The sequence below is a fragment of the Zonotrichia leucophrys genome, chromosome 4, assembly GCF_028769735.1.
Source record: "Zonotrichia leucophrys gambelii isolate GWCS_2022_RI chromosome 4, RI_Zleu_2.0, whole genome shotgun sequence".
Lineage (NCBI taxonomy): Eukaryota > Metazoa > Chordata > Aves > Passeriformes > Passerellidae > Zonotrichia > Zonotrichia leucophrys.
Genome location: NC_088173.1, coordinates 38332073 through 38476251, shown reverse-complemented (window position 1 = coordinate 38476251; position 144179 = coordinate 38332073). Strand labels below are relative to the sequence as shown.

At 38.8% G+C, this 144179-nt stretch overlaps 1 protein-coding gene across 2 annotated transcripts; it reads right to left on the bottom strand.

Annotated features, from left to right (window-relative positions):
• Positions 1 to 31753: 31753 nt before the first annotated feature.
• On the bottom strand, positions 31754 to 107362 carry HHIP (hedgehog interacting protein). 2 transcript variants are annotated; one of them, XR_010439893.1, is made up of 14 exons: positions 106609 to 107362; positions 99460 to 99655; positions 92221 to 92377; positions 91203 to 91404; positions 57601 to 57752; positions 56990 to 57163; positions 56012 to 56155; positions 55010 to 55131; positions 52806 to 52929; positions 52319 to 52449; positions 51652 to 51733; positions 41298 to 41446; positions 34801 to 38916; positions 31754 to 34770 (listed from the first exon to the last, which is right to left on the bottom strand). XR_010439893.1 is itself a non-coding variant. In XM_064711196.1 (13 exons), the coding sequence occupies exons 1-13, from the start codon at positions 106873 to 106875 to the stop codon at positions 38723 to 38725; spliced, it is 2094 nt and encodes a 697-aa protein (XP_064567266.1). In that variant the 5' UTR covers positions 106876 to 107362; the 3' UTR covers positions 31754 to 38722. The 2 variants fall into 2 exon arrangements, 1 of the variants encoding a protein (XP_064567266.1); XM_064711196.1 differs by having other exon boundaries at positions 31754 to 38916.
• Positions 107363 to 144179: the final 36817 nt, after the last annotated feature.

Sequence of the window (144179 nt, the reverse complement as noted above, 5' to 3'; positions counted from 1 at the left end):
TTAGCAGCCCAGAAATCATCATTATTAGTAGAATTTTTTCCCACTTATTCATTCCTTTATCCTGTGTTGGAATATTCTTACTAATGACTAGAGAAAGATGAAGCATATAATGCTACTTATAGTGGTTTTACTGCTAGCAGTTTGGGTTATAGATGCTGTTGGTCTGCACCTTTATATGTGAAAATGTGATTTTTAAGTTAGAAAATAAAAGCTGAAAAGAAACAAGTTAACAAGAAAGTGGATGGAAGTTTTCAGTATTCTAAGATAATATCTGTTCACATAAACCACCAGGCTACAAAGGATTTCAGCATTTTACAAAGCTTCTGCTCAGCTTCCAGCTGGCAAAAAGAATGCTGTTTTCAATAGTAGGAAAGGTGGTGGTTATGCTGTTTTGCATTGCAGAGTGTTCTTATCCCATGTTGTGTCATGTCTCAGAGTAGGTCAGTACAAAATCAAGAATGAAAGAAATGAAACTTTGAAGATATTTGTTTTTTCCAGCTCAGTAACTTAATATTTCATCAAGGGTCTTTGGGGAGCTGATCTGAATATGTTGCAGTGAAGAGAGCAGCCAGGGAGGAACTCTAATGAGAACTCAGTATACATTCCTGACTGCCTTCAAACAATTTGGCGGCCATAATTTTTTAAAACATTCCAAGCACTCATCTCTCATTGTCTTTTGTGGTTTGGATGGAGTATTGTTGATTGTTGGACTGGTTTTGAGGTAGTCCCCTGAGTGAAATTGTGGATCCTACCTCACACATTATCATCTGCATTTGCATATAATTGAGACATAAGCTCTCTGGCAATCTGCAAAAGGAATGCTGTAGAGCTCTTGTTAAATTTTCTAAGAACAAACACAATAGGAATGCCAGCCTAGGAAGTAGGTCAAGAATTTGTCCACGGAATATTCTTTATTAAATCCAGTGAAATCCTCTGGAGGTTGTTAGATATGAGTTAAAGGAATGACCTGTATCCAAGACCTCCTTACTATGGGGATTAAGATGAAATGAGATTTGGATCTCCTTTGCCTCTACACTTGTTTGTTTTAAACTAAAATAATTCCAGATTTTTTCAGTTTTTATTTTCAACTTTTTTTTTTAAATGTAATTATTTTCAAAAACCCAGGGTGTCCTTTTTGTAAATAACATCCATGCAGAAGAATGTTTGAGTGTGTTTTGGGGGTTGGAGAGAGTGAGACAGAGTGAGAAACCACAGAGGTACTTTATACTGAACATTGCTCCTGCAGCAGCTCATAGGGTGAGAGGTGACTTTAGCAATGACTTGCATTACATAATACCTCCCATCTCTCTGCAGATGTGTGAGTTTGTTTAAATGTTTTATGAGGTTTTTATTGCGCTGTAATATAGTCCCAACCCCTCTGCAGTTGCCAGTTTGGTCACAAAATATAATAAATTTTAAAATACCTAATGCTTCAGCTATTCAATAATTTTCTGACAGGCCCCCTGATGCAATTATGGTACCACTGTGTTGCTGAACTACTTTTGTTTGGATGTGTAGAACAGCAGGTTTAGTTCATTAATCCTGTTCTACAAAATCTCGGTGTTTAAGCAGATTTGGAAGTTCTGTACACTTGTTAAGAATTCTCTGTCCCTATCTCCTGTGATACAACAGCAGGCTGTGGAATGATGACCAGGGCTTCCATACTGTCTTGGGGTCACCTCCTTGATTTGTGGTGAAAGTAGCAACTTCTTGAAAATCACTGTGGTGTTTTTCAGGGCTCTGAAGCAAACTGAATTCTTGGGCAGCATCTCTGCTGTGTGCTGACATGCTACTTTTCAACCATACAATAAAGTTTCTATTGAAGACCACTGAATATCAAACACAAACTCATGAGAGACATAAGAACAGGCCAGTGGAGTCTTCCCTGTCCATTAAGGCAGTGCTCAAGTAGCCCATTCCTTCAAAAAAAAAATTCTAGTTCTTTTTAAAATGGGGGAAATTAAATTTGTGAAAGACAAAACCCTCAACCCTATACTTAAAAATAATCTGTGTAAACAGATGGCAATTTTAAGTTAAGTAACTCAAAGAGAACCAAGGGAAGAGATGCACATTTAAAGAAAATTATTCCCTCTTTACAGTTTCCAATTTCCAGTTCAAGCAAGGCAACTTCTTGCCATGCTCTGAACACTGTATGGAGGGTTCAGTCATCAGATCTTGACTGAAAAAAACAATTTTCCATTTTGAAATTCCTCTCAGAAGGAAATGGCTCCTGAGATGCAGAAGCAGATGAGAAAATAGAGCTTGAGTGTTTGAATGGAGTAATGCTCCTGAGGAACTTGTGCTGCTGAGGGGCAGATAAACATGGAGATAGGATCTTAAAAAGAGCAGTCTGAACTTTTGAGTGAAGTTGTTCAATTTAGGAAGATGGAAAGTGGCTGCATTTACAGAAATTGTGGGAATATAAAAATTCTGTACTTTTTTTTATATACATGATTGCTTCTTTAGGGATGACAGTAGGCAAAGGAAGATTAGGTTTCTGGCATTCAGGCCCAAATGGAACCCCAGAATTCTAGAAAAGGAAAGGTGTGGTTTTTCAGAGTTATTCTTCAATGGGCTTTCCAGCAGAAATTACTATCTTCCATACTAAACTAAATTCCTCATGTTTCCCTGTTAAGACAACTTCTACTAAAAGCACACTGACAAGATGCAATTAAAAATTCCATATGGGAGCACATTTAAATTTGAAGTGTCCAAATGTCAAAGACATTGGTCATGTAAAACAAATGGTCTTACTTTGGCCTACAGCTTCCTGAGGGATAATCAGAGAAGGGATTTGGGCCTCAATATATCTCATTTATATCTTCTATATTAATACCTGTCTATAGTTTGGAAATATAAAAGTTGTTTTCCTAACAGAGCCCTGTCAGTTTTAAAACTTACTTTTAAACTCCTCATGTCAGCTAAGCAATGGCAATATCTTACACAAAAGGTAGTTTTTTACCAGCAGGGATTACTACAGGGATTAATAGACTTTGCTGATTTCACACAATTAGCCAATGACTCAGGAGGGCTAAGAACCTAAATCCCTACATCAGGCTGTATCTTTTAGGCTGTAAAATAATGACAAAATAGCCAGCTGTGGCATGTACCTTGTATGTCAGATATCTCAAATTCAACTCAGTAATGTCAGATGGGTAGCAGGATGGAATGTTCCAAAGAACTGCAAGAGTTCACTTGAAACAATGCAGTGCTGCTTTTTCCTCTGGATAACTGCATAATTAGTTGCATGCCTGTGCCCTCCAAATTATCAGTGAGATATGAAAGCGTTGCACACACATTTCAAACATTTAATAAATATTGTGTGTATATATCTGTGCCAACTGAAATTGTAATTTGAATAATTAAATTATTCTTGTGATAACCTAGGTGTAGTATATTTCCATTTTTATTCTGCTCCTCTGTGAGTTGTTTTGAGTGCATGCAAACAGTCCTTTTCCCTTGGTTTGTAGCTAGCTGTGTTGGTTGAATACCTGCATATTTGTACAAAGCTCAACTTCTGGGGTAAAAGATGACACATAATTACTTTTTAATGTTAACCAGTGAAACACAATTATTCTTACATGGATAGGAGTGAATGAGCCGTTCAGTTCAATGGAGAGCGTAACCTAATATGAAACACTTTGGTAATTTGATGGGTTTTTACCCCCTCTGGAGATGAAATACTAGAAATACCAATACATACTGAGAACAAATAATTTTAATTTAATTTTAGCCAGAGGAAAAGAGTTTATAAGCAAGGGTGAGGTGGGAGAGATTTTTCTATGCTTATGGTTTTGTGACTTCATTGAAGTGCAAGTGTCCTACCTACAAGAAAAAGGGCTAAAGCCAACATTTCTCACTTCCAAGGTGCCAGGATTGAAGGTACTGAAAGAAGATTGTGAGGGCACAGTCTGTACCTCAGGGGTTACACTGGCTCGTGGAACAGAGTGAGCTATTCCCCTCCTTAGCTGGAATATAGCTCAGTGGGAGTTAACTCCAGTTGACATCGGGGTTCAGAGAAAGCGAGGGCAGAGATTTTTGGCTGTTGCCTTATTTTCTTCTGTGTAGCTTTGAGGAGAAGGGAGCCTAATTTTGCTAGGAGCTTTCCTCAATTCAGGAGGGGCCAGCCATCTCCTGTGCTGCTTTCCACCATCTGAATAGGAGTGGGCAGAGGGCCCAGGAGCCACATTCTCCACCTTAACCCAGTGACGCCTGAAGAAGCCAGGAGTCCTTCCAAGCAGTTGCAGTGGGAAAGGGCCAACAGCTACTTAAGAGTGCCCCTTACTCACATCACAGATACTTTGGGGGCTAGAAGGGAAGTAGTGGAAGGCAGCTGGGAGAGCTGCCAAGTGTCACACTTTTGGCAGCTTTGTCACACATTCCTTCAATTCTGGACTTGGCTCCGCCGCAGGAAGACCTGCAGGTTCCTGCTTGAAGTTTTCCTTGCTTACCACTTGGGGCCACTGTGGCCCTCTTGAGCAGGAAACATGGGGCATCTCCTCCCTGGTGGATCCCAGGCAGAAGGAGCTCTTGGGAGGTAGAGGTTGCAGGAGCACACAGGGGGGACATTCCCTATTGTCCTCACTGCCTTTGCTTCTCTCCAGGTGCTGAAACAACCTCGAGCATCCCAGGAGCTTCCTATCACTCCTCAAGTGAGCAGGTCCCTGGCAGCCCTGGGCCAGTGCTGACGGATCCCCATCCCAGCTCCCTGTTCATTGGGAGCGCCTGTTCCAGGTGCTGGGGTTTTGTGGTTTTTCACTTTGCCCTTACCCTCTCCAGGGCTGGGTGTGTTGACAACAGGATTAGGCATTTGGTCATCAAAAAGAGGCAAGCAGAAGGTGAGATGATAGAGAACTGTTAAACAGTGAAATCCTGCACAGCAGTGCAAGTGAGAGAAGTCATATCATCGCTGTTGAAGATACACACATATCCTGAGGTAGTTCAGTTCTCTCATGGTGGCAAGAAACACTGGAATTTTTGGTTTAAAATATCATTGGAACGCATGTTAACTCTTTCTTTGCTAGGCAAACACGTTGCTATTGAATCCTACACAGCTAAACTATTGTTTTCTCAACAGCAGTGCCTGACAGAAGACAGCTCTTTATTTCTGCCATGCTACATTACTCTTTCAGTCTGTAGTTAGGACCATAATTTTCTTGTCCGCTTGCATTTGAAATATTGTGGAGTTTGGGCTAAATAACATTCCTTTTTCTACTTGGATGGACTCTGGTTAATATGGTTATTTAATTTTATATATTTTTAGGGTAGCACTAAGTTGGAGTGCTGGGGTGGGTGTTTATACTGTCCCCTATATATTTCCTGCAAGTTATAAAATATTTTGAATAACTTCACACTGACTTTTGTCACAAGCATTAAGTAACTTCTCTCCGAGAGAACAGGCAGTGGAGGTCACTTCTCTGGAGGGGTTGGAGGGAAAGAGAAACTTGCTGTCCTCTCCCATTTCAGTGATATTGAGTGACCTGCTCAGGCTGGAGCAGAGAATCCCTGGGGCCCAGACACCCCCTGGAAGCAGAGCTGACCACAGTGACCCACCACAGCTCGGCTGCAGGGGTGTGGGTTGGTGTTGGTTTTCAATTTAGACAAGATGTTGTGTGAGTCACCCTGCCCCCTGCCCTCCCACCAGTGCTATGAATAATAAACTCAGGCAGAAGCTGGGAGCCAACTGATGTGCTGCCAGGGCACAGCTCCTTCTCCCTGTGCTCCCTTCCCTCTCTGCACTTTGCTGGACCTGCAGGGCCTGCTGTGGGTGGAGGTGAAGCACATCTGGAAGGGACTGGTTCAAATGGCACTCGTAAGTGAAGAAGGAGGTTCTAAATCCGACCCACCCTGGGGAAAAGGGGCTGAGGTCATAGGAGGGCAGAATGCAGAGTATTATTATAGTGAAGAAGTGAAAAAAAATTACATCAAATGTTTGCTTAAGGATCAGGAGTCCTGACCCAGCCCGTTTGGTTTGCCAAATATTACATGAAGCTACATAAAAAACCAACTCTAACCTCTTACAGCTCTCCCATTAGGTCACATTAAGCTTTGGCAGGGAGGATGGTCCTACTTGGTGGTTTTTTTGATTTGTGGTTTGCATTTGGCCAACCTGACTTATTTAAATTTATTTTATTTTGTAAATGCTCAATGATAGAGTAAAACTCTAGAGTAAACTTGTTCTGGCCAACATTTATTGTGGAAAAATTCTGTATTATCAAGAGACCTTTGCAGAACAGCTAGCAAATTAAAGCATTTCAAGCACATATTGAAGTCCTTTTTGCAAATGAAGGAAATGTACTGATGGCTTCAAGCCATTACTTTTGGTTGTTATCCACTTTTAGCCCTCTGGGCTTTTATAAGCCTGGTGTCTTTTGACTCTCCCCATGAGGACAGCAGTGCCTTTGGCTGTGCTGCAGCCAGGGCCATGAATCAGAACATGTTCTCCTCCTCATAACTTTGTTAACCTTTTAACAAGTTTGTCTTTCCTGCCTTTATGAATAACTTGGTGAGCCTGATTGCTCCCATGGAGGCTCAGCTTGACTGTTGCAATTGTACTAGGAAGACCCTTTTCCAAGGAAGGACTTTCTGAATTTAAAAGAATATTAAGTACACTCTATACAAGCTATTTTTCTTGCCCATTAAAAACAGAATTTAAGATAATGAGATACTCTTTATAGCTTGTGAATGAAAAATGTTTTTTCTCTCTATATAATTTTTTTCTTTACAGAAAATACCCTAACAAGAAAGTTTAAAAAAAAATCACTTGCAGTGGGCCATTTTTGATTTGTTCAAAATAACAGAAATACTTTATTTTGCAATCAGATTGGTAGTTGTCTACTTATGGTAGAATAATAGTCCCATTCCTTCTGAGGGCTACAATCTTGTGACATATATTATCTTTATAGTTTTTTCTAGTGCAGTTGCTAGGCTTTATCATTGAAATACAATCTTGTCAGAGATAAAAATTTGTACTGCATGGAATCTAAGTAGCTGGAGCTAGGAAGCACTTGAAGAAGCCTTCAAGTGAACCTACTGCCTTCTAAATTTTGCAATTTTTGTATGTTGAAAATTTCATTTAGATGAAAAACATGCAAGGAAACCATTTGATATGTTTGTAATATCAGAACTTTTCCAGTCTGAAGGGTAAAAATGGCACACTGCTTTTCTCTTTGAAAAGAAATTCTGCAGCTCTTTTAAAAATAAGTGACAATAATGCAAGGAGAGCAGAAATTTAATTATTATTTTAGCTATAAGCTATGTGTCAGAAATATATCTCCTAAATGGTTTAAAAAAGTATGACTACAAGTTTGACTCAGCAATTGAATTATGTCCTTCATTTCATTATTTTGTTCTGTGTACATATCTTGTGTAGACCAGCTTTTCCAGCATTTGGCATTTGATTTTAGGCTCTTGTGGTGGGTTGACCCTGGCTGGATGCCAGATGCCCACCAAAGCCACTCCATCAGCAGGACAGGGGACAGAAAATATAATACAACATTGGTGAGTGGTGATCAGGACAGGGAGAGGTCGCTCACCCAGTGCTGTCACAGACAAAACAGACAAGGCCTGGGTTAATTAATTGCCAAGTTAATTCAATTTATTGCCAAGCAAATCAGAGTAGGATAAATAAAATCTTAGAAACACCTTCAACCCAACCTTCCTTCTGTCTTGGGCTTAACTTTATTCCCGATTCTCAACTTCCCCTCCATCCAGCAGCGTAGAGGGACAGGAAAGGGGCATTGCAGGCTGTTGTCTCTGCCACTGCTTCCTGATCAGGGATGGACTCCTACCAGTCTTCCTCTGCTTCAGTGTGGGGTCCCTCCCACAGAGGATGGTTTTCCAGCTTGAATCCTTCTTACAAGCTGCAGTTGTTCAAGAACTACTCCAGTGTGGGTCCCCCCTGCCTGCAAACCTGCTCCAGGTGGGCTCCTCTGTGCACAGGTCCTGCCAGGAGCCTGCTCCAGGGCAGCCTTGCCCCAGAGTCACATCCTCCTTCAGGCACCTACCTGCTCCAGTTGGGTTTCTCCATGGGCTGCAGGTGCATCTGTCCATGGCTGCAGGGGCACAGCTGCCTCACCAGGGGCTGCAGGGGACCCTCAGCTCTGGCACCTGGAGCACCTCCTGCCCATCCTCTGCCCTGGCCTGGCTGTCTGCAGGGCTGCTCCTCTCACATATTCTCACTCCTCTCTCCTGGCTGCAGTTTGCTTCTGCTCAGTGGCTCCTTCCCCTTCTTAAATACATTCTCCCAGAGGCATTACCACCGTGGCAGCCTTGGCCAGCAGCTGGTTCATCCCAAAGCCAGGCTGGCACTGGCTGCATCACACAGCAGCTCCTCACAGAAGGCACCCCTGTGCCAAAGCCTTGCCACCCAAACCCAGTTCAGCCCGGCAATCTGGTGATTGTACAGCATAGGCTCAGCACACATAGCAGTGTTTGTGCAATGTTCCCTGCATCTGGCACTTAGCTAAGCTAATCACTTGGCTTTTTGGCAGGATAATTAACCAAATACCGTGCTTGCTGATACCTCCACAGAATTGTTTCTCCTCCTGGAGTTAGCTTGTTGCAACAAGTTTAAATGTTCTTATCCTTAAGCTGTAGTGCCGTCAGCAGGGAAGATTTAAAAGAAATTATGAAAGTAATTTGAAAAAAAAATACAATGTCTGGTAGGTTTTTAATGCCCGTGTGGTTTTTGAACTCTCGATTGGCTTCTTCACAGAAGCTGGCAACTATTGCAGTAATTCTATTGGTATGATTGATTATCTGAGAGTTACTGTTAAAACACCAGTCTGTTCTATGGGAGTGACTGTCACACCAGTTAGGGATGGCCTGGCTGGAGGTCACACATGATCTAAAGATGAAAAATTTCTGTATTGTTTGATACTCTTGTACCATTTTTTCCCACTATGCACTTTTGATAGCAAAACCGGGCCAAATGGTTTAAATGCCAAAGCCATATTGTCATAGCAGTCACTGTCTCTATAATACAGAGTTGGGGACACATTTTACAAAGAGGTGTCAGTGACATTTTTATTGTTGGTGGAGAATGATGCTGAATTATTGAAAAATTACAAAGCTGAAGATAGTTGCAGGGAAAGTTTTTCAAATCTGTGTGTATGCTGTACAAATTGGCAGCTATAGGACAACATTATTTCCACTTGCTTTTAAATTACCCAGAGAAAAATTGGCAATGAGAAGACCTGCACAAAATCTTAGTAATATGTTGGATGGAAAGGATCTTTCTTGTTCACTAACAGTGATCTTCTTTTATAGTTTATGACTTTGCATTTATGAGTTTACAGATTTTCAGAAGTGACAGAAGAGGTAAAACACAATGTTTCTTTTTGCAGGGTCAGCCTGTTCCTCAGTTCCTCCAGTCTGTGATTAGCAATGCTTATTAGCTTGCCAGAGGTTTGGATTAAATGCTTAATCACTATTATGCTAAGACTGAGAGGTCATTACTGCCAGTTGTACAAATGAGTAAAACCAAGACATCTAAGGAGAGGTTGTTTGTGTCAGTACTGGTGACTGCTCTCCAAAACTGCTCCCCAAAATAAGCCTCTTGTCAATCTGATCATATTTGATGTGCTTTTGGCATAGAAAGCTGGATACTTAGTTCAAATATTGAAATATAAATCAGCTACACAGTTGCGTAGGTTTTCCTCACAAGCTACACTGTCTGTTTGCGTTATTATGCTGTATTTTGATTTCTCAACAAGCTTCTATGATAATAGCATTTATACACATCTTGGCTATTATTGTGCACTGGCCAGATTTAGGTACTCTATTTACATAGACTAGCTGATGTCACAAACAAGCAGCACAGTTTGAATAATGTCAGTATCCTGAATTTAGATTTACTGTCACTCCTCATCTCTGATACTTCTCAGTTATGAAGAGATGCTGTGTCTGTGCCTGGTCCCCTAAAATTCTCAGCCTCTGTGTTACAGTTGCTTCTGGGTGTATAGGGATATAAGAAATGTTTTGTAGGGGTGAGTTACAATGCCTGGGCTCCCTTTTCTTATTTGTCTCCAGATTGATTAACAATACTCAAGTTATATTGATATAAACATGTAGTGTGTATGTTTAAGTTCATGGTGCTGAACTGAATATAAATAATTCACTGAAGGAAACTAACAGAAGAGGAAGAAAATAAGAAGAGAGCATTTCTGCAGGAAAGGACCTGGGATTTCTGATGGATGACAAGCTGACCAGGGGCTGGCAGTGTGTCCTTGCAGCCAGGAGGGGCAATGCTGTCCTGGGGAGCATCAGGAAGAGCACGGCCAGCAGCTGGGAGAGGGGATCCTGCCCCTCTGCTTGGCCCTGGGGAGGTCACACCTGCAGTGCTCTGTCTGGGCCCCTCAGCACAAGAAAGGCCAGGGGCTCCTGCAGAGGCTCCACTGAAGGGCCACAAAGATGATGGGGGCTGGAGCTTCTCTCTCATGAGGAGAGACCGTGGGAGCTGGGCCTGTTTGGTCTGGAGAAGGCTGAAGGGGAATCTCACCATGTGCATCAATATCTCAAAGGCGGGTGCCAAGAGGATGGTGATTTTCAGTGCTGCCCAGTGACAGGACAAGGAGCAATGACCACAAACCAAAACACAACAAGTTCCACCTAAACCTGAGGAAGAACCTTTTTACATTGAGGGTGGCAGACAGTGTGAACAGCTGCCCAGGGAGGTTGTGGAGTCTCCCTCTCTGGAGCCATTCCAAACCCACCTGGATGTGTTCCTGTGTCACCTCCTCCAGGTGCCTCTGCCTTGGCAGGGGGGTTGGACTGGATGATCTCCAGAGGTCCCTTCCAACCCCCATTAATGTGAAAAATACAGAAGAATGGTGATTGGTAGACAGGTATAATGTTGGATTTGGGAAGAAGGGACTTGAAAAGTTTGCAAAACAAAATTTTAAATGCCACTTATTCATTCCAAATATTGCATTTGCATTAAGATAGGCACAGAAGTATTAAATCCATTGCCTGGATATGTTGCTGTGATGATAGTATTTTTGATTTGAGGATGATCATAATAGGTACTGTTTTGTTTCCCCTGAAACACTTTTCCATGCTTTTAAACCTGAGGTATATGTTTATTACAGATCATGGGTGTGCTTTTGAAACAAACCTCACAGCAGTCTCCACTTGCTGCCTTTTTGGTTTGTGTCACAGTGAAGTCCCTGAGGACAAAACCTGGATTCCTCCCAAGAGAAACTTGTACTTCAGGAGTGCATGCTCCATACTCTACTGCTGTTCTATCCACAGCCCCAAACTAAAGCAATTCTGAAAGAGAAAGTCTCAAGAAGTGGATTTGTACAACGATGTCTCCAGGCTGCCAGTGTAGTAACTGCTCTGTCAGCAGGGCAGTGACCTCAGTAACATTGCTTGCTGATGTACATGCAGTTATTATGTCTCCTACCTTCTCCTCATGGTGTATCCACTTTATTCAGGGTGTGCTCAGTGAGGCAGATAAGGTGGCAAATGCACTTTTCTGGGTTAATAGAATTTATTCTATGTCTGCAGTCATTCTCAAGCAACAATGAGATACCAGCACAATGCTGAGAAACAGCTTGAAATTCTACTGAGAAACATTCTACTCTTACACGAGTTTTGTGTGGTAGTATTTGCTTTTTCTTTGAATGTCAGAGCTACTACTTTTCCCTTTTAAGACTCCCCTGTGGTGACAGTAAGCATTGCCAGTCACATGGCTGAGATTCAGAGCTGGGAGAACTGCCATAGTAAACTGAATTTGAACTCTGGTCTTCCCATGCCTCCACTGGGATCTATAACTGTCTGAAAGGCAGGTCTGGCCAGAAAATTTTTGTGTTGCAAAATTACTTTTGATGTGCAGCTGGCTATGTAAAATGGTTCTTATTTGTTTGTCCAAATTCCATAGCTGATTTAAACCACACAGCCCAATCGATAGTGCAAGTTTGTTTTTAAAAATAAAAATATTTATATTTTTATTAGTTGATTGGATGATAATTGAACCCAAGTGGTTTTGAACCCTGGATGCAGCTGAAGCTCTCTTAATTCATTATAGATTGGCCAGCAGGCTGGTGAATCACTGTAAAGCCATGTTGGGGCACTGACAAACCTCAGATAAGTTTGGCTTGTCAGGGTTTTGTATGTAATCCTAAAAAATGCATGTAATTTCTGTATGATTACAGGTTAATGTAATTGTAACAGGGTTACTTTTAGAGAACATTACTTTGTGCACAAGATCACCAGACCTGCTGCTGGTCTAATGGTGTGGAGCTTCACTGCGTTCAAATATATATCGATTTAAACCTTGACCAAGCTCCTTGTTTTCAGGAACTCTGTATTAGAAACCTGGCAGCACAGCAAGATACAGAAAAATATGTAGGAAAATTTAAATCGGTGACATGTGGACTTCTTTTGATAGTGCATTTGTAGGCCTGATTTAATAATGTATATTCTTGGAGGAAACATGAGCAAAACCTGTTGTTAGATGAAAACAAATAAGATTAACTTATTTTATTTTGCATGAATTTTAGTACTTATCTGTAAATTGGTCAGTATGCTGCCATTCAAAAGTTGCCAATAGAGTCTCACAGCTCAAAGAGCTGTAGGATCTGGAGTAGGTGGCATCATTCTTCTACTAGACATGAAAAGAAAGCTGTTTCTCAACATCTTTACCCTCTAGTGCTCAGTACAGCCAACAGAAATTGAAATGCAGCCACCAAGTATTTGAAATTTATTTTTCTATGCATGAAGACAGGCATTACTTACTACATTTTCCACTCTACTCACAATTTGACATGTGATATTTTTTAAAACACTGACTAATTTAAAATCTGTTTGGCAGGAGGAGAGAGATTTGAGGGATGCCTTGTTCCTCCAATCCTTGGGGAGATTGGTAACTGCGTGGAGACCACCATTAGTGCTCTCCTTGAAGGAACAGCATTTCTTTGAGCTCAATTGTCATTATTTGGTGAGAAGAAAGTGATGAAGGAAAGAGGAAAAAGGGTACAGGAGAGAGCCAGGGTACTACAGAGTGTAGGGAAAGGGCAGCAGGGACAGGGACACAGAGCTGGGAATGAGCAGGGCTTCATTTGCAGCACTGATCACCGAACAGGGGAGGATGCATCACTGCTGGAGCTCAGATATGTCTGATGGAGGCAATTTTGGTTTCCCTGTGTGACTCCAGGTGTGTCTTGGATTTGCAATCAAGATTTTAGACTCTACAGGGGAAGAGGCATTGGAGGTCAGAGTAAATGTGTCTTCTGCAGACAACCTTACTGGTTACAGGTGTTCTGCCACGGTGGCTTTGAGCTTTCTGGTTCAGATATGTCTATAAATCACATATATAGATGGCACTCTTTCATTTTTCAACAGAGCTAGGGGATTTTTTCCCCTGGTTTTAAATGGAAAAGTCTAAATAATATCTGAACTCGAACATGTTTCCCTCTAATTTTCTCTTCCTAGTTACTTTTTCCTTACTGATTTTCTAGTGCATATGCAAAGAAACAATATCTTTTCTTGAATGATTTTTTTTAGTACTCAAAGATATTGCACAGATTCAGGGTTTTATTTTGGCATGCTACAGTGCTGTGGTCTGACTTGTAGGTTTTATTCATATTTTCTTTGAATAATTTCAGGATTTTGTTTTTAATTTATGAGGCCATATTATAAAATGAACTGTTGAAATTAATATTGTAATTTTAAGCTAACCTAAATTATTTTCTAAATAATTATTTTCTAAGCTGTGTGGGTTAAATTGATTCTAAATAAAAATAGAAACTTTCCTTATTAGCAGGGCTAATAAAACTCTTTGCCCATACTCATGCAGCCTCACTTTTTTAACAGGGAACCTCATAACTGACATTTTTTAAGCTCTTTATTCATTAATGTATTTTTGCATTTAGCACATAGGAAAAAATAGATGAGCTACCTAAGATAACATGAAGTATTCAAGTCTGTTCTGCATAATCCAGTTTTCCTCATAAGTTTCTGATGCAACTGTCTCCCATTTGAATACTGAACAAAATAATTATAAACCTGTCCCTGTTAGGACCCCTGAAAGGTACCAGCATGATTATTCAGATGGTGCTGGAACCTGGTGCAATTTGGTTTAGTATAAAATGTGTCCAAAGAAGGTAAAAAAGAACCAGCCCCCAAGCCCTGTTAGTATGTGGTCTTAAGAAATGCACACAGCTGCAGGAAAGGACTGCCAATTAATTTAATTTACAACATGTTTCAAAATCTTGACTTAGATTGTGAGTTGAATAGTGGGGGGAAATACAGATGGGAATGGTGGAGAAGTTCAGGCAAAGGATGCTGTGTGGCAGGGAAAAATTGGGTAAGCAACATCTGGAAACCGAACTTGAAAGAGGAAACAACCAAAATTGCAATGAGTAAGAGAGAATCCAGACTACAATAGATTGGAAAAGAGCAGAAGAAGCCAAGAGGAGACCTTTGTGGTAATATGTCACACAGCAGGAAGCAAACATGGTTGTTCCTTTGACTTAGAAAGTTCTGTCACTTTCTCTAAGTGGGATCCCTGTGTCATTAGTTTGGCACGTTGTGCTGGTTCCAAGGTGTGAGATTATTTAATAGGGATTTCTTTCTAAAAGCAGGAATTGAGTAAAATCCCCTACTTTCTTCACAGCTCTGATACCTGTGATTGCCTTGTGGCTGCAAAAGTTCTTTGCTTCCATGAGTATTGAGGTGATTATAAAATCACCTCACTAAATTGTGTGTGTAACTACTGTGTGATGTGCCTCTAGAGGAGCATCTTTCCTCCTGCACACCTCATATGTTGCAAGATAAATGCTTTTCGTGGCAGGTTGCTCGTAAGTCATGTTATCATCACTTTTGCCAGTCATATGGAGCCAATCACAGCTTTCCCTGTTCATTGCAAAAGAATGCAGAGCAGCCCATTCAAAGCAGCCTGTGAACACTTGCTTTAACTGTTACCAGTTGCTTTTCTCATCCCTCGTTAATTCCTGATGGATGCTCTGGTCCAGGCTCGCTGCTGGAGCTCTGTGTGTCACAGCCCAGGCTGGCTGTGGCCATGGACAGTGTTGGGCAGCACAGGGAATACATCTGTGGGGAAACATTAGAGGTGTGATGACTAATTTGCTTATTCTTTCTTGTTAAAATAGGCTCTTCATTTTAGATTAGATTTTTTTCTTCCCCAGCTGACACAAACTTGAGGAATCTGTCATTTCTCGTGAGAGAAAACTGAGTTGCACAAAAGTGTGAAATACTATGGCTCTGCTTATACTTTGACCAGAACACCAAATATTCTTACAAGAAGAGGAAATCACCATTTGACAATGTGGGAGCAAAGGAAATGAATCTTCACTAGACTAGTTGGGTAATTTGCAGCTGCCACGATATTCTATAATAACTTATGAATCTTTGCACACCTGCCCAAGGTGAAAGCATTTTACCTTTAAAATCTGCAAGCTAGGGTCCTGGCAGCAGAACCATGTAAGCTTTGGGGACAGGGGGGGAGGGGGAAATAACCACCTGAACTTATTTTTTACAAGAAATGACAAATACAGCCTATTTTTGTTCCCAGAACATGCTGTATCTTGGGGCGAGGAGGTGTGTCTTTGTGTCTCACCTAAGAAAACCAACCTTCTTTTCCAGGGTTTTTTTTTCTTATTTCAGAGTGTGAAAGCATTCTGTAGCTTCTTGTCCAATTGAGTCTTTCAGACTGGATACATGGCAGGAATTTACCTTTGGTTGATTTTTTGTTTGCTCAAATAAAGCAGCTGCAACTCAAGTGGAGCATTTGGGCCTTACCATAGTATAGAGGGCAACATGATAAAAATCTAGCTGATGTTCATTTTCCTGAGCAGATGCTTAATATCCATCCCTGTGATCTTAACTCATGGATGTTTTCTGAAATGCCTGCATTCCCCTGTTATCACCAAACCCAGTCTGTTTCCTCTGGACACACTGCTCCTTCTCCAAGCACAAACAGAGTTTAACAGAGCACTGGCTGGATCTGTGTTAGAAACCTGTGCACTGCCATAAATCCCTGACTGCTAAAGCAATGCCTATCCTTACACATTTTTCAGAAATACACAATTGTGCTTGTAGTGTGTTGGACCAGAGGTTCCCTGCAGAGCTCTCTGGGGGCTGGGTTATGTTCCTTTGATTCCTCACTATTTTATTTACCTACAACTAATTTTGAAGAATAGAGGGAAAATGGTCTGTAGGTGATTCTTCTAAGGTCTGTATGGGTCTGGTCTTGTTAGAAATGCACATTGGTGCAGCTGTCAGAGAATCTCAGTATGTAAATGTATTTCATATTTCTCTGGACATTTTTCTATTTCTACTAACATTTCTTATGTTTATTGCCTACTGTACCTTCCACTACATGAAACAAAGATCCTTAAACTCAGAAAATTTCATGCAAAAGACAAATGTACCGTGAAATGACCTCTCACTGTCAGTTATTTGTTATCTTAGTTCCTCATGGTTTCCTGCAATTAGAGAAGAGATAAGGGCACCAAACAACTTTCAGAGTATTTTAGGATCTATGAACATGTCTAATATTATTCTTCCATGAGAAATTCAGCACCGAGAACTTCATACATTTAACTGAATATTGTATACAACCCCTAACTTGCATATTTGTGAAGTAATGTAGTTTTTGTTTCCATGATATCGTAGAATAATTTATTAATCTTTGCACCTGCCTAAGGTGCAAGCATTTTACCTTTCCAATCTACAAGCTAGGGCCCTGGCTAGTGCCTTCTGTCATGGACTATTCCTATAACTAATACAATTATGCTTAATAAAAAAATAATTCCACTCTTTAATTTTAACATAAGATTGAAAGAATCCACATATTTTGGTATTCAAATTCAGGAAAAAAAATCAATCAGCTTTTGGTGAAAGATGGAGGTGATTGAGTTTGTGCTATAAATTTATAGGAGCAATTATAGTATTGCCATCAGAAATGCTTGGGATCTTTGGAAAATAAGGTCATCCTGTGGAATATTGCATATTAGTGTAGAATTTAGACTCAGAAGTTACTCTCTTCTAGGTAGCTGAAGTTGGATGTTATTTGGTCTCATCTGCCTTCTTCAGCCTCCGGGTTAATTTTCCCAGCTGTTTCCCCAGGCATGTGAGTTATGTGTCTGTTTTCCTGTTTAGCAGTGAAAAGCTCTTTCCTCATCATCTCGATCCTTTACTTCTGGTTAGGGGAAAAGAATCAGGAATATCTTATACTGAAAAAAATTTCTTATACTAGAATAATGTCTCATGCAGATTCCACTCTTAGGCAGACAGCAGAGAGAGTGCTGTGTTTGATTTTTCCTGTTTGCAATTTTCTGTGCTCCGCTAATTTTGGTATTGGTTCAGGGTTAATTTAGGTGTTTTTAGTCACAAGTAGTAGATATACTAGAAATCTTCTGGTTAAATTGTAAGCAGAGCAAGTTTTGCAGGGAGGGCAGGGGAGGATGGATGCTTTGCAGTGAGAGGAATGGAAAATACGGAGCAGTTGTCCCAGGCAAGATAGCAGGAGCCCCAGAGCAGATCTGGCTGCTCCTGGGTTGCAGGAGGTGGGCACAGGCTCCACTAGGTGGCACGTTTTCGGGACTTGGTGACATGGTGTTGACAACACATCGATGCAACTGGATGGGCCTTTTTTTCTTTAATCAATATATAGCATGTGTTCTGTGCTTTTACAAGCCATAAATCCTGCTCTTGGAGCAAATGTGATTAATCCCATATTTCCTGCCCTGCAACCGAGCTGCATTTCCAGAGCAGCCATGCATTCAGAATGTGTTCCTATGCTTTGGACTGTAATATGCTCTCCAAATGGAAAAGTCAGCTATTTTAATGTCTGTAATGCAAACCTCCTTTGCTTTACAATATTCTGAGGCTTCATAGAACTTCAGAAATGCTCCATTTTAGCTTTCCTTCATTTAGAATCTGTTCGAAACAAATGGCATATGCAATATAGGATAAAGAGATACAACAATGGTTCTTGGTTTGTTTTCCCCTTAGAGTTTTTAAAAATAGCATCATGGAACCATTTAGATTGGAAAGGACCCTTAGGATCATCAAGCTCAAACATCAACACTACCAAGTCCGCCACAAATAGTCCTCTCATTCTCCTTTAACTTTAGGTCATTCAGTAAATCTTGTATATTGCATAGGAATTATATTTATATCACAAACATCAAGTTTTCAAAATTTAAAGAGAATGATTTTTTTTTTTACTAAGTTCTGAAGGGAAGAAATTTGGGGCTTACTATTTGCAAACTAATCTGAGTAGAACTACTTGGCTTAAGTAAGATTCTTGTCGAATCAAATCTCAGTGCTCAAGTGTCCCACCATCTTAAATATCAACCTATATCCACTACATTGTTTTGAATATTTAGATAAAAAATTAAATTGAATGATCCATGATATAAGAATGTAATTAAATAATTACCTTATGCATCTTTTTAGGGAGTTCTGCCTCACTGCAATTGTTGATCAGATAACTGGGCAGTAAGTTTTGTTAAGCAGGTTAGCTGATGGGTGGTCTCAAGGATATTAATATTAAAAGATAAAATCAAAGAATAGAAGCAGATAGAATGAAATCAGTTAACCTCCCACTCTGTTTAGGGAAGGATTCTGTTTCAGGAGAGGCTGACTTTTTAAAGACCGTGACAGATTTTGGATATCTCATCGGGCAAATAGTTTGTGGGCATGGGTATGACAGACTCCCACAGATGTTTAGAAAAGCCTTCTGCTTCACCTGGGGTTTTGTATTAAACTTACTGAGAAGTGTGGTCAGGTGTGCCAGCACAAATGAAGAAATATCTCAAACTTTTTTCTGTAAGTCATGCATTTGTGCTCTGGGGAATCTGCAGAGTGGAACGGGACAGGCTTCTGCAAAGAGCAGGGTTCGTTTTCAGGTAAAGAGAGGTTGTGCCACAAAGTATGTCTGTGAGTGGTGGATGTTGATACAGAACTGAGGACAGAGTGATGATCGAGACAATGCAGAGAAAGAAGTAGCTGTTGGATAATACCAATCATGTTTTTTCCACGTCTGTTGAGCACTATTTTAGTGTATATTTTTCGAACCTAGTGGGTGTTATTCAGAATCTTTATTCACAGTCCTCCAGTAACAGAAATGGCTTGTTTCCAGACCTTAGGCTAGTCAGCATTCAGATTCAAATCAGATTCAGATTCATTGTGCCAGTTTTATTTTTGCTTCCTTTTCTGTAAAATGTAGCTAATATTCATTATATATTTAGAGAATTATTGGCCCTTTTGAAGTTATGTCAAACTTTGAGTAGAAGGTGACATAAAGGTATAAATTTTGAGTGTCAATATTTAATTATATTTAATTTTAGAACATAAAATTTGGCCCAGAACTTTAAGCCAAGTACCAAGAAGAAAAAGAAGATAGAATAGTTCTGATGTCAATACTCTTAGGGAATATTGTTGATTTCTGGTACTAACAGCAGATTCTATGTGCAGAAGGCAGCGCTGACTTGCTATTAATTTATCTGAATAAAGCATTTGTACAACAGCTCTAGTAGCTATTGAAAGGTAATTAGTTAAAGCTTAATTTTCTTTAGCTGAGATTTAGGTTTGTTGGCCAATGACATTGGAAACACCATAGCATTGGAAGGATTTTGAGAACTCTTGTCACTTGCTCTTGCAAGACACCTGGAATTCACAGAGGTTTTGTCTCTTTGCTTCTAGAATAACAGTTGCATTTTTAAGTGATGAAGGGTATTTCTGACAGTCTCCAAGTGTGAATCTCTTTCCTGACTAGTAGCCCAAATTGTTACAATAATTTGTTGTATTCTGAGTTATTGCCTAATTATTTATTTTAAGATAGTTGATGTTAAATACACAGGTGCCAGAACATTATTTTGCTGCAGGGGAAGCATAAAGACTGTGGAAAGACAGAATTCCAGTTGTAGATATCATTCTCCATGTATCAGTGAACTTTTGAGAGGGAAACCTGGCTCAGAGTAGCTCTTGCATTATTTCTTATGTGAGTAATTTGATAAGTGTCTCATAAAGCATATAAATCTTAATGTTTTTAAAACATTAAAAGGAATCTAAGCCTTCAAAATCCTTCAGTATCATTTGGAATGGAATAGAACACAGAATCAATCATAGAATGGCTTGGATTGGAAGGGACCTTAAAGACCATCCAGTTCCAACCCCCTGCCATGGGCAGGGACATCTTCCACTGGACCAGGTTGTTCAAAGCCCCATCCAAGGTGGCTTTGAGCACTTCCAGGGATGGAGCAGCCACAGCTTCTCTGGCAATCTGATCCAGTGCCTCACCACCCTCACAGTCAAGAACGTTTTCCTAATATCTAATCTAAACCTGCTCTCTCTTTCAGCTTGAAACCATCAATGGTTCCTGATTTGCAAGGCTAAGGCTGCAGCCAGTTTCTGTAATTGTCATTCTTGTGGACAAAATTTTCAGTTTAATGTTTTCCTGAAGTGTATGTATTCTTGATTTGTTCTACCAGTTGTTTTCATGATGGATCCAAGTTTTTACAGAGCCTGGGATTAAGTAACTAATTCACTAGTGCGTTTGGGTCCACCTTTAGCTGAAATGATTGACCACAGATGTACCATCATGCTTGGGTCTAAGGAATTTTTCAAAAAATGTAGCTTTAGTACAGAAAGAGGCCTACAGGGTTCAGCAGTTTAGTGAATATTGTTAGCCAGGCATCAAGAGAATCTGAATTGTATTCTTAGACTTGAAATGTGATAAATCTGGATATTGCTAGGGGAAAAAAGCATCCAAGTGTGGTGAGTATTGTGTGAGGTTTGGAGTACTTTTGTTTCACAATTATTGCTTTCTTAAATATTTATCTAACAAGAAACATTTCTTGCTTTGCCAAATGCCTTTCCTGCAATAGAGAACAGTCTGGAAAGGCTGAGACAGATCAGGATAAAGCATTGGTGGCACACCTCTAGCAAAAACAAGAACTCGTGTCAAATTATCTTGCAAGGCAGGAATTGATCCAGAATTGATGTAATGTTAACTCAGGGCAGGAATGCAATCTAAACTGAGGAAGTTGCAACATACCTTGACCGTTGCTAAATTAATTCGTCTTGTGGGTTATTTAATTTGATGTGCATCACCTTTTCTCTCTTTGTGAGCGAGTTCAAAGTAATTGTGAAGATTTAAGATATTCTCAAGTGGTTAGAGTGAGTCATTAAATATTTTTATATGTTTAATTCAATTAATGTAGTTAAATAAGAGATATATAGTTAAATTAATGGTAAGAGCTGGGGCTATTCAGCCTGGAGAAGAGAAGACTCTGGAGGGACCTGAGAGCAGCTTCCAACACCTAAAGGAGGCTGCAAGAGAGCTGGAGAGGGACTTTTCAAAAGGGCATGGAATGACAGAGAGAGCAGGAATGGCTTCAAACTGAAACAGGGCAGGTTTAGATTAGATAATAGGAAGAAATTATTTGCTGTGAGGGTGGTGAGGCGCTGGCACAGGTTATCCAGAGGAGCTGTGGGTGTGTGAACAATCCATCCTTGGAGTGTTCAAGGCCAGGCTGGATGGGGCTCTGAGTACCCTGGTCAATGGAACGTGTCCCTGCCCATGGCATGGGGGCTGGATCTGGATGATCTTTAAGGTCTCTTCCAAAAAAATCTATTCTGGGATTCTGTGATAATCAACCAACTCACCAGCAGTACTTATTTGATGTTGTATTCACACTTAGCTTGATAAATAACATAGCCCAAAGAGAATTTTCCAATCTAATGGATGAATACAATTCTAAAAATCTGGTTTCTTGTTAAATACATGATTCACTTTCTGGAAATGTCCGTCAGTATCTGCCTATTCAGTTCTGAAAGTAAATTGCCAGAATATTTGCCAAAAATAGTTGAATGTCATGAGCATAAATACACAGTAAATCCTTTAGACATTTAGAATTTTAGGTATATTTTTCTGCAGACTAATCCCAGTGTATTCCTATCTATTTACTGATGTAATTTCTCTTCTAAAGACAGTGTTCAGTGACTGGGGCTGTGCATGTAAGGATGGAAATCCTGGTTATCCAGTCTATCTGTTTCCAGTTCCACAATCTTTTTTACTATTCTATCCTGTGTTTTTCACTTTGTCCATGGATGAGGAGGTCAGGAAGAGCTAGGAAGAATCTCTTCTGAAATGGACAAGAGAGAATTTAATACAGTAATAATAACAACAATTACAAAAAAATTGGAAAGACAAGTTGAAAAAAGAGCCTTCTTCTCATAGCTTTTCCATGGTCAGAAGAAAATGCAGGGCTAATCTTGCTCTGCATTCTTTCCTAGAAATTTCAAAAGGTAGTACAAATGTTGCCCAAATTCTTATGCTTCTGAGAAGATCTGTCTTTTGTTTCCTGAGTAGATATAGTAGGAATTATCTTTGTTCTCAAAATTTATATTTGCAGGTGCATAAAATTAATCAAATCAAGTAACCTCTGAAAATCAACCAGATTTGCACTGCTGCAATGACCAACTTGGTTATGATTTGCAAAGAGCAAATCTACTTAGTGGCCTAAGGATGTGCTTTAGGATGTGGATTTCAAAGTTTCATGGATGCAAAATGCTAAATCATGGACTGTATAAAAACTCATTTTCACACTTTCTTTCCATATTTAAAAAACACATCTGTTTCTTTTTCAGTTCAGGAATATGAGTTTCATTCACAGTCTCTTCCATTGCCATGACAGGGATGAGTTTCAAAGTCTTACTTTCACTCAATATATATTCCCCATGTGCTGTTAATGAAGTAAAATTTGATAATAACATTTATCAATTTATTTTGAGATTGGAATTAAGGATCTGGAAATGTTGAGCTTTTCCTTATATTTGCTCTGGTTTGATTTTACCCTTTTTTGTGTTGAAATGATGCAATTATTCATAAAAAAAAGAGTAAATTGTCGTAACCAAATGAAAGCCTTGTTTTGATTAAGATAGAATTTGTGTGTAAATTGTAGCACTTGCTGCTCTGTGTTCTGAGCCTGCTGTTGCTTCCTCCACTAGCTGAGACTCCAGTGTTTAAAATACTCCTTTTTTTTCTTTTTTTTTCATACATAAAAATGTACCTCCAGCCCATCAAACCATTTCCTTGGGAAGTTGTGGTTCATGACAGCATGACCAAGTTAGTGTTCTAACGTGGAAATGAAAGGAAAGCAGAAGCTGAGCTGTTTGAGAAGCACTGGCACGGCAAGAGATTCCCGTCTCGTTTTCCCCAAACCACATTTTTCTGGAGTTACGCTTCCAGGAGAGTCCCCACCCAGGCAGTTCTTCTCCCAGATGAGGTAAAGGAAGGCACCATCAGGCTGAGCTGGGAGCTGTGCTGGGCTTCTCTGAGCTGGAAGCCTCTCCTCATTACATCACACCTGGCTGCATTTCAGAGATTCATGAGCAGCATCTTGTCAGGTTTAATACATCGCAGGGCTCGGGTTCACGTGGGACATGGAATCATAAATTCCCTGAGCTGTGAACTGCACCTTAAGGACTTGCAGGGAGTTCTGAGAAGGCAAGAAAAAGAAATGACTGTAAACTACAGAGTGTGCCAGTTTTGAGAGAAACCTGCAGATTTTCTAGGACATTAGGTTTCAAAAGAAGGATTACACACAGACTAAACAGAGTAGAAGTCATAAAAATTTAAAGACATCACAAAAATAAGATCCTTTTTAGGTATGACAGAATACTAAAGGAAATTTATACTGAATTATACCACCCAAGCAGACCCATTAATTAACGTAATGAGAAAATATGTTCCATTTCCAAGGACCCAAGCATGTCAGGAAGCATTTGACACTTTTAAAAGGGGGAGAGGTGAAAGCCTGCACTTCACTGCTCTTGAAATTCCCAGGTTTTAGCTTATCTATTCACATTCATGTTTGGGCTGCTGAGGCATTAGGATATATACTAATCAAGAGAGAAATAAAAAACTACTGCAAGTGACTGATATGCCTAAAAAATGTAAACACATTTCTGCTGAATAAATCAGGATTCTCTTGTATCCTGAACAAAGAATCTTTTTATTGTCAAGATATGATTCTGAAAATATTATATATGTGAAATTTAAAAATCCATAAGCAGATGCTCTGTGTTCATTCCAATGGCTTATAGTTGTAAAGCTGGCAAGTAGGGCAATTTGCAGGACCAGGAAATGAAAGCCAGACATTCTAGGTTATTCAGGACATCATTTTTCTATGCAAGGATTTAAAAAATCGGGTTCTAATTCCTTTTCTTTGAGTTTTATCCCATTCCTTTTATCCAGGTATTCCCCTGTATATTGCTTGGAAATTCTTACAGTCATTCCTTGACAGAAGCAAACTGAAAAATTAGTTTGACCTAAATCTTTTTTAGGATGTGAAACCCCCTGGCCCATGTTCTTTCGTTTCTCATCTGTGATGTAATGGCTGGTTGATGTTGAGGATGGGACACTGCAGGTAGCATCTTCTGCAATGTGTCTTGTTATTTTTCAGTTGGAATAGCAACTCCCAGATGTTTTCACAGATATTTAATTTTGGATAGATGGAACTACCCCCTCCAGATGTATTCTTAGACTTAATGTGTCAAAACATCTACTTTTCTGAGGCATCACTTTAATGTATTTTAATAAATGTGTATTTTGTACTTATATTGCTGATGATGAAGGATTCTCTAGCTTACAAATGAGTATCATTTTTGTGCATGCAAAATTTTAAGAGTTAAATACACTGGTGTGCATGAGTGTACACATCCGATACAGCACATGGTTGATTTTTGGTATTAAACTTCATTTCTTTTCACTTGGTGGCAGGATTTGGGCCTGCAGATCCCTTTTCTTTTTAGTGCTAAGCAGCTTACATGCTGTGTGTGCAAAAGTGTGCTGTAGCCAAAATAATACTTGAAATATTTGGTCACCAAGAAGCAACAGAAAGAAGGCCAAACCTTATGTTTCATGACCACATAAAAAGCAGGAGGTAAGTAGTAATAGCTAACCTATCTGTGTGGTTGAAATGCAATGTAGCAGTTATTTTATAATAGTCGGGAACAGAGGCAGAAAATGCAGGAGAATTTTACATTTAATTGAAATCAGTGAAAATATTTTACATGGGAAAAATCCAGTTTATTTACTTCAAATATTATCCTATAGTGCACTGTCATTTTATAGGAGTGCTGATCACTACCCTGATTATGTTAATCTAAATATTTGCAATGCAGAGAATATTCGTTTTTTTAAAATTGCTTGTCTCTTACAGCTGCTGTGGAAAGTTTATCAGTATTATCTATTTCTGGTAATATATTTATTACTGAGGAAAAAGTGCTAATAATCCCATTACAGATAATTGAAAGAAAGCTCTTTCCTGAGCAGGCAGCTTTCAAAACAGTCAGAGGACAGAATCTCATTTGCTTCTCTTTACTCTTTATAAAAAGGTTAATATGAATTATTAATTCATCCCTATTAATTTGAGTGATCATTTTCTGATCTCTGGAAGGTTCTGCTTAACTGAGTGAAGATGAGCCCTGTGCTGTGCCTGTGCTGCAGCTGGCAGGGATTGCAGCAGGCAGAGCACGTTTCTGAGTGAGGTGTCTGTAAGCACTTGAGGATACAGGTGCAGTTCAAACAGTCCTGTAGAGCTTCACAGCCCCACCTGGGATGTCACTTTGCTGCCCCAGACTTCCTGTGCCACCACTGGGCTCCTGCTCACACTCCAGTGGCTCAAAGCTGTGTCCCAGACCTCTGTGACTGCTGAGCGACTCAGTAGTCACTCAAAGCTTCAGCAAACACTTGTCTTCACTTTCATTTCCTTTTATAATATAGAAAACAATTCAGTGCTTTCTGTTACTTGTTCAGAAGATGCATGAAAGGAGTCATATAATCCTGTGGGGTTTTAATGTCTTATTGCCATAATCTGGCAAATCTTTTGTTTTGAGATTTTCCTTGGAGTATTTATTTGTCAGGGGACTGAAGCTCAAAACTCCCAGAGATAGTCATGTGCTCCACTGAAGCTCATTGCTGTTTGAACTTGTCCTCCTGAAGTCTCTGTTCAGCTTCATCAGATTTTAATCTCTTGGGTTGGTGTGATGGCACCTCTGAAAGGACAGGCAGAGCTCCTGTGGACATCCACAGATCTGGATCTATTCTGTGATTTCCTCTGGCAGGTGGATTTTGAAAACCAAACATTTGTAGCTCTCAGGTGGTAATTTTTATGTTGTACATTTTCTTAGTGTTTTGTGTGACAGTTTTGTGCTTTTTCTGTTTAGTCTTCTCCACTCTGTAAATCACAGTCACAGAATAGTCTGGGTTAGGAGAGCCCTTTAAAGGCCATGCAGTCCAACCACTCTGCAATGAGCAGGGATGTTTCAGCTGCATCAGGCTGCTCAGAGCCCTGCCCAGCCTTGAATATTTCCAGGGATAGGGCATTCACAACTTCTCCAGGGAACCTCTGCCAGTGTTTTTACCACCCTCTTTGTAAAAAAAACTTCCTCATATCTCATCTAAATCCTCCTTCAGTTTGAAACCAGTGCCCCTTATCCTGTCACACAAGAGTTTGTTCCCATCTTTCTTACAAGTCCCCTTCTCGAACTCAAAGACTCCAGCAGGGTCTTCCCAGAGTGTTTCCTTTTCCAGTCTGAGCAACCCCAGCTCTCTCATGCTTTCCTCATAGGAAAATCATCCCTCCAATGATGTTTGTGTCCCTCCTCTGGACCTGATCTGTGTCATTCCTGTGCTGGGGTCCCCAGAGCTGGATGGATGCAGCACTGCAGGTGGGCTCTTACTAGGGTTGGAGGAGATGCTCTGCCTGTGCTAAGAAATGAGGCTTTGATAATTTGTGAAATAATAATAATTTTAAAAATCCCTGATTATTCCATATAAGCAAACACTTTGGCTTTTGTCCCTTAATTCGTTCACAAAACTTCTTGCAGATTTCAGAGATGCTCTGCCCCAGTGAGGGCTAAGTGAAGAAGTGTGGCAGAGGCAGCATTGTCAGTGCTGCCTCCTGCAAACAGACCGCTTAGAGAGGCAGAGCACAGAGGCAGAAAAGGGAATTTGACTCACCTGGAAGGAGGCACTGGGGCACTCAGTCCTTCTTCCTAGAGCGTGAATATCTAAATTGCTTAGCAGGACTCATTTAGTGGGCTAATTCACACTTTCAAATAAGCTTTCTAGGCCAGAAGATTCTGACTCTGCTGTTCCCTCTCTTCTTTTGATCCACTGCTTTTTATCACTTCTGGCTTCACTCTACCTTGGATTCAACCAGAAAGACTACAGTCAAAACAATTTCTTGGGAAGGAACCAGCAGTTAGATACACCTCTTTGTGAATCTTAGTGTGTTCTTATCATTCAACTGGCACCACCACCCATGAAGTTAATTGAGGTGCTGGCTATGACTAACTTTTCAGGATTCTCCAAGGTCTCAAGCAAGCTTTGGCACTTGTATGTCTTATCCTGCAGTGCTTTTAGAAGGAGATAATTATCTATCTCCATTTTGTTCGGGTACTTCTGAGCATATATGCCAGCCAGAAAAAAAAATGTAGCTGTATTAAAAGAAACATAGTGCGTTCAGGTGCCAGGATATTTGAAATGGTGCTGGAAATTGGGTAGGTGAAGATCTTTGGGACCCAGAAGGGCACAGCCCTGGGCCACACTTTGGGTAGACATTAATAGCATGTAGCTTGAAAACTGCTATCTTTTGGGGAAAAAAGTGGTCCCAAACACAACTAAACAACCAAACCAATCTAGTCTAATCAGTGTTTGGGAGACATCAACACCAAGGCTGTAGGTTCAATCCCATATGAGCCTTTTCCTAAAGAGTTAGACTTGATGATCCTTGTGGCTCCAAGTCAGAATACTCTGTGCATATTCAGAATGTTCCATCTGGGGTAATTTGGGGTGAATCTGCAGTTTCAGCAACCACTGCTGCCTCAGTATTATGTGAGGGATTTCTTTCCAGGCTAATAGAAGACATGAAGAATTTGCAAAACAATAAGCTTAAAAAAATATTAAAATGCAGTTTATCTGTATACTGAAAATCTGATAATTCCCTAGAAGTTCCATCAGAAACAAAAAGCTGTAATTACAAATGCAAAGTAAAAACTATTCTAGTAATTTACAGGGGCCTCCTAGACATGAATTCATCTTACTACTAAGGTATTTAAATAAGAAACCTGAGAAAATGCCAGACAGCTGTATTTTTTGGAATAATTTTAATAAGCTGACATGGTAATGAGTTTACTGGTTGCATCCTGTTGCCCATACTGAAGTCTGTGCAATTCAGTCACTTCGCTGCAATTTTTTTTTTGCAGAACCATCTAAAAAGCTGCCTGTTGTTTTACCTTTTCACTGCTTGTTTGCATCTATCTAGAACCAAATAGCTCTAAGTGCAGAAATGATGCATGAGGTATTAACATGTGTGTGTGGCTGCAGGTTTGTGTTACAGATATAATAAGCAAGAGGTGTATGTGTGTGTGTGTGTGTAGGCTGCACATACATCTTGGAAACCTCAGGGTCAGGCTGACATAAGTGCCTTCTGATGGCTTGCTAGCTAAGATCCAGCACGAGGCTCTCTGGGGATGAATTTCTTAAAAAAATAAAAGTGGGTTCGGCCACATTTATTTGATATTACATTCATAGGTGTAAAATAGCAGTTTATAGTTTCACTTGTCCATTTCCCTTGCTCTGGACCTGCTTCCCTGATCAAGAAATTCAATAGCTATTAAAAGCTGCAGCTGTACTAACAGTGCTATGCTTTATAGGAGGCATTTTGCAGCTATTACTGCAGAACAGGCGTTCTGTGCCAGTACAGATGTTATGTCCACCTTTTTCATAAGCACTTTATCTGCACCATGGGCATTGCATTTCTGATGTTTGCCTGAAATTGCTAAACATGCTCTGTGGCTGTAATTTATTTGGGCTGGTGTAGTTTAAAGGCCTGAAAGCTGTGTCTGCACCTGTTCTATTCATCCCACCAGGAAAGCACGAATTCCACTGCAGGAGGGTTGGTGCAGTTTGGATTTCTTCTGTATAAATCTCCTGAACCGAAGGCAGCCATTTGCTTCATGTATGCTCCCCTTCCCTGAAGTGGAAAGAGCTTGCATATGTATCACAGAATCCCAATATTCTTATACTGAAAGGAGAACACACCTCTTGTTCTAATGAAGGACAGGTATACAGCTCCCACATTGCCTCCCTCAGCCTATCTCTGAGCAATCAAATGTGCGCAGTGAAAGGTGAAACACGTGACTCCAGTGTGTGCAACTGGAGCAAACTGTGCCAGGATAACGACACCAGTTTCATTGTGGGACAGTGTGACAGATACTTCTGGGTGAAATGTATTTAAAGTGATATAAAATGGGTGAAAAGGGAAAGCCACTGCTGAGCCCGATTCGCCTCCTGACAATGCTGATATCAGTGAATTTGTGCTAATGGAAGGTAAGCAAGAGTTGAAGATGACTGAAACATTGTCAATATCTGAATTTTGAATATTGAATGCTGAACCAGTGTAAGAGCCATTCATTCAACTGTTTTAGCCCAAAGTTTTGGAATTCATGCAAAATCCAGGAGTAGTCCTAGCTCTGAAGGACAAAAAAATAAACAAAAAAAGAACTTAAAAAAACCCCAGAAACCACCCCAAAACAAGCAAACAAGGAAGCCACTGTTGAGTGAGGTTTCCTAAACCAAAGCTGTGTCCCACTTTGCCCAGTTCTGCCAGAGACATATGTCATCTGTAGACATGTCATCAAACATGACTCAAACCAACCCGTCCCCCAAAATAAATAAATCCAACCACAGAGACCGAAATGATTCTTTGGCATCCTAAAGATTCTACCCTACTTACTTGTGGTGCATTTTTAATTTACAGTTAAACCAGGGGCTGATCCATTACTTAGTGTTTTCATTAAAGTAAAACAGAAAAAAAAGCACTTGTGCCATGATCAGTCCCTTGAAACACTTGTAAATATGTACTGAATTTAGTGCAATAGAAGGGAGAAGCAACATATCTATAAGAAAACAAATAAAGAACCAAGGACGTAAGGAACAGAGCTGTATGTGGAAATAAAAAGATTGTTCAAAGTACATGCTTTGGGAATAGTGATTAAATACTTACTGAAATATATTAGTAGTAACTGTATTATTAACATAAAATGCTCCTGAATTGTGCATTTAGGCTTTGAATTCCTTTTGAAATTTCTGATGGCTTTTGGCAAACCACACAAGCCTTGTTCAAGAGGCCAAGGATACCCCCTTTGGTAAATCCAAAAGCAGATTCAGAATTTGGCCCTTCAGGTGTAGGATAGCATCAGAAGCTTCAGCTAGAATTACAGTCCTGCTGTACAGAGCTGAGTGTATATAATTCTCTAAGTAAAATTCATGTCTTATGTGTTGTAAAAGGAATGAAAGGTAGCTGTTAATTCCAAGGCTTATAAATATGTCAGTGGGTTTTCATAGCGTCTTAATAAATTACAAGAATAAACTCAGTGACTTATGATGTCACCAGAACTACATGCTGCACTGTATTTATTGTAATTATGTACAAAACTCACAGAATTTTTTTTTACTATCTACATGAATATATACGTCCCACTAAAAAAATCTAACCAATCCTCAGGGATTTCTTCATTATTTATTTGCCATCTTTTAGCTGTTTTCTTGTTCTGAGCACTTCTTCAAATGAAGAAAATTTTCAAGAAAATATGTTTAAAAGAACATTGCTGCAACTGCTGTATTTATTCATAGAAAAGCTGAAATAAAATACAGTTTCCAAATATCCTCAAATTTGGGTGAAGTTCAAATTTTCCTTGGATCCTAGTTCTCTGGCTGGCCACCAGCCCATATCACTAATGGTATAGCTAGCTGAAAAATGGAAAAACAATTTCATGAAAATTTCAAGGTTATTTTGGCTTCAATCTGACACGTAGAGATAGCATCAATATCATAGAGTTGGTAATGCTTCATTCTTCAGTTTAAGAAACAAACACAGGACAGGCTAAAGGCTTTAGTTAAATGTGCAAGACTAATTCAACAGCATTTCACATTACCAAAGCAAACTTAGTGTGTGTGAAGAAGCCCTTGGCTCTTTAGAGCCCTGTCCGAAGTGGTTTTTGCTGTCTCAGATGCAAGTGTAGTTTGCACTGAAGTGTTGTGGTGATTAACTGTTCTCCAGTATCATAAACCACAGGGCTGATCTGTGGAGCTGGCCCTGCTCCCATGTGTGTGCTCAGGTGTTGAGTTCAGTGCAACAGAACCTGCTCCTTAGGATGGGGAGAAAAGGAAAGAATTCCAAATTGCATCCATTTTTTATGGCACTCATTTAAACCACTGGAAATGGTACCTCTGAATTTAACATATGTTGATTTGATGTGCTCCTCTGAAGATACAAAATAAACAACAAAAAAATGACCCCAATGTTTCTCCCTCTGTTGCTGAACTAATTCTCCAAGGTATCTGTGCTTCCAAAGCCTGTCCCCTTGTTCCAGCTGCATGTCCACTCACATACTGCTTGCCATGCAACAGGTATCTTTTCAACATGGATGTCTTCATTTTCTGTCCAGGAAACGCCATTCCAAACTTCCCATTCCAAAAATAATAGCAGTGTTCAGTCACATTTTATGAAAGCATCTTAGAATTTATATAAATAAAACTAGTGTACATTTCAAAAAATATATAAAAGGCTGGCATTTTTCTTTTACTGCAAAGATCAAAGAGCTGATTAGAATTAAAATTTCATGAACTTTAAATTATGCATTTAGTCATAAAAATATTAAAATAAAAAAAATTAAAGCAGCAGGTGTACCTTATACAGTAAGATAAAGTTTAATATATTTTATTAGCTTAAGGGACACAGAATAACTATCTAATCAGAACTTCAGGCATGCATTTACATAAATATATTAAATTAAGAAAAGCAATTATACACTTAAACATCCTTTTGTCTAAAAAAATCATTAAATCCACAGATTAACAATAAATCCAACTCTATGTATTTATCACTTCCAGATACAACTGTTCCATTTCTCAGATATTACACAAATACATTTGTTAGAATTTATATGCATTATACATATATTATATATTACATAATAGTGTGTATACATACATGGTGTTCAATAATATAATAATAATTTGTAGTTTTTATAGCACTTTTCATTTGAAGAGCTCAAAGCGCTTTTACAAGGATTGATTTCACTAATTTTTGGATGGGAAGTGGAGGCACAAAGATGCAATGATTTCAGGTTATACAGAATTTGTGACAGACAGCAACTGAATTCTCTTGTTGGGAACTTCAGTCCTGCTGTCTCCCTAAAAAGAACTGCATATATAGCATAGAGAGTCTGTATAGGTAGACTTGCAAAGACTTGTAAGGTCTCAAACCAAGAAAATATTAATTATATTAATAATGTTAAGCACATGACTTCAGTGAGGTTCATATGCTTACAATTACTTGTGTGCTCCCAGCTAGATCAGTGCCTGTATATGCTTAGTAGTGTAATTCAGTTTACAGAAGATGCTTAAACCTACTTTGAGTGATATTTTCTAAGCTATTTTCCCACATTTCAAATGTACATACAGCACCTGACAGCTACTATGAAATAAAACTAGTTGAACAGGGGAATGCCACTACAGTAATGTTCTCAAGTGACAGAAGTTTGTTATTTCCTTTTCTGCTTGGCTCCCATTACAATCTAATTGTTCTCAAAGGGGAATTGAAGTTTTAATTCTGCAGTATAATTTGTGGGGGACAGCTAATAGCATTTCTGGATAATTCACAGGGTAGGGTTACTGCTCCTGGTACTAATGGAGCCCACTACAAGCTGCATCTGGTGACTCAACACCAGGTGGTTTCTGGTCTCAGTGTGTCTTGATATGAATTAAAGTGACTTTGCACACCAGTTTTGACTGCCTAGAACATTTTCTTTTTAGCAGCTCCTCCTAGGAAAATTCAGAAAATGGGCTTGTTTGTTACTGCCTTGTGATGCAAAACACCCTTTGTCCTACTGTAAAATGTATCCTCCATAAAAAACCTGTCTCCAAAGCAGCCACTCTCTCTGCCTTCTTTCCAAGAATACTGTGAGCACAGCCATTGTGTATATTCACATGCTTTAGCTGATGTTGCCTTTCTGAAATTTCCTGAGAATTTAAGCATTTTTTTCCTTAAAATAGTTTTTACTTCATTGCAAAATGAAAATAAATAGGAAAATCTTGTAGACCATAGAAGGACCTTTGCTATATGATACACTGGATCCTCTTGGTAGTAACAGATGGAAAGTTGTTTCTTATCAGTAGAAGTAAATCTCTTCTCCAGTAATGCAGTTTACTGTCTGTGCAAGAATGTCTGACAATTTTGTTTCTGGAAGCCTGGCTGTGTGCAGTACACAATAGGTACAAAGGATACAAACTATTTGCATATAAACCAGAATATTAAATGTTGGTGAATGTCTGTAGCATAGAATGATCACTTTGATGATACTTTCCCAGTTCTGAGAGCTCAGGGAAGCAGGAGACTCACTCAGCTTTAACGTCAGCTGGACATTTTAAAAGCATCGAGAAGTCAGGCGGTTTTTGTGGAAATGCTGGCAACACCTCTAAGGAAACCCAGGAGGATTGGAAAGCTCAGTGGGGCTGGGGCTGCACTCTTGTTCCACCACACACTGGTGTAGTGCTGCAAATGCAGACATGGAGAGGTCATGTGTGCACTGGTGTCTGAAGTTAAGATCTTCTGCCAGCTAAGTGGATATCTTTTAAGGGCTTAATCCTATAACTAATGAAGTCAATAGGAGATTATCAGTTGACATCAATGGGCTTGGAGTCACGCCCTCAAAGATTAAAGTAATCCTGTACTAAGCTTTCAGGTGGCTTCTGCTGTTTCACACCTACATCCCAAAAAGTACGTGCCTTATTTCACTGAATTACTCTCTTGTTGAAAAAATAAAACTTTTCAGCAAAACAGACTTAATTTTTTCAATGTTTCTGAAACATTTTTTACTGAAACTACTTAGGGGAATATTTATCAGGTTTTTGTAGCCAGAACCCAGATTATTTGGTACAAAATTTCTGTAAATTGGAATTAAATTTGAAGGGTTGGTTGCATTTTTTATGAGTATTTTACTTTTTTTTAATATTGAAAAATTAAAATAATTAGTTTTAATTTACCACTTGGCTTCCTTTTGGTTTTTTCCAAGACAAAGGACACCTTTTAAATTGGACAGAAGATCAAAATGGCAAAATTCCTAATTAAAGTGATACACAGATAATCTAAAGGATAGTAAATTAAAATGCATGAGAATTTACATGATTAAGGAGAAATTAGCAGAACAGACTGTCGTTGGACTTGTTTTTTCCACGTAGAACTAATCTTATAAATGCCTATTTCATGGATGCAATCTAATCTTATAAATGCCTATTTCATGGATGCAATTAGAATTAGATGTATGAAAACTCATTTTCACCGTAGTGCAACTTTACACCTGTGGAATTACTTCTTCATATTTCCAGCATCTCCATTTTGCATAATTTTACAGGAAAAGGTCCTTGTTTCTCAAGCCAAATTAGAGAAAATGTGTACTGAAAAGCTAAATTCCATCATGCCAGGGATATCATTCTGTTTTTCAGTTAAGTAGATTGCAATGGGTAAATTTGTGATAAGCACAGTGACTGAAGTGATTTCTGCCTTCCTCCAGCTCCAGTCTGTTTGTGCCTGAGCTGTGTGAGGCTGGAACTCCTGGACTGTGAGTGCCCAGCTAAGACACAGTGCTGAAAGTCACTATAAAATAACAACATTCTGTGGAATGTCCAAAAGATAAAAGGGAAGATGTTGATGCACACATCTGTCAGGCACTTTCAAAATTAATTAGCACCTGCAGCAACCAGGGATTGCTGATGTTTGCTGTGGGTCTAGAAAGGAAGAAGCTGCAAAACCAAATGTGGACAAGTGAGTGAAAGGAAGAGAGAAGGAGAAGGAGAGGTGTCTTGTCTGTGATACAGAATTTATATTCTTATTTATACCTAACTTACACTTTGTTTGCATGAAATAGAATAATGTGTGAGGATTTAAAGGAAAAAAGGGTTTGGATCTGAGTCCCTGTCTGTTAACAGAATAAATTTATTCCCAGAGGGGAAGGCTTTGAGTTAGTATTTCTTATGGGGCGCAGTAGAAAAATGAGTTTACTGTTTCTCTGAAATGGAGTGAAATGATTTGGAGCTGCTTTTGTATAACATCTTTTTGTCTCCCTACTTATCTATGGAGTAAAGATGTTTCTCCTTATATTCCAGTAATATGCCTTCTTTCTGATCAGCAGCATGTAAAAAGAGAAAGATGAGCTTTCTGTCCCAAAATAATAAAGCAGGGGTTTAACACTAGCAGGCATCAGGGAGAGTCATGTTTCTTGCAGCAGGTAGGTTTGTTCTCCTTGAGCAGCAGAAAGGCTGAAAGAATGCCTGAGATGTACAATGTGTTGGGAACAGAGAGGCAGTAGCTCCGAATAAAGGAAGAAATGAATGGAATAAAAGATTAGGAGAGAGAGACACAGAGACAGAGACAACTTGAACACATACAGAAAATCCCTTCTGGAGGCCCTTATCTAATTGCCTCATTTATCTAGTTTCATTTATAAGCTCAGTTTTATTCTGGGACACTCTCGGAGGCTGTGTGAGAATGGCTGCAGAATGACCTAACTGGCAACAGGCTTTCTACAGACCCTTTTTTTATTTTTGTATGCCAATTCTCAGGGCAATTACTGCAGTTGCCCTTTTTATATCAGCATCTTGGGTGGCTAGGCCTGGGGTTTGCTCACTCTTTTTAATAGTATAATTTCTTTTGATAAATAAGCAGCTAGGATTTTTTTCTTTCTTTTTTTTTTTTTTATGAGAATACTTCTTTTCCACTGGGACTTCCTATGAACATGTGGGCTTAATGCACATGCCTGCTTTCACACAATATAAAAGATGATCAAAAATAAAAATGAATCAAAACAGTTTCACAAACTATCTCCTCTCTCCCTCAGAACTTCACTTAGATTATTCCTTAATTTTGAAGTTTTTATGGAATGATTCAGAGCAGATTTTTTTTTTTAAATAAAACAACCTGAAGAATTTTGCTTAAATTTTGCTTAAATTTGAAAGTGATTTTCTGGGTGCAGCACAGTCGATGTGAGTTTTTGCTGTTGATTTGAATGAAGCCTGGATTTAATTCTTAGCTCTCACTGGATGTTTATTTTCAGATTTCACTAGCAAACTAAATTTTCATTATTATTAAGATCAAAACTCCAAGATCATTGTTTTCTGTTCTCTGCATGACTGTGGCATGTATATATTATTGTGAACTCCAATTTAGGTGCCATCTGGGGTATTTTTTAAGGCACTAAGCAGTGAGAAAAGAGCTATCATGTCTCCCCAGCTGGTTGCTGAAAACAACATGTCACAGTAGAGTTAAAGTTGGGTTTATTTTTAAATATATTTCATTGAAGAAAGTGTTAAAGATGTTATCTCTGTCAGATATTTCAACGTTGCTAAAATACTTCAGCGACTTTCTTGCCTTGCTGACTATGAAGAGTGTAATAAAACCGTGCTATGTGACAGATTTAGACAGCTGGCTCATTCATGAGAAGTTCACATTTTTGTCACCCACGTTGAATAAGGAAAGATTAGATGCTAAGGTCAATTTACAAAAATGGTTGTCAGGACATTTTTTAATTGTAGAACTTTTTGTGATGGAATTCAGGGAAAAGACTAAAGGCAGAAAGCAGCGGAGACAAAGAGCTGCTATTAACCTACAGATGCTACCACAGGGTTCATTTTAAGATTGGTCACACTGCTTAGCCAATGAAGTGTTCATGTGACTATAAGGGACCACCCTTTTCTGGGGTGAGAGGGCAATTTGGTCTTCATGCTCATTTAATCCCAAGATGTCTTTCAATGGACTGTCAGTTGAATCTACATTGTGCAAAATTATGCATGCACTTTTTAATGCAGACCATTGTTCTCTGAGCACTTAACCAAGATTTCTCAACCAATTTCCATTTGGCATGAGGTCACTGAAACCCAGGCAAACATATATGGAAGGCAAATTGTCTGTTCCTCAGAGCTGGAATGTGTGAGACACAGAAATGCAAGTATTGGTTATGCTGTAATTTCAGATTTAATACTCACTAAATGAACACTGACAAATTTCTATAAAGGAAAATTTGTTGCATGCTGCTGCCCTGGAGAGATGATTTTACTGCTGGAGTGTAACATGGGGAAAGTCTTTTAGATCTGTTTGGCTAAAGTGTTGTCAATCTATGATGCATGAGCAGCTGCTTCTAAGGACCACAGGATGTGCACACTGGGGCTGCTCTGCTTTCTTTTCTTAGGCAAGATTCTGTAAAAGCTGCAGTAGGGAGTTTGCAGGTAGTGCAAAGGAAATCTGATAGTTGGTAAGCAGTGAACAAAGAAACTGCCAGTAGAGCTGGAGATAAGGGGGCACCAGTTCTGCAGATATATCTAATTAATTAATACCTTAGAAAACCTGGCTACAGCACGTACACCACATTTATTGATGCATTTACAAACACTTGGTTTTCTTGGCTCTCCAAGGAACACTTAGAACCACAGTTGGCAAGAGCTGCTGTAGGTTTTGTATAAGTGACACTGTGCACAGGCAGCCCCTGCTCATGAGAGCTCTTTCCCTGGGACACCCCGTTCAGTGTGGCATGGGCAGAATCTGCCTCTTGCACTGTCCTGCTACAGTGAAAATCACTTTATGGACACTTGAAACACATGCTGCAATTTTATTAGAGTTGGTGGGCGTTTGCTTTTTTTTCTCATCCACTGTAAATGAACACAAGTTGACACAAGGGTACATTTCTAGATTAGATCCACAACACATTGAAGTGTGTGTTTGCTCTCTCTTTCCCAGTCTTTCCAATTACCTTGGTGAAAAATGTAACTTTAGTATTTTACAGGACATGGTAAAGCTGTCTCATCTAGGTGATGTCTATATTATAAAAATAAAATAAAATAATATAAATATGTAACATGAACCCAGTGCCCATCGTTAAATAAAATATATGATAAAAAGCAGACCTTCTAGGATGACTGGTTTTGAAATATGCGAATATAATTTAATTATTAAACACTTGAAACAATCTTGATATTAAGCTGCGATAACCAGATTTTTGCATCTATGCTAGATAAAGAAATAACATTCTGTAATAGAGTTACATTGATGAAAGTGAAGGTTACAGTCTTACAATGAATTGCCTAGATAGGAATGCATTAAGCAGTTCTGAAATATTGTCTCATGATGGAGTTCAGTTTACCTTAGAAACTGTTACAACTGGATTTTATTAAGTCCAGCAGTTTATACAGCGATGTTTGGAAACTGCTTTCTCACTGCTATAATCAGATAGGTACAGGAACGAGATTTCTGGGATGTCAAAGAATCCATTAAGACATCAGCAAAGTCCTTTGACAAAAATATGTTTTACAGTGGAATTGCTTCGTAAACTATTTCTCATGAAGAAATAAATATTAAAAAAGATTCCACTTTCTGCAAAACCGTATTTGTGATAGCGGCTGCGTGTGTATGTGTGCACATATTGGATATCGGGACGCCTGTGGAGACGTGCAGGAATATTTACACACATACAGGGGATTTTTCTGCACATTGGTGGATATTACACTTAAATTAATAAAGGAAATCAAATCACCGGTGTTTGTTGCAGGATAACAGTCTTTCAAAAATGACAGGATTCAAAACAAATGCCCGCTGAAAGTGGAGTTTCCAAATAGTCCCAGAAACTATACAATGTAGCTGGTTAGATCCAGCAAATAGGATGTCATGTCTAGGATCTGATCCAGAATACCTGCCCTTGTCACTCTTCGGATGTTTCTGTCCACTTGTTCACACTGGGGGCCGAGATAGCCTTTTTTACACAAGCATTTATTGGGCCTTACACAGACACCTCCATGTCGACAGGCTGGGTCACATTTTGCTGTGGGTGAAAAAAACAGCGATTTTCTAATTTGTTTAGATCATCACAAACCAGCAAAAGATACACTACACATTCATTTAGAGCTTTTCTAACCTTGTAGTGATGAAGCATATAAATTACAAACAACGTAGAAAGGATGAAATATTACGAGTGTTGAAAGCATATTTTCTAAAGTTTTAGAATATTAGGAGGAGGAAGTAATTTCGTATATCTGTGAGGATGTTACCTGGGAAAGACTGATAAACTCAAGTAACAGATTTTTTATGAAATGTCCAATTCCCATATTCAGGTTTCATTTAGGAATCTCAGGCACACTCCTTTGTATACTCAGAGTTCTGCACTACACACGTGCCTTAGCAAAGCACACTACACTTGAGCAGTGCACCCAATGCACTCCTTTGGCTCTCTAATCACTCAATGCTGGGAACAAAACTGAATTCCTATTGCAGAAAAAAGAGCCAGTTGGTTGAAAATTTTTTTCAACCATTTTTATCAGTTTTGTAAGTTTCAAAGCTTTCCCCTCTCTTTAGCAGATGCCTGGCGATTTATCTATAGAATTCTAGGTTAATCAGCTTGCTTCAGTCTTTCAAATATAGCTCCTATTTTAAATTGTAGCCAGTGTTAGCAAAATTAATAATACATAACTTTAGTTGTGGAAGTATTTTCTTCTGGGGTAATCACAGGACTGTGATATATATAATGTATATATCTTTCTTCTTCTGCAGGTGTTATGCTGCTTAATATTATTGATTGCAATGAACTTTAATATGGATCTATGGATATTTATACTACACTCTAGAAATGCAGATTTTCTTAATTCTATCCAAGAGTTTCTTAACTACATGAAAAGGAAACTCATACCTTGTAAGGTAAATTTTCTTATTTAAACTATAATAGTAGCTTGAGGTTCAACTTAGACCATCCCTATTAATTTTTGTGTAGGATACAGGAAAGGAAGATCCTTAGTCTAAATATTTTCTGTGACTTTCTTGCTCATCATGTCCATCAAATCATCTATCATAAAGCTGTGATTTTTAAAACAAAACAGGTTATTCAAGACCTATTTATGTTCATGTTGGAGGCATTTTTTACTTTTTAGTTCCCCTTGGACCAAGGGTGTAGAATGGTCCTCATTCTCTAAATGCAGGACAGCTCTGGAAAGTGAGGACAATTGAAGTTGGGATATTTGGCCAGATGAGCTCATCCATTTCTCTAACCTGCCTTCATTGCTGGTTTGGGAATGGTCAGCTCATGAGTCTTTGCCAGTAAGGTATTTTATTAGTGGTTTAATAATTTCATTTCATTCCAAAGTCACTTCTGCTCATCACTAAAAACCTGGAGGTTGCTGAAATTTACACTCCAGCCTATAAGGACTTCATAGCTGACCCTGCTTCCCCAGGGCCCTCCTAAGTGCCCTTCCAACCTGAATTGTCCATGATCCATTGTGGGATCCTTGTTTTCCCTTAGTCCTTGCTATTTCTTTGAGTTCTACTGCCACAATATGGACATCTCAGTGTTAATCTCTCATCTGGTCAAACTTGCTGTCCAAATATGCCCAGTCAGGGGACTCTGCTGATGCTGAGGAATAAAATCTTTGTAATAACATCTCCTGTTACCCAGGCTGGCTCTGGGACAGCTGCACTGGCCAAAATGGCACAGCTCAGACAGAGCCACAGCCTCTGAGACAGCGATGGCACAGCTGGGACACTCTAGGCTCATTCCCGTGGCTGGCACACCCCTCACCCTAGTTCAGTCACAGTCACTTTTCCAAGTAACTTTTAAAAGCTAAAGCAACAAGATAGGACCTGATGAAATCACTGTAATAATGGATCACAATAGCATTGATTATTTGCTGTTTCGTGATACATTGTACAGAGAATTCTCCTTGACAAACTGCAGCCATTTCATTTGGCCGGATCAAAAGCATGAATGCGCCAAAACTAAAAAATATGCATTAAATTAGTGAAGTGCAAAATGCAATGGAGAGCTGCAGTTCTTCTTTAGCATCTTTCCTGACAAGTCACCTCTCTTTGACACTGACACTGATAATACTGCAAGTGGAAGGTGAATGTCCAGACACAGGACATGTAGTGACCTGCACCTCAAAATCTTGGTGGAAAAAACAAGAATACTGTTGTCATGTTTATGCTATCAATTGCATTCTGCACTGGCTCACAATGCATTGATGTTTTAGCAGTTGCATTCATCTAAAGACTTATTGTTCTCCTGCAGCTCATGAAATCAGTATTTTCTAATATCTTACAACTGAAGGCCAATATATTGGTCAACATATACTGACAATTTCTCTGAGCAAATAATTAAAAGGCAATTATGACATGTCACTACTTTTTCCACTTGTTGCTGTGGATCTGTATACAAACCAGTTCTGCAGAACTCTCCTTCCCAGCCTTGATTACAGCAGCATTTTCCTGTGGGAGTGCAGTGCCCGTTCCGACAGTGCCTTGAGCATTCAGATGTCAGTATCTGTGCAGGCTGAGCTGTTCTTTTGCATTCTTCAGGGACTAAAGGCCTGGAAAAAAATCCAACCAAACAGAGTTAAAAGTCGGGATCAAGAAGAAAAATTTTGATTTTTAAAATAAAGGATTGATTCTCTGCTGTAGTATTATCAGTGGGAAAAATAATGAGATTTCTTTTCCTCAGAAAAAGAAGTAAGCCTAGAGGTGATATGTTACAGGGAAATACAGTACAATTTGCTAGTATTTTATGTAACTGCCTTCAGAGATCTTCCACAAGATTAAGCAATATTCCTTGAGAATTCTTGAAGCATGAACCTGCCAAAAGCAGCTTGCTGAAGGTTTATCTTCATAAAGCTGCCAGCTTATTGCAGGCAGTGATGGTGGGTTTTTTTCATTTCTAGCTGATCTAGATTTCCCCTAAGAAAGGGGGAAGAGTAACCTGAACAAGTTTCATGGCATTGTGATGTGTAATAATTTTGCAGAAGTATTTCCTCTGTCTACGAATTCAGCTTTAAACTGCTGGCTTTTTATTTCCACATTTCCATAGAATGACATTTGGATTGTGCATTCTGGATGCTTATTTAAGCATCTGAACATCAGGAAAGACTTTTTCACTCTGAGAGTGACCAAGCACTAGCAGGGGTTGCCCAGAGAGTTGTGGAGTCTGCATCACTGGAGATACTCAGAAATTGTGTGGGAAATTGGCTGTGGGAGGCCCTGTTTGAGCAGGGGGGTTGGACCAGCTGCCCTCCAGAGGTGCCTTCCAAACTCAGCCATTCACCATCAGGTCATTCTGTGGAATGTGTGCACAAAGGAAATTCTAGTTGAGATGGCTTAAATTATTTCTGACACTGGATGTTTTGGTTAGGATGATAGGACCATCCAAAGGCTACAGGTTCCTAGTAGAGGCACCATGTTTTATCTCTGCTGTAGGTTTGGTTGCACAGGTACAAGTTTGGAAAATAATGTCAGGATCTCCCAAGTGATCTAATCAAGTAATTGAAATAGGAGCATCATGGAAAATTAAGTTAATGAGTGACAAATACAAAATTACTCATTCCCTAGGAAATCATCTTAACTACTGCCATACATACTAAGCCTGAAATGAGCAGGAAAAATATTCTAATAGTTCAGTGGAGAGCTTAGAGAAACCTTGGCTAAGTGTCCAGCTAGAATCCAAACAAACCAAAATAAATTCTGAGAGAATAGAATAGAATAGAATAGAATAGAATAGAATAGAATAGAATAGAATAGAATAGAATAAGACATTGTTCCTTATACTGGCATCAGTATTAACACCCCAATTATGTGCAAATAGCTGGAATAGCCGCTTGTGCACTGATTACTCTGTCACATATTAAATTCTTAGACTGATACTCCTGTGCAGAGGAAAGGATATCTTTTGGGGTCTGAGAAAGAATGGGTATGATGGAGATGTAGAAAACGGTGACTAAAGAAAAATAGGGAAAAAAATTGGCATTCTTGTTTATCTCCCATTTCAACATCAGAAGAAACATCAAGGGAAAAAAATTAAGCTAAAGAAAATAAAATTAACTAGCTGAACTTGTGACTACTAAGATATCAAAAGATATCTGAAGGCCATGTTCCACTAGGATTTTAAATAGATATTTTCATGTGCAATGGTGCTATTCAGAGTAATAGTAGATAGGATAAAAATAATTTTTTAAAAAATAAAATCTCACACCTAAGTCCCTCACCAGCTGACTGGGCTTACATTTCCCCCTCCCATTTTGACATGCATCTTGTAAATGGTTCACTACAGGGTTTCTTGCATTTTTCCTTGAAACAGGGCAATAGAGTACAGGCCTACTGGTTTGTTTCAGCATAGCACTTTCTCTGCTCAGTCTTAATTACCACCATGATTATTTAAACATCCACACACAAGAACTGGTTCCCCAAAGAGGTTAAGGACAGAAAGAATGTGTAGGTGCTTCTTTAGCACAGCACCAAGTCCTGATTTCCAAAGCATTTCTGAGAATCAGACTGAAGGTCCTGTATTAAGGGCTTTGAAACATGTTTTGACACCTTTGGTGCAGCATATTTGAAACCCTTTCAGTTTTACTGTTTACATATTTCCACAGCTGTCTTTTAAATAGAATGCATTATTTTTTTGACCTGTAAGGAATTCCAGTTCTGTAATGAGCAATGATTGTATTACATATGTTCTGGTTAAGAAAGTTCCTACGCTTAAAAAATTATAAGCAGTATTCACATGCAATGATATTTTGGAAATGGTTCTAGAAAATAATATGATTTTCAGTGGAGATTTTTTCAGATTTAAGGTAAAAAGATCGGTCTTCTAATTCCTACACCTGGAAGAAAAATCTACATTTGAAGTTATTTCTGTATGGCCAACTGCACAGGATGCAACATTCTTTACCTGTCACTACTTAAAGCTCATTTATTTCAAGTTACTTTAAATGGGAGGCTTCTCTTTCTCTTGCTCAAGCACAATTTCAGTACAGAGTTTAGCAGGAAACATAACCTCAGGCTCCTGGAATATCTCTTGGGAAAGAGCTCCCAAGAGTGGCATATCTTTAGCAAAGAATGACCTCTTAAGTCACAAAGGTATTTTATTTGGGAAGATAATGATTTATTTTATTAATAGATATGAAATATTTGTCTGTGATAGCGCTGTAATACATGGCTCTTTTTGAATGCAATTAGGAAGGCAGAAGTCACACTTCTTTGTATCCAGCTGAGCATGGCTGGTCACTTTTATGATTTAAAGTTTTCTACCGCTCTCGGTACTTGTGAATATAACCTTGCCTTTTATTCTACCATCAATCAAGAACTTGCACTCATCAGCCTTGGATAATATTTATTAATGGTGGGGTGGAGTAGAAACAAAGATGGAAAAAATTCTGGTTGGCAAGGTGCCTTAGGAGAAGAGGAATACAAATGCAGCTGCAGCGGAATCCTCGCGTGTGAGAATGGCTGGTTTCCCTGAGCTGTGCTCTGGGAAAAGCCACACTTCTTTCTCAGGATTCAAGCGCTGCTCTGGGACCAATACGTGTCGAGAGAAAGCCTCTGCCCCACACACTCACACTTTGCATTCTTAGGGCTTGGAAGAGGTGGAAATGTTCAGGCTGAGCTGAATAGAGTCTCACAAAGATAATGCAAGTCCTGAAACCGACTCTTGGGACTTGATCTCTCCTGCACTGAGACAGGACCATGATTTTGTTTATATAACCAGTGCTTCACTGTGTCTCCTGATGTGGAAAATGGAGAGGAATAGATGGAGCCACACTCCGGGCTAGAGAGAATTTTTGTCCTTGTATCCCTCAATCTATAAAACTCTAAAGGGTACAGCTTGATTACTCTTACAGTAAGCACTATTTGGTCCGCAGAAAGTCAGCCAAAAATGTAGCTGATAATGACTATTTATATGGTCTGTACAATTCTAGTTATCTTAAAGAGCTGTTCATATATACAGTACAGTACAGTATATCTTGCTTGTTAAAACAGGCTTTCATGAAACTGTATAACAACTCTAAATGTATGGAACACGAAGGAAAAGTTGTACTGGGGGCTGGGGCCTCGCTGCATCCCTTCGCTGACGTGTGCAGTGAGCCGGGAATTCTTGACTCTGCAATGTGTAAAATAATTTTTGCTGCCTTACCATAGCTAGTAGAAGAAAGCTGCCTCTACTGTTTAGAGGCATTTAAAAGTCCAACATGCTTTAATAATTAAAACTCATTCTGGCATAGCTCAGGACTTCATGCTTTCTTCAGCACATCTCTGTTCGCAGCTCCACTGAACACACAGAGCGAGTTAGTTGCTGTATGTGCTGTCTGTAACTCAGATGTGCATAAATCAATGCAAATGGAGGGCCAAACTCTGCAGTAAAATAATGGTACTGAACAGAAAACAATTCCTCCACCAGGCTTTTGACACATTATCAAAAATCCCTACTTCCCTACTAAAGCGAAGGAAAAAAAAAGGCAGACAAAATTCCTAGATGTTCAGATTTCAAACAGGAGAAATCTTGATACAAAATATATGGAATGTTATGCTTCAATTACCTGCACATAAGATTTAGGTATTAGAATGAGACTTAAGTATATCACCAACATTTGTGCATCAGTTGTTGAGGTTTTTTCCTTTATAAGGGAAAATGTCAAGAAAAAATAATTTTGTTTCACTCCTTGTCATAACCCAAATTTACTGCTTGTCATAGAATAAATATAGCATCTCTTCAGGTACAGCTTCTAAAATTAAAAAGTATACCTTTAGTCCTGGGAGAGATGCCAAAAGCTCGTTACTTGTCTCCAGATTTACTACATGGGAATAATGTGGAAAAAACTCACAGCTTTTAAGATTTAAACTCAGCAGCATATCAAATTTATTCTTATATGGTATACTTGTTCATGACCTCTAGTCTTAAGAAATTCTGTCATGTTTGAAAACTAGTCCCCAGCGAAGCCTGTATCAATGTTAATAGCTAAGAGGTCAATGCAACTGCTAAACAGTTTGTATTACTGTCAGGGTGGTCATGAAAACAACACCTGCTGCATGAGCACTTGGCAGCTGGGTCAACAGGCACTGTGGGAATTTATCAATTTAGGGGGCCACTTGCATAACACTTTGACTGATGAATTGGGAACGACTGGCTTACTGGGCTAAAGCTGCTCTATTATGTGTGACTTTCTTTAGGATGGCAGAGGCTTCCTGCAGGCTCCAGAAAATAAGCAAAAGATAAACTGAGCTGTTTTATTCCTTATAAAGCGATAAAAAGTGAGAACTCCTTAACAGCCAATGCTAGAAAGACTTTAAGAAAAGGGGAAAAAATATAAAATCAAAACAAAAACTTTTACAGTCAGTGAGCTGTGATGTGATTGAAAAAAATCCTTAGGTTTTTCCACCGTGGTTACAAAGGAGTTTTTGTGAAGTACTTCTGTAAAGTGAAACTCTCTGGACTGGTATTCGCAAAAGCTCTAATTTCTCTTTAGTGTCTCTTGTGGGAACAGTAACTGCATGTGGGTAGGTAAATGAGATAAGAATTTTGCATGCTCTGGCTAAACTAAACATAATTAGACATTAATTCTGGCTTTCCATTCCCTCAAATGACTTAAGGGATAGTAACTTTCTGAACAGAAAGAAATCATATGGCCCACCTGGGTTGGTGAGGGCATTCACCAACAAAATTGGCTCCTTCTACAGAGAGTTTCCAGTAGGAGCTTTGGAGTTTATCTATAACCATCAGAACTGTGTATCTTGATGCAGATTACTCTAAAACCGTGTGTTTCCATTTCCACAGGAACTGAAGGCTCAAACAGAGCTTCACTTTCATAAATGCTTTTCTTCTGTCATACCACCAAACACTCCTGACTCACGTTAAAAAATCAAATCACTAATGGTTTTCTAAAGAGCCTGAACAGTGTCAAAATGAGGCATGGCCTAGATATTGTCCCTTGGTGTCTGAAATCAGCCTGTTTGGAAATGCTCTCCGACAGCGGAAACCCCGGAAGGTGATGATGGAAAGGATGATAAGTGGAATGATGTACTCTGGAGGGGCATGAAAGAGGAGTGAGATGGTTTGAATCAAGTTCAAGTTTCAATCCAACGGGAAGCAGCAATTCCGGCTGCTGATATGAAACACATTGAAATCCAGATCTATAAGGTGTTAGGAGGAGAGGAAGAGGAAATCTTCTTCTGTGTGCAGGAACACTTGCTCAGGCTCTGCCCTCCTTCATAAAAATCACCTGCTGGTTTCAGTGAGCCACCCTGGTGAAAACAGTCACTATCCCCTTTGGAACCACTGTATGGATGGTGGCAAACTCTTAAAGCTTCACGCTTAAAACTTCACAGCACATCTTTTAAAAGGAAAACTTTTGCATTGTCTGTCACTTCTAGACTCTTCTCTGTATATCTCTCCTTTTATCTGTAATTTCCTTAGAAATTAAAGTGATCAAATTATAAATATTCTGAAAGAAAACTTACAAAGCCTCTTTATGGCTGTTCTTCCACCGTACAAAGTTTATTTTCTTACTTCTTGGTCTAGTGATAATGTTTAAATTACAGAGTGTATGGACCTATCAACAAATCTTACTTATTTAAATATTCATTTTCACAGTTAATTTTCTCCTCTCATCATGCTAGGAAAATGATTGCTTTTTCTTTTCTAATGGGTTTGTCTCCTATTTTCTCTGTTATTGACTAACTGGAATCTTTTGACCTCTATACATTTTCTACATCACTATTTACTTAGTTGATTTTTCTTTCCAGTTCATCAACACTTTTGTGATTGATATTAGTATGTATTTTTAGAAACAGAAAACATGATAGAAAAGTTATAAACAGAAAGTAGAAAACTAGAAAATAAAGGGATTTTGGTATTTAGTCACTAAAGCAATTTATAAAATGCTAGTATTTGCATTGACCTTCAGGATATCTGACTAACCCTACCTTTTAGTTGAGAAGAACATAAGTCTTTCTCCCTGTATTTCCTCACTAGTTCCAATCCCTGGAAAGTAGTAGTAATGGGTTTTTTGATAATCCTCAAACAATGGAAATATTTTTCAGAGACAGTTTTAACTTAAAAATGTCTTTCAACTGCCAGTTTAACTACTGTGCCCAATGCTGGTTTTATGTGCCTGTAATTTTTTGTTTCCCGCATCTCTTCCATCCTCAGAGCTAAATATGCTATCGGCTATACTCATTTCTCTATGGGATTTTTTGTAATATGTAGTATACCTATATTTTGCAGCACTTCACATGCTTAGGGCTTTTTTTTAATCACTTCATTGTCTGTGAGCTCTCAGGCACCAATGTATCATTATAACAATCTTTTTACAAAGAGAAGGATTATTTCACTCGGTGCTTTCAGTGGGGGTCTATTTAGTTATTGATATGAAGTATTTGGAAGAACTGAACAGAACTTTTACTGTGGTACCTGGAATTCTGTATTTCAAACTGCTTTGGTAATTGTGGGATTCAGAACCTCTCTGTTGATCATGTTCATCAATTTGTCATATATCACCTCAGTTAAACACCTCATTTCTGTTACACTTGAAGGATTGTTGTAGGATGGGACTTTCCCATTGCTGAGTGTTGAAGACTAATGCAAAGAGTTCTCTGGATTACCCTCATCTTCTGATCTCCTAATGTTTAACCTGCCCACCTTATTTGATTTTTTTCTACGTCCAAGTAATAGGTTTCTGTCTTAAGCTACATTTGAGACAAGAAAAATAGGAGTCATGGTTTTGTTTGATTATGCAGTAGTTTTCCACAAGACAAAAGGACATGGCCTCAAGCTGTGCCAGGGGAAGTTCAGGTTGGACATCAGGAAGTATTTTTTCACTGAAAGGGTTTTTAAGCATTGGAATGGACTGCCCAGGGAAGTGGTGGAATCACCATCCCTGGAGGTGTCCAAGAAACACCTGGACATGGCACTCAGTGCTCTGCTTTAGTTAACAAGGTGGTGATCTGTCAAAGGTTGGACTTGCTGATCTTGGAGGTCTTTTCCAACCTTAATGTTTCTATGATTCTAAAAAGATCAAAAGAAATAAAGCCCTGCACCTTCATGTAATGTTTATTTTTTAAAATAAAATAATAATTTTGTAAGCTTGCAGCAGCTTACAAATGACCACAAGGAGAAAAAGGTTGGGTTTGCTGGAACTGTTAATTTCCAGCAAGGGGCTACTCCAGGGCATGATAATTTTGTTCTTCTACACTGTACCAGGCATGGAAGATTATCTTTGCAAATTAACAGGTCTGCCAGGGATCCCCTCTCACAGGGGTTTTTTAGTAAGTAATGAATTTCTAAGACATGACAAATCAATAGGTTCATTATTTTATTATTACCACCTACTCATAGTCCACCTGTAGCATACTTACTTTGTGTTTTACAAAGCTTATTGTGGTAGGGTTTATGTGATTATTTGTTGCATTGGTGTGGTGCACACCACGAGGAGAAGCAACAAAATATTAACATGGAAAAGAATATTATCTTGTAAATAACATTATTTTGTTACTAAAACTTTACATGAACATTTGCCAAAGCCATGGAATTTACATGGGTGGTATGAACTCAGCATGGAATGGTAAATATATCTCCAATGCTCCATTGTGGAAGTCACTCATTATCCTTCCCTTAAAAGCTGCAGTGGTGTGAGATTGAAAGACAGCAAAACTCAAAACTTTGCCTGAATGGAAATTATCCCGTGCTTCTGAGAAGTGTTACCAAAAACTATATCCCTGTGCCACAGTCTGTTTAATTTCAACTGTGTGCCAATTTACAAAAGTATTTTATAGTTTTCTGGTTACTTTCACCAGTAACCAAACACAGTCTTGACCCTTTTCCACGCATGAAAACAGCCAACCATGAGTGCAGCAATGGGAGGTCTGGCCTTTCAGGTATGTCAGCTGAAGACCACCCTACTGGAAGAGGTAACAAGAACAAAAAGCTGAGGTCAAAAAAGGCAGCCCCATGTAATTAGATACTAATAGTGGATTTAGGGTGTAAAATTCACTTAAAACCATACACCAACAGACTAAACAATCCTAGGAAGAATGGCAAGTTTTGTTCTAAAAAAATGTTTTCAATACCAGAAAGCATAAATAAAACATACATAATAACCTTGACTGACAGACTGCACCAACCTGCAGTAACATCTGCTTCCAAATTATTTGTTGTAGTTTTGGGGTAGTACAATTATAAAACACTGAAAGTCCACTACCCCTGAAATTCTAACTTACAGTACAGGGTGCAACCAGTGTCATGATTTTCTTGTTGTATTCCCTTGTTATCCCACTAACAATATTTAGAATTTAAGTCTCACAAGAAAATAAATTCCTCCCTTAATAGGAAAGCCAAAAATGGAAGTCTGACTGTATCTGATACCCATGGAAGAACATGCTGAAGTAGATGCTGAACAAATAGGCAGCTGCTTTTGTAGGGTGTGATGGGGTCAAAGTATTATACAACAAACTTCACTTCTGATAGCTGTCTCCTTTTGTGTTGATTTCTGATACTTTTGCAGGATGGATGTGCAACTTTTACACGTCAGAACTTGGTCTGATTGAGCAGCAAGATCCATCATGAAGAACATGGTATTCCTCCAGCTAAAGTGAGTATCTATCTGCTAGTCATCAGCTCTTATTGCTGCTGGGGCCCCTGGGTCATGTTGGGAACTGGCTTTTTGCAGTCCTTCCAGATTCCTTAATCTTTTCATACATCCAGCTGCTCTGCAAAGATCATGCCTTGAGGAGCTTTGGCTTGATAATTTTCATTTATCCTCATTTTACAACTGGTAAATTAGTCTCAATAATTAGAACAATCCTATTAATTCCATGTCTTATAAATCACTTGAGTGGGATTTATAAGCCCTTTGGAAGCAGTTCTTTAAGATTGGTTAGAGAATTCCCTGTATTTCTGGCACAGAGTCCAAGGACAGAGGATTTCCCTCCTTGGTGCTCCAAGCCTGCCAAGGGAGAGATATGTAATAGAAGGGGTATGGAAGGGATATGTTCAATATTAGTGAGCAGTGACAACTCACACCTACTGAGAAATTAGTCCTCTCTATTATTGTCCATTGGTGGTATCTCCTGTACAACTGGAGAAGAGATATTTGGGAAAGACTGAAGAGATATTTGGGAAAGACTGAGCGAGTCCCTTAGAGCTGACTTACAGCCAAACTGACCCTGGCTAGGACTCACAGGTTATTTTCTGTACTTGCTGTTTAGTACACAGAACAGGTTTTGTCTCACAGTGCTGATCTTTGGAGGCAGCTCCTGTTGTGCCCTGTCCCATCACAGTGGCAGGTGAGGAAGCAGCAGTGTTGGAGAGAATTCCAGCATCTGCCTTCCACTGGTGCTGCATAACTTTCTGTGGTACTTAAAAATCACTTGGCTTCAGAACTACCAGGAGCATCTTCTTCCAGTCCATATGGTTCCAAATTAAGTAGGTCAACTTCTCTATGAAAACATGCTAAGAATATACATCTAGGTGGGAAAGTGGGCAGCTTTCAGCACAATGTCAAAGTGTAAAAATTCCCAGAAGTTAGTGCTGGTTACCCCTCTGCTGTTCTTACATTCACTTCCTATGAGACAGTGAATCGATTCTGCTTGCTGCTGCTGGAGCGTTTGCTTTTAGGGAGCCCCCTGCATCAGGAATTTTCCTTTTTATTGAACAACAGTACTGCATAACTCAGTCACATGAACAGAACTGCAGTTACCTTCTGGCTTTTGACCTATTGAGGGAAAGGCTGATCCCAAAAAGAAGTGCAATACTCACCTTTTTGGGTCAACGATCTTGTAGAGTTTTCCACTGTGAGGCTGTGTCATACTTTTACTGCTTGATAATATGTAAATCTCACCTGTTAGGAAAAACAGTGCAATAAATTACTTCTCCTTTCCTAAGATGTTAAATACATGACTTTTGTGATCTGGTTGTATTTGCCAAATAAAATTTAAAAAACTTCAGAAGAAATACTGAAATATACAAAGGAATCATTTGCTATTTGAAAATTTATATAAGCACTTTCCCCAAATGGATGCTAAAATGTGAAGAACATTCTATCATGAGTTTTTTTTTTCATATAGTATAGAATTGATTAAAAAAATTAAATAGGTGAGGAAGGGAGAAGAGGGGTCAGTCTGCTCAATGCAATATCTTTGTCCTTTAATTCTGTAATGCTGGAAATAAAAGTATTTTATACATTGTGTCATAGTGAGTGCCAGGTTCACAGCATGTGAGACACAATAAGGATTTTTGCCCTTCCAGCAACACATTCTCTTCTCAGTTCTTCCAACAAGGCTGCTGAGGTGTAGCTGAGAGCAGTCAGAGCAGCTTTGGTGAAGGACGGATAGCCTTCTTTTTAAACATTTACTATAACTATGAATACTGCTGCAGAAATTACTGATAAGCCTTATAATTTAAGAAAAACTCTTTTAGTATTTACCTAATTCATCTTCTCCAAATCCCAAGACAGGGCCTGAAAAGAAACCTCTACATGAGCCAGTGTTGCCAAGACAGAGGGGTTTCTCTTGCCACTGTTTGGTTGCAGGACTCTGTTGCAGTGTTAAAAAATTTCTACATTCACAAACACATAAAAAAAAGAGTTATATTACATTTTGAACAGAGGGTTTTAATTGTCCAGATAAATAAGTAAACACTTGCTGCAAGTAGCTTCATAGATACATCTGTGCATTTCTTTGTCTTACAACTTCTGTACCTTTTCCCAAGGATTAGGTACATTCTGTATGTCACCATTCATTAGAATGCTGTGCTATTTTATTCCCAAATCTAGAATCTAATCTGCATTACCCCACTGCTAAACTGGCCAAGGGACACAATATACAAGACTGTTGGTGTGGCTTTACACAGGCAGCTGAGCGACTGAATCCCCTGCCATGTATTGCTGTTTAGAGCGAGCTGTACACACGTACCCATTGCGGTCTCCAAACACGTAACTTCCATAGAGCCGCTCCGACTGGCAGCCCCGGTACACAAATCCACCAACCAGGGAGCCACTGCTGAACGGTTTGAATTCTAGAAGGGAGGGCTCACTCTCTGAAAAGGAACTACCGTAGCATTAGATCATATGCATTTTCATATTGAGGCACATCTAGGAAAATGTTACTGCTTTAGTTAAAAAGATTAATTCCATTTAAAGAGTCGTCAGAATTCAGGATGCATTGACATTGCAACGTTAACATCTCAGAAATGAGATATTAAAAAAAATAAGAAAATTACAACAAAGTCTGTTTGTGAAACAATACATTAAAGATTTCAAAAGGCGAGGCTATAATTGCTTTCTTCCATGTGCCCAAGCTGGGTGAATAAAACTACATAAAGATTAGGCTGAACTTCCATTGAAACCAGAGTGATTACTGCTGTTAATTTCTACATGTCAATCTGTCTGCAGACGGGATCTCCTGAACTTCAGGAACAAAATAACCCCCATTCACTGTAGAGTCTAGTGCAGAAATTCCAGTGATTTTCTGTAGAATTAGTTTTGAAATCCTTTCAATGGTTTGAGAAACTTCCCAATTCACAGTTTTAAAGATGGTATGTGTGTTATATCCCGTAAAACACTACTATTACTGGCTGTATCTTCTCGTGGTAATTTATTTTATGCTGCTGTATTAGTTGCAATTCCTGTACTTCTTTTCTGCTTTTTTATTTCACAAAACCACAGATTTTAGTCCTATCAAACAATTCTTCAAGGAAGTTCCAGTGTACATGTTCCTATTCATGCAACCAAATACCACTTAGGGTACAAGTAGGCTCCATTTGACATGCTAGCTGCATAATTTTAAAAAAAGCCACAGCCAGTTGACCATTTTTTAATAGGAATTTTTTTTTTTAGTCAGCAGGCTATCTGCAAGCCTTTGAAAAATGCATTTCCCAGAGTGTTCTACATGAGTTAGAGCTGAAATTTTATGGGGGAGAAAACAGTGATGAACTCTTTTTATTGAAGCCATTGACCCACAGCCTAGTATTAATATTGGCAGGCTGCTCGGGACAGACACAATATTGCTTAGTTTACTCTGCAATAAGGATGCAGTCAAAATTCCATTGGAGCAGTGGTTAACCAAATATTATTCTTTGGTTTGGCTTTTATAAACTGGACACAGAAAATCCATGCAATAACTGAAGTAGTACAATTGCATTATGCTATTGTGTCCTGTTGTGCCAGCCAGCACAGCTGCTTTGCTTTTAAGAGGAGTACAGGTGGGAGAACCCAGGGATGTGATTAGAAAGGGAAATGCTATGTTCCAGGAGACAGGCCAGTTCTCAATGCCTTTAGACACCGTTGGCATTTATCACATGTTACCATCAGGAATTTACAAGCTGCTAAATGGGCAGTCAAGGCAGCTGATAGCTCAGAGGAATTGTCACCTGGCTTGCCTGAATTTGCAAGGGACCTTGGTGAGCACCAGAGTTAAACATCAAACTGAAATTGTGACTGGCAATCATACTGATTCAGAGAGAGCATGAAGCACTTTAATATTTTAAAGTCCCTAATTGAGTGTATTTATCTTTTTGTAATCTAATCTAAACTAGTAATTTATTATGAAGTAGCAGCATAGTGCCTTTTTCTAAGTTTTTTATTTTTAGTAACATTTAAACAGAGCTCAGTCATTTCCCTGTTTGGTTGTGGTCTGCTGTTGTCTATCTCACTTTTTCCATTATAAGAGGCACATTACATGAGGTTTCCATTCTCTGTCTCAAAAGGTTATTTGTGAAAGACTAAGAATACTAAGAAAACTAAGAATGCGTTTTCATCATTTCCTGATATTCCAAAATATTCTCTTTATGAGCCAAAATATGCAGCAACAGTGAGATCTTTGACAGACTAGCAACTGTCAAATTTGTTAAATCTTATTTACATGATATTCTACACCAACAAGAACAAAGTTGAGTCATTTCCATTTGGTTTTGGCCTGCATCTTTTATCCGCTTCTACATCGAAGATTTCTTTTGAAAAGATAGAAATTTCACTTCTATCTCAGATAAGTTGTCTCTATGCTGTAAATTTCCTATCATGGCTATACAGGCCTTTACATATTCTCTTCTCTTTCTGTTTATTATTCCATGGAAACAGAACCTGACTATTGCCAGAAGCTTTACCCTGGATAGAACTTACCATAGTCTTTGCCCTTAATTATTTGTAAGATCCTTGCTGAAGATCTGTTCTTTCCATTTGAATCTGAACAAAGTATAGTTAAATTGACGTTTACATCGGTTGGGTGCCGGTCCACAGCACACCTTTAAAACAACAAAAAAAGAGAAAATCCATGAGAAAGGTGAGTTCATAACATGTAACTATCAATATGAAGCATTACATTTTAAAGCATTATTGTTTCTTTGTGGTGCCTATTGTTTCATTTGAGGGACCTTTTACATGCTGAGCCAAAATACCCGAGAAATGCATTGGATTTATGCACAGGAGATAATACAATTTCCCATTCCTCACATTTCTATGTAATGTGAAATAAAACGATTTTCCCTGGTGATATAATGTAGTCTGCAATATAGCACCTGAAAAGAATAGTACCTTAAGCTAAATGAACTTATATGGTGTACGAATTTTGGACTGTTAAAAAGTCCAAGAATCAAGTCCTTATCTGAACAACTTGACTTTCTGATTTTTTTTCAAACCAAGACTTTAAATGTCACTTCAGTACTACCACCCACCTAATTTGCTGAATTATGTGTTGTTTAGTTAAAGCATTGTTCTCCTCCTTGCTATTGTTTAGATATCACCAGATGTTCTCATTTGTTTTCCACGTGCCTTTTTTTCCCAGTCAAGATTTCCATTTCAGCTGTACTTTACCAGCTTTCTGCTTTAAGCTCTTTTCTTTCACTAAGGTAGTAATTTTATTACTAATTAAAGCTAAAAATTCTGTACTTTGTTTCTGTCATTTTGGTCTTGACTTGCAGTAGTTGTGCATGCTCTTCTCTTTCCCCTTTGCCAATGTACATTTGTTTCTAACTGTGACATATGTGTGGAGGTGGAGGAGTGGAAGATTCAAAAAGTTCACGAGTGCTTTTATTACTGAAATATTGCTGCCTGTCTGTATAAAAGCAAGCTGGGTTGAAAACTGTCTGCTCCAGAGCAATGTCAGTTTAGTGGAAACTCACTTACCGGCCTGGATTGTGGAGTCCATGTGCAAAAATCTCAGGAGGTTGGTTGGTGCTGTTGAAGTGTGGGTTGCTCCGTGGGATGGAGTAAGGGACATTGCACAGGTCAGTATTGACATCGAGGCGCAATACAGAACCTGTAAAATCACTGAGAGAGTTGGAGGGTAAAATAATTGGGTTTTTAAAGGTGTTTCACTGGCAAATGTAATCTATATAATACTAGAGTGAGCCAGCAAAATAAATAAGCCACTTTACTGATTAATCACGTAGTGATGGATGCAAGTCCATCATGGCGGATGCAAGTCCAAAGAAGTGTAGCAGAGCCTTTCAGAGATTCACTTTGGCAAATATCTTGCCTTGTTATGTGCAGACTAAAATGTCTCTGATCATGTTGTTGGGAAGCAACTTGATCATAAGAATAACTTTCTAAACATCAAAATTGTTTAGGGCCTCAAATATAAGGCTGCTAAGTCTTTTATACTGTGTGCCATCTAGAGTAATTTTGGATATAAACTCTTTGTAATTACAAAGTGCTTTTTGCTCACACTTTGGATCCTACTCTTGAATTCAACGATTTCTAGTCACAATACAATCCAAAGACTAATTATATAGAAAGCAAGTGAGAAAAATTTGTATTGTTTCAATGCAGGTGCTGATACTTTTTTATAAGGATTCAGAACTTTCTTGTTACAAGAAACAGGAGAAACCAAAATGTGTTTTAACTTATATTTGTGATTGGGATAGAGGAAAGGAGAAGCAGAGGAGCACACTCTTACCATAAACATGAAACGATGTAATGTTTAAATTAATTCCATTCCATTAATTTAAAACCAGGTACTACAATTGCCCTCTGGTCTGCGTTTTGAGTATACCCTTGTACTTAAGAAATATTTTAAAAACCACAGAAGCACCTGCAATTCTCCTGAGCCAAAGAGGTCTTTGAGCACAATAATAGAACTCTATCCACTGGTAGTTTTTGTACCTTAAACCATCCATCTCCTCCATGTCATCTAGAGTGATCATGCCATCTCCAAGAAAAATGTATAGGAAGCCATCTGGGCCAAACAGCAGCTGTCCTCCTAGATGTTTTCGATGGAGTTCTGCTACTTCTAAAAACACTCTTGCTGTCCTCATGTCAACTTGGTGTGGATTTTTCCTGCAAGTTAAAGATATGAACACAGTTTTCACAGTTCACTATCTTTGTTCTTCTTTCTGAAAACACACTTGACTCATTCAAACTATACTTCGAGATGTGAATGTTGTAACTTGGTGGAAAAATGCCTAACAGTTATTTCTGAGAAATTTCCATTTTCCAGCATTCACAAACAATTACTTTGCTGCCTATACACAATAAGTAGGAAGTAATCATAATTGAAAAAATGACAGAATAACTGAAAAAAAGTCTTAAAAAGCAAAAAAACTATGCTCTGTCATTCCAAAATTACTATTTGAAATAAAATCCACAATAGTTTTTTCTGCAGGTGCCCAAGTTTATACATTGTAAACTCATATTCATTTTAGAAATCAGAAATACTAAAGTGCAGAGGTTGCTGAGAAATACAGAGTTTGTTAATTTTAGACTTCTACTGATACCTGGATACTGTGTACTCTACGACCCTAAGGATGTGGTCATGAGGTCCAATAGCCCACCGTTCTTGGTTGGTGGTATAAGACACATACAGCTTTCCATTTTTCTTGTAATTGGGGTGGAATGCAAGGCTTAACAGTCCTCTTTCATCTCCTCCCTGCAGTCAAATGAAAAACACAAAGAATTGTGAAGTTAATTATGTTCTTTATTGTGTTTCAGCTGGAACCCAAAAAAAAAAAGTTTCTTTCTTGTGGATAATCTTTGCCCAAACTCTTTTATTTCTTTCCTGACTACTGCACAAAAAGGATTATAAAACATTTCACTTTGGGGAAGTCTTTAAGAGTTAGAACAAGACAATTGCCTTATGTAGTTATCTATGCACAAGTCTGTTATGCCACTTTTGTGGAGTGATTTGTGTATGTAATCTTTGGGAAGCCATGAAGACAAGTTTAACTGCTGTGAAGGATTCTTTGCTGGGTTACTAGGTTGCTTGTAATTCGTAGAAGACGAATAAAAAGGTCTATAATCAGCAGTCACTTCTAATCCAAGTATCCAAAACCTAAAACACAGTGCTGGCTGCCAACTCCCACTGTCTTGGCAATATGTTTAGAAAACAGTTAAATTGCTTGTGTAATATGTAAACCTTTGTTTTACCCTGGAGGCAGCAACATCAGTTGTCACAACTATGGTGGTCTGTTCATCATAGCTGGTACACTGTAGGTAATAAGCAGCCTTGCTCTGTGTGCAGAGAAACCATAGTTTTACATGTGGTCCTTCACTGGAAAGGGGTTTTGGTTTTTTTTTTTTTTTTTTTTTTTTTTTTTTTTTTTTTAATAGAAATAGAAAAATCTCAGAACAACTTGCTTTTGTTATTATGTTTGCCATGAAGATCAGTACAGTTATATGTTAAGCGTCCAATCCATGTAATGTACTGTGACAATGCAAATACCTTGTCAACTTAAATAGAAGGCTTTTTGGTTTCTAAAAAGCTTCTAAAAATGTATGTACTATTACTATGCCTAAAACTGTATTTGTATAAATGAAGAATAAAACTCAGATTCATTTGTTGCTCTTGAGGCAATACAGGGAGCCAAGCTGAGGCACCGAAATAAACACAGCACATAGTTAACAATTCAAATTCAATTAATATATGTGATTATTCACAAAGTGATAGAAGTTTTGGGGTTTGACTCAGGACTTGCCAGCCCTTCAAAACTAGAACCAGTGACTCTGTTGCAGATTCAAGTGCTCTAGCTCTGCACCCATAAGGAGACAACATTTTGCAACTCTAACCACACCCAAGATAAGTAATTATGAAATTTGAAATTATAACAGAGGATGAAGCTTTAAAATGTATTTGCACTTCAGAGTGATGGATGAGCCTGTCTTCCTGTTGAAAGTCATCCCACAAAGTGCCTAATTGGGAAAGTGCACAGCTTTAATTTATTTTAATTCAACATGATTGCCGTACTTCCTTTTTAATCACAACCACCAAAGAGAAACCTGAGTCAGAAATGGAGATGTAAATAGGTCAAGAGATTTCCATACAAACAGATTTATACAATGAGATCTGGATCCTGCTAATTTAGAGGTAGACAAAATTTGCTAGTTTGTTTGCTAGAAAAATTTAGTTTCAGGGGGTTATCAGAGAGGTTAGTTTTGAAAGTCTAGTTAGAGCTGCCAAATCAGTTGCAGTCATCATGGATGAAGGGACTGCCAATCCAACTCTTTCTCCTTTATGAGCCAAAAATAATTCTGCAGCTGAGTCTGAACTGATTGTAGATATTATTGTTTGAGTTTCTAAGAGCTTTGACCAAGTTGCTCTGATAAAGTCTGAAGCAAAGGGAGGCAAATCAGTTGCTTTGGGAACAGGAAGGCATATTTCAAAGATTCCTGAGGAATGATTCTATCTGTTGTGCCCAGACAAAGACAGTCCTATTTCTTCTCCTGAGAGATGAGTTCAACTCATTTAAGGGCCCAGGAACGTCAGTGAGTCATACTAGGTCTCCCATGCAAGGTGAGTTATTGAAAGTATTAGTAAGAAAAGATCTTTTTGTTACTGAGCTGAAGATTTTATTTAGTGCTTGATGCCATGGCAGCCGTCTCAGTGTGAAAGCGAAGTTGTTGAAAGCGTAAACAGGTGAAAATTAAATTAAGAGCTTTTAATGAAGTACACATGAAGCAAGAATTTGAAAAATGAATGAAACACTGGACCTGCAAGGTAGTAACTATGGCAAGTTTCATTTGTAGGATCAGGCCTTGACTTTTATGTATTGCTGCCTTGCATGATTGTTAGAGAGCACTTTACAGATTGTTTCTATGGCTTCTTGAAAAGTCACACTGCTGTTTTTCACAGTCAGACCCATTTTGTTCTAAAAAGTCTATTTACTCACGCAGTTACTAAAAACTTTGTGAATATCCCTCCAAGATACTGAAATCAGTGCAGCATCAAGACATTAGTTAGCTCACATTCAACTAGAAATCCAGATGAGTTTTTCCATATTTAGTTTTCCTGCTTTTGGAAACTGATTCTTCATGTGCATTCTGAACTTTATCACTAACTGGCAAACCTGTTCTTTCCAACCAAATCCCTGCCACACTTCCATAGTTTTAAAATACTCTCTATGTGCCAGAAAATATATAGTTTTCTGTAGTGTTGTCTCATATGCTGCGTGGTAAATGGAGAGATACCCAGCAAAATCCCTTTGGAGTAGTAATTTTAGTACTACCAAACCAAATAATTCTGTACAAAATCTCAGACTTTCTCTACATAACATTCCTCTATTTTATTTTTTATCAATGGCTTTTGATGTGAAACCAGCACCCAGGCTTTACAGTCTTTCCTGTGTCTACCATGTCAAATAGTTATATCTTTTTCTTGGCAGCTTAAAACGTTATTGACGTCCTTTTCTTTGAAAGTTTCCCTTTAGATGGAACCAGCACCAACAAACTGTAGATGACAAATCAGCTTGTATGAGATTCTGCACTGCACTATTTGATGGAATAACCATTAATGTTTGTCAGTTGTATAAGGAAGGGCAAGAAGAATGAGACAAATCTTTGTATTCCATTGGGATGTCTGTTGAAGACAAAGAATGATGGTTGGCTGAAATGAGTATTAATTACTTAAACATACTGTGGACTGGGGCCAATGTGAAATTTGTGTTGTAACTAAATCTGGCAGCTCCCACTTTCGATGTCTGCCTGTGCTGCTCTGTAGCTTGAAGGCTCCCCTCTCCTGTTGGCGGCTGTGACACCTTCTGCACCAATACTACACTTTTTTCCAAAACTGATTTCCTTAGGCCAGGGACCTCGGACCTTTAAACCCCAGCTTGGTCTAGTTTAAGACCAGAGCCATGAAAATAATTTAATCAGCATTCCATAAAGTCAGTACAAAGCCAAGTAAACATTAAAACAAAGTGTTTCTATATTTTTCATTTTTAAAGGGCTGTTTAGCTAGGTTATGTCAGTTCTGAAAGTATATTGCAGCAGTATGTGTTCCCAGCTGAAGGATATTTTTGAGACTTCTTTTTGCATTGTTATTTCTGCTATAATATATTTACACTTGTAAAAATGTTAAACAAGTGGACAAAATTATCCACTTTGTATTCTGACCTAACACAAAGAGAAGTAACTTGCCTGTGAATACTGGATGTGAGACATGTGAATGCTGGATTTTTATAGAATGGAGCTATTTTCATGTAACCACTCCTTAGCTGGGCTCTGCTTCCAATTTGCATGCTTTCAAATTTACTCTGGTATACCTCTGGTATTATAGACAGAAGTTTTATTATATTATTAAGATATTTTACTTTTTCTGTAATTCAGAAACATATGCTGCACTTATTTTTAAGACATGCTGCCATTTAATTATGTCAATATATGTGTTATTACATACAGTAAATACAGAGAAATACACAGGAATGCTTTAACTGGTATTTTAAATTATTTAATTTAAAATAGATCATATTGTAAGTATAACCCTTAATTACCTATCCTTAGTAGTAATTAATGCTAGTAAGCAAAACCAGACGTGACCATTTATTTCCATTACTCTGTGTGGCTTAATAGTAAACAACATAGGTAGCATATTCCAAGTTTTCCTTTAAAACTGATTTTGAAATGCACTCTTTATATGATACTTACAAAATAATGGTATTTATACTTAACAGTACTAATGTGATGGGTATATATAAATATACGGTTTATAATGGTATTTATACTTGACTTTTTTGTCTGGACAAACTGACTCTCATGTTGGAATGGACTAACAACCTTTTTAAAAAGGGGTTGTGCTTAAAATATGCAAATTCAACACCCAATATTTTAACTCTAATATCGTTATCTCTTTTTTTTCATCTATTCTTATAGCACAAGTGCTGGGTAAGTTGCTGAAGTAATATAATCACCTTTAATTTAGTTTATTTCCTACGTAATAAATAGCATAACCAATATGCCTTACCAAGTGTTTGATCTTAAGGAGTTTTATTTGTAAAAAAACAAGGGTGAAGGGTAAAATCTCTTATCAGGCAGCACCATCTGAACTCTTCAGAAGAGATGCAGGAGGGCTGAAGATCAGTGTCAGGTATTCTTCTCAGTGGGAAGTGTTTGCTCAATTGCCATGTTTTGGAAATGTGGCCCCAGCGCAGGACAGAAACGTGACTCCAGCAGGAGCAGAAGCTGCCAAGGTCTGCTGCAGGGGTGCACCCTGCCCTTCAAGCTGCACCACCTACTCTGGGCTCCAAGAGGGAATTGCCCCTGCCTGGTGGAAAGGCAGCAAACAGGGAATGGAAGGAGCAGAAGTTGTCTGGGCTGCAGGAGCAGAGCTCTGTGAGACCGCTTGGGTGTTGAGGACTCCAGTGCTTTGCTATCTGTGGGGCCTGAGGCCTCTGGCAAGGGAAGGATTGTAACATTAGACATTTACCTTAGGGGAAAATAATTACACTGATGTCATGGCTCGGTATGGGCTACACACTAGACCCTATCTCCAAAGCATTTCCTTTTTCCTCTTGTGTTGCAGAGCTTTGCTTTTCCCCTTGTTTATAAAGGGCTTTGCAGTTATCTAAGGATTTTTTAAAAAATATTTTCATTATTTTTTACTGATTTCAACAAATGCACTATTTTAATACTTGACTTTAAAATAACTTTAGGTACAGGAATGTATTACAATTAAATTTATACATAAGAAATACTTAAAGGACTGTACTCTGGCTTGGAATTTAAGCACAAAACCTACTGAAGTTAGAGATGCTTTTTATTCAGTTAGGTGCAGGGAAGGATTTAGCTGAAAATGGCCAAAGTGCATCCATCACAAAGTTTTCTGTTCTGATGTTTGGCAGCACAAGAACTTAAAGCCTAATTCTTTTTTTCTTCTTACTTCTGTTGCGGCAAAGACAAAATTTTGACATGGGGGGATAATTTTTTTCTTTTCCTTACCTTCACAGTCCTTTGAAGATACCAGTCACTAAATGCAGGACCTTTCACTTCTAGTCCTAGTCCTCTGTACTTATTTTTTTAATTCCTCAACTCCAGATTTTGCTGTTCTGCTGGGCAAGTCTTTAGTTTAATCCAAATGACAATCCTCGTCCCCTGATAATACAATTCTTTCTTCCCGTCCTCCTAAAGAAAGTACACGAAACTTATAAATGCAGATGCCAACCCAACACAAACCCACAGCTTTCCTCCTTCACACTCTTCTGGTACAACAGGAATCCTGCTTTCCCAGCTCTCCCAGTTATTGGTTGGGAGCAGCCGAAAGCTTTGAGACTGCCCAGAGCCAGCCAATAATTGAGAGGTTTTGGGCAGAGCGACACAGGGCTGCGAGTGTGCTTGCAAGGAGGTGGCCATGAGCCCATGTGAGGTCTGCATCTGGACTGAGAAACTTTATGTACTGCACTGCTTTAGGAGAATTGGAATAACAGAAGACAGTGGAAATCAGTCCCGGAAGAGGGAGATTCAAATAAAGACCAGATGATTATTGCATTCAGTAAAGCTGGCTCAGGAAGGTGTGAATTACACACTTTCCTGCACCACAGAGGCCTCTGGAGCTGTAAGCAGCATTTATCCTCTGGGAACACAGGTGGTGATTCCACCTCTGTCCCCAGCTGGATTTATTTTCAAGGAAGCTTTACATTCCACCAGCAACTCAGTGAGTGGTTCACCAGTGGAGGCCACTATGGGAAGGTAAAAAATAAGTATGCTCCTTCTCAGTTCCCTGGCATGCCTCCACTTTCTGCTCTTTTATTTATTTATTTGGCATATCTGCTCTCCTACACTTTTCGTCTTCAGCATTCTTCCACAGCAGACTGTCTTTCCCTGACAGGTTTTCTGCTGCATTGGTTTGAGGTCTATTGTGCTGCAGAATTGGCCTTCCAGGATAGCAGAGAAAGCTTTCTTCCAGTGAATGGGAATGCAGTAAGCGTTCAGAAATTTACTGACCATGAAAATCCGTCATTAATAGGGGAGAATAGACCTGATGACCTTTGTATTTTTTCCTCCTCCTTTCTGTTGCTCTGAAGCTTTACCCACCTTTCCACACCACTTCTGTGATAAAGGCAAATTTTACAACTCTCTTTCAGTGGGCAGTCCAATAAAATTGGCTCAGATGATGATGCCCCACAGAGAACAGACTATGTTCCATTAACATTCACAAATACATGACATGATGACAAGACACCAATAATTCTTTTTCCCAATCACCAAAACTGGGGCTTTTCCCTTTCCAATCAAGAATGACTTTTTAAAACTTACACTCTATTTTGATGCTACCTGACTTTATTTTTCTGTGAATACACAAACAATACAAATAAATCTTCTTAGTGACTTGCTCTTCTACCAATGCTCTGATTTGACTATGATCCTTTCAGCCATCTGTTCTGGTTTTCTCATGCTCTCCTTCCCTTCCTATGTATATAAAACTTATCTTTATTTTTCAGTAGCATGTTCAATACAATTTTTCATTTTGTTTAAAATGCAGATTAATGGCAGAGAGTTGTCAAAATACTTTAAGAATTACAATTCAATACATAAGTTGCTTTTTCTATGGCATGGCATTTCAGCCAGTTACTGCTGTCATTTTTGTCCTTCCTATGGATAAAAATATGCTATGGAAAAATAAAAATCCTACTACCATGCAAAGATCTTCTTCGGCTGCTAATTTTAATAAATGTCTACAAAAACGTCTATAACACTTTAAACGAGCTATAAGACTTTTCTGCTGAGAGAGGGGAAAAAAAGGATGTACAGTGACAGAGCAAATTTGACAGTGCTTATGTAAAATGAATGAACCTACATCAAATTCTATACTCTGATAATCAAAAACAAATTCATGCTGTTTTACCGTGACCACTTTATATGGAAATTTAGGGATATAATTCAGAACAGAATAACAGTAATTATCATACTCTCTGCATTAAATTAAAACCAGAAATGTTGATCTGTCTAATTGTAGGCATTAAAAATAACTAGTTTCAAATAAGAGGGATGCAAATGGGAATATGCCATGATGCCATTACTCATACAAACAATTCTGCCTTTCTCCTTTGGCTCCCAGTGCTGAACTGTAACCTGTGAGAGCAGGTATTTGCTTTTTCTGCTTGCAAAAGGAACAGTACATTCACATGAGCTATGTACTTAAATATTGTGGGGCTGGGAAAGAATACAGAAAACCACAGCCAGCTTGAAGGAAAAAAGCTTTAGATTTCCACTTAGATTGGTCTCCATGTCCTTACTCTTGTCTGCATGCTAGTGGATATTAAAACCTGCTCAGCAAGTGCCAGAAGTTGCTAGCAGTCTGTATCTTGCAAAAGAAATGGTTAAAAGAATTCTAAAAACCACCCCTTCAAGAGGATACCTTTTGCCAGAGATTAATAAAGGGCTAGAAGAGCTTCATTCAGTCCACACCTTTTCTATTCCTTTGCCAAGTATTACCATGATAATCAACGTAACCTGGATTAAACTGTGGCCTTTAGGAGCTCTGTCATTGTTTTGAGAGAAGAGTGAGTTCCATGGCTTATCAAAATATTGCTCAATCTTTGCTGTAAATATGAAGGTTATATTCTCCATTGAAGGTTATTTCTTAAGCAAATTTCTGGCTTTAGTCACTAAGCTCTGAAGATATTTAGGAAAGGCTTTAAAGTGATTTTTGCAAGATATTTCAAATCTCCTTTTCTTATTGTAAGAAACTGGAAAATAGCATTATCTGAATGGATTTTAGTAGGGGAAGGGGAGACAATTTGAAGGATAGAAGTTCAAGTAGCATAACGAACACAGTAGAGAGACAGGAAAGATAAAAAAAGGTTTACTGCAATTTGTGCTTATATAGCACCTATGATCTTGTCTGAGGTTCTCTGCTGAGGGCACAGACCCCACATAGAACGTGAGGCTTTGCCTGCAGGCCTGAAAGATGGGAACATGTCACTGTTTCTCAGTTGCCAAAAAATGTGTGTGCAAGTCCTAAAGTGAATGCTATTCTGCTCTCTAATATCCAAAGAACTTTTGGACTCTGAAATCTGGATACACGGCAAGGCATATTTCAGCCTCTATTTGGCATCAGCATTCAGCATAGTTTTGATAATAACGTGTCATATCTTCAAAGCAAGTGCTGGTTGCATGTGTTGCTGGTTCACTCAGTAATTATTGAGCTAAACATAATAGGCAAAGTCAGACTTTGTATTTAGAAGCTCTGTCAATGTTCTTCAAGATTTTACCAGTAGACATGCAGCAGCCCTACTGGATGAAGGCTAGGCCACTCTTCTATGTCTTCTTACTGCAGTATTGAAATTGTTAATGCCTACATTCTTTGGCCATTCAGCTGTTCCAAAAAGTCTTGTCTTACTGGCACAAATGCAAAGAGAAAACCCATTTAGATGTCCAGTATCTGCTACTGAGTTTTAAGCTTCCACATGTGAGTGTGAGCATTGGAACTGTATTTGTTATCTAAAATCAAACTCCTTGAAATATAAGGACTGCACATTTTGGAGTCCTGGTACAAATGCATCCAGAAATAATCCAAAAAAGGCTATGATTGCATTTTTTCAACAAAAATCATGCACATGGATCATGTTTGTACCATCGTCAAAAACACATTTAAGCATTGAACCCTCACATTTCTGAAAAGGTACTGAACGGCAGCTGGGAAGAAAAATGCATTTGCATTCTCTGATACTGCCCAAGGATTTTTCTTCCCAGTTTTTTGCCAATCCCTTCAACCTCCCAGTGCCCCAGGATCTGAGCAGCCCAAGGGCAGAAAGACCAGTGAGCAACATCCTCACACTGCTGCAGTTAAGCTTGGCTTTAAATACTGCCTTAACCAATCAAATTATTTTAGTTCTTTCAGTAAAATATATGTATTTTGCCAGCTACCTGAAAATCATGAGTAAATAAATCCAGAGATATCCAGATTTTTTCCACAGATGTTTTGCGGACACCAGAAGCTAAAATCATCAAAATAACCAATTTTTTTTGTGGATCCCTCATACAGGTCTTGTCTTTACCTCTCAACTAAAATAGTGAGAAAAAATATTAATATTTTGAAGAGAGACGTGAATATTTTCATGAAATGTGCCAAGTGGAAAAAGCAGGGCGGTGGAGGATATACGGTTTGCTCTCCATGACTAGGATCTGTATATAAGAGGAGAATGATGGCAATCCACAGCCGTGTTGACAATTCAGACATACAGGAAATACCCTTGTAGGAAACTAATACCATCTGGGTTTGGCCCAAGATGTGTGAATGAGAAATATGTTTCTTGTTGAGAATGCAAAGATAGTTTTGGACATTGCAAAGAAGGAATGTGTTAAGCATGCTCAGTTATAAAAATGAAATAAGGTGAGGCTCTGCATGCATATGGAATAATTGGAGGAATATGTTTGTGTGTGTCAATAGCTGATGCAGACATACAACTTCAGAACTCATTTGCTCTAAGACAACCAGTAAATTACTATGAAAAATGTCTTCAGTACAAAAGGCTGGAAGCTCTCTCAGTAAAGACAGTGTTGGAAAATGCTGGTTTGTCCAAGCCCCCGCTTTCCCTCATGGAAAGGGAGGTTTGCTTGTCACACATGTTGTGTTTGGGGGGCAAAAACTGAAATAGTTCTGAAGTTCTCGGAACATCCAGTTCTAATACATGTAAAAGTGGGAATTTTGATTATTTCAGTGAGTTGTTTTCAGTTTAGAAATTAGTTTTAGTTAAAAGAATGTCAACACTGAAATGAAATATTTCATTTGGCCCTTTCTGAGAACTTTTCAGTCCACACTTGGTGAGAGTATGTTTTCAAAATCTCAGAATATTCTCACTCCTCTCTATCCTGTTCTGGCATTAACTGTCTGAGATTTTAGTGTCTGTTCTTGGCATAGGAAGGCTCTCTGGTTTCTGACGAAGCCATTGCCAGCATTCTGAGGTTCCTAAGACTCGCTGCCTGCGGGATGGATTTTTGCCTCTCCCTTGACACCCTCATCTACTTGTGAAAGCCCCAGCAGTGCTGATTTTTCTGTTATTTGTGAGGATAATGAATGCCTTGCCTTGGATAGGAAAAAGTTCCAGACTCTCTTTTTGGTGTACATTTGCCTTCTGCTCCAGACTAGCCTTGAGTACTATCATCCTTCCTCTGAGTTCAGGCTCTAAATGCTCTTTTTGAAGAAAATGATTGAGAAATTAAAAGGTTTGCTAAGCTTTCATGCCTGTCAAGATTCTGGATTAACCCTGTTCCAGGCTCAAAGACATTAATTTTACAAATTACCTGATCGTTAACTGAGCAATGCTCATACGATGGCAGTAAAATGGCTCTTGTTGTGTCTTGGTCCTAATTTGGTTTTCAGCAGATTTTTAGTGAATCAGATTTCTCACTGTTTAACACTCCTGGAGATATTTATTTAACATGTATTAATTGTTTTAGTGCTTATCCAGAAGTATGAATGCAAAAAAGGGAAAAAGGAATTTTCATTATTTTATTTTCAATTCTTTTTTAGCAGGTATTGAACTTGCATAGCACCTGAGACCTTTAAAGAGGATGACCAAAGTCAATTGAACCAAATATTCCTAAGACACTGAAGGCACACCACAGGATGTCTTTGATTGAGGGGCAACCTGTGCCAGTGTCTCTTCACCCTGACAGTCAAGAATTCCTTCCTCATATCCAATCTAAACCTGCCCTCATCCTTTGCCAGGCTGGACACACAAAGCACTGCTTTCACTTGCATCTCCTGTGGAACATGCACATCTGCCTTGCACATCTGCCTCTCAGGGGAGGATTTATGACTGTGCAGGGCTTGGATTTTCCAAGCTGTTTATGCTGATGTGTTATGCACATATTCATTACATACACTTGCATCCAGCATTTAGACAAATTCAGTTTTCCTTGGCCTTGTAGGTTAAATTCTCATCGAATGTCATTGGTTTATAGCCCCAAAAGAGGAACGTGAGTGGACGTAAACAGTGCACACATGCTTGATTTGCATATCTTAAGGCTTAAATAAATGGTCTTTAAACTATCTAGAAGGATTTATTTTATAGTAAAGAATAAACTAATGTTGTTATGCCTGCAACATTTAATTCCACTGTTGGGGAAAAAGGGTTTTGGAAACTGCACTTCACATATGTGCCCTGTGTATTTTTAAAGAACTCATTAAATTATGGTTGTACTACGTATTTTAAATATTGACATTTCTGAGTGGGGTTTAATTTTTATTCTGCCAAGTGGTGTAAATTCCTGTTTTGGATTCTGAGGATTTCAGTGGAGGTGGAAAACCACTAATAATTTCTTCTTGTTCATGCAACTTATATTCCCTTGCATGTTTTAACTTGAGGCAGACCCTTTCTATTGATGCTGATAACACTGCTTTGAGTGTAAACCAAACTCTTTTGGAGTAGGAAAGAGTAAAATTTCCTCTAAGTAATAGCAATGATCATTACCTTAACATAAAATTTTGTTTCATAAGGCCCTAATTTAGCAAGTATTTAGACACATGCCCAAACTCCACTGATTTTTTTTTTTCTACTGCAAAAAAGGATAACATGAGGCAACCAATTCTCTCCACTTCAGTGTTTACTTGATTTTTGGTGTCAGTAAATGAGATCTGATACAATGTTGATGAGGCAGTTTATCAATCAAAAGTGCTTCTGATTGAGGAGGAAAAAAAAGTACTGGAAGAAAGTGGAGAATTTTCTCTTAATTAATCTTACCCTGAGATTTCATAAAGATTATTTTATGGTCTGTAGCTAACGTGGTGGTTATGCAGCTAAAGGCATTATCTTCACATTGTTATAATGAAACATAACACTGGTATCCTTGACTTTATTAGCCAGGCTTCATTGGTATCTGACATTATATATTTCCTATTATAAATCTAAATAAGAACTTACACTGACCTGCATTAGACCAAACATTAAACAATTTACTAAGATTACAACTTTAGAAAAAAAAAAGAAAGAAAGAAGTCTTTTAGACCACCAAGAAACAACCATAAATTTAAGGAAATATGAGGTTTCCACCATGTGATTTCCCCTGCAGTGTTATGCAACAGACTGCTGTTACTTAAAGGTCATACATAAAAAATTTATGGTACATTTTTTAAGAGATTTATGGTGTTTCTATTTATACAACTTATATGTCAACAATTTAAAGGTATAGTATACTAAAATAACAAATTAAACTCTAATCCCTTTGAATCCTTGATAAAATAGAATGCTTTAATGTTAAGTCTTATATAAAAGAGGTTTAATAAATGTATCTGTATTAACTGATGTGGTATGTGTGATGTAATGATTAGCTGTTTATTATCTATTACAGATCATTTGCTCATTTTTATCTTGAAAATCATTTGCAAATGGGGCTGGTTAGGGGAGCATTCCTTGGAGTATAGGCCCATTACATGGCAGTGTAGCTCTCTTTAGAATTGCTCTGCAAATCACTCTCAGAACTGACTTTCCTTTTGTGCTCAGCTGAATGATGCCATTGATACAACCTACGCCTCTTGTTTTGGGATATCTTTGAACTCTCATACACATCATTTATGGAAGATGTTGCTGGATTCTCTGGAAGTAAAACTCTGTAATGCTGTGTGATGGTACCAATCCTCAGTTATTTCCTGAACTTTCTTTGCTTTGCACTGGAATGAAATAAGAGCAGTTAGACACTCACTCAGCATTGCTAAGGCAAGAGGGTGAAAAAGACTGAGAGGGGGCAATTTCTCAAAGGCTTTACCAGTGGGACTTCAACTCAGCCATGGGAGTCACATTGTGAAGCTTGCCTTTGCACACCTATTGTAAATGTATCCATGTGGGAGCTGCGACTGACAATGTATCGCTTTATGCCAGAAGTCAGAGCCAAATATGCAGATCTGGCAGGGATTATTGATGCTAAATTCATCCTTGAATTTTGCATATTAAATTAATTCATGAATATGATGCCTCCATTGGGGCACAGCATTTAAAGTACCCTGGAGTGTGTAAGCACTGTGATACCATAAATATTAATTTCTCATGAAAACAAGTCTTCACAGATAAACAAAGGTCCTAATATGTATAACATCTATGAACATGCTGAACCATAAACACATTTGTATGACCATTGCCTTTGAGGTCAACCATAAACACAGTGCTGAATGGGGCAAGAGCATTTGGAGAAAGATACTAATATGGTCATGGAGATTTGTGGTGTTGTGGCCTAATCTTGTCCTCAGGAAAGAGCCCAGAAATGCAGTCTGGTGGTACTAAGTTCCTAAAAATAGGGAGGGGAATTCTCCACAATTCTCCTGTGCCACCCACCAGGTTTTAGTTGTGGAGTCCCTGCTGACTTGAATCATCGTATCTCATCCCTTGATGATTCTCCCAGTATTCCTGTAGGGATGTCCTTTGTCTGGGCTCAAAGAATGTTCCTTGCCTTGCCGTGGGAGACGCTGTTTTATTGGTGTCCTTGGCTGCTGCTGTCTCTGGCTCTGAAGATAACGGAGTGCCTGAGCAGCCCTGCAGAGCTGGAGCTGATCCTGTAACAGGTCCTCAGCAAAATGGCCCAGCAGACCTTTGCAAAAAGTGCTTATTCAACGCTGCATCACCGGGGTTCTTGCTGTAAAACACAGCTCTACGGGTTCTGTGGATTTTGGAGGTTTCCAGAGTTGTGGCACCCTGTGATTTCTCTTTGCTGACTGCAGGAACATATTGCTATTCCTAAGCTGGTCATCACCCCTTCATCAGCATAATTCATTCCCAGAGTAAGGAACTGTTGTAAAGAAATTAGCTACAAGTCTTCCAGCAGAGTTTATAGGTTCGTAGGCCAATCCAAGCGGCAATAAATTTAAAAGAAGATGTGATCACTTCCTATCTTTTATGAGCATTAAATAATTTTTTTTTTCTTTTTGACAAAAAATATTTGACATGTCAAAGGAGTAGAATAAGAACTGATAGTATCTATGGTATTTTAAAATATTAATATCTTTTATAAAGAAGAAAATCACAAAGTGTTAGAAAAGAATAACAGATATGGCATTTTAAAAGCTGTTTTTCTTTATAACTCCAAGTGTAGAGTTTCAGAGAGAAAACACTAATAAAAATTAGTCAGTCATCATTATGATGTCATTCTCATAATTTCCCTTGAAGTAAACTAGCAAGTACAAATAATATTTGTAATGCCTGACATCATCTATGTAGCTTTCCATATGCTCAGACTTTAGGTTAAATTTAGTGATGTTTCCCATTTGTTAGAGAGAACACCTTCTGGGTGGAATGGATTTCATTAAGAAAATCTCTCTGAAGTTAAGCCATCTTTGTAACTTGTTTGAAACAAAACAAAACCAAACCCCAAACAGTCCAGGAATGATAGGAGTACAGCAGTAGCAATTTGTCAAAAATGTGATTGTCTGTAAGAACCAAAGTTTCAGTCCCAAGTCTTAGGGCTCACATGAAGAAAGGAACCATGCTCTTTGGTGTGGCTCTCTCCTAAAAGAAATAACCATCATCATAATTGTTTTATGTAGGAAACAATTTCCCCTTCCATGTGACAAATGCACATTTATCACAGTTGGTCTGCAAAGGCTTCTTGGAATCAAACATAAAAAAAGTTTTAGAGGAGTCATGGACTCATTTTTTGTTGCTTCAGCATGACTGGCTCATCAGCATCCTTATCCTTAGACAAATATCTGCCAGTTGAGTTAATTTGTAATGGAATTATCAACTGGGATTATATCTTTCAAGTCATCTTTCAAAGATATGCAGTACACAAATGATGTGGACCCATTTAATCCAAAGACCCCTGACAGCTTTTTCAAATAGCCCATTGCATTACTTAATATAAACTTAGAATTTAAGTAAATATTATTTATTATTCCTGATTTTGTTGTTGTTGTTGGAAGACTTGGGCATCTGTTTTAGATGATGTCATTATTTGCACTTTTGCATTTGAATGGACATTAGCTAAATGTGACAGTTATTCAAATTCAAAGTAGAAAAAAATTACTAGAGTTGTCAGAATATTGTAATACACTGATATATTATTCCTTCATTAATGCCAACATTTTCTATTACTCTCCCTTCCCCCTCAAAAAGAAGTAGGAAATTCACACATTTGCAATCTATACTTAAGTACTGAATGGAATGATTCCTGAAAGAAAAATAGCTAACATAAACATAAATTCTTCTTTAGAAATATGAGGTATGTAATAATTAGTAGAGCCTCACTAAAGCTATAGAAACCATATTCCCTCAGGAGAAAAAGAACAGTAACTTCTGAAAAAATGGCAGGCTATACAGAGTTTGCTATATCTGAGGAATAAAAATCTAACTGCTTAAACGTATTTAAAAGTGGTAAATTCACTTCCTCTACAAAGTCATAAACTCAGAAATATTTCCTTGCAATTGTTCTTGGAACTGATAGAGGAAAATCTCCCAGGGACACACCAAATGTACTAAGTGTAATATGAAAATTGCCCTTTCTGCTCTGAAGATTGAAAGAGAGCAGATATTCTCCAGAACACCAGCAGGTTCCCCTGCTCCCTGCCCATATGGGCTCTTCCCACAGCCTCCCTGCATGAGGGACTTATGAGCCTCGTCAGAGCTGACTCTACGGAAGGAATGTGGGCTCAAACATTTGCAGGCATGCCACAGAACCTCAGCAATCCAGTCTCTTGTTAATTACAACTAATATTTCATTATGTTGTGGAATTTTCAGCTACATAGCTGTGTGCACACATCTTAGTATGTCGTGTAGCCAACGCTTGCAATTAAATTAGAAGCTCTGCGAGTATAAGAGGTGTATTGAAAGCTAAAATTAGTAGAATAAAGCACTGCAAGCAGGTTTTCAGCTTTTTAATTTGAAACCTTCAGACTTCTTGATTGCAGGAAGAAGTCTGAGAACACAAATCAAACTAAAAAGTAAGGAGGCAGTGGGTTTCCACTCCCCCTGTTTTCAAATGAACTCTTTAGGCATGTGGCTTTTAAGCCAATTTCATGATTTTGGAGTCTGCCTCGTGTGTGTGAATGGACAGTACTGAAGGTACTTCACATGGCTTATTTAAAAATAACATCCTAACCCAAGCTATAAATCACAATAAGTATTTAATGCCTTACGTATATAATAAATATTCAAGTCTAAGTATCTGGTTACAGCAGTGATTAAGAGTTCTGAAAATCAACCCCTTAAAGGACAGTCTTCAGTGGAAGCAGTGTGAGTGGTGAGGCTTCTTTCACACCCTTCTGTGCACATCTGCAGTTCACAGCCATTAAGTCAGCAACATCACAGCATCTGTTACTTCTGAACTCTGATGCACATCCATGCTTTTGGCAAATTTCATTTGAATACTGCTGTTTGAGGAATTAAAGTAATTCTTAAGACAGAGAGGAGCCAGCCTGATATGAAGTTCTAAACTTTACAGTGTTTAAAGCAGCTTGATGGGTTTTATGGTGGGAAGAGAGAGTGGAGGATAAGAAAGATATCTCAGGGAGGCTATCTCTGGATTCTAGTTTTTAAACAGAAACCTTGGATCTTCGTTGTGCTGGGGAAGAACTACCTCTGACTGGACAGCCCAGCCAGAAGGAATGAATCAGAGCTACAGATAGAGATCCCTGCAGACTTTTTCTTTTCCAAATCCCATTACATTTGCAACAATGCAGGCAGGGAACTGACTGGCTGGGGACAGCTCTGCTGAAAGGGAGTGTGGGGTCTCGGCAGACACAGAACTGAACGTGAGCCAGCAGAGAGCCCTGGCAGCAGAGAAAACCAGCAGCAGGCTGGGCTGCTTAACAAGCACAGACAGCAGAGAAACCTCTCATCCTCCCTTCCCCTGCACTCAGGAGGCTGCAGAGGGGACACTGCACCTGCAGCTCTGAGTTCTGCAGCCCCTCAGCACTAGAGTGGTGTCCCCACACCACAGCGTGAAGGGGGCTGGGGTCTGGAGCATTTGCCCTCTGCAGAGAGGCCACCAGAGTGGCCTCTCCCTCCCCTTTCAGCCCAGGGAACAGAAGGCTTTGGGACCTTGTTCTGCAAGTGGGGCAGTTGGGTGTGACAATGACATTAGAGAATGGCATCCCCAATGTAATTGTCCTCGGCAAGACTCCGGACTCTTATGTTAGTGTGAGGTTTTTGGCAAAACATTTCTGTGGCAGTACTGTTGGAAAACCATAATCAATATAAAAAAACCAAAAAAACAAAAACAGTTCAGGCACCTAAAGATTTAACCTATCAAGCTACTTGTTATGTTGTTACGGATTTCTTCTCCTTCTCCTTTTCTTTTTCTGTTTTTACTAGAATTTCTAGTCTTTACCTAAGAAGGATTCCAAACAACCTCCGTAAAAGAGGAATTCTTTCTGCACTTGATTAATGACAGGGACTACAATCTTCAATTTGGTTATCCTGGATAATGTCCTTCATCTATATAGAGCAATGTGTCCCTTTAACCAAACAATATTTAATTTCATGCAGTAGCACAGCAGGTCTCTGTGAGCAAGGACCATTGACTTTATAGATGCCTTTGAAGATGCCTCTCTGAATTTAATTGCATTATTGTATATTGTGTCCAATATTTTGTAATTTTATAAGCTTCCCCAGAAGCATATCTTGACAATTCCTAGCTTCTGTTGGAAATGTTTTCTATTGCATCCAGCCCTGATACAAACCAGCCTGTACATGTGAGTCTGGCAGCCTAAATGAGTTATCAAGTCACCAAGCTTTGCAGCATACCTCAAGTTTCACATAGAAGCTAATTTTGAGCTGCTTGGTTCTGCCCCACACAGAAGACAAACACTAGCACTATGTTATTTCTGGACAAGGAATCTGAAGCAAAGATGAAAGGTGATTGTTCTACAGGTGGTGTTCTACCACACCATCAGACATAGGACCTACCTGCACCCAGTTTTATTGACAGGAGGCCCAGTTCCCTACCAGGAAAGCTCCATGGCTGCTGCGTTTTTTGTAAGCAATTGGATAATAAATTATAGCAGCAGAAAAGCTACAGGCAAATACTTCATTAATTGGTGCTGGATCAAAACCATCAAAGCAGCAGCATGTAACAGACAAGTGATTATGCTGCTCAAATGTCATTCCTTTCAAGTGTGACAATTCAATTTGTTAAACTTTTTAATCAAAGAAAAAACAGAATAAAAAGGCAATATTGCCTTCTCTGAAATGTATCACTTCACCTATTTCTGGTAGATCTTGTTTTTTCCAAATTAAATATATTTTTAAATGCCGTCAAACCCTTTTCAATATCATTTTGTTCAACTGCTGTACTGCTGAGGATGCTGCTGAGTTAAATAGTGACAGTGTTCATTACCCAAATACCTCTTTTAGGTACTGCTCAATAACTGCTTTTTATAGTTTTTTATAGTTATATAGTTTTATAGTATAGATTTCTGGAGTTGTCACTGACACTTATATTTTTTCCAGGATAGAACAGAATAAGGTCAGAGAGCTCTTTGTGTGTTGAAAGATTCTTTATGTTATATTGAATTACTGTGCCATTTCCTTACTTATATTTCAAAAAATTTCTCTAGACTTCCTTCCAACACACTCAATCTTGTATCACCAGCAAATTCAGACACTTAGTTATGAACTTTTCAAAGTAACAGCTGATTTTCTGGAAGCAATACAAGATTACACATTTGAAAATTATTTTAAAGATATGGATTATTTATTTCTTCTATTTGTTTTTCACTCCTAATTTAGAAGTGTACTGGAGATATGTCCAGAGGCATTGGTATGGTGCAGTTCTTGCCTGAGTGCAGTCAGAACCACAACAGCTCATGTTTTTATTGCTAGAGCAGCAATCCCTTATGCCACTTTCTTCAGAAACACCAAATAAAACCTTCTAGAGATATAAATTACTTTCTCTTCATTATCTTACAGATTCTTTGACAGCATTCTGTTTGTGGCAAGAAATCAACATTTAAACAAGATGCTTTTCTGGGCCTAATTTCACAATTCTCCTAATTTTTCATCTAGGATTTTTTGTTCTCCCTTCTCCGTTATTTGCAGGATGACCTTCAGAGCCCTTTAAAAGCCAGACTCAAAGATGAAATTTTGTAAAAACAAATAGCTCAGCTTCATTGCCTTAACCACGCTAATGTTCAGTTGCTTTCGAGTACTTATTTTCAGGGTAATTTATGCTGGTGCTTTCCATGATTTCTCATCTCTCTTTTTTTTTCCCTTTCTCATCCTACAGGTGGAGAAGCAGCAGATGTTAAACACCAAGTATAAGATGTGATTTTCTCTGTTTCTCTTATGGAAAGAAATCAAATTGTATCTTTTCCTTTTATACTCCATTGGTCCCCCTAACCAGCCTCTGCCAAAGATCATCACTTAGCTTGAGGAAGTTCTTCTATTATGATGTCTTTTAAAATTCTCTGTATTTTTCCCTATTTGTCCTTTAAATTTCCTCTCAAACCTCAGAATGTTGTTCTACCATGAATATTTATGGGAAACTCCTACTTGCTCTGTCAGTGAAACAATGGCAGGATATAACCCTTACTCTGGTGTTCTGAATTTATATTCTGCTCTATTAGTGCCACTTGAGTTGGATTTCCATTTTATTATAGGATTATTATTTTTTGGGGGCCTGAACATTCCCTTGTACCTTGTGATATTTCTCACCTTCTTGATTCCTGATCGTTCCAGTATATACATATTTTCCCTGAATCTAATAAGTTACTTTTAAAGAACCTCCATGCTGCTTCTATGGATTTTAATTTCCTAACTTTCCCCTTCAGGCTATTTCTAACTTCCTCAATATAAAAATCTTCCTTTTTTGAAAAGTACTTTAATATTATTACCTTATGGTAGGTTCCCACGGGAGGATGTTGAGCTTAATTACATTATGGTCGCTTTTATTTAGTGGCTCAACCACGTTAACTTCCTGAATCAACTCATATATTTTGCTCAAGATCTGCATCAAGACTAGATTTGCCCTCTCAGTATTCCATAGAAATTGTGATACCTTACAACTGACAGCCCATGATGATGCCCAGTAATGTATCTCAAGCAATCAGTTGTTGTTGTGCTAAGATTCAGCTGAAAACAATGTTTAGTAGTGAACTATATGGTAGTTCTGAAAAGCAGATCGAAATATGGTTTGTCTTTGAACTAGATCCACTGCTTCTCTGAACTTATAAACATGACTTTGAAAGAATGTACACTGTTTTCCTGATTAGAAGTCCCTTCTCTTTTTTTTTCCATTACTCATTTATTTCAACCCCAGTTTTAAAATCTATCTCATTAGAAAAGCATTCTTAATAACAGAAGTTGAAACAAATATAGACATGTGTATCCTCGTTCAACACAGAGCTGTTACTATTACTTGTTATGAGAACACAATATTTGGTACTAGACACAATTTCTTTATTATTTTAAATCCCAAACTGATTATCTTAAATCGAACTTTTCTTAAATTTTCCAAGAAAGGTTTGCTTCATTAATGTTATAATTTGTGGTTCACATTTTGAAGGAAAGCTAAAAATAATTTCTAAAATAGTGTGTCTTTCTGACATAAACACAGCTAACTTACATTTTTGCAGTTTCCAGGATTGTTTCACTTGTACAAAGCAGTAAAAGTATCCTGCTCTTTCCATTTTTCTCGTACTATAAGAACCAAGAAAGCAGGAATTTGTTTAGCTCATTGGCTCCATTTATCCTGAGCCAAGACCATGATCTTAGAAACCCTGTAACTTGGCTGAATACAGTACAAAGTTCTTTGCAAAAAGCCAGTGCAATTAGAACAACACAGTGTATGTTCAGTCTCAAAATTAAGACGATAAAGTTTCAAACAGTTAGAACTGAAACAAAGTATCATGGACCCAGACCTTTAATCAGTTGAACACAAATCCTAATTCCACTAGTTTTTGATCAAATGAAGAATTGTGTGCTTGAGGACAGCATTAAGAAAACACTATTCTACCTTCTTGTAAATGGGCAGAATTCACACAGAAAACAAGGAAACATAATGGAAGAAGTGCAAGTTTTGTGCAGTCCAGCCCTGGGAGCTCCTCTGAATGCTCCTGACAGAGTGACACTATAGCACAGCAACAGCCTCTGCACTTTCTGCTTTATCACTGCTTACTGCTCAGCGGCCATACACATTTGCTAACCAAGTCAGCACATTGCTGACACTGTTTTAAAACCCAGTGCTTCAGTTCTGAAGCTCCTTTTTTTTTTTTTTCAAAAACCTCCCCTTTGCTGCATATTTAGAATATCTAACACATGCATAAGACATTCTCTTCACTTTTATGAAATCATCTGTAATTTCTATCTTGATGAACTACAACACTTACAGAAATCAAGTAAATAAAATTCAGTACCAAGGATTGTAGCTCATGATGTTTCAATTCACCTAAATTATTCATGGGTTGTTGAAGGTACATTTTTGTTTTATTGAATAAAGGAATTATCAGGCCCCATTAGAAATAATTTTAGTTCTGCTCAGATTGAAAGTAATTTTCTTTCATGCATTTTGTTTGCAATCTTTTTTTGATTTTGATTGATATAAAGTGATTTCAGAAGTTACTAGGTTAGTAAGGAGCAAATTAACTTCACTTCCCTTAGTCATTTGCTACCTTTTTTTCCTTAGGATACTTACTTCTAGAAGTCGAAATATTTATGCAGATGGTAAATTAAAATATATACACATTGATGAAATGCATATGCATTTTATACAAAACAGAGAATTATATGGATTGTATAGAACTATGTTCCTTTTGGTTTTTTATTTGTACCATAAAAGTTTAACAAACTCATTTAAAAGCAAAAATTTTTAATAGACAATATAATTTGTAGGGAGAATGTATCTCTACAAGAAGTGTTAAATGTTGCAAGTTACAAAATGCTGACTCGCTAAACTACAGAAAAACCAGAGTTTTCAATGCTTCTGCTTCAAGGATGACATTACTTTTGAATTAAGTAATCCATTAAACATTTCTTTACCAAACATTTGTAAATAAAGGGTTTGGTCCAATTGTACCTGCAGTCCTCCCAGCCCCATGGGCCTTCGGAGAAACATGGATCCTGTCTGTGAAATAGTTTTGGTTTTTCCCACTCAGAGAGAACTAGGAGAGGGGTAAAACCCCAGAGGGGCTGGTTTCTGTGAGGCAGTTCCCTAATATTCCCTACATTTGGATTTGTCTGCTGCTTCAGACTTTGGACATGATGTTTGGAAGCACCCTGGGTTTGGCAGGGCTGTGATCTGTAAGACACTGTAGGGGCAAACTGGAGTGATCTCCTAGGTGGCTTGTTAAGGTTTATTTGATCTTCTGGTTTATTTACCCAGGCACACACCTGCTTGTTACATGAGAGCACTGTGACTTCTTGCTCCTTCCCTCAAATAGTCACTGGAGCAATCCTGTCCTGATAATATTGTCCTGTCATATCTTGGAAGGCCATTGTGGGGAAGGAAAACAGCAGCAATGGAAGTTCCACATTCCCTCTCTTCTGATCTGAGATCCTTTTGATTTGATGAGATCTTTGAAGTGCTCAGGGTTTTAACAGCCCTAAACATGGTGTGCTTCTTGTTAAAGAGAGTCAGTAGTGCTTGGACACGTCTTCAACCAGGCCTCTGTGAGGTGCACAATACCATTTTACATTCATTACTAACAATTAAGCATCCCGTTTTTTATGGTATGCATTTTCTTTAAGGAAGAACTCAAGCAAGTCTGATATTAAATAAACCTCTTCTCAAACACTACAGCTCACTCAGATCCATGTATCTACTACCACTTGTGTGTTGCCTCTGGGCTATTACAGTGATTGAGAATCCAACTGAGGGAGATTCACCAAACTTTTAAGAATGCCAAAAATATAAAAGTTTTTGGATGATTTACTCCCTCTTTTATTCCTTTTCAAGGCGTTCAGTTAGCATAAAAATAATGATTATTACATAAATTAAAGTTGTTGCAATTCAGCTGTAGGGATTGCAGTCCAAAGCCAGTGAAGATAGATCAAGGTTTTAAAAAGTATCTGCTGTAAATTAAAAACAAATGGTTGAAAGTATTTTGCAGACCTCTCTCCCACAGATTGTATATTCCATTTTCCAAATTAAATCTAAGAGAGAATATTACTTTATTGAGATTTATGGAATAATTTCTTTAAAAATTCCAGCAATATGAGAATGTAGGCAGACACTGACAATGAAGAAAAATAAGTGTCAGCTACTAAGTGGTTTCATCTTTTGGAGGTTTTTATGTTTTTGGTAATGGGAAAAATTAGTTCTGACTGCTTTTTAAAGCTAAGATTATATATAAACCATTAATTAGGGGCAGATCATTTGTCCAACTTTTACTGCAGAGGGGATAAAATGGGTGGAAAACATGATAATATACCAGTGCTCCTTGGAGGAAGTGTTCCTCCCTCAACACAACTTGCTGATCCTGTCTAAGGAATAAGACTTAAGAGCTTGTGAGAAAATGTGTGTAAGAGGATATAAAAGAAAATTGTTCTGTGGCATCTGGGGGAAATATATAGGAATAGCAGTTGGGCTGTATTAACTATGAAAGTAAATGTGTTACTCAATTTTTCACCTCTTTTAAGACAAACACAGGACCCTTTTTCCATGTGGCACAGTACAAGGGATGTAACAAAAGGAAATCCTAGCTCTGATGGACAGGAAAGCACAGAGAAGAAGTCCCAAGGACACAGACTGCTTTCGAGAGCTCCAGTGTGTCATGGATTCCCTGAAGGATTCTTAGGACCTCATTACAGTTTTTGGGGTGTCCAGGAGCTTAAAGGGATGATGAATCCTGGAGCCTAAGTGGACTGTTAAACCTCCTCCCATTAAAGAAAAACATGTGGTTGAAACTGTGTTGGCTAAAAACCATGGAATTTTCTGCGTAACTTTATTCCTTCTTTGCCATTTTGTGTTGGCTATCATGATCTGCCTGTTATATTTCAGCAAAAGCAATAATTTCCTTTTAATTAGATAATTGCCATGTTATTCATTGGTTTTGATCACTTCTAAATTCAGCTTTTGGTTTTAACAAATGTAGTTTCAGAAGATGATGGATTTTTACATTTTTTAAACCGCTAAATGTTCAAAAAGGATTTGTACACATAACAAAATTAGAGTAGGGATTATCTAGCACTGTGTGTGGGATACAGCTATAATCTATACAGAGCATGGAAAAGAAACTGGCATTCTCAATTGCACTGCACACATCTCAGTAATAACAGGGTATGAGGCATACAATTTCATGGAACACCCACAATGAAAATTATTCTTTCCAAACAGAGAATTGTTTTGGAATAAGTTAGGTTAATTGGCACCATGGGATTCCTCTCAAGGAAACACAGAACATTAAAATCTACACATGTGCATGTAAAATGATAAAGTATTATCTTCTTTCCCCTCTCAGCTCCTTAAATCTGAGACATGCTACCCAAAATCAACAGACACGATTATGTTTTGTTGATTCAAATTTCCTCAGAATAAACTGGCAATTCTTCATCTGGTCAGCTTACAACCTGAGAGCCACTGCACTGTTCCACAATTGCTAGCTCCAGTATGGTTATCTAGTGCAGGCTCTCACACAAAAATAGAGGTCTGTAAGAGCTTTTGGCACATGCTTTTTAGATGGTAAAAAACTTCATTTTTAACAAAGCTATATGGTTCTAAGATACAACCTCTTTCAAAGGCCTGTTGTGTCCCTATTAGGATTAGTACCAAAATCTGCAAATGGTTAATAAGAAATCCAGGCATATTTCACTGTCATTATACAGTCTTTGGTTAAAATGCAGTATTTTACAGATTCTGAACACAGTTAAAGTATATTAAGTACTCACAATATCAATGTTGCCCTCTCAAAAATTACAAAGAACTTATCACTGATTAAGGAAAAAAAAATCTTCCTATTCATGAAGAAGGCTGAATTCTCATGCAGAATATTGTGTCTGTTTTGTTACTGTTTAAGGTCACTATAAACAATGATATTCTACGTAGTTTATCTTTAAAATGTCCTGATTTTTTCACATTTGGCCATTTTCACACTTAACCATTATTTCTTTCTGACTTTTCTGCTCCAGTTATGTCAAGACATTTAAAAGCAATTAATTGTGGTGCCTAGTGGGCAGCTCACAGGTGAGGTGTGGCCTCAAAAATTATGTCTGTTGTGCCACAGGTCTGACTGCTGTTCTTCTGACCTCTCAGATGAGTGAGAAACTCCCATGTCCTGGGACTTGACATCACTTCAACTGCAAGTCCTGCTGAAAAATGGTCTACATCACTTCCCTGTCATCACTTCCCTCTGCAGTCTCCAGGAGAAATCCAAGGTCTGTCATTTTTGCAACAACACAGGCAATGTAGTGTTTCAGCTTCTCACCAAAGACATGCTAGAGTCCCCCTTTTTCATACACTGAAAAAGGAGTTCCAGGACACCCCAAAATACCCCAAATTATCACTGTTACATATCAAGGATTTCATTCACCTTGCCCCCCTGCCTGGGCCTATGCACATGCCTTACATGGATTTACCATTTCATTATCCTTAGAAGTACAAGGGCAAGACAACAAATAGAGTTTGCACTCAGCACTGGTGCAATTAATTGTAGAATAGAATAAAAATGAAATCTTGGTTTGTTCATCATAGAATATATGCCGTACTTATGCTCTGTGCCTCAACATTGATATTTTAGAGGACTATCCCCATTCTTCATATAGAGCTGAGAGCTTGGTCTGGTAGGACAATGAGGATTTACTTTCCAGAGTTTTCACAATCTGTTTCTGAATAACTCTGAAGAATTGCAGACTCATGGGGTTGAAGAAGGAAGAAATTCCTATAGGACCTCTCAGTTGTCCTTCCAGTGTCCAGAGAGAAATACAACCTTCCACTGCTCCCCTTTCTCTCCATACATCAAAATAATCCCCTTCAGGACTAACTGGTCATGAATTTAGTAGCCACTGTAAGTTTGGCTTTCAAGGCAGCAGAGAGCAAATAACCTTTGTGGAGAGTACAAGCTAGTGCTTAGTGGAGGAGAGCACAGCTTGTTGTGATGTCAGGGCAAAAAGTTCAAGAAAGGTTCATTGATTTCAGCCTCATCCATGTAAGTGTTCAGAGGGAAATAAATTGAAATTACTGGACTTGGATGGAAGGATTAGTGTGAATTATGTGAATTATTCTGTCAATAACATAAATCCTGTGGATATCAATGGACAGTGCATGTGTTAACTTAGATCTGTCTGTGCATCAGCAAGATGCAAGAACAAATGTACACATCCAGTCAAGAGGAATATGTGAGAAGTTTTATCAGTGACAGAACGGAGCAATTCAGCAAATAACACAAACAATCTGATTCCCACATCAAGTTTTAAACAGATTTTATCCCTGGTTTACTGTAGATTTTGTAGCCACTCCTCACTGCAAAGACAGCACAACCTCTTATAAGCTTCTTGGAGCAGGCTCTTCCAGTGCTGGAGGCAGTGGCAATTTAACGAAAAAATTATTTGATTATATGTTGAATGACCTGAGTAATACATATTCATGTGATTAAATGTCACAGAATCATGGAATCATTAACTTTGCCAAAGACCTCTATGATCATTAAGTGCCATGAACCCAGCACCACCATGTTCACCACTAAACCACGTCCCCAGGTGCCACATCCACCTGCCTTCTGAGCACCTCCAGGGGTGGTGCTTCCACCACTTCCCCGGGCAGTCTGCTCCAGTATCTTGACACAACCATGAAGGCACAGTAGATGTTCCACTACTAATCATGCACTCCAGCAAAAAGATGCCTGTGGTGACCAGATGCTTATTTGATCCTGAGAAACTCTGGAATAATTGGCTCAGAGCAGCACAGTTAACATGTTTAATGCCTGACAGTCTACTCCCATACTCTTATACTGAACATATGAATTGCTGTGTTCCACAGCAGTCTTCATGGCATCACAGAAAATTCCTACCTGAGTCAATGGATCACTCATTAATAAGATTCTGCAGGACTGAAAGCACTTGTGTTCTGATTTTAAAACTATGAAAACACAGCAAGAGATATATCTAACTTGTAACTCATCTAAAAGCTATTACTGGGAAATTTGCTGAGCATACAGTTAAAAAAAATTGTCAAATATTTCTGTGGAGTTTTTTTCCTTGCAAAGAGAACTGACTGTTAAAATATTTGTAATGAATTAAGTAGGAATATAGCATTTAAAAAACTTTGGGAATTAAAAAACCTCACATAAAGTAGTCTTACTGGTATTAGTTTGAAAGCAAGATGAACTAAGAAGGTGACTATGGCTCAAAATTTAGGAGAAGTTTCTGTTTAAGTGTTTCTGACAAGTAATACCATAATCCTAGAGAAGGTGACAGAGGTAGAGTTTAACTCATATGTTCTCAATGGTGATCTCTGATATCACTTAACTGAAATTTTTTGTCCCTTTTCCCTTCCCTCTCCTGCCATGCCCTTTCCTTCCTCAGAGACTTTGCCCTTTTATCATGATATTCCCATGAGATACATGAGAAATATTTTATTACCAGCTAAAAAAATATAAATAACTGAATCTCTACATCAGTGCAAGTGGTAACTGCACAATGGCAAATTTAAGGACACCCATTTTGCAGGGGCTTCTGCTCTCAGCACTGTGTGAGGCAAAGTGCAGCAGAGTGCAGCCGTTCTTGCTGGCTGAGCAATTTATGACCCTGTAGCCAGCAGATACACACCAGAGCTGCACCAGAGCTTAGTCACAATCAAAAGGAAAGGGAAAGGGAAAGGGAAAGGGAAAGGGAAAGGGAAAGGGAAAGGGAAAGGGAAGGGAAGGGAAGGGAAGGGGAGGAAGGGGAAGGGGAAGGGGAAGGGGGAGGGGAGGGGGAGGGGGAGGGGAGGGGAGGGGAGGGGGAGGGGGAGGGGGAGGGGGAGGGGGAGGGAGGGAAGGGGAAGGGGAAGGGAAAGGGGAAGGGGAAGGGAAGGGGAAGGGGAAGGGAAGGGAAGGGAAGGGAAGGGAAGGGAAGGGAAGGAAGGAAGGAAAAGGAAAGGAAAGGAAAGGAAAGGAAAGGAAAGGAAAGGAAAGGAAAGGAAAGGAAAGGAAAGGAAAGGAAAGGAAAGGAAAGGGAAAAGGAAAGAGCAATAAACTGAAAATAACCTAAGGATCAGAGATGACAAGCAACTGAACATGAAGTCCTGCTGCAATTCTGTGCCTAAAGAGCTTGTTCAGTCAGTGGATTTATAAGTAGAAAATGACTTTCTAACTACAAGGACTTGATTTTACTATTGGCAGCAGTAAGATGTAAACTTGGCTACTTTGTACAGTTCTGAGGTCCTTAGTTTTAAAAGGATTTGGGGAAGTTGAATGATTATAGGGAAGGACCACAAAAATGATTTAAGGACCAACAGTTGCAGCCCCAGAGCTACTTAGCTTTTCAGAAAGTATCCTGAAAGGTGATTATAGCATTTAATTCCCAAGAGAAGTGCTAAGTTCCTAATTTTTTTGTAGTTGCCAAACCGTACCTTGATGCCTTCCCTTCTGAACAATATATTTTAGACCAATATAGGTTTTCGGGCTCAGGAGAGAAGAAAGTAAGTGAAAATTGATGTAATAGGTTGTGCTATATTTTATGGTGATTACTGCTAACCTAAGGGTTTCCAAATCTTAGGAAATAATACAGTTAATAAGATAAAATACAGTCACAGGAGTATGAAAATTTGGAGAACTCCTACAGCATTGACCATTTTTCTGTAAGTTAGATACAATCTTGAGTACCAGGTGACTGGACTGATCTTATAATAACAGCATATTCAGCCTTGTTACATCTCAGGAAATCATTAAATCCAAGTGTTTGGAATGTTTTGACACTTTTTTTCCCCCTGCTGAGAGCATTATGAGATAAAATCAGATTTGCATGATACTTCTGGAGCCTTTAATTTTTTTACCTAAATTTTGACAAGAGATTCAGACACATTAGGTCTAAATTCTCTAGATAATTGAATAAGGTCTCCTTAAATGCCACTTAAAGTGTTACCATTATTAGTTCAATAGCTTCTCATTTCAACTTTCTGCCTCTTTTCTACTTGGCAATAGTTTAAAACAGAAAGAAAATAACAGCAGTTGAAAATCAGACAAAGAAAAAATGGGTTCTAATATTTTCATTAAAAATTTGTCTTTGCTACATATCTTTGAAGGAAGAACTGTAAAATGTTGCTCTGCAACTAACAACTCTCTTCACCACAACACAATGGAGCAGTAAATCACCAAAACAGGGAAAGCAGACTTTTAGTTTGGGTGTCTTGTGAGGGTTTTTTTTTGGTAAAGGGTTCATTCTTTTCTTCTGTATACACTCAGGGTAGTTTGCAATATTAATGGGCACGTTAATACATTAGGAGATGGAATCAGTATTTTCTCCACTACACTGGGCTAGATATTCCTAGATAGCTGAGCCAGGTGCATGGTCTAGATTTGGGTTACAGGTCCTTGTCTCACTCATGTCCTCACTCAGCTTTAAGGCAAGACCAAGGTACACAGATTTTTCTTGTCACCACAAGAAAAATCCTCCCCTCCCTTCCTGAGGCAGGGGAGGAGGTGACAGGAGGGGCTTGGCCAAGTGTCCACACTTGCCAATACTTATGTAGCCAGGGTGACATAAAGCACAGTGGAGAGGGCCACAGATGTTGAATTAGCAAATTCTTAATTAATATCCATTCATGGCTTCCAACAACTAAGTTAAAAAATAGGAGATCAAAAAAGCATTCCTGCTAACTGTGCAGAAATTAGGACACGTGCAAAGAAAATTGGTTCGTAAGGTTTTTAAAATTTTTTTTAAACCTTCAGGAATCCTGCATCTAATGTTCTCTTGAGTAGGACCACAAAGAAGCATAAGTCACTATCATCCATTCATGAAATCTATCTCTGTTATGAAATGCTTCTCCACACTTGTGCTAATTCCTTCTGAGATACTGGCAGCAGATAAAATTATCACTGCTCCTTTTTAATTTGAACTCCTTAAAATTCAATCATGTAACTGTCAGTAATTGCACTGCAGCAAGACTTTTCAAGCAGAGAACCTCAGTGACTTCAATGGACCAATAAAACTTGGGCAAAGAGTTGTACCACTCTTCTCACTTATTTTCTATTTATATCCACAGACCATCCCAGGAGTGAGGACAAGAAGCAACCCCAGACAATCCTACTGATGGGCTTAGGGCAGCAGAGCCATGAAGAGGCCCTACAAAGGTGCTCAGAGCAATGCTAGGGGCTTCAAGTGAATTTCACCAATACAGGGATCAGTAGATCCATTAGAGAAACAAAAAGGCATCTTTTTAGGAGGGAAACATGACTTTTTGTTGTACAATGCAATCACTTCCTCTGTTTTTGTATATTGTCTTTCTCCTTATCTGACTGCCAGTGCTGTAATGAGTGAAATATGTTTGTGAAATTAAAACCAACCTCCAGGATCATTTTTATGAAGGAAATATATCACTTCAGTTTCTTGGTTATATCAGCTTCAGGATAGTTTTAAGTTGATTCTTTCGAACAGATTTGCTAATTTATGAAAATATAATGATTTTATCACTGCTAAATTTCCTCTTGACATTAAAAAAGAAGACAAAATTAGCCACCACTATATTATTCCATCTATTGGTATTATAAATATCTTAATGGGATAGCTGTCCAAAATTCTTTTCAGAGGCATCAACTTATATTACCTTTGATTCAACCACAGCTTCATTATTGGCATTGTAATTATTATTATTCTAATTATTTACTGGGTACAACATATGTCTCTAAAATTCTGAAAAAGTATTTTTGCTGTTTTTACTGTCACTGGAGTTAAGTATTTGTTTGTATTTCAGGTACAGAAAGAAAATAGCAGAAGCATCTGTTTTCAGACACTTGAGTGTAAGAGAAAATTTTTACACTTCTTTTTAGGGGAAAAAAAAGTTTGCCTTTTCTTGGTATTATTGCTCTGAGGCTGGAAAACAGATGAGCAGTTTTTGTTTTCTTCAAAGTGTGTACATCCAAATTCTGGCACTACACATGGTTCCTAAGTGAGCACAGAGGACACATTCCATGATGTTTGCACTGTGCAAGTGGATGCAGTGTTTTACATAGTGGTTTGTTGAGGTTTTTGTAACTGCTGCCTGTTCTGCACTGCCTGCTGGAAAATCATCTGTCCACAGAGCATTCTCCATTACTGACGTCTAGTATTGAAGTGTGTAACAGGTAAGTAAAACCAAATACTCTGTCAAGTAGTGACAATGCTGCCATTGCCACAGTGATCTCCCATCCTTGTGGGTAAGGGACCATGGACAATGATTATAGGAACTAGACTGCAAACCTAAAAATGTTTAAGAACCCTTGTTTTAAAACTATAATTTAGGTTATAGGAGGTTTGGGGTTTTTGATTTATTTATTATTTTATGTAATGTACTCATTCCACAAATTCTTTACTCTTTCTATTTAAGAGCTGGAGTCCTGCTCCTAGGCACATGCCCTTTCTCCTTCCCTGCAAAGTACGTAAAGCCTCCATTCTTGCCAGCCTGCATTAAACACTGCAACACAATTATCCTCAGTCACTGGACTGTTATCTCAGGGAATTGAATTAGACTTTCTAGCTTAGAAACATCAAATTATTTACACAAAATGTTATAGTTGAAACAGATCCAGTGTAGACCATTACATGATGACTTTTTAAAAAGATCAGGTCATGGATTTAAAACAGAAGTGAAAGTTGTATCTGATCCTGAGGGTACCTGTTGGGAGTCATATCAAGCAGGTTAGTGCCTGTTCAGAAGTATGGAAAATCAGTTTTCCATTTAGCCTTGTCTCTAAGTTGCAGCTGTAAAAGTTTCCTCAAGAAAGGTTTCTTTGGGACCAATAACAGTTCTGTGGAAATTTCATTGTCAGTTTTCCACAAGTACAAGTGATCAGAACTTTTGGTTAAGAAATATGAAACAGCCTTAGGTGCTCAAAACCACCCCTGCTAAGTCCCTTCTGTTTGGATATCTTGAACATAATGGTTATCTTCAGGGGCAGAAAGGGAAGCATTCAGCAAAACACATAATCATATAAAGTAGGTTTTTTTCTCCTGAAAAGGGGGCAATATGTTTCATTGCTCTCTTTTTCAATACACACTAAAAACCTCTGAGATTCTCTCTCAGAAAAGTCTATCCTAATTGGCCTCTTGCCCTTACAGCTGAAACAAAATTATCAGTTAACATGTGCTATGCATTCCAAATTGACCTAGTTTGTCACAATTATCAGTTAAGATCCTTCTGTCAAGAGTGTGTCAATATAACTTTCAGCCATGAAGGCTTTTTGATAGAGTCCTGACTGTTCTAGGCATAACCTGATTACAACTTAAAACTTCTTTATGTAGCTGAATTTTACTTGCATTACCACTCTGAATTGTGACAAGAAATCAACATGGAACAACACTTGAATTCCAGCATTCCAGAAGTAAAATATCTTCCAACAGACTTAAAAGTTTTCCATTGGTACTTACCCCATAACTAGATGTAATTTCTCACCTCCACCTTCCAACATATTCCCATCAGTGCCCATTCCCCACTCACTGCCCCAACCACAAAAGTGTTCCCAGTGGACAGGAAGGAAGCTGTTCATCCCACCAACCATCATGTTTGAATTTAGAGGGACAGTCACTTCTATGTACCCCTCCAACACAGGCAGTTTTAGAGCAGCCTCCCACGCAGGGAAGCTTGGGCTACATTTGGGGTTGAGCCAAGAGGGAATGAGCACCCCTGCTTCTCTCCAGGGCATCCCTGACCATTCCCAGGCCCCCTCCTGTGTCCAGGTCTCTAGGCATCACCGAGCACCTGGAGGGCAGGGGAGGCCCTGAGCCAAACTTGCTCCCACTGCCACCACAGCAAAACTCATCTGAATTCAATGGACTGGAAATGAGCCCAAAGGATGAAAATACAAAGATACTGCTGTGGAATGCTGGGGCTGAATAGTTGCATTTGAATTTAAAGTGAGGAAAAAATGAAGGGAAAGAAAACAGTTTGATAAGAGTTACAAGATGCTATTTTCCCTTCCCACTGAGGAAGTTTTCACTTCTTTGCCACAAAGAACTGTGGTGTCTCTTGTTGTTACTCTTTTTTGTTATTTAAATTTAATTATACCTAAAAAATATTTTTCCCATTTCACCCATATACATGCTAAAATATAAAAAGGTAGAGGTAAGTATAAAATCCAACCTTTATTCCACTTTGAACAAGCTTGTGTATATCCAAAAAAGGTTCCTTGAGTATGTCTCCTTCGGGAGTGAAGATCTTCACGTATCCTTCTTTCTCAAGAATGAAGAGGCGATGGGATCCATCCCCACAATGTACTGCTCCAACAGGCTGCCTCAGTCCACTCACAACCTCCTGAATGCAGAAGCAGTTGTGCTTGTGTTTTCTAAAGAAATTTAAAGAAATAGTGAGACATTTCTTCTTTCTCGTAAGCATGACACAACAGTGTCCCAAAAAGATAAAATTATTGTTGTGCAATAATATTAAAAGCAGCTTTATAATAAAACATTATTTATATATATAAACTATTCCCTTTAATGTATGCAAGCACATAATACAGAAAATTAGCTTTAACTTCACTTGAGGAAAATTTGGTCTGCATACAAAAATGAGAACATTAAATAAACTTAGATCCAAAATGTAGAGCAATGGGAGAGGAAAAAAAGTTGGCGAAAGAAGAGAGTAATTTAGAAATACAGAATTTATACTATAAAATAAAGAGAGTAAATTTCATCACTTGGATAAAATTTGGATTCTAATATCCATTTTAAAATAATGACTTATGATGGAAAAATCTAATTTAATTATTTTCACAAAAAAACCCTCCACAAATGAAATAAATTGAAGATCATGACATAAATTTACTAATAAACTTATTGCTGTTTTTTAGTAATATTAAATTTAGGTACAGATTACTTCCCAGAACTTTGAATGATCCATGGGCTGGACAATAACCAAGATCCACAGGGTGGATCAGAGCAGGATTCTAACACCTTTTCAGCAAGGCAAATATCAAATGGTACTGAAGTGCTGAAGCCCGTGTAACTTTCTCTTTTGACGTACTCTAGCAGCAGCAAAGGAAAGTCACATCTGGAAAACACAGCTGCTCAGCATAAGCACACACGGAGCTGTTTCACTGTGAAAACCACAGGCTTTGCTAGGGGGTTTTTTTCAGCATTAAACAGCATTTATCTTTATGAACCTGCTGATCTCTTCCTCTTTGTCATATTCTTCCATGTGGTCCAGGGAGTTAGAAGCTGGCCCTCGCACTTGTTTTCTTGGAAAATCTGGAAAGCACACACCACCATCTTTTCTTGCATAGTAATAGCAAAACTCATCAGCTGTAGTTTGGAGGAAACCTTAAAAATGCAAAAGAACATACAAATATTTAGTGTGTTGTCATGTCTGCAGTTTTGTGTCATCAAACTCATCTTTAAATAGATTATAGTGGAAAAAGACATTTTAAACAAAGGGCTATCAGCAAAAAGAGAGTCTGCTCTGAATAAACACAAATGTATAAACACAAACTGAGCATTGCCTTTTACAGTTTATTCATCTGTATTTGTATTAAACCTCATTTTCAGTGTGCTTAAGTTTCATTCAAAATGACACAATAGTTCACTCACTAAAAAATTAAGAGACAAAGTTCAGAGTTGAGGCTGTGACACACTTCTCCCTAATTTTAACCCTATCAATCAAGTGTAGTATCTGCTGTAAAATAGCCTGAGCAGCTTCTGTTTAACTTTTTTTAAATAAGTGATTAGTTCTAGTCAAAATCTCAGTGAAGACTCTGGTAAAAGACATGCAGTAAAAGATTTGTGGAATGCTGCCAGCAAAGGACATTGGCTGGAGAGGTGAGAAGAGGGAAGTAGTGCTGAAAACTGCACCACGTTGACATCCAGGTGGTCTCTCCAATATTAAAGTAGCTGAGCAGTGTCCCATGGTGAAGTCCAGTTCCTCAGCCCCATCCCCTGACAAAGGGATATGTCTCATGCTGCACTGGATAAAAGGTGGTCCTTAGGTTTTAGGTTAAAATGGGAAGGATTTTGAAGACCCAGAGAAACACAAAGTTGATAAAATGGGAGCCTTTGAAGAAAAACCCTGCCACTATTGCTATTACTTTCTTGCATTTTATTAAAGGATGTTGAAAAAAAATCTGTTTCTGTTCACAAACTTATTTCTAGTAATTTCAATCCAGATTTTAATCAGGAGTATTAAATATAAGAAGACAGAGTCCGGCCAGTTTTACATGTACTATTTCACCAGAACATTGTTGAGATAATATGTCTTAAGTTACCTTTGTTCCTGTTTGCATTACTGGCAACTGTCTTAGGATGTACTATAGTCCAGGACATAACTCATAGGATACACAGAATTAGCACTTAATTGGAATTAGAGGCCTAATTTATGCATGGCTTTACCACTTGTGAATAATGCAGTAATCCATAGATCTTGGCCATAAAACCTCTGGCTTACAACATACAATAAGAACTGATCAGGGACAGCTGTGTTTCGTTGGAAAATGCCAATTTCTTACAAGCAAAGCTTTTTCAGAAACATTATCAGTTTTGACAAAATTTTACTTAGCATGATGTTTCTGGTCCAAGCTCAAACTTCTAGTCTAAATGAAAAAGACAGAACCAGACAGCAAACCTTGTATCACTATACTCCAATGTCTTGTAATTAGGGTGTTTCATTAGGAAGAGGAATATTCAGGTCAATGCCCCTCATCTGTCAGGCAAGAGTTTGACCCTAAGTCTCCCATTTCCCAAGCAAATGTCCTAACAACGACTTTATTAGCTATCCTGGGGTGGTCTCTCTGTGGCTTTCTTCATGGAAAATTTCGAAAGAGTTCAATTTCTTCCTTATGTGGAATAGGAAAATTTTTTGGATCCCAGAATTCTTGTGGAGTGAAAAGCCTTTCCCACCCAACTATACTTCTTTTCATATATATCTTCCTTTAAAAATATTGGAAAAAATGACAGGACAAAGTCTGCCTTTGATTTCTATAAAATAATATCTGGAAACACATGGTAGTGTGTTGTGGTGTAAAAGTTTAATTACCATGATTTGGAGCTTCAGTAAACTTCATCTCTGAAGAGCTGCTTTTAATTTATAGTAGTTACTTGGAGAAAATGGGAGATGTAATTTCAAGTGGAACAGCTGAAGAGGAATTCGGATATAATCATAGAGTAGTATTCCAAGGCTTGTAAATATAATGCCAAAATCAAAGGTAATCTAAAATCTTGCTGTTGAATTATTTGACTTAAGAATGCAGGGGTTGGTCCTTAATAATCTATTTCTCTAGGCATAGTGGGTCATTTGAAAAAATGCAATAGCAAATTAGAGGTGTACGATTACTAAGAATTTCTAGAATTTTCCAAGTATCCAATTTACTAATCACTAAAGATAAACTTCTCTCGGCTTGAGTGTTATCTTTAGTCAGGGAAACCCAGAGCAGGTTGTGATCATGTTGTTCACTAAGAGAATGTCAATTTTAAATAACAATCAGATGCAAACTCACTTGACCAGAGCAATGCCTTTTCTTGTATGTAAGACTGATCCCTTTGCCTCATGAAATATTTTATCATGCACTAAAGTGCATGGTGCACTGCAGTTGCCTTTTGCTGCTTAGCAAATCCATCAGCAGATTCTAAGAAAGGATATGGCTCATGGACCATTTTCATTAGAAACACTTGTAAAAAAGTGGGGCTAGAATTAAACTATGAAAAATGCTGCATTACTGGGAGGAATGTAACCTCTGTAAATACAGTTTCACCTGTGCATTAAGGGTGGAATATTGCTATTTTATTCTATAAAAACATAGTAATTTAGAAAAAAAAACCCTCCATGTCTTATATATGCTCTATTTAACATACTAACAGCTTAACAGAGAACATTTAGAGAAACATTTGCTTCTGCACTCCTATCTGCTTGTAGCCATTTATTATCTTCTTTCTCATGCTTAGATTGTAAGGTCTTTAGTGTACAGTTTGCCATTTTGTTCAGAGTTTGTACAGTGTCCAGAAGAATGGTCCCTGACAAGTGCCCCTAAGCACTAGAATTGTTTGGAGAAAAGGAAAAAAAAAGGAATAGGGACTGCAACCCTTGGTCCTGTGTGAATTTCTGTACTAACTAATTTATTTTAAAAGACTCATACATATTATTACAAATTTCCTACCAGTTGTGTACGCGTTGACAGAGTGGTGCCTGTGTTAACAAAGAAAATTGAAATCACAAAGGATGATTAAACATCATGTTTAAGTGTCAGATTTTGCACAGGCTTGCATTTCTATGCTAAACTCTGTCTTGCAAACAAGAATCCAACGACAGGCTTTTCAGTTAAGGCAGCTACAGTGAAGGCTTTCTGTGTTCGCCTTTATAAAACACTGTGGGAATAAATTGCAAGATTAAAAGCCTTTTCAAAGGAAAACTGCTCCCAGCTGATCCCCACCTCCTCTCTCCACTGGTATTTGCAGCCAGTTGTTCCTCACACTGTATCTCCCTTCCTGTCCTATCTTCACCAAATTCCACTTTGCTGGATTCCCTGATTACCCATCCCCTTTCCTCTTCTCTCTGACACACAACTCCAGAGCCATGGCAGCACACATCTCAGACTTTGCAGCAAGTCAAAGACTTTGCATTGCACACAGGATTGAGTATCATCCACTCATCTGAAGAAACCTGCACTGCCTTTGAGGGCATCTGGAAATCAGGCTCACCTGCTTGATTTCTGCTGTGACCTTGAGCCTACAGTTCAACTTTGTGTCAAAGCAGCCTTTACCTTTTGGGATTTTTTTTCTGATTTGCACCTTTGACAGCTAGATGTTCACAAAAGCCCCACATTCTCCTCTCTTCTCAATTGCCAGTAAAAACCAAACCAAAGATGTGATTTCAGACAGATCGTTTCAAAATGTACCAAGTCCACTGGTAGCTCACATAATTTCCAACTGGTTTTCAAGAGACTGGTGACCCTCCTCTCCTGCCCAGACACTGCAGGTTCCTGCACACAGGCAGGGCCAGGGTTGATCCCCTTCATGCTCTTGTTACCAGTAGCAAATTTACCACCCACTACTGTTTTTCTGTAGGTTGACTGTGTCCATTAATCAGCCATGTTAGAACTTCTGGAAGTGCTCTGTGAGATGAAATATTTCGTAGAATTCCAATGTTTTGGGCTAGAATTTCAACATTTTGGAACACCCTGTTTGGTGCTTGAAAAATCCCATCAGACATCTCTTCTGGTAATGTCTGGATTCAGATCTGGGCCTGGATCTGAATTCACCCACAATCATCTGGAACCCATTTCTTCAAATGGAAATAATGGAGGCCACATAGCTCAAAATCTCTCCCATGTCCTTGGATGGCACCATGGCTGTGGCACAGGTTTGTTCCTTAGAATATGCCACTTCCAATGGCACGGATCGAGTTTCTGATTATGTCTAAAGGTAGAATCAGCCGTGGCTTTCTTTACTGTCTGTATTAGTAATAAATATTACACAATCTTCCCTTATGGAAAGGGAAAACTTAAAAATCATATTGACTGAAGACACTTCATTAAATCACTTAACTCCAGTGTCTCCATCAATAATCCCTTAAACTGAGGCTTGAAGTAAAGATTAGATGAGAAATAATAAGATTAGATGAGAACAGTTATCTGGAATGAAGCAGAAAAGCTCTAATCTCAAAGTCTTGGTGAAACATTACACCCTCCTGCTCATCCAGATAATCCTAACAGCTTCTGATATTATTCTGCTTGAATAAGGAATAAGGTACACTTTTTCTCTCAATATTCCTTAAGAAGTCAGTGGAAGTTCTGATTCAGTCATAACTGGTGGGCAAACTGCTGTCTTCATAAGAGTTAACCAAGGATCTGCTAGAGTTTTCATCTTTGCAAGAGACAGAGCATAAATGAATTTTTGAAGCTAACTGATGAAAATAACTGATGCATAATTTCTCAGCCTTCTTGGTTAGTATGTCCTGCTAACATTTCAATCCCAGAAAAGATGCTTGCTGTCTTCAAATGTTAATAATATTTCTCATTTGCACAGGACTTAAGGGATAAAATTATTTTTGTAGTCAGCAATTTCCTTAAACTCTGTTGTATTGGTGTTCAGAAACAATTAGCACTCCCTAATGGAGGAAGAGTAATTATTCGACATTTTAACAAATGCACAGTGAATCATTGCCAGAGACCTTGGGTTTGGGGGCCTGTTAATTTTCAACTCTTTGTAAAATCCTCCAGGCTAAGCTGAAAACACAGCTTCCACATTTTCTATTTTTTTTTCTTTTGCAATAAATATTATTACAGATATACAAGTGTCACAAGGAAAACAGAACCCCCAAATAAGTGATTTTAATTACTTATGTTTCAGAATGTACAAGACTATGAAACTATATTAAAATCCTATGGGTCATCTTCTCAAAAAGAGGGACCTGAATCTTAATGAATACCTTTGGGAAATGCAAGAATAGGTATCAACAACCATGAGTACCAGTCAACTCACCAAATTAATCCTGTTGGTGGATGTAAGCATGCAACAAGTTTTTGTTAGTACAACCTACTTTCAGGACAAGTATTTAGAACAATTATTAGCATCTGATTGATGTAGGAAAAATCCTATTTTAACTGATGCTAAAGTATGTAAGCTCTTTTGCTGCAAAGCACAGTGCTCTGCCCAGTGCTAAAGTTATGCTTTCATCTGGTTATCTTTCAAGGCAACCTGGGTGGTCACAAAAAGCACTTGACATCTTGATGCACTTCAGCAGTTTTACATATACACAAACTTTGTAGAAAAATAAATTTGTCATTCGTCACCACATATGTTGATCTGAGGAGCGAGGTTCCTGTGGCTGTAGCTCCTGTGCTGCTCAGCCCTTTCTCATTCTCCCTCCCTCCACCTCCTCCTTCTTTCCCCCTTTTCCCTCTTTCACTTTTTCAATTAAATAAATTGTTTCCTCATAAGCGCAGAATGTCACAAAACAACTCTGAGGGTCTCGTTGTGCAGAATATGAAAATCATTTGTGCTAGCTACAAACTTGTGTCAAAAATGTCTTTGTGCTGACTTCTTATATGGGCCAAACATTTAGAATATCTAATCTGTTATCGCTGTTCAGCAGGCAGTCTTGGCAACTATGATCTATTCTGCTTTGCTTTGGGGAATGTGATAAAGAGCAAGAAACAGCTGGTTTAAGAAAGCCTTAGAAACATCTCTTAGTTTATAAAGACAATAATAATATTTTCATATTTGAATGGGTTGAGATACATGTTAAACCACAGTAAAAGGAAAAAGTAAGTCAATTCAAAATGTTTTCTCAGTCAATAAAAGAACACTGCAAAAAAAATCCCTGCACTCTTGGGGTTTCAGAGAAAACAAGTACACACTGTAAACATGCAATTAAAAAACTATCCTGCAAATCCCATCCACTTAAACTATCCCCTTTACTCAAATATGTTTATATTATATTACAAACTGTGTTCATATGTTAAAAGTGACTATTCACAAATTCATTTTTCATTTCATTATCAAGTCTTTTTTTCCAGTCTGTGTTGATAGTTTAAAGAAAAAAAAAAAAGAAATCTTAACCTATTTAATTATTTTCTCCTGTGTGGCATTGTTTATAAGTAGTGTTTGGACAGGGAAAAAAGCATAGTTTAAAAATGACAGTCTTAAACATATAAATAATTTACTATTGGGAATACCAAAGATGTTATTTAACATAATAGTGTCTTAAGACAGTGTTTCTAAAAGAGCCATCCTCTGCGGTTATTTTGTTGATATAGTTACAAGTGATAGCACACATTTGGTGACTGCCTCAGACAGCACAGGGCAAACTCTGCTTTTGGTTATGTCCAGCTAACTCCACTGACTACAGTGAGGAAGTGTTAGGTAAGTCAAGAATTTGCTTGTTAACAGCACGCTGGAAGTGATTCAAAGATCACAGAAGTCTATCAAATAGGGCCCTTTGATTTCAATGGGCTTTAAACCCTGTGGAAAAAACATCAGTTTCTAGGGTAACAAAACCAGAAAAAACACTTTACTCATCAGCTTTTAGAGGCTACAGCAAACAGCCAGGACCTTTTATATCTTGCATTTTTAAGCAATCTATCATTTAGAACAGCCTCCTGGATGGCCAGCTGCTTGTTTGTATGATCAGAATGAACACAATAATATTTCAGCAAAGGTAACAGTTTCAGGTGCCTTTGACAACAATCAAACCATGTGTGTTTCATGATGAGTTTAACAGGAGGGTGGCAAGAAAGCCCTCAAAGTATTTACCTCCCTACACAAGATGTGCTGGGAAGACATTCTGTCCCTGCTTGGGCAAATTCCCCTGGATATCAGTGGGGATTTTTCCTGGTTAGAAGCTGGATCTACAACTGCTCAAGCAATATCAACATATCAGGACATCATTTAGCCCCATATTTTGTTATGAGTTTTACCTGGTATGTGACCTCTGCAGGTGTAATAGAACTCTTTACAATAGTCTTTGCACAGGTAGGGAAGCATTAGTTCTTTTTCAGGAGTTTCCCCTTTCTCAGGTGAGTGGAATAGGTTCTGAGCGTGAGGTGAGCAGTGTGCACACTTGATTTCCTCCAGCAGCTTCGCACATTCTGTGTTGTTGGTAACAGAAAGGACCTGCAAGCCACAAACCAGAGACAAGTAAACCTGTGACCTGTGTCCCCATCCTACACAAAGAAAGATTGCATGGCCTCATGCCATAAATAAAGCTTATGGAACCAATACAGTTACTGTCAATGCATCGAGTTTCATGTCACCGTTCTGGAGGTGCAAAAGTTATTACTATGTGCCATATGTGCAATATGCCATTGGTACAGTGAGATTTTAATTTCTCTGATTTCTTATAGAGGCTTCTTACAAGATCTTCTATAAGATTTCCTATATGAGCTTGCTTCTCAGAGAAGAACAACAGCACTCAAGTTATTTTAAGGACCCGTGCCCGCCGTCACATAGGCAATTTCTGAACTAGAGGAATCCTTTATATAAGAGGGAATTACACCAGCAGGCCTACCCACTTCTCTGACAAGAAATACCTAGAATCCCAACTTGTAAGGTGGCCTACTCAAGTGTTTAGAGACTAAAACTTAAAATTCTTGCATCAGAGCACATCAGGAAAACCATGTTTAGGTATTTGTAAAATAGGTGTATCTTGAACAACACAAAGCCTGGCTGCTGAAATGACTGCTGTGGAATTCAGCAGGCACCATGGATTTTTCATGTTTTAAATGCTGTTCTGCTTTTTGCTCTCTCTAATGCACACTGCTTGGAGGTGGGAAACCCTGTATGTCTTCAGACATTTTTCTATTTTCTATTTTAAGTGCAAAAGTAGAATTTGCAATGTCTTGTTTGTGTCAATATGGAAACAGTAACTTTGTCCTCTAAAAAAGCATATATTATGGATGCATAGCACTTAAAGAGGCATGAAACCACAACTGATGATGTGTTTAAGTAAACACAGGAGCCGAAGTAGTGCAATGTCATCAAATCATGAAAAATAATGGAAAACAGCATAGTTGTCTTTATTAGCTTTTGAATGCATGTACTTTATTAATCTATTGTTAACTACATGGATTGTTTTTTGGTCATTCATCCCAATGGTGGGCAGTGGGAAAAGTGTTCTCTCTGTTGAGAGGGTCTGAATCTGTTCCAGTGCAAAAACAAAGCTCAGGTTCTTTCTGCCATTTATATAACACAGTTATAAACAGAGACTGTACGACACTTATGTTAAGAAATATTGATGTCATAAATATATGTATTGTATGAAATTTGTAAATATTTACAAACCACACATTTGAAAATATTGCTAGTTTTTCTATAGTTTGTATCTCTGGGCTGATTTACAGAAGGACTTTCCAATGTCATTCCCTTGCCATGTTACATTTAAGGGAATTATCTAAGTTGCTTTTGATAAATAAGTTATTTAGTGCAGGAACACTCTGGATATGCTTGAGTTTGATGTCTCATAGGTCAGCTCTCTTCTAGGATGTTATACTTTGATAACACAGGTCTGAACTCAGCTTTTTATTTACGGGGCATAACTACATAGACCTCAAATGCTTGAGAGAAATGCGCTTTCAATTGTTTAAAACAGGTATGTATTCAAAATGTGACACAATATATGGCCCATACATTTAAACAACATCCTATTTATAACAACCTTAATTTAGAAGGCATTGTCTATCCAGGAAAATTTAGTCTTACCATACATATATTGTCAAAAGACCATCTGAAATGTGCACTAAAGTTTAGTGTTGTAAGTTGGACCACTGATTAAAAGAACACCATTTGGCTTCTACCATTATTCTGGATGTGCTGCCATGGGCTTCAAAAAGAATTCCTCCAGGTTTGCCAGGATCACTAAATGCATTAAATGTTCTGTTCTTCAGACTATCTGCTGTCAAACTATCCTCAGCTTCATAGCACCTGCAGGCAAGTAATGTGGTTAACATCTGCCACATATAGTTTATTATCTCTCTTCAAACCTTTCTTGAGAATGTAATTATCCCACATATTTTGTAAAGGGTTTGTCTTTTTTTTTTTTTTTAAGCTTTAAGACAGTAATCAATCAGAAAGAAATGACCCGTGTGTGTTGCCTGTATGGCAAAAGGTTTGCCTTAGTCCTGAATTCTTTCAGGAATTTCTTCTATGGCCACAGGCTCTTCTCTCCTGAAAAAGTTTAGATTCCTTTTGCTAGGTTGCCCATTTGGGCCATAGCAGTAGAATTCTTAACCTGTCATCTTTCTTGAATTTCAAATGTTGTTCTGAGATATGGTAAATCTTCATGAAAAGAAGTAAAAATATAATAATAACTACTATAAACTATAACCAGAATACATAACAACTAAAACTTTCAACTTGAATACTGCTGAGGGTTGCAGTTCAGGTAGTAGAGAAGAGACTTGACATGCTTGCAGTAATCCATGCATGTTCTGCACCAACTGAACTTTCCTAAGGGATGCTGTGATTCTGACACAGGGAAGGGGCCTGTATAATTCAGTCAGGTCATTGGCTGCCAAACAGGCCAAGTCTGAAGCCAACAAGGGATGAGCAAAACCACTATCCATAAATGCTACTTTTTAAGAACATCATGTCACTTGTCTCTTGCAAGTAAGGATGAAATTACCCATTTTGGTGCTTGCATCAAAGGACTGTGAATACAGACCCTTCAAAGTACTTGCCTACATGCAGTAGTACCACCTGGTTTGCAGAAGGCTCAGAAGTTTTCATCAGGGAGTTCATCTCAGACTTTCTTGTGGTAACAGTGTGATGGTATGTTTAGAAGTACAAGTAAACACAAGGTATTACTAGGTAAATATTCAGTGTGTTTATTGAATTAACTCCACAGAGATGCAGATAGAAAACTCCACTTCTACTGGAAGGCTCCAGAACACATTGTGAACAGGGGGGGGGAAATAAATTACAGGATGGCAAAGCTAATTTACTGTTTCTTGTGGAAAACGTAATTGACGTTGTCTGGTGATACAAGCTTGCCAACATTTCAGTCCTCAAAGTTAAGACAAAAGGATCCTAATCCCCCTGAGCAGCTGCTATCCAGGAATTAACCACAGGAATTCACCCCCTCATGTCATTTCTGGAATGAATCTTGGTCATATAATAGCTAATCGGAAGATTAAGGAATGAGAGTCAATCAATTATCTGAAAATCAAGTACAATGTTACTTAACTTTTAGAATGCTCAAGCAAAATAGGGTGGTAACATCTGCTCTGTGTGAGGTCTGATGTGTAACTGTGTACTAGCTTGGAGATAGGACAAGTCTCTATTCTGAATTTCAGTAAATCAATAATGTATTTATCCTGGAGTATTCTAAACCAGTTCTAAGTATATTCTGAAATACTTATTTAAATAAAGCTTTTTCGGTTGGATGTCTACTTTGAAAATGACCTTAAAGTTGACAATGGCTTTGGTCTTTTGAAGAAATGTAAACTAATTTCCTCCTTCAGTTTTTAAAGTCGTATGTGAAACCATCAAACTGCAGTGGTTTAAACTAACTGCGCTCTGGAAAATATGTAAAACTTCCAAACATTTATTGCAACATGCCTAATAATGATTATGCCTGCTGCTGACTAATTTACAACATCTGTAAGATCATCCTTTAATCTCTAGCCACATGAAAGTGGAACGGGTAGACTAAAGGTAAGATAAATCCTGGAATGCACAGGAAAGCACAGCATACTAAATTGGTTTATCAAGAGAAGGAAGAGCGCAAAGAAGAAGAAACAGAAGATGACACAAGAGACAGACAGAAATTCTTTACAACTAATATTGTCATCTGTTTTGTGTACTCTGTCATATCTAGTTAGAGAAAGACAGTAGAATTTTGATGCTAACAGAAGGAAGAAACCATTGAAATAAGTCATTGCATTAAGCCATATTTGATATACAAGCATTTATGTCTAAAAATCATGTGCTGACGAGATTGTTCAGCTGTTGAGTTGAACATATGCCTCTTCTGTATTACAGTGCTGGATTATGTCATTAAAGAGTTCAGTTTCAATTTTAGGGTAATATTTAAATAGATCATTGTACTAAGGCAGCTGTTAAAGGGACCCCAAGATGAGTTATTTGTTTAGTTGGATGTGTTCAACAATAGCCTTTGTTCATGAAAGAGCCAGAGCAAACAAATGATTGTAAAAGGGCACACTTGAAAACAATTACTTTTCACCCATTCCTTGACAGCCTTGGCTGTGAAACCATCCAAGGTAGAGAGAACTTCTTTGCCTGTCAGGCTGTAAGCAAACTTTTAGAAAAATTGATATTGCAATGTTTGGCTGGGATGTAGCAGCCCTTCATAAACAAGGGGATATTGCCAGAAAAATAAAAGAGTTAAATGTCAACAAAAGGATGCAAATATTTTTCTTGAGCCAGTGCAGTGTTGTATCTGCTCTTTACGGGAGCTCCATTATTGTTCCCAAAACTGCAGGTGGTGTTTTCATTTATAAGCACTGATCAATAATTTGGTCAAAAATTCTCACAGACCCAGAATCTTAACCAAGAGGCTCTTATTAGAATGTCTACTAAGCATGGTCAATTAATTCATTTTTTTTTAAGATGTCAGTGCTCATATTTTTGTTAATGGCATGGCCTCTCCATCATGTAGGTAGATGATGGAGTTTAAAAAAGCTGGTTTGGGAACTGTAGTAGAACACAGTTTAAAAAAATGTGCTTTTAGAAAAGTTACATTCAAATGTATACCATAATACTATGCCAAGTCTTCTACAGAATGACCACCCCATTCTGTCAACTATAAATTACATATATTTTGGCACATTTTTAATCATATATCTTTATCAGATATGATAAAGCAGATTTGTGAGTTTCATTAAAATTAATCTTCAGTGAAAAAAGTCTGATCTTACAACCCTGTACAATAACATTGCTTTAAAAATGTAATTTATATTTTAAAGAAAATACGAAATGGGTTCAACAGCTCAGGAATAGGTACTGTGGTCACTTCCTCACATTTACATCAGGTTTTTAGTATCGTCAGTAAGAAAAAAAAACACACTGAAAAGGAATTAAAAGATCTTTTAAAGTAATAGTAAGAAGAGAATAAACACTTCAACTGCCTGGGGATGGAAAACTAACCAAAATTGCACTTCCAGTTTATTGCATTCAACCAATTGCCACAAGGGTCTCCAAGCACTGAATAATCTCAGTAGTATATATGCCACCGAGACATTGCAAACAGGGTGAATTAAGGACATATTTTCCAGTCCTTATTATTTTTTTCCTTTTTTTTTTCTCCTTCTTTTTTTCCTTTTTTTTTTTTTTTTCCAGCTAGATCTTTCAGGTTATCTGTGTGTGGTTATAGTTTAATTCAATCATCACACAGGAGCCTAATGACACTGTCTCTAGACAACATGAAGAAATATATCTGCCTTGAATCTCAAACTGCTGCTGCATATGGTATGAATAAAGAGAGATCTGCAGCTGAAAACCTGCAGTAAGACAGTTCTCAATCATCTGGGAATAGAGGGGGTAGGACAAATGCTCCCTCAAAAGGCATGAACATTTGGACAGAGCTGGGGACTGAAGGAGAATGATGTTCTCCAGTTTCACCCATTAGTGAACCAACTAACAAACACAATGGTGTTGTTGTTATTCTTTTGCCATAAGCAACAGGACTCTGTGTGTGGGCAGCAGTTTAGTGGGGAGGAGGATAAGTCGACCCCTTTTTGTCCTATTGATTTTTTCCTATTTGCATGACTTGAGCAAATTAAATGATGCAATATGGCTTTTTGTTACAAAACAAAGTGAGAGATACCACCCAGACACATATGTTGATTCGTAGAAGCTGTTTACATGAGAATGGAGTGAAATCTACCGTGAACTGAGCATAAAAATTCGATTCAGGCTGGGTATTTTTTTTTTATTATGCTTGGGCCAGCAAGACTGAAACACAAGTTTTCCAAGAGTCTCTCAGACCTTGACAACTAGAGAGTTGTAACTGAGGAATTCTTAATTAAACCTAAAGGAGGGTGAAATGCTACAAAAACCCCCCAAAATAACAAAAGGAAATAAAAGAAAAGGAAAAGTAATAATATTTTTTTGAAAGGCACCTGATTGTTTATTTCATGTGCAGTGATTCTTAATGACATTATTCAGCAACTTCCCTCCCCGTGCATACCCCCGGATGCAGCACTGGCCAGCACAGCACAGCTTATCAAACATAGTCCTGCCTGGTTAGGTACCCACGCCTTTGAAAATCTAAGCAACAGGCTGATAAGCAGAATTTAACTTGCTAAAGGATGCAGAGAACTTGACAATTTTTAAAAATCGGTGAGCAGAGGAGGTGCTTCCCTTCACATGACCGCAGCTTGAAATTGGGCAGAGAGGCTGCCAGGTAATGTGCAAAGGCAGAGTATCTCAGGGCACCTGGTGAGACACCGGCCCTGGGCGAGAGCCGGGACACCGGGGCTCCACAGCGGACACTTCGGGGGCTTTCGCCGCTGACACCCGGAACCGTGAGTAGCACACGGGCCCCGAGGCGGCCGGTGATCACGGAATGTCGGCACACCGGCACCAAGCCACTATCCGAACCCCCTCCCGAAGTGAGCATGTGGAGCAAACTGGACACGATCTCTCACGCCAGGAAAAGCCCAGCCCGGATGGCACCGCCGGGCGAACGCGCAGCCCCTCCGCTGCCACCGCTGCCGCCCGGCTCCTCCGCCCTTCCCGCAGCAGCGGCGGTACCTGCGGGCGGCCCGGCCGCGCTGCACGGGCACGGCGCCGCCGCCGGACCCTCGGGCGCTGCGGGCAGAAAGTAACCGGGAGGCAGAGCCGGCACCGAGCTCCCCCCGCGGGGCGCCCGTGTCCCCTCCGCTGGCGGAGCGGAGCCGGCTCCCCGCGCCTCCCGCGGCAGCGTCAGAGCCGCGGCCGGTCCCGCTCCCGCCGCGCCCTCGCCCCCCGCCGCGGCATCGCCCCCGCCGCCCGCGTGGGAACGCGGCAGGTTCGCGGCCGGTGCGCGGCTCGGCGCAAAATAATAAAAAACCAGCCCAGAACGCCAAAACCCTCCCGCAAAGCCCGGCGCAGCCCCAGGTGGTGCCTACCTTGGCTTCGGCGTGCGGCAGACCCTGCGCCTCGGAGCGGGAGCAGCAGGACAGGCGGGGGTAGAGGCCGCGGCACATCGCCTCCCCGCCGCCCGGGGCCTCCGGGGACAGCACCCGCCGGTCCCGCTTCTTCAGCCGCCGCGGCGGGGTCCCGTTGAGGCACCTTCTCCTCCGGGCGCCGCTCTCCCCAAACTTGGCATCCCCCTCGAAGAAGCACAGAACCACGGCCACCAGCAGCAGCTTAAACGGCAGCATCTTGAGCATCATGCCTGAGGGAGCGTGTGAATGCACCCAAACCGGGGGTGGGGGGGTGGGTGGGGGGAGAAGGAAGGAGGGGAATCCCACTGACTTTTCTTTGCACTTCAGATCAGGAAACCACCTCCCTCCCCCAGAAGGGGAAAGTCTGGAGGAGAATAATAACAGCGGCGGTTAAAGAGCCGACGGAGGAACAGCACCTCGGCCACCCCCGCTTCTTCCAAAAAGGTGGACGCGAAGAGGCAGGACCGGGGGGGACCGAGCCCCCGAGCCCGGCGGGAGGATGCTCGAAGCCGGCGAAGTTGTGCGAGCGGCACAGGTTTTAGCAGCTGCCGCTGCCGCGCCGAAGCGCCGAGGCTCGGGGCGGGCCGGGCAGCGGACGGCGGCAGCAGCCCTTCACTTGTCGTCCCATAGGAAGGGTGTCCCCGCGGCGGGACTGCGGCGGCGGCCGGGCCGGGCGATGCCCCCTCCGCTGCTGCTGCTGCTGCCGGCGGCGGCGGCTGCGGCTCGTCCGGGCTCTCATGTTTCGCTCCCTCTTTTCTTCTTCTTTTTAAGCGGCGCGCGGGGAGGTGCTGCCACCGCGCGCCCTGCACGTCACCCGGCGGCATCCACCGGCCGCGCGTGCCGCCCGTGGGGGCCCGCCGGGAGCGGGAGCGGCGCGGGGGCCGCGCCCGCCGGGAGGGAGCGGCGGCGGCCCCGCCCCGAGGAGATCCCCCCCTCCGGGGGGTCCGGCTGCCCCCTTCCCCCCGGGGGAGCGGGAGCCGGGCCTCCCGGAGGGCCGGCAGGGAGAGGGAGGGAGGCAGGGAGGGAGAGAGAAGGGGCGGGCGGGCGGCTTCCCGCTCCCCTCTCTCGGCGGGAACCGGGTGGGATCGCGGCGGTGCCCGGCGGAAGGTGAGCGCCGTAGGTGGGTCCGGTGCCCCCGACGGCCGAGGCGCCCGAGGCATGGCTCCCTCGGGGTCGGCTCGCCCGCGCCCGCCCATTGCCCCCGCAGCTCGTCCCCAAGGCCACGGAAGGTTCCAGAGGCGCGGGGCGGGCGTCGACTGCGGGAGCTGCCCCCAGCTCCCGGTGGCTTCTTGAAGCGGGGCTTCGGTGCTGTGGCTGCCCCGAAGGTGCCGCCAGCTGTCAGACCCTCGGTGTGTGGGCGGCATGAGCAAGGTACAACCTGCTGGGGATGGCGGCACGGCGGCCATCTCTGAAGCTGTGAGGGAGTGGTACGTGGAGGGGTGAGCTGGTCCCGGTGTGCCGATAACGGGAGAGCTGTGTGAGGGAAGAGCAGGAAGATCCAAGTGCCTGGTGCCTGGTGGCAAGAAAGCGCCTGTGAGCCCAGGACTCAATTTCTGAGTCAATTTCAGTTTTCAATTTCAATTGCTTTGCAATCCAGAAAGGGAGGGCCAGCAGGGGTGGAATGGAGGGAAAAGACAGAAGCCCAGAGAAGCCCGGCCCGGGGTGAGCCCTCAGAGGGGCTGAGGTGCAGCTGCAGCTGCTGACTTGAAAGCGAAGGGCACCTGCATAACCAAAGTCAGAGGTGGGTTTACCAGGGACTGGCTGCTTATCCCAGAAACTGAGGAAAAATTGGCATGTACTCAAAGAGTCCCCTTAGGAGGGAGAAAGGGAAAGAAGTATTTCATTGGTTCCTCACGACCACTGGTGTCTCTATACCAACTAGGCCCTGTTTTTCACCAAACAAAGCGAGTCCCTTCATATTTACACTTGAGCTCTTAAACAGCAGCACTGAACTAAATAGGAGTTTGGCATGGATACATAGCACATCAGATAAATTCCTGAGAAGACAGAAAGACTCTTTCCTCTCCCTTCAAGTGCATTTTTGAAGTCAACTCACAACTACCTCTTGTCTTGCCACTGACTCTCATTTGACTGAAGGTTTTCCCAACCAAGGCTTGAGCCACATCCACCTGAGGAGGGAAGGCCTGTGGTGCAGCTTGGGCTTCCTCACTCATCTTGGTAAGTGAAGTAAGGGTGTACTCCTGAGATACAGTATCCTTGCTTTATAGTTTTAGAGAAGAGTCATGCTTTGCAATACACAAACTTGTCCCATAAGCAGCCTGACATGGCAGAACTGTAGCAGTGCAGTTCTACGACAGCAGCTGTGCCTTTTGCATTGCTCAAGGGTACATCATTCTGAAATTCAGATTCTGGTCTGCAGCAGAGTAACAGTATCATAATAAAGTCACTTTTATTCCCAAGCAGATCCCTCACAGGGGGTTACACTGGCCAAACTGTAGTGGCCGCAGGACTGTAGTGGCCCAAGGACAGAGCAGGAGGTCTGTGTGTCTCTTCTCCTGCGTGGGCATAAGTATCTGTTCTGGTTCTCAGAGGAGGTGAGTTTCGGGTCTATTCATTAGAGAAAGATTTCCCAAAATGGGCTTTAGATCAAGCTGCCAAACTAAGAAAGATGTGACAGTTTGTGAGGAGCTGTTTCTACACAGAAATTTTACTTGGATCTGTGATAGAGACATTTCCCAGAGAGTCTGTGGAATGTGCTGTTGACCTTGTGTAATATGAAGTGCTTAGAACTTCAAGCTCTGTAGTGATGGGGTGATGTAAAGATGTATAAGCAACCTTGAAGAAGGTGGAATGTTCTTTAAAACCTCTGAATAGAAATTGCTGATTCTCGGGGTTTTGTGCAAGAAGACCTGATTTAATCTAATGTTCCTTTCCACTCTTTAACAGTACAAGTTGACCTCTTTTCTAATGAAGCATTTTTCTTGGTTGATACAGAATTTTATTTTAATTTTAATAATGCAGAGTTAAGATCAGTGTTAGTATATACCAGTTCAGAGTGTTAACTTCAGGTGACTTCCAGCCCTTGATAAACAGAGATAAGGGAATACTTATGAAGTAAAAACATACACATAGGAAATATGGGTAATAAACACGTCAGTTTTTAAGGCCACCTGGATTCTGTCACATGAGGCGCATTACTAGAAATAATTAAGCATGATGATGCCATAAGAGAGCTGAATAAATTTTTTTATTTCTTCAGAAGTGATGAGAATCTTTGTAGGACATAAATGAGAATCTTTATGGGATGTAAGTAAGAATCTTTTGGGTTACAGTTCAAATATGTGTGAAAGGGTTAGAAAGTGTTAAAAAGTGAAGCTATTTTTGCCACACTGTTTGAGTGTAGCTAGATTTTGTTCTAGATTTGCCTGGGAGATAAACAGAGTGTGCTTAGTTACACCATTACTTTAATTAATAGATATTATTGTGTATCTAATGATATGTCCTTGGGTACCTGTATTGTGTGGATTGAATGTGTCAAGAGTGTGAGGCTGACTGTGGCATGCACTTGAACTTACTGTTTCTCAAATTATTTTATGTTATACGTATTTTGCAAGGGAATTCAGCTGCATCACTAAACTTGCTTTCAGGTTTGAAGACCTGTTGGACACCAGGAAGAATATTTCCAGTGAAAGGATGGTTAAAGCATTGGGACTGACTGTGCAGGGAGGGTGAAATCACTGTCTGTGGAGTGTTCAAGAAACAACTGGACGTGACATTTAGTGCTCTAGTTAAGTTGGCATGGTGGTGCTCAGTCAAAGGTTGGACTTGGTGATCTTGGAGGCCTTTTCCAGCCTTTATGATTCTATGATTCTGAGTCCAGGGACTCCCCAGCAGTTTGAACAAAAGAGGAAATGCGTAGTCACGTGTAGCAGCTAGAGTCCCTTTTGGAAATACAGTTATCACAGGAGTTTACAGACAGGTGCAGAACCTGGGCAAAGTGATTTCATGGCACCAGATTTGATAGAAGCAAACAGTAGCATCAAATTATTCATAAACTGCCCACAGATGTTGTTTGATGGCACAGATTTACATATTCTTGTGATTCACAGGGAAGCTTTCATGTGGTCACCTCACTTGTGAAAAGCTTAGCCCATGTAATGTGACATGTGTCGTCATTAGAGCTAAATTCCAACCTTTCACATAGGTGGCAAATACCTGGCATGCCATGAGGATCAATATTGCAGTGTTGGAGCAGGCTTGGAAATTATGATATTATGAAATTACAATATTCTGAGAAATTGTATTCCAGATCTGGTGGGGAAGCATTACCCCTGTGTATGAAGAACACAGTAGATAAAGCAGATGGACTTCTGTTCTTGGGAGAGTGACTCTGTTCTTGTTTTAACTGGAATTTGAGTTGAACTTCTGAAACATGTTTATTTTGTAAAGAGGAAAAAGCTTTTTTTCTTTTTTTTTTTTCAGAACCACTTACTTGAGGGTGAAATCTCTCCATATCTCTTTACCATCACACTTTTCTCTGAGTCCTTGCATATACTGTAGGATGTCTTGTGAATCCAGTGATTCCTTTTCAGGTAGTTTTCTACCTGAAGAGCAGGGAGTTGGGCTTGGTGATCTGTATGCATCTCTTCCAACTTAAAATATTCTAAAATTCTGTGGTCTTATTGGGATTACTCTGTGTCATAGACCAGTAAGAAATAGCCATGGATTCTGTGCTGTAGATACTCAAATCTAGAGTTCCAGATTCAATTATTTTTTTTTAAAAATCGCCTTTAATTTGAAATTTTGTATGTTTCGTTTAGAGAGGAAAGCAGAAAAACCCTTCTAAAGGTCACATAGTTTGTTTAAATTACTTTGCAAAACACCAAGCTTGAGAGCCCAAGCTCTGAGGCTCCTGCCTCAGCTGCGGCTCCTGAAACTTCAAGTTCCCATCTCCCTGTTTTCTGTCAGCTAGATGGACAGAGACAGAGGAATCTGGAAATTTGGAATGAGGACTTGGGCAGGAGTTTCAAGGTTTGGCAGTCTGGGCTCCTGTGCTTCTGGCTTTTTTTGGGTGAAAGCCCAACTGTCCTGAGAGTCCTATTAGAAGTAAAGTTGAGAGTTTTTTCTGGCTCTGGGCTGAATCACTGGGGCTGGGGTTCCTGTGGCTTCAGGGCAGAGAACTGAAATATCAGGAAACTCTGACTCTGGGACAGTACTAATGGCAGGAGTTCCCCACAGCTGTGAACTCCACAAGTCCAGTCACTGTAGCAGCTCCTCTGGTAATGAAGAAGGAAAACTGCTGGAATGGTTTCATTAAAGTGTCTTGTGGTTAGTCAGAAGTTTATAAAACCATTATATTTTTGCTTATATTTCTGTTTGTGATGTAACAGAATTTTTTCAGTTGATCAAAACATCTCTGGTTGGCTCTCCCCACCCTATACTATAGCCCACATAATTTCATGGGGTTGAGAATAACATGTTGCTTGTCTTTGCATACCACAAATACAAGGTGTGAAAGCTGGTATAGCATGAATGAACAGGACTTGTTAAGGTATTTTTTATGGGAAAATAGGTGCCCAGACAGTCACAGAAAGGTTTTTAGGGTATGCCTTTACCACAGATTTCCCTGTGGCTCTTACAAATCTTCTAACCCAGCTGAAGCCACCTGGACCATTTGAGTCTGTAAACTAATGGGTCTCCTCTCTGCACAAGACTTCAAAAAACCCTGATTCCCATCTGTGTACAAAAGCAGTATTGGACTGATGTTAACTTCACTTGATTGGCTCATCAGGGATTAAGACCTGCAGATTGTTTTAGCACATCGCGGCAGCTGCTAACACAAACCTTCAATTACGTGTGCTCAGTTTTGCAATGAGGGCTGGTCTAACTAGGAGGCAGATAAAGCAAAGCATTTCGTGAGGGAATGAAGACTCAAGAGGCCCTCTTGCCTATAGCCTGCATACTTTCACTACCTGCTGTAATTCACCTCAACAGCGGGTCTCTATTTATGTCTGTTACAAAGAGACAAAGGAAGCTGCTGTGGGAAAAATCTTTCTTGCCTGCCAGGGACTGTGGTAATCCCACTCTGTACTGCAGTTTACAAGCCACGTGTATGTTGTGCCTTGCTCCAGTGTTTGAAGTATCCATAACTTGCTGTAGGAACAATTTGCATAAGATGTCAACAGGGGAACTGAAATACTTGTAATACTTACCAAAGCAATAAAGGTCTTTCTGAATAAGGGATATTGTGCATGCCAGAACTAAATAATACTTAAATATTTGTGCTTAGTATTCTTTGTAGCCTGCTGAGCGTGGAGATGGAAATTTTCCCCTGGCAGTGTTCAAAGTAAACTGTCAGGAGGCTCTGCTGTGAGCTGCCCAATGACTGGGATGTCAGACAGGATTCCACAGGTTTTCCCTGTGTTGGTGCAGTGCATGTGCATTTCCCTTTGTTCCACAGATCGTTGTGAGTCAATTCCTATTTGATGTGGAAGCTTGGGGAAGTTCTTCGTTGTAGCTTTTGTATAATACATGGTAAGGCACCATGTACAGCATTGCTGCATATCAGGCATACATGCTAAATTAACTTGAGACTACAAACAATAAAAAAACTTTTCTCACACAAATGGAAAATAACAGTGGAGTCAGCAACCATTGCCATATATTTTTCTGGAACAGCATGTGTCCAATTCATATGTGTGATGCAGCTTTCAGAAAGATGTCTCTAGTTCAGTACCATAATTTATCTTTTGAAAAGTAAAGAGTTCGCCTCTCTTACAATTGCTCTGTGGTGCATTGTTCTCACAGCTACTCAGGGCCCTGGCACACAGGGTGTGTACCTGACACTCATGCCCAGCTGCCCAGGGCCCTGGCACACGGGGTGTGTACCTGACACTCATGTCCATCCCTGTGCCAACAGCCTGCCCCAAATCAGTCATTCTGCCACGTTAGGTGATTCCAGGCAGTGCTGAACGCTGCCTCACGTTTCTGGCATCACCCATGAGCTCTGCAGGCTGGTGTGCACTCCTGTGCACTGTCATTCATACATCCATCAGGCCAGCGTGTCCAGGTGCCTTCCAGCCTCCACTGACCTGTGGCTGCAAATTTTACCCTCTCTTCTCTTTTTCTGTCATGTTTTCCTGAAGGGGCATTGGGAACATTGTGTTACCAGCCTGAATCCTGACAGATGAGATCAGTCTGGAGACGATTAAAGCTGTAGCCTGAGTCCCAGTCATGTAAAGAAAAAGCTGGTGGAAGCAGGTGATTTTGTAAAAAGCTAATTCTTATGGAGGGTATTCTTTGGGAATCTATCACTGAAGTCACTCAGTTTGGCCTGCTTGCCCCCCCCCCATCCACCCGTGATGCACAGCAAATTTCAAGCCTATGGGTCTTAGATTATGTACAATAGTGAACCTTTAACCAAGAAAACCATGCTCAGGTTCACAGTAATTAAAAGGGAATGCCAGCACTCGTTTGGGCAGTAGCTTAGAATGTGCTCATAAAGCTGCTTCACACAGAGTACTGTCAAGCCATCAGGTTTTGGGACTCCCTGGTTCTGCAGCCTGATACTATTCTGCCAGGAATGTGGTCTTCAAAGACAGATTGGACTGTGTAAATTCTTCAAACTTTGAGGTAAAGAGTCCATTAACTTTGGTGAGAAATAAATCTAAGTAGGTGGTGGGTTCACACACAGGTGGCAATGTGTGAGTAATTTCTTTCATTTGACTGTAAGATGCATGAACAAAGAAGATCTTTGGATAAAGATGTAAACTGATGTGGATGCCAGATGAACTTTGACTGAACTTAAGGCCGAACCACATTTTAAAAAATAAATAAATTACCCAGGATAAGGAGAGACAATAGCAGATGCTGGAACCATCTGTTCCTGGACAGCTCTAATAGAAAACTCCTTCTAGTCTATTGCATGTTTCTTTCTCCATTAAATAGTAGTGTTCTCCCTATGAATGTGGTCTGCCTGTGGTAGGATATGAGCAATAACAGCCTTGATTTCCAGGTGAGTTGTCCTCAATCCCAGAACTTCCATATGCAGCCTGGCTTCTGCAGCATTTGAAATTCTGCATATAATCAAGTGATTGAGTTAAGCACTCCATCCTAACCTTAAGGCATGTATTACAATCACTATCAAATGAACTTTAAGGATGAGCTGTACTGCTCCATGTAATTTGTTACAGATGTGAGGGAATCCCTAATTTCCCAAGGAATGGTCACTGCAGACTAGATGTTGTCTGAATGAGGTAAACAGACTGCGCTTAACCCTTACGACAGAGATTTGGTTTTAATTTGGGCAAGAATATGACTCAAATTCATCACTATTCCAGCTTTTTAACTTTTCCTGCTCCCCATATAATTTTTTAGAATAAAGCCTAAATTGTAAAACAGAATCATAGCATTCCAGGGACTATACAAAATTACAGACTATTTTCTGTCTTTGGGACAAGATTAGTAGGTATAGGTCATCACTCAGATATAGTATTAACTTTCATGAGGCATCAATTTTTTGAGACCCATCCAGTGGAATAATGATATTTAGTGATTTTGAATATGGAAATACATTGTTTGCAGGACAATGTCTATGCCATGGACAGGTTGTTGAATCTTGCTAGCAAATCAGTCAAGTATCAGTGGGAGTCAGATCAGTTTCTATTGCCACTCAACATTTTTTGGAAACTCAGGGATCAGCTGGTTGTTCACAAGGGAATTCTTTGTTCCAGCAGGTATTTTTTTTTTCTAATACAGAGTCTGAGATGAACTTCTGTGGAACTGTTTATCATAAACTTATCTGAATATGTGTAAGGAGGGAAGGCTCTGAGGGCATTTGAATCCTGTGCCTCTGGCAGCTTGAAGGAGCGGAGGGACTGTGTGGGTTGTTCTCTCTGGACCTCTGTTTTTTTTTAGTAGAACCTCGTGCCAAATGTTCAGTTCTTCTGGGAGGTTTGTGTATCGCTCCACCAAGCGTGGCTTTCCAGAGGGTTTGAACTTTAACACCAGGGGCACTTGCATGTCTCAGGAGGAGGTAATCTGTATAGACAAAACTTTGGGAAACACTTCTAAGTGACAGCTGTATGTTCCCTGAGAGGGCTGTTGTACCAAGAAATCAGTGAACTAGTCTGGAAGTCTGCACAATCAAATTGTTTTGACAGAGCTGAGTGGGCAGGTAATAATTCTAAATTTTCCAGTATTTTTGTTTTGGATACGAGACAAGAGTTTAAAGTTTTAATACTGGTTTGAACAAGATGTTAAAAATGAAATTTCAAGAAGATAACAGAGTAATTGTGAGTTATCACACTTTAATCTTTCTGCTTTCCTGCAGGGAGAGAATAATGTAGGACATAAACAGGACACCTCTAGAAAAACAACTTGATGGGGATACAGTCCTGTGCTTCCTTCTTACTGATCCTTATTTTAGAGATTTCTGGAATAGGATTCCACACTGTATCTTGGGATCCATGCAGTAGCATGAGAGAATTCTGCAAAGGTGTAACATTTAAATGAGTTAATTGTGATTTTTTTTTAACATCCTTTCTCAATGCAGACATCAATTCACTCAGTGATAGGTAGAACTAGGTAATTGTCTTTTATTTGAAGAATGTTAAGATTTATAAATAATAATAAAATGGGACCATAGCTAAAAAAATACTGAAGAAAAAAGGGAAGAACAGCAATTAGTGATAAAATAAAGAAGGAAAAATGAGTAATGAAATCAAGGTTCCTTCACATGTGCATCATCCTCTCCATTGTGGCTAGATCCATAACTCATTCAACAGGTTCTCCTGAATGTCATATCATAGAATTATGGAATGGTTTGGGTTGGGAGGGTCCTTGAAGATCATGAGTTGTAACCCCCTGCCATGGGCAGGGATAGCTTTCACCAGACCAGATTGCTCAGAGCCCCATCCAGCCTGGCTTTGAGCACTGCCAGGGATGGGGCAGCCACAGCCTCTGGGCAAGCTGTGCCAGTGCCTCAGCACCCTCACAGTAAAGAATTTTCCCCTAATATCCAACCCAAACCTGGCCTCTGTCACTTTAAAGTCATTACCCCTTGTTCTGTCTTGATCCTCCCCTCTCTGTGGAGATCCTTCTCCTCTGGGCCTGAACTTCAGCTGATACTTTATTGTGAGTGCAAAGATGTCAGCTAGCTATTATTTGTTTACTTACCTACTTACATTTCTTTTTATACTCATTAATCTTACATTGATACGGAATATTTTGAGTCATGCAGTGATAGGACAATAAAATTGTTTCATGTACCAATTTACTTTTGAGCTATGGGGAAGCCATGGGTTTTGGTTAGCTCTGAAACAGAAACCATTGCAGTGTACTCTGATTCTTAGTTGAGAAAACACTTCTTTTTAAATCTTTCTTAAAGATGCCCATTTCAGTGACCTTACTTGTACAATGCTCACAATCCTTATGTACTTGTTTGAGGAGCCTTGTAAAGATGCAAAGCACTTCTTAAGTGCTAAGTACTTGTTTATAATAGGAATTTTTCTTCCACTCCCAAACCTAAACTCTTCCCAGAAAATTATTTAGCCAGGCTGTGCTGTAATTTTCTGTAGTGTTTAAATGAGAATAATGTTTCATTGCTTCATTTGGCATGTAAGGTACAGTCTTTGTGTATGGCAACCCACAAAATAGAAAGGAGCACTGCAGTTTGTGTTATTAAATTACTGCGTGTAATAAGCATGCATTTTTTCATTGGTATCAAGGGCTCTGAGAAGCTGTTTCAACAGAAAGCAACAAAAATTGAGATTTTGTGCTTTGTCATACAGGTTTGATGCTTTCTGAGTCGCAATTAATAAACATTGTGGAACATTTATTACTGTCCTGATGGAAAAGAACTGAGAATCTGTTGTATTGTTATATGTCAGAAGCACATGAATACTCAAATATTCCTGTTCAAATGAATGATAAAGATACATTCTTTTTCATGGTTACAGTTTTACATTTTCAAAATAAAATGTAAAAGAGCGTGGAGATGAAATTTCTTGAATTTGCTTTGTTTGTGGAAACACAGCTTTCCAAAGAGCCGTATTGGTTGGTGCTCTGATTTGTTTACATGTCTGTAGAAAGGAGACAATTGGAAATGATGAAATCACTGCTTTACAGGTAGCCAACACCCTTGGCTGTGTGGATTTTGGCTGAGATGGTGAGGAGTGCTGCAACCCAAGTGTGATCCACCGCCAACTCCGTCAGTGCTTCATACTGAGAATGGGTAATTAGTTTTCATTAAACACTTTAGCTGACACTGAAAAATACGAGTATTGCTACAGAACATTATTTGCAGGATCTATATTGACATTTTGGTACAATGTGCATCAAAATTAATTTTATGTTCACATAGTGTGATGGGTAAAACTGTCTGAATCACCTGCTTTTGGAAATTTGCTTACTACTGGAATAAGACATGAAAGAGAAAGCTGAATACAATTATTTAAAAAATCTTCATTATGTAAGTTAGTTCAATATAACTATAGTCTTTTGTTTTAAGCCTTTTGGAAGTTAATTTTCCATTTTTATTTTAAATGTATTTGTATGTTGCCCCCGCACAGTGGCAATCTGCATTTGATTTTGTCATTTACTTCATATTACAGTAGTCTATAGAATAACATTAGAGTAAATTTTAAGTAAGCTAAGGAAATATGGGGCTTGTAGAAGGAACATTTATCAGGGTACTGTTGTATATGGAGAAAATGCATGCTTCCTTCTATTATTAAATTAAACATCTCTGGGCAGTAATTGAGACTTGTTGAACTCTGGTGTGAACTCTGAGCTCTAGATAATATTCTAAATGGTGATTTCCTGATTTTGTCTTATGAATAGTTCTAAGTAAATTAGTAAAGATTTAATCTTTTTTTTTTAGAAAAGAAAATGTTAAATTAATAGGTTGATTCATTTACTAATTAGTTGCTTGGGTCTTAATGTAAATTTTAACTTTGTGAAAGGAAAACATAAGCGTTTGCTCTCCATGAGATTGAAAATTCCTAAATTACTGAAAATTTGCAAAATTCTTTGCTTTTGAAGTGTGCATGCTGTAAGAATTAAAGAAGAAAAAGCTTCATTAAAACCTGTAGCAGAGATTTTTGTACTTGATGTTTGAGACATGGAAATTCTGTGCTGGGACTTCCTGTGATCCTTTTAGGGCCACATTCAAGTCCCAGTTGTAAAGGAGAAGAGAAGGCCCATTAGCTGTTTGAAACTGTCACGTCACTGTTGATTTCAGTTTGAACAATTTCTAACTACAAATCTGCCCCAGGGTCTTTCAATAAAGATCCTTCTGTGTTATTTTCTTTGAGAGGCAGAAAAGCCGTACCCAGAAAACAGCAACAAAAGCCTTTGTGCTCCATCTTGTCCGTTATCACTTTGGGATATTAAACTGTAGTGGCATTTTGGTAGCAAAAGAAAGGAAGGTGGTCTGCCAACTAAATCAGGATGCAATTTCCTTCCACCTTCTTAAACAGTCTTATGATGTCCTCTTTGTTAGCCTGCCTCTGTTATGTTGAATTAGTCTTCTCCACATTACTTAAATTCCAAATATAGAAATACTGTTGGTGCTCATCAGGCAGAGTGAACCAGAAAAAGATTACCCTTGTAGCCATGGGACGTGGAAAAAAAAAAGAAATTAAACCTTGTGCTGTTTCACCTGTTAACTTAGAACATCTGGTAGGCATGACCACTGAGAGGTCCTTTGGTGACACTTCAGAGACAGCTGCGCTTAAACGTGGTGACAGAGATGGTGTGGAAACACCCGAGATTGACTCTGTCTCTGCCTTAACTGCAGGGAGAGTGCGCCAAATCTAAAGAATTCTGAAGTGATTCTTCTTCAGTTTGTTGTCCTGGATGCTTTGCATTCCCTATTTCCTGCGGGAAAGGAGTGTCTCCTTTTTGTTCTTGTTCTGTTGCTGTTTCCCTCCCCAGCTCCGCAGCTACCCCACAGAACCAAGCGTTGCTCAGTGGAACTCACCTTGCCGAAGAGCAAGACTTTTCCTGGCTCCTGGACTGGTGCACAAACATGGCTGCTTGTGTTGTTTGGGCTAACAGTTCAAGTATCCCAGCAAGTCCTACTTAATAAGCTATCTGATAAGGCTTGATTATGCTTCACTGTGTTTAAATTTCTTGGGGAACTGTTTAGATGATGAAAGTGCTCCAGTTCCTGCATTTGTGTAAAACTCCAAAATTATAAAACACAGCCTTTAGTGTCTCAAGGTCTCAGATGATTGAAATACCAAAAGGATTTGCATATTGAAGTATTTTATTCAGTATCTCAATATTAGCATAGATGATACTTTGTGTAAATAATATCTGTTTATGCTTTGCTTTCTGTGTTACGTTTTGCTGGTGTGACTGTTAAATAGAACAGTCAGAAAGCAATTTTCTTCCTTGCAGTTCTAGAACCTACAGGAGGAAAAGGTGTAGATCATCTAGTTTTTTTATCTCAGCAACAGAGACTGTGCCTTGCATTTTTGAGACATTCTTCTGATTTGTTGAGCTTTAAACAGTAATATCAAATTGTAGGTGGTGCTATTTCTCTTTGGCATTATATTTCCATTAAATAATGTCTTTTGAAAATGATGTGTCCTCACAGACTGACGGTGTCTTAACATTCATCTGGAAAAAAATCTGCATTAAATCTTAACTGATCCTGGGTAAATAGAGAAGTATTCTTGTTGTTATTATGCATTGACTTTCTCCTATCTAATTGCTCATCCTTACAAGTTATAGAACACAAGCTTCCGTTATGTACTTGGCCTGAGCCTTAATTTTTCAGAGCTATTAAAGGAAAAAAAAAATTCAAGCAACAGACTGTGACAAATGCTGTGACAAATAAGGAATTTCAAAGGATATACAGGAAACTTGTTGAAGTTAACATGTTTCAGACCTTCAAAATGCCATACTTCTCACACCTTCCTTTACCTCACATTGAAGATATCCAGGTGTGGTTCTACTGATAGCATTGTTGTAGTTGTGTTTGTTTGGCTTTTTTGTTTCAATTTAGCTCTTCCTTTCCCTTCTGCCCTGGCATTATTTTCACTATTGACAATGTTTTTATTTAAATTCATAATTTTGATAATTCCAACTGGACAATTGTGTTTCATTTACTTATGGCACTTCATGTGAAACAGTTCTGCCTTCATTTCCTGTTTATTTTTAGTTGCTAATTTTCAGACTTTTGGGTTTTTTAAAAATCCTGTTTGGTACAAACCAGGGTGGTCCAACTGGCAGCCCCAGTTCCATCTGGCCTGCTGCATTTGCCAAGGAGGAGCTAGGAAATGCCTGTAAGGGCATGCACTGCCCTCACAAGCACATGTTATCTCTTGGTCAGATACATAACCGTGCTTGAAGCCCAACTGTTGGGCCATGTCCACCCAGAAAAGAAGATTGGCACATTAGACATTCCTTTTCCCCGGCACAGCTACTTGTCTGGGGGGATAGTTGTCCTTTCAGCAATCTTCAAAGAGGATGCTACAAGTGGGAGCTGCCACCTGTCCCTAAAAGAACGAGGCCATTGTCATTTTTCCTGGTTAGATTGATAAATAAAGAGAGAAAAAAACTCTGACAGGAAAACTCTGCTTAAGCCCCAGGACAGTAGGAGATAGTTAGAATTTTAATATCAACTTCAACAAAGCTGATGTTACCAATTTATGCGATTATTTCAGGCTTTGCATCTGCCAAGTGTCCTCTGTCAAGTCACTCTGTCTTTTCTCCTTAGATACGATGAGCATGAAGGTAATAACCAAGCACTGAGCATTAAAAGCACCCTAAGAATCAAGTACATTTTGTCAAATTGACAATATAATTTCAGAGGGTTTCATTTGGTTACTTTGCATGTTTCTTTTTGTTGGAGAATCCTGTGCTTTCAGATGCAGATGGGTGCCTCACTTGAAATCAGTGCATCTGCCAACATGCAATTTCTCATAAGAAATTATCTCAAAAGCTGAACTGATCCAATGTACTCCATTATGTTGAAGAATAATTGCCTTTTTGTAGCAAAATGAGCCCAAAGAAGCATGAGGCCTAACCAGTGCCTCATAAAACAATTATATCACATCTTTTGATGTGTATTCCATTTCCATTAAAAATATTTATAAGATTGAGCAAGAATGGGGGCAGACTACAGCTTGGCAAAAGGCTGAAATAAGCAATCAGAAGCAATATACCCCAATGTAACACGTACATTTACAGTTACCATGTATCATTGTGTGATGACAGCAGAGCTCTGTGGTTTTATTGTTCTTACTCAATATACTGTACCACATAGAGGTATCAAGAGCACATAGCAAAAAAAACCTCCCTAATATTCAGTCTTAGTTTTATACTTATTGCTTTTAGCTTTCTGTTTTCCTTCTCAGTTGTAGAGAAACACCAGATTAATGTTCATAACTTACCTCTTTCCAGTTTAGAGTGTACAGCAGCACAACTGCTCTAGTCACTCTGTGCTCATTTATTTTAAAATATTTATTCTGTTTATTGTCCTACTCTGGGCTGTAGTGTTCCCCATTATACCAGGCATCTCCAATTTTGGTTAAAAACACCCCTTATTTCAGATACAGATCATCTCCCCAGGGTGTTTTTTTAATTTTTTTGTCTTGATTAATCTCCTTTGTTTTCTGCCTCTTCTTTGCCTGTTCTTTCTTATTGTCTAATCTTTATGCTATCTATGGCTATGGTGTTTTCCCCAAGTCTTTCTTTCCTTTGCCTTCTTTTCTCCTTTCGTGCTCAGCTCTCTTTTTCACAGTGATTCTCCCCTGTCTTCCCTTGGTGTTCACCCCTTCCTCAATTTTCTTCCCGTATTCTTCAATCTGATAATTCTCTTCAGTTTCTGCTGTGTTCACTTTACTTCACTGTCCTACACCCTCTTGGTCTTCCTTTGTGTTCCCTAATGTTGTCTTGTATTTGGGAGCTGACTGATGATGACAGGAAAGTGGAAGGGAAGACAACAGCTGAAGTAATTTAGACATATGCCAACTTCTAGAGAAAAGTTTTGTTCAGGAGTAAATAACTGAATTGAAGCATCTAACAGAAACAGCAACAAACCCAATGATTTCTTACGGGTAGCTATTTGTAAGTGAAACTGAATTTTACTTGATGATTCCAGTTGGCCGTATTGTAGAAGGACTGAAAAAGAGATAAAGTTTAAGTGAAGCAAAACATACTTATATTATTAAGTATATCTGGTAAATAGTTGCAGGGTTCATGTCTTGAGAAGTGTTCATGGAGAGAAAAATGGAGGATAAGGCACTGGAAAATGGAAGATGCTGGTGAAAGAAATAAATACATAAATCACATGAGGAAACTACACATGATGTATGAAAAGATGGTGAATCGGAGGCAATAAAGACTTGCAACAAGTCTTTGGGGCTGGTTGAAAACCAGAAAAAGTAGTACAGAACTGAGAACAAGCAATGATAATTCTGTTACCGCAATGGAAAAAACAGGAGCAGTGGAAATGGCAGCAGAACCAGTTTACTGGGTACCAGACACACACTATTAATTAAAGCAATTTCAAGAGGGTGCAAAGCATTATGGATAAGACAATGAAGTCCTGGGAAGCCAGTGGGTTTGAAAAGGGGTATATTTCATACTGGTAAATTCTTCCTTGTTTGGCTTGCAGAAAGTATTCAACTAGAGGAATTTAGGTCATAGTTACCCATTGAACAGTGGTTTGTCAAAATTTTTGCATCTTACTGTGATACAAAGGTTGGGCCTAGATTTTTCTATTTGTATTCATGTTTTCTAACAAAAATTTATTCTCAGAGTTGTTACTCTGATTGAATGAAATCACAACCACAGGCAGAATATAGTCAGTTGCAGGCATTGCTGGAGTAACAGTCCTGTAAAAGAATCACAAGCTTCTCAATTGCAATATGTGCAAGGACTCAATTTCCGAAACAGAAGATCATTTTGGTAGCTTTACCAGCAAATCCAAAATTCTGGTCATCCCTCATTGGCTCCCAAAGATTATGATTGGGTGGTATGTATTATAATAGTCTGCTGCTTGCTGAAAACCAAGGAATCCTCTGTAGTATCTCACATTATTCTCATTGAACAATCAGATAGCATAACCTTTGTTGCTGGAACTTTTTTTTTTTGCTTGAAAACCATGTTTCCTGCAAGTCTTGTGTTAAAAAATGATATCACACATTGGATAAGTTTTATTAAATTAAAATGACAGAGGCATATTCTTAATTAAAAACCAACATTTTACAGAAGTTAGATTCGGGGTGGCTAGCATGGCTTCACCAAGGACAAATATTCACCAAGGGCCAATTGAGACTGAGCCTGCAGCCTTCAAGGGTGGATTAACATCAGTGAACAAGGGAAGAGCTATTGATGTCATCTCTCTGGACTTCTGCAACATTCTTGCCTCTAAATTGTGAAAGACATTAATTTGATGGAAGGACCATTAGGCAGATAAGAGTCAGTCGATGGCTCAGTGTCCAAATGAAAACCAGCAATGAGTGGTGTCCCTCAAGGGTCTCCAGTGGCACCAGTACTGTTTAGTATCTTCACTGTGTCCGTGGTATTTGCATATAAAGAAGGAAGAGCAAGAGATGTTTTATCCACTAATTGTTTTCAACTGTTGTCTGAAGGAAGAGAAAAATTAAAATAGATGAAAATGTTTTCTTTATTCAAAACCAAAGGAGCATTTTATCTGGGACTAGATTGCAGGTTAGAGGTTCATTACAGGAGTGTTATTTTGACATGTGAATAACTAATTTTATAGCCATTTAGAGTCAATGAGGGAGAAAGGACAGGCAACACTGTACTTTGAATAGCCGTGGGCACTCAGTCTCCAGTCTTACCAATGGTAATAGGCATCAATTGTCTCAGTAGCAGAGGGAACCATGTATGTGTATTTCTTATTACTATAATGCATATACCTAAACAATTTGCATGACAGTTTAATCTGTTCTAGTCAATAGCCACTTAATAGAAAAGAAAAAAAAAACCAGCTTAGCTTAGCTTAGCTTCTAAGCTGTGAAGTGTTTGGAAAAAGTAGAACTGAGAGTGGTTATAACAGCCCTTTGATTTCCCTGTTATTCTGTCCCCTTACTTGCTTGAATTAACCTTTCCTTAAGGGCATATAGGAAGTGAAATTTACTCCAGCATAGTGTTGTAATCTTTTCTTGCAGATAATGAAGTCAGAGAAAATGAGCATAATGCAGACTTGTCCCTTTTCTTCAAAGTATTGATTCTATTGCATAGTCATAGTTGTAGGAAAGAAGTGAAGGGGATTTTCTCCCCCAAGTGAAGCAGATGTCTTCCTGAGCCAAGTCTGAGATTTTGTTTTTTGTAAGGAAGCAGAGGGAATGCCTATTTATGGTATTTTGCAGCTACACTGAAGGAAATGTTCTCTTCAGATTATGTTGAGTGGCTCCATAGTATACAACGGTTGTGGTCCCCCTGGTGAGCCAAGAGCCATGTAAGCAACATTTACGCAGACTGGGCTTTGAGAATCTGATCCTCAGACATGAAGACAGTCCTTCATGAGTTTAATATTCTGGGAATTCAAGACTCTTTGCAATATTTTCTCCTGTCTGAGTCACATAGGTTACTGAATCAGTTACTGGTTGTGCTTTTCAAGTTAAGTTCTATGAGGAAATGACATGTAATTACAGCTGCCCAAAAGAGACAGAGTAGAAATCTATTCTGTATCTCCAAAGTTATTCAAGGTGTAAATAAAATGTGTTTTGGTTTTATGTTCTGGTGCAACAGATTTTAATGGAGGGCAAAGACTTAAGGATTCATCTGCTTCCCAACTAAAACATGCTTTAGAAAAGCAGAGACTCTTCTCCCTGCTGCCTCTGAACTGACATGAAAGCTGGGGATATTTCAGTCCATTTGGGCTCCTGTAGCACTACATCCTAGTTCCTAGCATGCACCTGTTGTTTACAGGAATATCAAGCAAATTCTGGGCAATAACTTTATTTTAATTAATTTAGGAGTCCTTTATCTTACTAGCCCTGTTGGGGAGTAGGGTGTTTTGTCCCAGAGGGCACAGTGTCTGTCACTCAGGAAAGCATGTCTATCCGTATATGGAGCTGTGTTGCTCCAGTTAAATATACCTCAGTTGAGCTGACAACACAGCATAGCTTTGTGGTTGCGTAATCAATGTTTTCCCCTTCTGCTTTTTTTGTGACCTCTAGCCAAACCCTGCTTTGAGTAACTAATTTCCATGTGGGATTTTTTATGCAATTGTTGCTATATTAAATGAGTTTTCTGCAAGCAAGAAACAATATATTTTGTGAAATTAGCTCTTTTCTATGCCCCCTACAGAAATAGCTGTGTACTTGAAAGACTGAGAGTGAATCCTGTTTTGTCATGAATGCCTATTCCTCAGAATGCAGGAGACTTTAGGCCTGATTGCTCAGTGGGTTTTGAGGTGCTTATAGAGCTTGAAGTGTGAAAAGCAGAGATCTTCTTGACTTATGTCACTGTTGTAAGAATTCAGGTCTTCTGGCAGACTTCAGAGGCAAAACAGTTCCAACACAGCAGTCTTCCATTGCATGAGTGAGACTTTGCTTTCTCTTCCCTCACCTTTCTCCTGACACAGGCTGCTCCCTCAAGGGCTTGAGTGCTATTCCTTCCCTCAGGATCTCCTCTTATTCAGCTCAACAGGGACTTCTAAATTCACATTCAGAAGAGAGGACTAATCTTTGCTTTTGCTTCATTTCAGGATACTGTCTACATTTCGGAAGAAATACGGCAGAAGTCTAATGACAATATCCTTATTCAAAGCCTAGGCTTTAATTTTTCCCTAAACACTATACTTCCTGACTATTGAGTGAAGCAGGGATCCCAAATACATTAAAAAAAAAAATATTCTTTATGTGCACAGGAAGCAATTAAAGATTGCACAGGTGAAGATAATGCTGACCTGTTTAAAACTTTGAGTAAGACTTTGCAGCATGTGTCATATTATCTAGGTTTTAATGTCCCATCCTATCTGACAAGGTAGAATGTAGGAAAGGAAGTAAGACCTTCCTGAAAAATAGAATTGTTCTTAGGTGGAGGTACACAGGCTTGGTATTAAATAGAGATTTTACTGACCTGTGGCAGAGGCTTTTGGTGTCCTCAAATGAAATATTTGGCAACAGCCATAAGCTGTCATCTCCTTTGTGGGTTGACCACAGTGCGGAAAAGATTCATGCAGCTCACCAGTGACTTTCCCAACAGGATACCTACAGCAGGGGAATCTTAAAAACTGAGAACTATGTGTCCTGTTCCAGGTTCGTGTGGGAAGTAGTTGTACTTAGTAGTACTAATTAATATTTTTCATACTTTTCCCAGCAGTTTGCCTCTTCTGCTTTTCTCCTGTCAAGTTTTCCCATACACTTTAAGTCACTTTTTTTATGAGTGCTGAGTCTTCCAACCCAAGTGATTCTTTTTCTGAGCTGTGTGTATAACAAGAAGAACATTGAGAACACAGGAAGACTGTTTGCCTCTTTTCTGTTCCAGTGCCCAGTGCCATAATTGTTTCTGGCAGCCATGAGAAGCTGTTGCAAGGAAAAGCTCTGTTCAGTGTGGAAGACAAAATGTGAAAACAGGCTTTGTAAAGAATGTTGCTTGATACCCTCTAGCAAGCTTTCATCAAGCACGTGGAAACTCCTGATTTTTCTCAGAAGTTTAGAGCATGTCTGCACAGGGTGAGACTGCATAGTGACAGTGAAAAGGATCCTGCCAAATTTTAAGTCCTTCAAAGAAGGAAGATTGAAGACCCTCTCAGTGAAACAGCTGTAAGAATTTTTTAACACAGGCAGAAGTGTATAATGAAGCTACTTTATTGGTTCTTTTAAAGAAATGAGGTTAAATCTATTAAATTGAAGTGTGCAACCACACATAGATTTAGAAGACTGATAGAAGCAGCATTATTTGCCTGACATGACAGAAAGTTCCAGATTCACCTGTAGAACAGGACTTCCTAGAAAAAAACCCAACATTTTTGGGGGAACCAAAGTTGTCATTGAGAGTTTTAAAAATATATATATATGATAGTCTGTGTGAAATAAAGGTTGCCAGACAAGCTAAAGCCTAGCTGACACTTGGTCTCATTTTAGGACAGAAATCAAAAAGGAATGACTTACTCTGCTGTTCAATAAATGCAACTGTAAATGAATTCTTGCATAGCACTGGGAACACTTTGCATTCCTTGAAATCTCCTTGGCAATTCGTGGTGTGGTCAGCTTCAGTATCTGAGGAGAATGTGTTACTTCTGAGTGTATCTTGAGCCCCTCTTTCCTCAAGTAATCAGGTAGCACTGAAATGATTTGTTAATCCCTTCCATGGCTCGGGACTGCTCTGGAAGCTCCCTTTGATGGCCAGGTTTATTGAGGAATGGTATAGGAGAATTTCAGAGGGAACAGAAGAGCAAACCCCTGTCTATCTGATTAATGGCTGTGGAGAATAAAGGGGCAAATTAACAACCTAACATCTTCTGCTGGCCATTCTGAAACCACACTGCCATTCAAGAAGAGACAACAAACAAGAGCCCTGCCTGAGGCAGGCTGAATTGTCAAGACCAGTACCTCATCCTCTGTTTCTTCTGAGAACAGTGCTGTACTACAGTAGCCCTAAAATGTATGAAGGGCGGAAAACAAAAACTACTGAACTTTTCACCACACCATGACCCAGGTTTTTTCCCCACACCCATGCAAATTGTATCCAAATGTTTATTGTAACCTCCTTTGCCTCGGACTGTTTCTTTTCCCTACAGTGTCATATTCTTTGCTCTCTGGACTCCAGGTTCTGTCAGCTCATGTGCAAATGTTTCAGGAAGTAATTAGAAAGCTATGTGCTCATTACTATCATGTAAATTAGATCGCACCTCACTCTCCAGGTAATTCATATAATCAGGAATGAATTACCTCCCTTCCTCAGGTCCTAAAGAAAAGGTATAATTTAAAATTGTCTATCATTAGCAAGTTCATTTAGTTTCTGTTTGATTTTGATATGTTTTTAGTGAATTAAACACTCTTAATTTGAAGAGCGATTTTAACTGTGAGGAATTAAAGCTAGATTCTTGTGACTAGCAGCAGCAGCAATCTGTGAATTACTGACGTATATATTTAATATCTCCCTTGAGAGCAGGAAAGTTCTTCAAATGTTGAAACTGGCTTAAATAATTCAAATTCATATGAGTGGTGAAAATTCTTTGGCTAATAATGTTAGTCTGATCGCTTCACTTCCAATTTAATATGGAATATTTGAAATAGTTGTTAATAGTATGTTGATTGATTTTAATATCTTATTCAACATAATGGTTTGCATCCTGACACCTTAGAACTGTCTAGATTAATATTCTCAGATTGATGTAAACAAATATGTTTTCATCAGGCCAAGTAATACGTTCCTTCACATACCTGGTTTTGCTTGTTGCACTGAGAACTAGCAAAATGCCTGGCTGTTTTTCTTCTCTGTTTCTACAAAAGCTATTAAGGAGAGTTAATATTTTTTTCCTGTGAAAATGCTACTTCATGATCACTTTTACTAGGAATGTTGAAGAAAGAAAAAAAATGAATGAAAAATATGAAAAATAAAGGGAGCACTGGGATTGGGTTGCAGAAAGCTGAGTTTTAAGTTCCTGCTCTGACATTAAAATAAGGACACTGACAACTGATGCCTTTTGGCTGTTCTGGACTCTGTCTTCCCTGCTTTTATGTGGGGAAACTTTGAAACTTCTGGGGTTAACTCTAATGTGGGAAAGAAATATTTTTGAGATTTCAAAATTTAAGAGGAAAGGATCTGTTTACCACCCAGATGCAATGTCAAGAAATAATGTGAAGCAAAACAATTGTCAGCAGCAATCATTCAAAGTAATTTCTTGTTCAGGTTTGAAACTTCAAACCTGAAGTGCTTGCCCACACAATAGGTTATTGATAGGATGGTCCTTCTCATTCCTTTAAAGAAATTGAGCTATTTAGTTTAATGGTAATGGAGTCCTTAGGAATAAGAAATGGAATTTAACAAGAAAACTGTTAGGTAGTGCAGCCAGTACATTAGGCTTTGATCTCTTTTTTCCTTAGACCCATCCATTTTCTTTCTGTGTAATTTGAAGTCCTGGTATCTCTGTACCTGAATATATGTTGAACATGTATGTCTATCTCTTTGCAGAGAGAAATGAGCAGCACTGCTCTCACAGTGATTCTGGTGGTTCATATTCATGTCAAGGCCTGCAGTAACTTCTACAGGGTCGCTTATTTTCCTGCCAGTTTCTTACACATCCAAACCCATTTTTTCATTTCTTTACAAAGTAATTGTTCACCTTTCTTATAGACACAATCACATTTAATATTTAGCCTACTAAAATGTTTGTTTTGTATTTTATTCCTTGAATTTTGTATTTCCTTGTATTTTATGTGTAAAGAAAAAGTATTGTGATACCTGCCCCAATTTTAATGAAATAACCTAACAATGCACTGGTGTTAGATATAGTAAGGGAAAAGTAATGCTTAGTGTGTTTATAAACCTTGATTGTGTATGTGATCAGGATTACATACTAGGGTGATATCAGGATTTCATACTAGCTGTGTCCAAAATAAATACACTTTCCAAGTTTATGGTAGCGGCAAAAGAGCAAGTGCTGCCAAGTCAAGAAGTCTTGTTAAATGCAGGCAGGACCAGAGATGTGTAAATTAGACCTACACATCTAGCACAATGTAAGAGTACCCAAATACCTGTGTAAATAAGCAAGTTCAACCACTGGCAGAAAACTTGCTGGAGAAACATGCATGTTTTCCATATTAAATAAGCTGATATGTTTGGCCATGGCCATGCAGCAGGATGTCTTCTTGTAGGTGGCTTAAAGTGAGTTTGGACATCTCTGCACTTCAGTCTTTTGTATAGTCCTTTCTGTAATGTAAATTAGCAGTGGCATACCACCCTTAAGTGTTATGTTATTGCTGTGAAAAAAATGATGCATTAGAATATTACATTCAGAAAAGGTATGGTAAATAAGTACTGATAAAACAAGGTATAATTTATTGTGTATTTTGATCAGCAATTGGGAACACTAAAAAACAGAGTTAATGAGATACAGAAACTCTTGGATGAAACTATTCCCATGAGCCCCTGAAAAGGCATAGCTATCAGAAAGCTTCTAGCTTGCAGGATTCTATACCTTTGCAGTTACCAGAGAGAGGCAAAATCAAATTCAACTGCTGAGAGAGATGGCTTTTAACATTCAAAAGTTTTGAAGCTTCTGCCCTGTAAGACAATATTTTTCTGATAATTTTTGTTGTTGAAAGTATCTTATAGTGAGGTCAGTCATTGCTAACTACTTTGAGAACCATTTTTTGTGTCTTATAATGGCATACATGATTTTTGTCACAGTCCTTAGTTAGTTACTTAGGATTGCTTAGTTCCAAAATGCCTTTTAATGAATATGACAGAGACTATCACCTTCTGACAGGCAGCATGTGTCATTGAAATAGAGGCAGTCATACAATGGCTTTAAAAGAAGAGTGCCACAGCTGAACAAGCAGCTTTTATGTTCTTTTTTTGTTGGACCCCCTCCGGGAGTAAGGGGTAAGTTTAGTTTATTGCTTTAGTTTAGCTTTCAGTTTAGTGCTAAACTAAATTTTTCTGGCAGCAAGCTTGACTAGGATCTTAGTAAGATAATCTTCCCAAAAGCGCAGTAGAACCAATGCAGTCAGACATGCCATACACAAAATGTAATAGACTTAAAATGCTTTGTACAATCTGTTTTTATGTTTGAGTGTGCAGATACTTGTACCTACATGACTGCATGTATAAAACTTGATTTATGTGTGGGGGTGCTCATGTGTATGAAAAGAAACAATAATTTACTGACAGATTAATATGCAACAGAAACAACTACACCGAAATCAAAGTAGTGTAATGCAGTGTGAGAAGTGAATCACACCTCCTCTAGATCAAGACTATTGATCAAATTTGGTTTTATTGTGAAAGATATTGTGTACAAACACAGGCATATATACTCACACAATCTGTATTAAAAGAACAGTGTTACAGTTCTCAAATCCCAAAGTCAAATCATAGGACTAAATGTACTACCATGACCTGGGCAGCTGGATATGAGCTTTTGTGTATGCACCATGTTTAATTACATGACCTCCAACTTTTTGTTCAACAGTGCTTGGAGCAGATAAACACATCCTAAAATGTGACTTTGATGCTGTGGGTAGGCTCATGGGATTGAATAATACTGGAATTCCAGAGTTCCACCTGAGACAAAATCAAGTTTTTAGCTGTGTTCTTCTTTAGGTATAATAACCTTGAACTGAACTTCTGCTTTTTACTTATGTATTCCTGCACTGTTTGAAACTGGATTGGATCTAGGTCCAGTCATTGGAACAAACAAGTTTTCTCTTTTTTCTTTTTGCTGTTTTGAACCCCCATGGAAACACAGAGGAGTTGCCTCGGTGGAATGCAGGCTGGGAAAACACAAACATATATATAAATAAACTGAAGGAATTAGGAAAAGAACAAGAGAGCCATGGACAGTTGGGCATAACAGAGCTTCAATAAGGGATGAGGAATGAGAAAAAGCCTGGGAGGTTTTGATGGAGTAAACTTGGTCCCTTATGTGTTTATATTTAATTATGAGATTACACTATTTTTCCACAGAATTCCTACCTCATGCAGGATGCACTTAATGAGCAGCTATTAAATATATTGCTTTGCCCTTATCATGCATGGCTCCAAGCCCTACTTGTTACAGACATTTCAAATACTTGCTCAAATGGAATTATTCCATTTTTTTCTGAGATTTTTGTTAGGCCTCTGTCACTTTTAGCTTTTTAAGTGGGGTTGTACCAACAACACTAAATCCAGTGTTTTCTAAATTTTCAGTGCTTCAAGTCATAGTCGCAATATATAAATTTTTGTTGTGTATAATTACACATATGCATTTTATATATTTTATATAATATAGTGTAAGCAACAGACTTATGTGTGTTACTCAAGGACAGAAAGCTGCTTTAATTTTCATTTTATAAGGACAGAAAGTTACATGAGGGCGTGAAGAACTCCGGAAATGACTGGCAATAAAAGAAAGCAAAGCTATTCCTTACTAATTTTAACCATTGTGTTACATCACGTAGTTCTGCAGCAGATTAGTCATCACACTGAAAGGTTGATGGAAATAATAGTGAAAAGCACTTGGCGGACTTTGGGCATCTATGAGGTAATCCAATAGAAGTGACAAATGACTTCTGGCATTTAAAGGTGAAATGGAAAAACTACAGCCAGAAAACCTGACATTTCTGATTTTTTTACAGCAGCTTTTTGGGTTTTTTTTTTGCTTAGAATATTTTAAAATTCCTTATTGCAATATGTTGATAACAGTGCAGGTTCTAGGGGTCTGTTCATAAATTAGGTAGAGTACAAGGATATCAGTTATAGTAAAGTAGTTCTGTGATTTTAATTATTTTTAGGTAGTATAGTCTAGAGAGTCCTAGGGAGAAATAAGCAAGATTAAGTTCTTGCTGGAATGGCTAGGAATGTGATATTTGAGGGAAGGAAGCTGGCCATTTCTAAATCTCATCAGTGTATTGGGACAAACGTCTCTCTAGAAATACATAATATTTGACAATCATCTTTATGATTCCTTGAAAAAACTTACACTGATTTTTCAGCAGAGCTCTGCAACAGCATTTTGCAAGGCTGTCATAATGTTATTGACTGACTCAAATTGGTGGAATCCATGTTGAGAAGTACAGTTATAGTAGTATAGTTCAGAAGCGAGGAGTAAAGAAGAGAGTTTGTGCTTATTTTTTTTCTTTTAGCAATAAAATATCTTCAACAGATAGGCATAATACATTTCTAGAAAATTTCTGCTATGTGTCCTAGGCAATTTCCTAGGACATTACCTGATTACGTAACCTGATATGTCTCTATTGTTTCACATATGCAACACCCATTTAGGTTTACCTGTTAGGATCTTCGATGGGGCTAAAAATTACAGGAACAAATAAAGCATATGAACATCAAGGATGTAGATTAAACCTGTACATTAATATATTAATTATTGCTGGACAGATCAAAATAATATATCTCAAGTTTATTTTAAAAACATATTACTAGTATGTGTGTAGTAACAGTAACAATAATTTTTAAGGGACCTGACATAAAATGAGGTTAAAATTTATTTAAGATTTTCATTGAGTGATAAAATGGCATTACAGGTATTTTTGTTAGGTTAGGTTTAATAACAAGTTATAATGTTTATGAAGCAGAAAAGAATAGATGAGGGGAAAAAATTTATCTAAAAGTTCCCTTTTTCATTAAGGCAAATATGAATTGTATGCATTTTAATTATCAGGTGATTCAGTGCTTGATAATGTGATATATTGATTTCTTCTTTGTACATATTAACCATTTCACATCAACAATTGTTTACTTGATCATTTGGTATTCAAAGTGCTGTGCTGTTGAAGATGCTGATCAGTATGTTCAGCAAAGTTCCATGTGATTTTAGGGCTGCAGTTTCACAGTTGGTGCACACCAGTTTAAATCTATTCTGCTACTGTCCCACCACTTTTCCACTCCAGGTCATGGGTTATAATGCCTTTCTTCTGCTGGCACCAACATTCAGGCAGCTGTGTAATTGGTTAGATCAAAAAGCTGATCTGCCTGAAAACTAATTAATTAATTTTTATAGTTTTCAGCTGAATAGGGTCAATCTATCTGATCCAGTGCTGGCACAAATGAGGGGCCAAGGGCTTAATGAAAGAGGGAGAACTTTCCCTTTTGGTGGCAACATGGCCATGGATTGTGAAAGAAACTAGCTGTGAAACTGTGCCTGAATTGTGATCAACAGCATGGTCTACAGAGGATGGAGAAATAAAAAATGATCTAACAAGTTGTAAATGGGTACAGGATAATCAGTGTAAGTGAAACTGAAAACTCTGTTCTCAAGTTAATGCATTGTATCATGGAGTGAGGAAGGAGTATTTCTTCTCTGTGGGCCTACTCTAGTTTTCTTATGAGTCCATAGAAAAACTGTTGTGTTTTTAATATAAGATGGGTTATTTTATGTTTGAACATGAGTAAAATTGAATGTCTGAACGAAAATAGTAGTGATAAATTCACCAAGAGAAGAAATCTTCACTGAATATCCATAAACAGGTGAAATGGTTAAATATAGTTATTTGAAGCTTAATGTATTAACAGATTATTTCATGAATTTGGAATGTAGTGTGGCTTGGTGTTTGAAAAAAGTATTGTAAAGTTTATTTTATTTGGTTGCTAACTATCATAAAAGTTATACGGGATTACTACTATGTCCTGGTCAAATACATGCTATAATTCTCTTAAATTCTGATTTCTGATGTAAATGCTTGGTTTTGTTTTTCATTGATCCTTGTTTTAAAATTAGTTCCTTGGGCATAATTGAAGTACTTTTTGAGACAAATGCAATATAGATGGTATCACAGATAGTTAAATTCTTCATTGAATATAGCTTCATGGATGTAAGGAGATTTATCCCAGAAAATTGCAGCCTGCTTCTAACCATCAAATTTCCAGGAACATTGAAGAGGGCACTAAAGAGACAAGGTTACCATAGTGTTTTAAAAGGTAAGTTATATATTTTCTTCAATATTGTATTTTCAGTATATTTTCAGTCTAGCTGAGTGAGTAATTTGTTTTCCTGGAAAAGATTCTTGAAATTAGTATTAGGATTCTCTCTTTAGCTAGTTAGGTGAAGTTTAGTAGTTAAGTTCTGCTGTCCAAGTCATCTGCCTTTTTTCCTCCTCTTGACCTTAATCCCACTTCCCAAGGATGCAGTATTCATCTAATTCAGATAGCCGTGCAGAATTAGATTTACAAAGTCCTCTTGCCTTCTGAGTTGCTTTTCTCACATTCATTTGACTCTCCCCTGCCAACTTAGCCTTCTGTCCTCCACCCATCCCTGTTTTGATTCATTTCCCTCATGCCGTGTGCCTAAATATTGCCCAACCCATGTGGAAAGTCCTTAATTCTTGTCAAGACAGGGTCATGACTAGCCCACCCAGGAAGATCAGAACCATGGCTCTGAAACTGGAACAAGGCTTGCCCACTTTATAGTATAAAAGCCATTATTCCCTCATGCTCATCCAGGCCTTTGGGTCAGCAGACAGTTAGAGCAGAGGCACAGAAGGCATGTGTTAGGAGAGATGGGATACACTGGGAAACAGCGCCAGATTTATCAGGGACACACAGGGGACAATGCAGGGGTGTGTGGGGTAGTGAGACTGGCTGCGAGACTGTGCACAAGAGCAGTAAACTGATGTTAGAGGTGTGGGACGGGAAGGGTCAGTGGGTGAACTGTGCAGGGGAAAGAGGCCTTGGCAAGTTGGCCAGTATGTTTTCTCTTAGTTAAGTCTGGGCATTTGTGGGAGCTGGGGAAACAAGCTTGGCAGAGGACCAGCAGGCCACCTACTCCAGCTTTCTTACCCCATGGGGGAGGCATGAATTGAAAAGAATTACTGAGCAGACTGAGGCTATGCAGGGCTTAGTTGTGGAACAGGCCCACCCTCAGTTCTGTGATGCCTTTGGCCACCTCCATCCAAGTCTTTGATGAGTGTTGTCCTTGGTCCACTGGATTCTTTAACTGCACAGCCTAATAGTCCATTGACCAATCCATGGCCTGTAGGATACTTGGAGAATTAAAAAGGCTAGCAAATAATAAGAGGAACAAATCAAGTGCCTTGGGGATTTGAAAAGCTGAAAACTGACCACACAAGAATTTTGAGGAAAGGCAACTTTCTGAGGATGGTATTGACAAGCAGCAGGACTTGAATAAATATTAGAAAACTCCATTGAGCCCAGCTGTGCCTTCACCAGTGGACATACAGTATGAATATAATTGCCATCTGTAATACCAACCTCTATTTTGCATACCTGGGTCTAGTTTCTGGGACCTGTAGAATCTGTTCCAGCCCAGCCTTGAGATATGCTTGAGACAAGCACAGTTCTCTAATAGCTGACATAGTTTTTTAGTCTTTTAGCCTGCTCTCCAGGCAGCAGCCATTTCTGACTATTCTGCTACTCTATTCATCTGCTCTCAGGTAGCAAAATTAATCTGCATAGCAGTATTATTTCTTAGGCACATTTTACTAGGCAATAACTTCTGTGGCTCATCCTCATCAGAGCCTGAAAATATCATCCACCAAATACTGTTGTTCACAGCAGTTGATGGGCCTGATGTTTTCAGACATCTTTTCCAACCTGATTGATTCTGTGATTATGTCCCTTCCAACCCAAACCATTCTGTCATCCTGTGACTTATGGTAAATTGCTGAACACCTATTTTCTGGAGAAGAATGGGAAGAGGCAATGGTCGTGCTGAGGAAGCTGTCATGATTTGTTAACTTAAATGTCTTTGGATTACATCACACAGACCAAACTTTGTGGCTACCTACATGTATGTTGTTTTACAGATATTTCTGTTGTTACCTGAGAGAAGGCATATAAAGCCTGGGAAACACTCAGTTCTATGTCCTCGATAGTTTTCTTAGACGGGCTTCAGTTCTATGGGATGAGAAGTCTAATTTCTGAAGTCTGGTCATCACAGTGGGCTTTACACAAAGCTGCAAAGATCTGGTTCAAAGGCAGTTACCTCATTCCAATCAGGCTCTGCTATTTATTCATTTCCAGAGTATTGTGTCCTGTGGTGTCTGGCCAAGTAGCATAAGTTCCTGTGACACCCTTTGAAGTCCTTAGCCTTTCTAATGATTGCCATGAAGTGTAGAATTAACTGGACCATCTGGGCCTAAATATTTGGCTCTCCTACATGATATTTGTGGCCTGAAATAATCAGAGAAGTTGCATTTTTGGCTATGAAGTGGCTAACCTCAGTTTGCTGTCATTGCTGCTCAACTGATTCCTTTATAGACCTTAATTTTGGTCATCTCATCCATGTTTTGTGTGGAGGATGTTCATAGGAGTTAATTAGAAGTCTGTTTCAAGAAACCTCCTAAGAGAATGACACCCTGTGCACCAGAGATGTGGTTGTCTCCTCTCAGAGCTCACTGTCTAATCCATGCAGTCCATACAGAATTACCACAGGGAATGAACAGAGGAACCAAAGGGTGGTGTGCAGGGATGTACACAGGAACTGTGCATTGTACAGACGTAAAGAAAGGCTAGGGAGAAGTGAGTGTTCACAGCTCTGCTCACAAGTAGAATACATGAAAGATGAATGTATCAAGCGAAAAATAAAATGCTTTCAAGGAGCCTGTAGAATAAATCTCCTTACTAATTAGGAGAAATCCTATTCATTCAATCTACTCATGATAGAGGATAAGTGAAAGGCACGAAGCACTTCTGAATGGACAAGGGCTGGGTGAGGTGACCTTGCAACTGCCAGCTGTAATATCTCAGCACACACAGTGCAGCAATACTGGTAGGAGCTGAAGTAAGAAGGCGGCTAACTTTCACTGTTCATGGCTGCCTCATTCCTGTTAAAAGTTGGAACAGAAGCACTTAGAGTGAAGGTAACGTGCTTGACCAATGTTTGTGGCATGCTCACTGAAAGTACCAAAAGAATGTTGCTCTCTTCCATCGCAGCAATTTGTAGTACATTTGGTTTTTTTACTGCCTGATGTATTGAACTTCCTGTTTGATTTATTTAGATGTAAGGTGTGAAAAATATAAGAAGTGTAAAGGGCTTACTTTTTTCAGAATTAGTTTTGAAACATGAATTTAATGTCTTCCATTCTTTGGTATTTGCCTGGAGCTTCTCTGTTTATAACATAGGATACAATGGTACTGTTTTAATTTTTGTCTGGAAAAGTAATTCTTGTTTCTTTTGACTGAAATTGAGCTGATGGAAATTATTGCTTATAAAGTCATGCAATTACTAATTACTGGTGTAGATGATGGAACAGGTTATCTCCAATTTTCAGGAGCTTGAGGTGTAGACATGTTAAACAGTAATAATACAGTTTAAATAATAATACATCTTGAAGCCTGTTTCTCAATACAACATCTATTCATGACTAGGCTTGATTATTTTCAGTAAGACACTTGCTAAGGCAATAGTACTGCAACACTGAGGATTTTAATAATTTACTCTTCATGTTACGTTCTTTAAGTAAATTGCAGTAAGTGAAAGCGCCTTGAAATTTCTGTTTCCTTCATTTCACTACGAATGCTATTTTAGCATGAGTGCTAAAACTTTTAATATCTGCTTTCAGAAAAAGTATTATGTGACAAACCAAACTATTTTATATAGTGTGAGACACCATTTCTATGGACAAAAATTAAGATTAATGTTTATTTGGCTCCATTATGAACAAATGGGCTTATTGCTCTACAAACTGTGGCAAGACATAAACTGACATAACCATATTTTTGACATCAGTAAATACTGTAATTCTGTTTTAGTCATGTCCCTGAAAACTTAGGTTTCTGAAACATTGGCATTTAAATACAAACCAAATGGTTTCTTTGAAATACAGCATATACTTTTGTGGATGATGGGTTGGAATTAAAATCTGGTTTTTCTGTGAATGAGGACCTTCAGCACCATAATTTTCCTGTGATCATACAGTTTTAGTCTTTTGTCCAAATAGAAGCATTTGTACCCAGGTGTTTCCAGTGTGCAACATGGTGCTAACTTCAACAGGTTTAATCTAAAGGCACTGAAAAAAAGAAAAAACTAAAAAGAGAGAGATTTTAATCACCTTAACTTTGATTATGTTGTCAAGCCTTCTACGATGCAGTTGTCCAAATACAATACAATCGTCCAAACAAAGCAGAATATTAAAGACAAAGATTTAAATATAAACGAATAGCCAGAGACACTACTGCCAAAAAGCAAATATAATTTATGTCCAAAATATGTATGTACATACACAATATATGCCTATGGATGTCTTTGAACACAATTTTGCAACTCTGCTGAGTCTTTTCAATGATATTCTATTAACCAGTGCTATGTAGCCACAGGAATGGCTCATTTTGTGAATTATAACTTTGTATGGCAGTGTCTTATCCTCTCCATAACTACTGGTATTTTGGAGCTGTCTGGGAGGGAGGTAGGAGTGGTGTTCTGAAGGTGCTCAAAAATTGTAATTCACATTAGACAAGTTGGCTCAAACGCATGTACAACCTCTGAGTTCAAATAGAAGTTTACACACTTCAAATATTGAAATAAAATATGTATGGAGACCTACCCAAGTAGATGAAGGGTAGACTTCAGCAACACATGCTATATGTACTAAAACATGGAAGGAATCCAGTGGCCAGTTACTGTTCTTCATTTTGGAAAAGTTACTTGACTAGTCCCTAAGAAAGAAAAAATTTATATTTGAAGGCACCAAATGTTTTCAGGTGACAAGTGACACTCATTTGTAATGGTAGTGGCTGAGATTGTTAAATATGTTTCCTTGACATAAGAAGTATTAGTATGTCTTGACTGTTACCAATATATTTGTAACGCAGTTGTGAAAGGAGAGGCCAATCAAATGTAATTTTTATAGTATTGATGTTTTCTGATTGATGAAAAGATTCAACAAATGTGTAAATATTGTAATGGAAGGAGATGGGGAGAGGGTAGCTTTTGATATTTGCCTCTGACAAATTTGAAGAAAATAAGGTGTTTAGAAACATGACAGCTCATATGAAATCCATCATGTTTGCTCAAAAACATTTTAATGAAATTGACTTAATTTTAAGACAAGCAGGGAAAGTCTTGTGATTTTCATTTGCATTTCAATACTAAACCATATCTTCTGTATTCTTAACTTTTCTGGTTTGATTCCTTATTCTTTGTCTGGTGATACTTAACTGGAAAAGGTATTGGTGGTTTATTATAATTGTATGCAATGCATTAATGATTTCAACGTTTTATAGTATTCTGTAAGAATTGGGATTTTAAAACCACAATATTTGCTCATAAGAGGCATCAGTGGAAGAATCTATTTCAGAAAATAAATTAAAGGATATGTCAGCTGTACCATTTCTTGCAGCCATATTTAAAGATTTTTTTATAGGCTGTTGGAAATACAGAACTAAAATACATAAACAATTAATAAAATGTGGAACATACCATGAATGCACATCAGTGAAACTCTGTAAAATGTTAGAATGAATTATTTTTTTGCAACTTGGTGTGACTTTTGCTTTGGAAATCATACATCACTTTTCTAGTTTTGACTGAAATGAGGACCACCCTGAAGTCAAGCTTAATTGAAATAAATCCCTTAGGAGGCTCTATTTGTCACTTTGTTGTAAATTTGGCAGCTCAAAAGACATAACAAAATATGTAAATTAGAGATGAAATAAATTTTATATTAAAAATATTTAATTTGGGGTATTGAATTAATTCATCATTGTCAACTGAATCTTTGAGTAGAGAGAAAGTTACTTAAAAATAATTCTGAAAAATTGCCAGGGAACGTGATACCAGAAGGTGGAGGGTTTCTCCACACCAAACTTTAGTAGTTTTTTTCATAACAAAACACTTCTGGAGAGACAAATTCTGTTAGTAACTTAAATCCATTAATATTTACCAACAAGCATGACTCTCTTCACCTGTTTCCTTGTGTTGATAAAAGACCGCCTCTATGAATAATTATCTTGTAGGGAAAAAAATTATGTCAGTATGTTTATTGGTCTCTATTCAGAAGGGTTTTGAAATCTGAGCCAATCACTGTCAGGCAGTCTTTTAGATTATCACTTGATACAGAGTGTGATGTGTATACCTTGATAACCAATAATTGGAGTTTGGAAAAATATTAAAAGTATGACATCACTCTGACTAAACATCATGGAGATGTTGGTAATAAGTTGTTCCAACTTTTGTGTCAGTTTATCAGTGTGAAAAAAGGATTTCTTTATTGCTGCTACGTACTGTTGTTCCATAAAAAAGAAGCAAATTGTGAAAGTATTAAATGTTAATAGGACAGTATTTTTTAAATAAAACTTTACATTTTGCTCCCTTGTGTCAGCACAATTTGGTAGATCTAATTATCTTTTACTGATCATGTATGCATTTTGTATTGGTTCTTTGTCATGCCAAGGAGCTGACACAAGGTTTTCCCTTGTCTTTACTGCTCACAAAACAGCAGTGTAGCAGGAAACTTGAAAGAATGCATGAAAATGAGGAAAAGCACTCAGTTCAGGTGTTTGGCTCTTGTTTTGATCCTCAGAAATGTCCAGAAGATGCAGAAATCCTTGTTCTTCATTGCTCAGTAGCAAGAGAACATACTGTACCCAGGCTGCTTTCAGCTTGCAGAGTGGACTTACTGTGGTTTCTTCTGCCTTCCCTTGCTCATTTTTCAAAAATGTATCACAGTTCACAACAGCATTCTTACCTGTTGTTTGACAATTCGCATTTAGAATAATTTTCCTTTGATAGTCCACCAAAGCCTTTCCAAGAATGTGTGAAATATTTAAATGGATGTTCCATGTAGAAGTACTTAAGGTAGGTATTTCAGAGTACTTTCAGTGGCTTTTGGCTCTGGCTGGATGCTGTGTTTTTCCGCTGTGTGCTTTGTCATATTTTGGGTGACACTGGTTTCAAAGGCAATGTGCACCTGCACGTTTGCTTGCTTGCAAAGTGCAAATTTTGCTTACATTTCAATCTGTGTCCCACATGGTCACCTAGGAGAAAACAGATTCTGTACATGATTACTCCTATTAACTATTAAAAGGATTTAGTAGTTCAAGAAGTAAGAAATACAGTTGGAAGAAGCAAAGGCAATTGTATTTATGTGTTGTCGCGTACACATCTGGAATAACTGCATTATAAATATTTTTTTATTAAATACCTCTTGAAATGCCAGATACAGCAAGAATGGTCCTAGGAGCAGGCTGCTGGAACAGATACAATCCTGGTCAGTGTGGTAGTGGTCCTGGGTGTGAAGAGAGATAGCTGTTAAGGTTCTAGGCCTACAAAGTGACAAGTTTCTGCCTTCTTGTCAGAGACAGATAGACAGTGTGGCCAGCTTTAAAATGTCACTAGGAGACAGATATGGCCTGGTTTAGGAGTTTGAGTCATAAAAACCCCTTGAATTCTCTGATTAATACTTTCAGTACAGGAACTTTTTGAAGCAAACCCTCCTGTTTACTCTAGTGGCTCCCCATTCAAGTATGGGACTGTCGAATTCCAAATCACCTCATAGAAAGAAATCACAACTGCACTCCATCAGATATTGCTCTGGAGGGAGGTGTAATTTAAGGAGGTTGTACTGCTAGAGAAAGGTGATGGTGAGAACAATGCATCTCCTGAGGTGTGTATTAGAGAGTATGCTGAGAGAACAGGCATTTTACAACCTACTTTTAACAACAGCTTGCAGTCATAATTTTTGTGATATTTCATGGTCTTAATAAAATGGCAGGATCAAGCTCTTAACCATGTTTTTGCTTTCTTTCTGTACTTGAAAAGCAAAGTGATACACATAGCGATATGTTCAAATTACTTATGAGAACAACATCAACCCCATCAGTTAAAATGAAATAACAACCATAACTCCTGTCTGTTTTTAAGGTGTAAGAACATGAGAACTGGTAATTATTTTTATGATGTATAAACTTATGTTTGGGGAAAAAAGAATTATAGTTACACTGGAGTGATTTAAAAATTGTTATAATGTTTATGTTCACTGAAGTTACAGGAGCATTTTCAGGAAAGTCATTAGTTTTTAGAATTTGCAGTCAGTTCATCCCTGGAGTACCTTGCATATGTCGCTTTTTTATTCTGGTGATTGAACATTATTTGGTAGTTTATGTCAGCAGTAAGTTCCTATTTGCACTGCGCTGGCTGGTAGCTGTTGTCCAGATAGACCCAGCAAAGGTATGAGGATGAGCTCTGCTCCTTAGCCAACTTAAATCTGGAAGTCAGTTTACTTGCCATTCCTAGAGTCCCACTAGAACTTTAATGTATTAAAATGTAGACTTAGAAATAAAACTTAATTCAATGGATTTACCATTTGAACTCAAGGATCTCAGAGGAATTTTCCAGCCTAAATGATTCTGTGATTCTATGAATCCTTTTGTTACTGGCTTCTTAAGGATGCACCTGCTTCATTGCCAAAAGCAAGGCAGTGAGATTAGTCAGATCAATCAAATACTAAAATATCATCTTGACACAGTTCAGATGAGTAAAAAACTGCCACTGAGGTAGACAAAAGTTCTCAGGGGAAGAGTGCATCTCAAGAAATGGTGAGGAAGCCAGAAGCATTTCTGTGCCTTGCACCATGTAGCATATAGTCTGCTTTAGCTCCAGGCTTCTAATTCAGCTGGACTCCCTGAGTTTAGACTTGTATGATCAAACCAGGAAGAATGGAACTATATTTTACTGAAGTAGAATAGAAGAGACTAGAAGAGAATTAATTAGAAATGTTCTATACCTCCATGCTTAGCCACCTGCACTTGTGACTCTGACCACTGGAAGCTTCATAGCTTCTGTTCATTCTATCTTAGAACTTCTCCTTGATAAACTCTTTTAATATTCCTTTTTTTTTTTTTTATAAAGTGAATGAAATTACAGACAAAGAAATATTGATTTTAAAAAGTCATTAGACATTGGATCCATGGCAGTTGGATCTACGTTAGCAGACTTGTATTTATTGGGAAGCGAT

Coding starts and splice junctions, on each gene's coding strand:
- HHIP (XM_064711196.1), bottom strand. CDS start 106,875: ATGATGCTCAAGATGCTGCCGTTTAAGCTGCTGCTGGTGGCCGTGGTT. Junction 55,132..56,011: donor GGACTCCACAATCCAGGCCG/GTAAGTGAGTTT, acceptor GTTGTTTTAAAG/GTGTGCTGTGGACCGGCACC. Junction 51,734..52,318: donor ATTTGGAGAAGATGAATTAG/GTAAATACTAAA, acceptor TTTTCCTAACAG/GTGAGATTTACATATTATCA.